Raw genomic sequence first — 144179 nt, 5'->3', positions numbered from 1 at the left:
ACCTTAGATATACTATGTGCTAATTTTGTGTTTGAGAACACACTGTGCCCATTACAATTATGAAATTCTTTAACCTGTCCCTTAAACATACATACACTAGGGATTTTTTCCTGTGCTATTTTAATTCATTTGGAATATTTTTTCCTCTGCTACCTATAGGTCAGTACATGGATTTCCATTTCTTATATAAAGCATTCCTTAATAGTCCCCTCTGATAGTGACTATTCACATGGTCCACTGTACTAACCACGATAAGCATAATGAGCAATCTAAATGTCTGTTGAGAGAGCATCGTATTAGTATATTGTAATTTAGATTTGATATTTTTCTTCTGAACTTTAAGTTCCACAAGGACAGTGCTAATTTCATATATAGTAGGAGAAATTTTTATGTAAATAGATGAACTTCAGAGTTCCAGCTACATGATCATTTTAAATTGATTTTCTAATGAGCTTTCATTTGAGAAAATCATGCACTGGTAAAATTTCCAAAGGTCTATCCTGATTAGAGAGAAGGATGCTTAGTATGTGTAAGTGTTAGGATGTGATTTCCTTGGGATTGGAGGTAAGGCTCTGCAGATTTTATGTCTATAAAACAGGGAGCCATTAGAGGGAGGTCTTCAAATGGAGAAGTCTGATGGTAGTGGAAGGCAGGACAGGGTGAATGAAAGCCTAAAAGAAGGAAGAAGTTGTAAAAATATTGTAAAAGTTTTGAGTATGAGGATTTAGATTAGAAAAAAGAAAAAAAAAAAACAATAAAAAAGAGGAGGGCCAGAATGGAGACATTCAAGAGAGAGGTTTGGTGGCCAGTTAGATAAAGGGATTTGGGAAGAGAGAGCTCCAAGACAACTTAGGGTTTAAAATTAGAATATTAATATTCCCAACTCGCCAGTTCTCCACCTCACTTTCCCCTCTCTCCTTTCCTTTCTGTAAGTGTAAAGAAAGTCATAGAACCAGAACAGTGGCTTCATGGTTTATCTTCATTTGTGGGAACTTAAAAAAAATGATACACACTGCCACTGCATTGGGTAGACATTTAAAATTAAGGTATATTTTAATAATGTTTCAATGTAGAAGCAGGTGATTTTAATTCCTATACATAAGCACAAGAAGATTTACTTGGTGAAAAACCAGGTCTCTGAGACTATTATGGAGGACAAAGTAAAATGTACCATGTGGAAGGGGGACGTGACAAGGGGGAGGGCCACTGGGAATGTTTTTGTGCAATCAAGCTGAACATACTCATATTCCATTAACAAGTGCTGTGCAGACATTATCTAACCATTGCTCTTAATAAGTAGCATTTATGATGAGTCTGATGTTCCAAAATCCCTATTGGTTTCTCTATACTTCATTGCATTTTGGTAGGACTGCAAAGATGTTTAGAAGAGATTTGGAATTTTTAGAAATGTTCACAAAGAAGAGAGAATACATAGTATTTGTCTTTCTGTACCTGGCTTATTTCACACAATCTAATATCCTCCAGTTTCATCCATTTTGATGCAAATGACAGGATTTAATTTTTATTGACAACTGAATAATGTTCCATTATGTACACCACATTTTCCTAGTGCTCACTGTATGCATATGCTGAAATATCACTCAGAACCCCACTAACATGTAAAATTAATATATGTTAACAAAACCAAAAATAAATAGGGAAGAAATAAAATGAAATAGAAATACGATACACACCAAAATATTACTTTTACTCTCTTTATATGATCATAATTATAATTTACCTTTTAGCTCTGTATCATCTTCACATTTCACTTTTTTTATTTGATGCTTATAATAAAACTAAGAAAGAAACATTATTACATTAATTTTATAGATAAAAATTGAGCTTTTGACATTTAGGCTATGTCAAAGATTTCTATAATTTACGAATAGCACTTTTTCATCTTAATTCTTTGTTTAGAGTTCCTTATTCCTTATGTGTGTGTGTGTGTGTGTGTGTGTGTGTGTGTGAGTGTGTGTTTGGCAGTTGATGGTGGGAATCATTAAGTGTTAACAGGAAGACACTTACTCTTTGCCACGACAGTTGCCCCTCCTGTGCTCCAACTCACACACTGAATTCCCTGGCAGGGGTGAGAGCTACTGAGCCAAGTGTGTTCTGACCCATTTCTCCTCCTTCAGACTCTGCAGGTTGCTGTGACCATCTCTTTTCTTTACTGTTCCTGATTGGGCAAGCTGAGGATGTATCTGAGTTCGCTATGTGAATGGCTGTTTTGTCTCTGAGGTGGTTTCCCACACCTGATCCCTCTGGCATTTGGAAGGTGATGGTGGCAGTGAAGACTAGGACAAGAAGCAGGCAGCATGTGACCTTGGTCAGAAGTCCCAGGAACAGCAGCAGGTTGTAATGGAAAAGAAGAACAACTCATTCCCTCATGTCTTCAGGTTCTGCCTATAACATTATCGTGTCACCTCCATGCCACATCTTGGGTCCCAGCCTGATCTTGACTTGTGCAGACAGACCTCAGTTTTGCCCTGACTCAGCTCGATGCTGCTCTGTCATGGACTGTTCTCTCTGTCTCTCCCCTCTGTTCTAGAGTTCCCACCAACCATGTCTCTTTAGCAGTTCTAGCTCCAACAGATGTTGGCCTCCTGCCCTACGACTACTCACCTCTGTCCCTCTGTTTCTGTTCTAGCCCAGATTTCCCAATCTATGGGACATTTTCTTTCCAACAGGTATCAAGTTCAGAGCGTTTTTCTCTTTTCAATGCAAGATTTCCTCCTGTTTTAGGACAACTGGATTCCATCCTCTGAAGCTGTTCTTGGGGAAAGAGCCAGTGAATGACACTGGCTATCATGCTTTTCCTCCTGTCACCACATCTGACTGCAATTTTTTTAAAAATATTTTTTTTAGTTGTAGACACATTATCTTTATTTAATTTATTTTTATGTGGTGCTCAGTATAGAACCCAGTGCCCCACATGTGTGAGATAAGCCCTACACCACTAAGCCACAACCCCAGACCATGACTGCTTTTTTTTTTTAAAAAAAAATGTTCTAATTAGTTGCACATGACAGTAGAATGCATTTTGACACATCACACATAAATAATGTATAACTTCTCATTCTTCCAGTTGTATGTGATGTAGAATCACACTGCTTGTGTAATCATATATGCACACAGGGTAATAATGTCCCATTCATTTACAGTTCTTCCTACCCCCAAACCCCTCCCCTCCCTTCACTGCCCTCTGTCTAATTCAAAGTATCTCTATTTTACCCTAGCCTCCCCCTTATTTTAAATTAATATCTGCATTTCAGAGAAAACATTCAGTCTTTGGATTTCTGGGGTTGGCTTATTTTGGTTAGCATGATGTTCTCCAACTCCATCCATTTATTGGCAAATATCATAATTCATTCTTATTTAAAGCTGAGTGATATTCCATTGTATATATACACCATGTTTTCTTTATCCACTTCTATTGAAGGGCACCTAGGTTGGTTCCATAGCTTAGCTATTGTTAATTGAGCTGCTATAAACATTGAAGTGTCTGAGTCACTGTAGCATGCTGTTTTTAAGTCCTTTGGGTATGTATCAAGGAGTGGGATAACAGGATCAAATGGCGGTTCCATTACAGGTATTCTGAGGAATCTTCATATTGCTTTCCATAGTGGTTGCACAAATTTGCAGTCCCATCAGCAATGTATGAGTGTACCTTTTCCCCAGAATTCTCACCAATATTTATTGTTGTTTGTATTCTTAATAATTGCCATTCTGACTTGAGTGAGATAACATCTTAGAGTAGTTTTGATTTACATTTCTTTAATTGCTAGAGATGTTAAACATTTTTTGTATATTTGTTGATCAATTGTATTTCTTCTTTTCTGAAGTATCTACTCAGTTCCTTAACCCATTTATTGATTGGGTTATTTGCTTTTTTGTGTTAAGTTTTTGAGTTCTTTGTATATCTGGGAGATTAATTCTCTATCTGAGATGAGTGTGGCAAAGATTTTCTCCCATTCTGTAGGCTCTCTCTTCATGTTATTGATTGTTTCCTTTGCTGAGAAGAGGCTTTTTAGTTTGAATCCATCCTATTTATTGATTCCTGATTTTACTTCTTGTGCTTTAGGAGTCTTGTTAAGGGAGTCAGATCCTAGGCTGATATGGTGAAGATTTGGGCCTAATTTTTCTTCTATTAAGCACAGGATCTCTGTTCTAATGCCTTAGTCTTTGATCTACTTTGAGCTGAGTTTCCTGTAGGGTGAGAGATAGGGGTTTAATTTCACTTTACTACATATGGATTTTTAGTTTTCCAGCTCCATTTGTTGAATAGGCAAAATGCTTTTGGTGCCTTTTTTTAGGATGAGATAACTGTATTTATTTACGTGGGTTTGTCTCTGTGTTTTCTATTCAGTAAGATTGGTCTACATGTCTGTTTTGGTGCAAATTCCATGCCTTTTTTGTTACTATGGCTCTGTAGGATAGAGTAAGTTCTTGTATTGTGATACCTGCTGCTTCACTCTTGTGAAGGATTGCTTTGGCTATTCTGGATCTCTTATTTTTCCAAATAGATTTCATGTTTGTTTTTTCTAGTTCTATGAAGAATGTCATATGAGGAATTGCATTAAATCTGTGTCACACTTTTGGTAGTATGGCCGTTTTGACAATATTGATTGTCTATCTAGGAACATGGGAGATCTTTCTGTCTTATAAGATCTTCTTTAATTTCATTCTTTGGTGTTCTATAGTTTTCATCATGGAGGTCTTCAATCTCTTTTGTTAGGTTGATTCCAAAGTATTTTATTTTTTGAGGCTATTGTGAATGGTGTGTTTTTTATATTTTTTCTTTCAGTAGATTCATCACTGATGTATAGGAATGCATTTTATTTATCGCTGTTGATTTTATATCCTGCTACATTGCTGAATTCATTTATTAGTTCTAGAAGTTTTCTGGTGGAATTTTTTGGATCTCCTAAATAAAGAATCATGTCATCAGCAAATAGTGATAGTTTGATTTCTTCTTTTCCTATTCGTATTCCTTTAATTTCTTTCAGTTAATTGCTTGGGTAAAGTTTCAACGACTATGTTAAATAGAAGTGGTGAAAGAGGACACTAAGAATGGACAAGCTCCAATAGGAAGTGTGAATTAGATTCAAACAATAATCTTGGATTGTCTACTCAGTGACAAGTGACAGCAGCTCTGATATCTACCAAAAATCCTCTAAAGATGTCATTTGAGGCTGAAGCTCCTGGTTTCTCCTTAGTACATTAAAAATAATATAATCCATGTACATTAAAAATTGCATAAAATTGACTTGACCATAAAACATTTTAAGAGGCTCAGGAGATTTAGCGATCTAATTCTCGTGCTGACTTCATCATTTCTGTGACTGCTCTGGTGACACTGAACACAGCTGATACCAGTGTGGGTGGGGTGCCAAGCCACCACCTCAGCACCGTTTCCTCCGTAACAGTTTTCTGTAAAAAAACTGAAGCTGAGAGAGTTGAAGTTGAGAAGTGCTATGTTTAGGACGAGAGGTTCATTTTCCAAAGAATGGGAACTTGGCATTATTTGGGTGGGAGCCTCATGTTTGATGCCTCCAACAATGCCAGCTGGCGGGGAAATTCAGGATCGAAAGGAACCAGTGATGTCGTAAAGGTGGCTGTTAGGAAAGTTATGATATTCAAAGGGACATGCCCATCTCAGCTACATATGAGCTCCCCTGGAGCCCCTTTTAGAAGTAGGTAGAGAATTGGTACAGTGAGTGGGGAGCCCAGTCTGGGAGATGTTTTATGGAAATTAAGGGAATAGGAGGACTCACTCCCAGGTGGGAAGTTCAACTAATTGGAAAAGGATTCTGGCCTTTATCAAGATATGCAAAGGACATGTACATCCCCCATAGTGAGAATGGGGGAAGCTGTCAAGGCTGTAGCTAGGAGGTCAGGGAGTCAAAGGAGGATTTCAGACCTAGTATAGGAACAAATTCTCTGTGGACATGCAGCTTGCTAGGGGTCTCCAGGTCCATTCGATAGCAGCTGTTTTAGTTCCTTCTCTAAGACCTCTCTTGGTTGAGAGGAAATCAGTAACTTGATGGAACTGAATTTCTTCATGAAAGGAGCTAATCACTGCAGGAGAAGAGAGATGCCTCAGGGAGTGACTGGGGTAATATTGTGATAAGACAGAGTGATAAACTGTCCTGGTTTGCCTGGACTAAAGGACTTCCTGAGACGCAGGACTTAGAGTTTTAAAGCTGGAACAGTTCTGTGCAAATCAGGATGCACTGGTCATACTAGAAGGAAATATATTTGATGATCTTGGTCAAATGTCTCTTTCCATTTTATTCAACGTAAAATAGAAAAACCAACTAAACAAAAATAGCTCTGTGTTTATACAAAACATGAAATGTAGAACTGATAGTAATCTGGATGAGAAGTAAATATTCACTTATTTCTTATTGATACGTACACACAATCACAGATTTTCAAGGTTTTGAATTGAGAAGGAAGTTAATGATAATCTCTCATTTATGTGAATGATAAAATTGAGAGTCAGGAAAGTTGGATAAATAACTGAAATTTGGGTAGCTAACTAAGAGCATGGATTTTCTGAATTCAGATTCTTCTCCTGCATTTAATGATATTTTTGTTATCTCCAAATATTGTTTTCCTTTTTCTTCTGAAAAGAGATTTACCAAACATGGGTTGGTTCTTTTTACAGTTGGATTCAATTGGCCTTTTTCATAAGGTTATAGTAAAATCTACTATCGAACTGTAAGGATGTCAAGGTATAATATCCTTACAGTTCTACTACTAATGCATTATGACATTAACACAGTTAAACAGCAGGAAAAGAATATCAGATAGTGTTTGTTGTCACCCCATTTCTTAGGTAAGTTGAAATGAAGAACATCATGAATTCAAGGAGTCTAGCAGCTCTTCTTGACTGCTCGATATCTCTTTGTGGTCCTTGCTGTAAATCTTTGGAATGGAAACTTGGCTCTGGAATCAATCTACTCTTTGCTCCCTGTTGTCATTTTGGTTACTGACTGGGCTGTAAGTCATGCTCAGGAGGAAAGGAAACAAGGCACTGCACAGTGACCAAAGCTTCGACCCTGAAAACTGTAACAAGAGAATTCCACACCTGCAGAGTCAGTGAAAATGACAAATAACTCTTTAAACTTCAAAGTTTAGAGGAGCAGATCGATTTCAACTGGAGGGTCAGCTTGTCATTTTTCATTCCATATATTGCCAGGTCCATGATGTCTAACATGCCCAGAGTAGCTCCTGGGGGATCATCTGCCACTGAGAGTCACAAATAGAAGGATGTTTTGAACAAGTCCATAGGTGAAATGTGCTCGTAATTTAAAGGTGCTTCGGTTGAGTAATAGAGAAAAACATTTCAGATTTTACACTCCTGAAAATTTATGCTAGAAGACTATCCTTGAAAGAGTTCCTTGTTATTTTTCTTGGAACCCTTTGAGGTTAGATCAAGAATAAATTTGTTCTGGATTAAAAATTGAAAATACATATTCATCTTTTGCTATTTGAACATTACAAAATTACCAAATGACAGATTAAATAAATAAATATTAACACAAATGACTTTTTGTTGTTGTTGTTGTTTACACGACATCAGAGATTTAGTTTGGTTGAATTGACTGATTTCTTTGTCCAACACAATGCCCTGGCTATTTTGAAACTGAGAGATTTATTTTTTTTTTTAATGAAAATTCTTCCATCTGTTCCCAAGGGTATATAAAGTATTTTTAATGGCAGTGAAATTAAAATAGTTGTTACCAGGGGCCAAAGATTACATATCTGGAATTAAAAATATGTTCTCACATACTAGAATCAAATTGTAGGAAGAGAAATTGATTTCTAAAAGTTAAATGGTCTGTCTCCAGAATACCAAGTAATATTTACATTTTTTTGTCTATCACCCCAAAGTTTACCTTATTTAGTATAGCAAATTTCTATATAGTTCTAAAAGTCCCTTGGTGGTCAATAGGTAATCTCTTATTTGAAGTTTTCTTTTTTTTTTTTTTTAATTTGTATAATATCACTTCTATCATGGTCTTACATAAATGCCTAGCTCAGTGTTATGTAAGTGGTAATAACTAAGAGGTTCAGGCTTCAATAGATATAAGGCTTATTAAATACAAACTAAGTGAAATTCATTGTTTTGGCTAGTTACTGTTTTATTTTAAATGGTCACACTGATTTTTCTCCACCCCTGGTATAAAAGACCTTGCATGTACTTGTTGAAGACAATTAAAAATTAGTTTCATAAGATGATCAAATTTAGATAGTTAATATACTGGGAACTTAGAGATTGCTTTCTCAGACAGAGTGAAAGTTGATCTCTATAATATATTGTTTTCAATAAAGGTTCATTCCTTACATTAACAACACCAAGATTTATTACAAAGGAAAACCCAATACAGCACATCTTGTCAGATTAAGGAGCTCCTGAATCAACCTTCAGAAGATAAGTGGAGCTTCTGAGTGCACAGATGGCACTGCGTGGGGCACTGCCAGCAGGCAATCCTAATTATGCCTTCCTCTGGCATGTGACAATACTTCCCCTGAAATATTGTGGGCGGAAGCTCAGGACAGCAACCAATAGTGTGCTTTTCAGATAGGTATGTTGTATAGAGGCTCTTTTCTGCTATGTATAAAATTGCCTGGTTTTATACTTTTCTTTAATGTGATTCAAGTCAATTTTGTAATTTTATCAAGACTTAATCTTTATCTAATCAATAAAACATGAAAGGCAGTAAGAAAAACATATTCCATGATTTGGTGCAAATGAGCAGTATCTGTTTTCTGTGGGCAAGATAAGGATGAAATCTTCATATATTTTCCTATGTTACCACACTGCATGAGAGGCAAGTGAAACCACCCTCTAGTTTCAGTTTTTTCTCTGTGTAAAAGTGGAAAAATTGTAGCCAATACTACTTTTTAGAAGGATATTGAAAAAAAAGCGAGAAAATTGCTTAACATAGTATAAAACATTGTAACTACATTTTATACACAAAAAGGTTCCCAGAAGTTTTTATTGTAAATCTAGATTATGTGAATAGAAAGCTAAATTCACTAAGTGAACTGGTTATTTGAAATTTCACTGATTGTTCTTCTTATAAAAACAGATTTGCATATCTCATGCTCGCTTAAAGCACAGCAGAGACTATCAATCAAGGAAACTTCTGTGTTTGTAACAGACTTTATGAGGGTCTATCATTTCCATGTTTTGCCACGGGAGCCATTCTGCATCTTAGATGAACATAGTTCTCCAGTAAAACATGAAGCTGGAGATTGGGGGAACACTAGCTCCTTTGGCCAGGAAGTTGCCAGCTCTTTTGAGTCCAGGCTCTGCAGTCCTAGTTGATCCTCCTGACTGGTGATCTAGCCGTGGCAGAGGTGTATCCCATCATTCATTGCAGGATGGCTCAACCACTCTGATTACAGAGAACTTACTGGAATGTATGTGTTTCTGTTATGTTCTGTAGAATTCTAGGATACTGCTGCATCTATAGTCCTGGTGCATTTTAATCAGTAGGATCTCAGGAAAAAATTTGGATTGTGACTAAATGAACATGCTCTCTCCAAACCAAACAAGGCAAAACAAACAAAAATCAACAAGGCTCATAGATGTGCACACTGTGGGGATGGGGAGTGAATCAACTTTGTTTAGTACTGACTATTGAGCCTAAAACTATACTGGATTTCTTACATATAGTAATTCATGTGTGAAAAGAATATGGTCTGGGGATCTTATAGAATTTACAAAGAGTTGATTTGATTCAAACCTAGTGACATGCAGAATTATTATAGTGAATGTGGTAATAGACATAAATGTGAAGGTTTAAAGACCATGTTTACTGAAATTGCAGTTTTGAGCTATATCCATTAATCTGACAACCTTATTCCAAAGAAGAAACATTCTATGCTCACCCATGTGGCAATTGTACCACAGGACATTAATAATTGTGTTAGGAAAAAGGTTAAAAGCATCCCCATGGCTAGTGTCACCGCCATCACTGTGATACCTTATATGGAAAAAATGGAAATGACCAGGGCAAACCTAATCCCTTGCAAGGTCTTCAAAAGCAGAGTTTTCTCTGTCTGGGGCAGAAGGGGATGTCAGCGAGATGTGAAGCATAAGGTTTCATTATGCCATTGGCATCTCTGAGGACAGAGAAGGCCACATGGAAAGACCAGGTATCAACCCTTAGCAGCCAAGCGTGATCATCAGCTGACAGCCAGAAGGGAAAGGGGGGCTCAGCCTCTGGTTGTCATGGAACTGTGTTCTTTAAACCACATGGATAAATGAATTCTTTCCCAAAGCCTTCAGATAAAGGCCCAGCCCAGTCAACACCTTGGTTTGAGCTTTATATGATACTAAGTGTAGGACCCAGTTGAGCCCACCTGTGAGCTAATACGTGGGTATGTGCTAAGCTGCTGAACTTGTGATAATTATTTATATAGCATAAAAAGCTGAAACAATGGGAAATAGATCTAGCTCCCATTTGGGGCAACACTATTGTTATGGTGTAAATATGAGGTGCCTCCCAAAAGCTTATGTGTGGGACAATACATGCAGGAAAGTTTAGAGGTGAAATGATTGCATTATGAGAACCTTAACCTAATAAGTACATTAATCCAGTTGATTGGATTAACTGGGTGGTAACTGTAGACAGGTAGGGTATGATGGGGGGAAGTGGGTCATTAGGTAAGTGCCTTTGGGGTTTATGTTTTGTCACTGGTGAGTGCAGCTGTCCCTGTGCTTCCTGATGCCATGTTCTGAGCATCTTTCCTCCTCTTTACCCTTTGGCCATGATATCCTGCCACACCTCAGGCCAAGAGCAACAAAGTCAGCTGTGTACAGACGAAACCTCTACAACCATGAGCCAAATAAACTTTACCTCCTCTAAAATTGTTCTTCTCAGGTCTTTTGGTCAGAGCTGCAAAAAAAGCCGACTAAAGCAATTATGTTGAACAAAACATCCAAGAGAAAATTAGGCCTTTAAGAAAATATTGGAAAGCCACCTTGTTTCAGGTTTGTGTCTCCTTGTAGAAATCATCTTTTGGTATTTCCTTCCTGAACTGAATAGAGACTACAGAAAGTTTTGAGTCATCTTTTCAGTAACAGCTCAGCAGAACTGCCTTTCATGCTTGAACATGGAATGTTCTTGGGGAAGACTGAATAATTTGACTAGTCCTGTTGGTACAGGTCTTCAAATTTTCCTATTAGGTCATCTGTCATAACTAGCATATGATCTAGCCTCTCTCTTCACTTGTAGGAAATAATAGCAATGGCTCTGTTAAATTTCCTATCTGCAAATTACTGACATTCAAAAACGGAAGAAAAAGGCAAACTCAAAAAAAAAAAAAAAATTCCAGGCAATACAAATATTCCTAATAGCTGACTAATTGTGTTTTGTAGTCAAAGTCTGATGTGGCACTAGAAGCAAATAGGGCCATTTTGAAATGAAGTCTATCCAAATCAAAGAGTTTTTCCTCTGAACTGATCACACAACTCCATCTGGATTCACTTGACTGTTCTTCTGGAACAAGACTTCTGAATAGCATAGCAGAGAAAACTGAAGTGGTGCTGTCAGTCAGTTTAGTAGTTTGATGTATGATATATACTTTCCCTCCACTTTTGATGTAGAAAGGATTTGAGGGTATCAGAAATAGGTTTCAACCAACAGTTTCCTATTCCAACATTTCCAACATGGGATGTTTTAAGTGTAGCCAAAATAATATAATAATTGCTTTCGAAAATACTAATGTTAAATCCTTTATAAATAGCATGCCTTACGGTAGATAATTGCTGACAAACTTGATTTTCTTAGGTAATTTCTCAAAGTGACAACTGTGCCATATGTAACGTAAGTTTCCTTGCTCTCTCCAATCTATATGACTGGAATCATCCTGAATATTAAGGCCTTCCTCATATTGTATAAGGTGTTCTAACATTAATACAGAATATTATTTTAAATTAAATTTTATTTATCTTTTAATAGGCATACATTCACAAAGTTCAAAATTCAAAAGTCATAAAAGAATATTCGTTGAAAATTATCCTTTCTCCATGGTCTTTCATCACCCAGTTTTATTTCCTGGACATGACAGTGCCAATTGTTGCTTGGTTATCCTTCCAGGGATGTTATATGCTCCATATACAAAAATAGACATACAAACACACACACACACAAAGCCAGCCTGCCAAATCTGTGAGTTCTGCATTCATGGATTCAAACAACCATAGATCAAAAATATTTGAGGAAAATATTTGTTTCTTTACTAAACACATACAGACTTGTTTTCTTATTGCGATTCCCTATACAATACAGTATAATAGCTATTCATGGGGCTGGAGTTGTAGCTCAGTGGAAGAGTGCTTGCCTAGCATCCGTGAGGCACTGGTTTTGATTCTTAGCACTGCATATAAATCAATAAAATAAAGGTCCATGGACAGCTAAAACATATTTAAAAATAACTATTTAATAGGTACACTATATTGTGTATTATAAATAATCTAGAAATTGAAGTACACAGGAAGAAATGCATAGGTTATATGCAAATTCTGTGCCAATTTATATAAGGGGATCTTCAGATCTTGGGATCTGTTAGGGGATTCTAGAACCAATCCCCTGAGGCTACTGAGGAATGACTCTGTAGGAATATCTGGGAAGCCATGAAGTAAAAGTCTCAGAGTTGTCTGGTTTCTCATGTGGTATTAACTGCCCTGTGCTTCCAGGGGTAACACCTATGGAATGACTGAAAGGTTTCCACAGGTGCACCAGGTAGCAGCAGCAGTAGCAGGAACAGGGAAGCCTGAGAACATGAAATGGCAGGTGGGGGGTACATTAAAGGAAAGGTGCTGTGGGGCTACACCTGCTAAGAGGTGGTGGTGGAACAATGGCTGCAGTAACAAGGTTGAGCCAAGAGAACAGAAAACAAGCAACATCCATCACGGCGACCATGTTGGTATGAGTATGCACAGCTCATCAAGGTTGAATAGGGGACGGTAACAGTTACTGAAATCCTAGCATACTACAGATCCAAATTTTAATGCATTTTTTAAATTCTAGAAGTAAACTCATCTGGTAATTTTTACTTCTTGGACTGCATTTTCTTTTGGGTAAAAACTGACTGTTTTAATAATTTTAAATGTTCATTCTGATGGCATTAAACACATTCACATTTTTGTGCAATTCAGTAGACTTTAGTAGAAGAAAAGAAAGACTGAAATGTTTACAGTTTTGCCAAGGTTAAAATTTGTTATTTTAAGCTTTTTTCACTTAGATTCTATTGTATTAAAAGAGTATGACTGAAGGATTTTGTGAATTTGCCTTCTGTGGACTCTATGCCATGGAAAATCACTGAAAGATGGTATTATGTCTGAATTCTAGAGCTGCATAAATGGCTGAAAAATTCCAGAAGCGAAACCAACTCAAAATGGCCATTACAAACGGTTCTCAAATTGCTGTTTTTCCTTAACAATTGTTGACTTTGCAGTGGTGTGAAAATGATACACATCCATTAGAAATGATACTTAGAATTTTGAATTTGGGGGGTCTTTCAAGCTAATGATGGCCAGTGGGATGCTTTGTAATGACAGTGGCAGTGAGTCATGGCTCCTAGTCAGCCATGCCATCACCAGTGTGAACACGTGGCACTCCTCCGTGGACTGCCTTGCTAAGCTCTGATGTTTGGCAGGTTAGGTATAAGACATTTTAAATATACAGTGATTTCAACTCAAAATCCATAACATTGTAAGTAAGTTGAAGATCACTTGTGTTTATTCTTTGTTTTGAAAAGCCCCATTTTTTTAATATTATAATTATCAACAAATTTATTGTTCAAATTAATGGGTTTTGCTGTGACATTTCCATACATGCATGTATTGGGCTTTGATCATATCCTCCTTCCATTTTCCTACCTTTTCTACTTTCAAGCCATTTTTTCTTTAAATTTCTACATATGAGAAAGAATATGCCGTATTTGTCTTCCTGTGTCTGACTTATTTCCCTTAACATTATGTCCTGGGAGAGACAAACACACAATGTTTGAACCACTGCCTATGGGAAAATACATTGGGAAACATTGATTTGGGGCATGTTTATGGATCCAGTCTCTATACAATTTACAAAAACATCCAAGCTATATGATGGGAATGGGGCCCTATCATTGTTATAATATAGAAATAATTTTATACTCTTTCCTAGATATATGCTATTCTGAGTCCTCCAAATTCTTCTTTCACTCTGCCCTGGGTTATCTTCAGTTGCACCCATTTCTACCTCCAACATATGCGGAGACTCAAGGACCGGGTTTGGATGAAACCAAGTGCCTATAGGATTGCCTTATCTGTTAAATTTATCTTTTATTTATTAATTTAATTATTTGTATTTCTTCTATTTTATTATCCCTCCTTTAAACAATTTGGAAGAAACTAGACCATTGCACCTGTATTCACAGTTGAGCCCTAAGCAGAAGTCATATTATTCTGTCTAGTTTGTTGTCCTGATGGACAAATACCAGTGTTTTCATGCCCAGTACATAATCCATCTTCTAAAACAATAGCTCTCTTCACCACTGAACACACAATAAAGCATATCTGACTTGAGTTTAGTTTTTAGAAGGACTTCTTTTGAAAATCAATGGAAAACTATCCAGAGAGGAATTGCAATGCAAACGTACAATATAAAAATAGCGCCAGCTGAGATGATAACAAAAGCTTTGTCAAATAGCACATAATGAAGTCAATGATAGACAGTACTTGGAATCAGTTCTCATGATTCTTAATTGATTCATTGACAAACTGCTCAGGCTCCACCAAAGACTTAGAGACACTGGTAGCACTACTCTGTAGTACCATATATCTAAGTTTACAATCTTATTTGCAGGATTCTTGAGCAATTGAATATTTTTTTTTTTTTTGCAGATTCCCTGGATTTCAAAGAAGTCTCTTGTTTTGTTTGAATTTGAAAAAGTGCATCCCTGTTTATGACTTTTTAAAAGTCTTTTATTAAGAATTATTTACCAGCCAGGCGTGGTGATGCACACCTGTAATCCCAGCAGTTAAGGAGGCTGAGGCAGGAGGATTGAGAGTTCAAAGCCAGCCTCAGCAAATTAGTAAAGGGCTTAAGAAACTCAGTGAGATCTTATATCAAAATAAAATATTTTAAAAAGGGTTGAGAATGTGGCTCACTGGGTTCAATCCCTGGTACAAAAAAAAAAAAAAAAAGAATTTTTCCAATTTTCTAAAACTTCAAAAATTTAAATTTCTCCTTAAAATATATGAAAATTAATATTTTATTTGAATTTATCTAGCTTTAGAATTTTAAGTTAACTTCTGTTCATGATTTAAAAAAATCAAAGTAACATAATATCAATTTTTTAACACACACACACAGACACACACACACACACACACACACACACACACACATATATATATATATTAGTTGTAGATTGACACAATACCTTTATTTTTTTTTAATTTATTTTTATGTGGTCCTAAGGATGGAACCCAGTGCCTCACACATGCTAGGCAAGCACTCTACCACTAAGCTGAAACTCCAGCCCAACAATTTTTATAAAAGAAATAATGAGCCATTTTGTACAACAACCTAAAGATAAAAATATTTTAAAAACCCTTAAATCTATTTTCCTGGATTTTATATACAGATAGAATTTTTGTTAAACGCATATCACAATTCCTCTTTTTTTTCTGCTTTATATAACGTGGACATAAAATTGTTTTTCATTTCTCAGTTGTGGTAGCTGAAGAGAGTTTCATCAGGTGGATGATCATTATGTGTAATTATGTTGATTTTATTTTATGTTATATTCAACATTGCAATTATGATGAGCAGGCATACATCTCTGCTTATTTGTTCTATTATTTCTTGCAGATAATTTCCTCAATGTGGAAACTTGGAGTTAAAGGATGATGCCCAGTTTGCATTTCGATGCCTGGTGCCAGGCTGCTCTCCAGGAAGAGCTGCCCATTGCCACTCTAATAGGTCCCCCTTGCACCCATCTCCCACTTCTTCACCAGACACGTACTTTTTAGAATAGTTTCCAATAGATTAAGAAGGCTGCCAAGATTCTGAAGTCTTGAATGGGATTAATTTGACTGTGAAGTGTGATTATGTTTTCATAAGCAATGATTATATAATTCAGTGTTTTCCCAGATGAAAATTTTCCAGTTTAACCCGTAATATAAGGTTGTTAGAGAGTGGGGGAGAGATAACAGTGCATTAAATTCTGGTCACTGAAACATAATACTGTATTCACTTGTCTTGTGAGAACAGTGCCAACTCTGTAGCTGAACTAACTTTGGTTTAAGTTTCTCCTTTAGAAACTCTGATAAAGAGTATTGAAGGCATTGCATTATTTTTTTATCAGCTTAGGTGATAAAGGAAAGCCTGAGCCTTGCTTTTTCAGATTTCTTCTGATGGAGTTATTTTTGAATCCTTTTTCTCCACTTTCTTTTTCAATGCCAGAGCCCAAGAGAAGCACCGTTTGGTTCTGATTTTGATGTTAGATGGTTTCCAGAAACTGGGCCAACAGCTCTCATTTAAAATATAATGACTGCAGCCAGACATATGGCCCTCTTCTCTGGTGGAGTGAGACCCTGCCTAGGACTGGATCTGGGCCAAATGACAGCTAATGACACACCGGACTTTAATTTTTTTCTGTTGTGGACAGCTGCTGTGAATAAATTGCGGCAAAAGACGGATCAGCACACACAGCTATTTCCCCATGGGAGAGTCTACCCCTTGTGACTTTCTCTCCTTCTACACTCTTTCTTTGCTTTCCTGCAAAGCCCAAAAGACAGAGATGATTTGCTTTTATTGCTAGCCTTTTGGGCATGCTCTGACATTTTTCTTTAAGGGAGTGGGTAATGGAGTAAGATTGAACACTTAGGATATTCTGGCCTTGTATGAAATCTCTCCTTTTATTCATATAACTACATGAGATAGTATATTAGATTTCTCCAGCAAAGAACCAATGCTTGTGTGTGCATGTGTGTGTGTGTTAATGAGTGTATAGTTTAAGGAATTGGCTTATGTGATTGTAGGGACTGGCACGTCCAAAATCTATAAGGTGGTCCAGGAGGCTAAAAACTTGGGCAGGGTTTCTATATTTCAGTCTTGAGGTGAAATTGCTCCTTCCTTAGGAATCCTCAGTCATTGCTTTTTAATATCTTCAACTGATTAGAAGAGGCCCACTTGTATTATGGAAGGTAATTTGTTTCACTTACAGTGAACTGGTTGTAAATGTCAATCATATCTACAAATACCTTCACATCAGCACATACATGAGTGTTTGACCAAACATCTGGACACCATAATTCAGCCAAAATGACCCAAAATATTAAACATCATGGAGAAATCTAAGAAGTGCAGAAAAATTAATAATCTACACTAAGTGGCTTATGACTTACAGATGAGGAAACAGAGTCCTAGAGAAATTATTTAACTTTAAGCAAGATCCTGCAGCTTGTCAGGAGTGGAATCAAGATTCAAATCCATCTCTGACTGATGCCAAAGTCCACAATGAGCTCACTGCACAAACAGACACACGCTCTCACGCACATGCTATGCAAGTTCTCCCCCTCACTCTCCTCTTGCCTTTTTTAGACAAATTCCTGGAAAATTCATGTCACACTAGAGGAAAAATGTCCCAGACCATCTTTTGTTATCACTGGCATTTGCCAGGGGAGGCTGTGCCATAGTGCGTGGGCAAATTGAGTCAGAAAGGAAAGGAAAGCAGTTGTCATGGGGAATAAATCAAAACGTTCCAATTTTGTTTGGGCCCCATTTTTTAAAAAGAATTCCACTGATTTTGGAAAAATAAAAATTTTCAGGGATTTGTATTTACGGCTGAGTCTAACATGTGCAGAGCATAAGGGAAAACTTATTAACCATGTCAATTTGTCATGATATTTCAAATTATTTGGGAGCAGGGATCAGCTTCCTTCTCAAGCACTTCAGCATTTTATAAAGAGCCTCCTTCCTCTCCCCTTTACTTCCTTTCAGGAAAGTTAGAAGGTTCTGTTTTTCACTGGCTCCATGTTAAGAAATTGGGTGGTTCGGTAATTTCAATATTGGGCTCAATTATTTTTCATTGTGTATGTGTTGAAAAGATTCATGCCACTCAGAAATATAAAATGGGAAATTTAAAAGGTCAGAAGTGATGAAATGGCACTGCTTCATTAAAATATAAATATTCAACCCATAACTTTCCTTGCTGTGGCTTAGTATTAGAAGGCAAACTTATTATTCCGGAGACAAAATGGTATTCCTTAAATTGTCTTTATATTTCATTTAAAATGTCCCCATTTCTTTGACTGGTTTTATAGGGCTAAATTTTAGAGACAGCTGGAAAATACCACAAATTACTGACTCAAGGCAAAGGTAAATCTTATAATGAAAAACACTAGCTATTTTCAGTTTCAAGGTTCTCCTTTACCTATTTTATGGGATTAAAAGCTTAAAATCTGATAACTGTTATAGAAGACATTTGATTGTTTTGCAAGTTTTATTTTACCATTGACTAATTGTAGGGTGAGCAGTGATTTATATTCATAAACATATGTATTCTCTAGATTTGGTATCATATCGATCTATTACAGATTCTTAAATAACCGCTGACCTCTATAGCAATTTACTCATCATTGGTAAGGCAGAGGCTTAAAAATTCATGGTATGCTATGTTACTGAGCATTTTGCTGCTGTGACCAAAGTGTCCAGAACAACTTAGGAAAGGAATTTTTTCTTTTTCTTTTCTCACAGTTTCAGAGGTTTGGTCCATGGTCAGCCCACTCTGTCACTTTGGGCCCCACCTGAGGCAGAGCACCATGGCAGAAGGATTTGCAGAGGAAAGCTGGTCACCTTATGGCAGCCACCAAGCAGAGAGAGAACAAAGAGGAGCCTGGGGACAGGTTATAATTCCGGAGGGCAAACCTCCAGAAACCCACCTTCTAACCACACCCACTTGCTTACAGTCACCACCTAGGACAACAGTCCTTTCCAATTATTAATTCATCAAATGGATCAATCCACTATTTAGGTTATAGCTCTCATAATCCAATTATTTCACCTTTGAATATGCATGTAGCAATGTAGCAGATTTTGGTGGAACATCTCATATTCAAATCATAACGTGTACTAAAAATTCCTACTTTAAGAGATGTAGACCCTTCTTAAATTCATTTTAAGGGGAAAGGATAGCAGGAGGGACAATTGAGTGGTCTCAGACCAAACCAGTTTACCCCTTTTCTGATTTTATAGTTCTTAACAATAACTTGTAGAGTGCGCTAGGAATGCAGCCTCCTGAGATAGAGAGGGATGGTAGGAATAGCCCAGGCCTTGCTCTAGACCCTGCCTCACACGGGAGGCTTTAGTGCAGTATATAACCTTGGGTTATAAAACTGAGGCACACCGCTTTCCAGGGTCCTTCAGCCTCAGTGCAAATGGGGCAGGCACAGCTCAGACTCCATCCACCCATAGCAATTTTCTGAGCTTTGGGGGTCTGACTGTCAATAAATCCTAGGCCGCTGTCATCCCTTGGCCCCCATCTCTAAGTGATCCACCCACTTTCTGTAGCTTGTTGCCTGTGATTGTGTTCTGCTTCATTGGACTCAAGGAAATTGGTTCCCAGTGCACAGTGGGCCTTCAGTAAAATAATATTTTCCATTTTTAATTGTATATGAATACTAAATATCTCATGGATCACAAAAGCTTTGATAAATGAAAGGCCCATATTACATTTCATTTCTACAGAAAGCTGGTAAAAGTTCTGTAAGAACATTCATACAAACCAGGGACTCATCCATCCTCACTTTTATACTATCTAATGCAAACTGTTGTCCCTTTTCCCCCTTCCACAGAATGAATGGAATGAGCTGTGTGTCTTGGTGCAGTAGGATACAGGTGGTTAACATCTGGAAGTGTAGATAGACCCACACGGAGAACTGGTGCTCCAGTCCAGGGCACAACAAATAAACTGGTAGAAAATTTCAGAGGTAAGACCTAAGGGATTTTGATTTCAGTGTTGGAGATCAAACTTGGGTCCTCCCATATGCTGGCCAAGTGTTTTCTCACAGAGCTACAACCTAGTCCTACCCAAAGACTTTTTACAAATGAAGATGAAGTTTTGAGACCTGATCTTGTGCTGTGAAATTTTATTTCTGGTTGTTTCTTGTTGGTGGGCTAAGAAGAGCTGGCTAGAGCTTTGCCAGTATTCTCCAGGTACTGGGAGAAATGTTGAAGTAAAAAAATATCTTTGGGAACATAACTCCCCATGCTGAAGCACTCTGCACTGTATTTCAGTACCACCTCTTTGCCAGCCAGTTCCAGCTGCTCCCTAACAACCCAGCTACTTATCCAGTCTCTTCGAGATCCATGGCACTGACCTCAAATTTCCAAAATGTCTTGTCTTCTCCATAGTCTAAAAATGCCCATTAGGGATGTGTTGGATGAAATCCTGTAAAGAAAAACTGTGTATGTCATATTGGCCATCCATGTGCTGAAATCTCAGGTTACCTGTTTGCCTTAAATCAATATCTGATTCACAGCTTCCCGGCAACCATCAAGCTCCTCTGTGAGGATAAAAATACAGTTGTATAATCAGAAGCACTCTAGTACCTGAAGAGCAATACATTGTCATGTATACAAAGTGTCATACATTGTAACAAAGTGATATATATTAATGATTTTAGTTTTTGAAATAAACACATCATAGTAACATCATAAATCTATCCATACCTATATCTACCTGTTTATATATCTCTTCTGTCTCAACATCCTCTGGTGACTTTGCATTTCATTCCGAATGAATTCCAAAATCCTTATTGTGACCTATAAGCCATTACATTTCCTGGGTATCGATTCTTGGGTGATCTGATCTCCATCCTCTCTTTGTTAAGTCCATTCTGCTGGAGCTACAAAGGACTCCTTGCTCTTCCTTAAATAAGCAAAATCTCTTCCCACCCCAGGCTCTTGACACTTGCTATTCCATTCTTCTGGCACACTCTTGCTCTTGGTATCTGTCTATTAGACTCACTCCTACGAGCATTGTGTTGAAAGTCTCCTGATCTTCCTATCAAGAACACAGCCTTTGGTTTTGCAACCCTATCATTCTTTCTCTTTTGACCTTCTTTATCTGTGTCAGAGCTTTTTCACAATTGATGTACTACTTATTTACTTATTTTGATCCTTCTCCCACATTAGAATGAAACTCTAGGGAGTTTTTGTCATCTGGAGCATCCCCAGAACCTACAGCCATAATAACACATAGGAGGTGTTCAATCGATAGATGTTGATCAAATGAAGGACCATTAGCAAAAGTAGGCCTATGGGGCACTAGAGTCTTCTCTTTGTTTACTCAAGGATGATTTGTGTCTTGTACAAGTGTGAAATAGTTGAGCCATGTTACCAAACAACCAGCAAGTAAACTATAGATGCATAAACAATAGGTATGATAAAACCAAATGAAAACCAACAATACTGTCACATTAAAGTAACAAAATATTCTCTGATTTCAAAGATAAATATTCTCGAAGAAAATTCTTTAGGTCGCATTAGTTATGAGCCTAACTTTAGTTAAAACAAAGAAAGACTGGGATTTTGTTAGTAGTCCTGTCAACTTTATGTATATAGAAGACCTCATATCCTTCCTCCCTGTTGACTGGTATGAGCACCAAGCCTGCTGCTTCCTTTGTCTATACCCAGCTGAGTCATTCATTCATAGGTCTGTTTTCTATTGCTATAACAAATGTCTGAGGCTGGGTACTATATAAGAAAAAGAGGCTTATTTGGCTCACAATTCTGGTGGCCAGAGGCAAATAGCATGGCACTGCTGGCCCCCTGGCTACCTCCCAAGACAATGGAAGAGTGGAAAGGGGATTGGCTTCATGCAGAAGGGGGTAAGCATGTATAGTGGCCGCACATTGTAACTATCCACTCTTATGAGAACTAATGCATTCTGTGAGATCATTCCAAGGGTAATGACTCCAATGACCTTATTACCTCCTAGTGGACCCCCAACTTTTAAAGGTTCCACCACCTTTTAACATTGCCATACTGAGGGCCAACCTTCCAGCATATGAAAACTCCAAGGGTGCAGACAAACTGTATGTACACTTCAGCACTTTCCCTTCCACCATGTCAGCATCCCCGCCTTTGAGATCATGGGTTCAAGCTTACTGACCTCTAAGTTTTCATGTGAATAGTTGTGTCTTCACAGCAATTCCTACAATTAAATTTGGTTAATAGATTTTGTATTGACCTTCATTTTTCATGTATAGTTATAAGGCTTAATTCACTTAAACTCGTGCTCAATGCATGTAAAAAGCCAACGTTTTTATTCCCCGAGACATACTTCAAACCTGGTGACATGGGAACAGCTCTGCCTGATTGGATTTTGTCCTAATGAATGGAGACCATAAAAAGGACTTATGTCCAGTATCAATTATTCATACTCCAGCAACTTGTGCATCTACCAACTCACCTCTTCACCAACAATAAAATACAGCTTCTCTCTGAATAGACTGCAGGTGACTGTCAGATGAAAATATTTCCCGACTTGAACATTGGCTATTTGCATCTATCTCTGGAGGCAGTGGCATGTGGCCATTACCTGGGTAAAACATAGCTGTCAAAGCAGAACTGCAGCAAGAGGCTAAAACACTGCTGGAGATATCCTTGGTGCTTACCCACCATCTCACAAGTTTAAAGAAGTGAATTGAGGTAGACTATTTCTTAATACTCCTTTGTTCCCCAGATTGACACAATCAGCTGGTGTATCTTAAGGTTATTAAATATCAGAAACATTTCAAGAGTAAGGATGCCTCAGGTAATTTTTTATTTTTACCTTTCTGATTGACTTTGAGGTACCTTCAGGAAGCAAAATCTTGTAGGAAGGGTGGTCCTGGTGTATTTGGGCATCCTTATTGTAGATGACCATCTCCTACAGTGCACTGAGTACCAGTAGCATAACTTAGGTACCAACTGAAGTGCTACTGCAGTGTTTCAAAGACCCCTGGTCTGGGTGCGAGGAGGAGTGGTACCAGCCTGTGTTGTGAATCTTGCCCATTAGGAAAGGTAGCATGGAAAAGGGGGTGAGGAGATAGCTTCTTGTGATAATAGCTTTTTTTGATGATCACTTTGAAGAACTTTGGGCTTAAATTCATCTTTGCTCTCACAAGAGCACTTGTGCAACTACATTCTATACCCTAATTTGTAGATCTGTAAACATATTCAACAATTTATTCAATATATGTTTCTTTCTGAATGCCTGTACCAGGTGCTGGCTATAGAGCTGTGCATTAAATAGACATATCCCAGCTATAAGGGATTTTAAAGTTAGTAGAGAAAAGGAACAGTATAGGAATAAGTAAAGAAATACATGTTTAATTTCAACTTGGGATAAGAGCTATGAAGACAGTACTTGGGAAGTAGTGGTACAGAATAATGGACAGGATTGTTGGACAGCTACTTGTGTGGGAATATCAAGAAAGCCCCTTATTTAAGGGTGAGCAGAAGAATGAGAATGAGTCAGCTATGTTCCAGACAGGGATCAGCATGTACAAAGGCCCTGATCTTGGAAAGACTGGGACAGTAACAACCTGAATCAATAATTGTACATAGAAGTTGCATTGTGTAGTGGATAACAGCAAAGATGCTAGGGTCCTACTGCTCAATGTCAACAATAGAACAACTACAATACACTGTAATAAAAGTTATGAGAATGTGGCCTCTCTCCTCTCAATGTATCTTATTGTATTTTTAGCTTTTCCCTTAAAGGAAGCATTTTATGATTTCTCTTTGGCATGTCTCAAATGCCAGCATCACTACTTTTGTTCTTTGGTCCACTATTAAGTAAAATAAGTGTCACAGGAACTGTGACACTGTTGCAGTCAATGGATCAATCTGAAAACTGAAATGGCTACTCAACAACTGACAGATGGGTGGCCTAGTGTAAGGTTGCTGGACCGAGGGATGATGGGTGGCCCCCTGGTGGGAGGAGGCAGCACAGTGAGTTTTCATCATGCTTCCCAGAGGAGTTTGATGTTATGAATTGTTTATTTCTGGAATTTTTGATTAAATATTTTGACTGCATATAACTGAAACTATGGAAAGCAAAGCTACAGATAAACTATTGTGGTTGGACTAATGTCCCAATTTTTATTGCTCTCAGTCTAGCTTACCAGCACTCATGATTATCCTTGCAATATTAGATAAAAGTTCACATCATTTTGAAGAGGTTCCCTTCTATTATCCCTTTTTGCCTAAATACTGATTCTTTAATTCACAGAAAGGAAATATAAACCACTCACAGAAAGTTCATAGTGGTTTTTAACATGCAAGTGAATGTCGATACCGGATGTAATCTAAGGAAGGTATCTGCTGGGACCAGGTGCTGTTTCAGAGGTAAAAGAGCCCTTTCCTTCTCTGTATTGTCCACTGTGTACCTAGGAACTGGAGCCTGTGGAGGCTAAAAGAAAAATGGCAACAGAAGGACAAGGTGAAAGATGTGAGCCTTAAGACTGTTCAAACCATCTGCTTGGAACTCAAACCAGGCAAAAGCATCCTCCATGACCAACCTGAAGGTTGTTACAGGTAGCACGTGCAAATAAAGGACAGATCTGGGCTTTTTCTTGCATAAATAAACTTAAAAGTTTATTCTTACTGAGAGGAAAAAAATTGGACTACTGAGCATCACATTTACAACTTCTAATTCTGCAAAATGGGGACAATGATAGTACCTGCCACTATCATTGGGAGTTGGGAGAGAATCAAATGTAAATTAAACACAGAGGGCCTCAAAACAGTGCTATGCCCACAGACATACAAAACTTGTTATTATTGCTATTTAAGGTAATGCATTTCTAGGGATGATTCCACTGGGAATCAATCTTTTCCCTGGGCTGTTCCTGCTCTTCAGAACTTGGATAAATGCACCACTATGCTCCCTAGATATTTAACAATCACAGCACAAAAGCTGGCTGCCATTTGGTACCCATTTCCAGCCAGTTTTGTTTTGTTTCATTTCAGAATATTCAGTAGTTGTTCAAGACATCCAGAAGAAATGGCAAAACAAAAGCTGTGGCATCTTATCATAGTATAAAATGCTTTTAGTGTATCTTTTGAACATTGCCCGTGACGTTAAAATTATATTAGAATCCATGGAAATGTGATTTGTAAGGCAAATCTTTTTATATAAAAAAGGAGCAGCTCCATTTTAATTTGGAGAATTGTGAAGTGCCTCTCCCATCCTGGCTTGTTGGTTTGTTCCCACTGTATGAGTCAGTATAGATTAGCATGTGCATTTTAGAAATGGATGCGATTAAAACCGAGTTTAACACCCAAATTCACCAGTCTCTGGACTGACACAGATCATCAATGAAAAACTCCCAAATTCCAACCCTTTGTCTAGTTCTTCGATCCACACCTTGGATTCTTGGATTCTAGCCCCCACTTAGAATGTTACTCACTATAATCTCATTTCCTCTCAACAATTTTTTTTTTTCAGTGCTAGGGATTAAACCCAGGGTGGCATGCATGTTAGGCAAGCCCTCTGTCTACTGCAAAGATATTTCCCCAGTCTTCTTAACATTTCTAAATGTCAACTATTATTTGCTGACTACATATTCAGCCACTAGTTTCATGAGTCAAATATGTAAGTACCCACCTGGACTGCAAATATCTAAGAGACAGTCCCTGCTCTCAAAGAGCTTATAGTCTTAAGGGGGAGATAGTTGTTTAAACAAATCTGGGCCAAGGTTGTGAGGGGGCACAAAACAGGTGCAAAAAAAAAAAAAAAAAAAAAAAAAAGGAAAGAGGTGAGAAACAATTATCAAGGGAGAAGTTAATAAAGTCCACTCCCCAGAGTACAAGCCCTTTTGCTAGGTCTGTACAGATGAGGACAGCTTCTGTAGAATAAACTAGAGGCATATTTACCCCAAGAAAAGCTGGGAGGGGAGTGAGCTTAACATGCCCTGCCCCATGGTGGGGAGTCTCATATGCTTTTTCACATGCAAACTGGAAGCTGAATTCTGAATATCTAACCCTTCTAGACAAACCCAGAGAAAATGATCCACACCCTATGTGATAAACAAGACATTAACTGTTAATAAGATACAGAAATGAGGAATCAGATCACTTGGTTGTCTTTGGATTTTAGTCAGTAAAAAAATAATTGATCTGTCTTTCAGGTCATGGAAACAGTGCTAGATCTCTTATTCATTTTATCATCCGCAGCCAAACGTGATTCAGAAAATGACGCCTCTGCCGCTTTCTCACACTTAGAAATGGCAGGTGGCACAAACTCCAAAATTACTCATGACTGGAGGAGAAGAGAAGCAGAAGAAAAGAGAGTCTGGGAACAATGTTTTGACCAATGTTTCTTCATGAGTCCAGTGAAACTGAACCTTTCTAACACATGTTTCTGCTGCTCCAAACATTTCCTTGGATATATTGTGTCTCCATTTTTAGCAAAGATATTCAGGATTAGGTTAGGTAGCAACTTGAGCCACTGAACACTCATCTGGAAACTTGTCTTGGAATTCTTTTCTCGGTGGAGATTAAATATCTTGGAACAAAGTTGAAACAAAGGTTAGAACCGGGACTGTGTGAACACTTGTCCATAAAGATATGTGGTATGTGGTGTATTTCCTTCTCTGCCAAATGTGATGTGCAGCTCATAAATGAAGTTTATGAGAAACACAAACCTGAGTGTCTCCTTTTGATATTCCTCAGGAATGCAGCCTTATCTAGTTAGTGTGGCCTTTGAATGCTGCCAGATCCAGTCCTCTCTTGTTAGTTCAATAAAAGCAATTTGATCACAGCCAGGCAGAGCCCTGGGATTCTTGCAGCTGCTGAGTTGGTTTGTTCTTGTTAGAGGGAAGGTATTATGTTTACACTGCTTAAACTCCAAACCATGGATTGAGGAGACTGTGATGAAATCTGGACTCTGGTATGCTGACTGCAAGATAGCTCCTGGAGCTCTTTGACTTTTAGTTTCTGCTCCCTTGTGTGATTAATCTCCCTTATGCCCCGATTCTAAGGAACAAATATGGCAAAAGTGGTGGGATGTCACTTCCAAGATTAGGTTTTTAAAGTCTGGGACGCCTGTCTTGCTAGCACTGTCTTTTATGAGGATTTTCTCACTGTACGTCTCTTCTTGTTGGCTCAATTGCTCTGGGGAAGCAAATTGCCATGTTTTGAGATGCCCCATAGAGAGGCCCATGTGGCAGGAAATAGAAGGTGGCCTCAGGCTAATCGCCAATGAAGAGTTGAAAAGGGTCTTTAGTCCAAAAGCCTTCAAGGAACTGAATCTCATCAACAAGTCTGCATGGGACTGTAACCTGGGAGAGTCCCTGAGATCCTAAAAAGCTATTTCCAGGGTTCAGTTCTATAGAAACTGAGAAAGTAAATATTGTTTCAAGCATGGAGTTTTGAGGGACTGTTACATAGCCATGAGTAAGAACAACTGATTACAGAAGTAATAAGGTTTTGGGTGGGGCACAAATATTGGAAAAAGAATACATATAAACATTTGCATCTGAGTCACCAACTCAAATGGTCTTTGTGACAGATGTCTTACATATATTGTCTATGATAATTGCAACAACCTGGCAAGGGTAGTGTTGTTCACATATTTTGGAAGAAGTAGATATTCTGGAAATCCAGTTACTTGACTCAGAACATATGGTTAGAAGACGAGAGTGATGAGAGAGACCAGTGTCTCCTTCACTCGAGTCTGGCTCTTTCCTTTACATTTAGAGATAAGAGAAGGGGGCAGAGTTGGGGGGCAATCAGAATCACCTGCAGATCTTTTCAAAGTTACTGATGTCACTCTCCTTCTCTAGAGGTACTGACAGTGTGAAGTGAAATATATCATAATGAGGTTTACAGGAAAAACACTGACCTTACACAAGTTCAGCCTTACCCTTTGCAGCTAGGATAAGTGAGTAGAAAGTAAACTTTGTTCATTCCTAGAAGTTTCTGATGGAGAATTTGGTAGCCTTTAAAAGCCTGCTTAGAGAAGTGATCTCGTGACTTTGGTGTTCTGGTCTTAGGTTGTTTGATGAAGTTAAAAAACAACAGTGCCCAGGGTTGCTATTTGATGGTTTGTATATATCGTCCAATGAGTGCTAAACCCTACCTCACCTACAACCAGGAGTTAGCAAAATGAATTTGGCTAAACAAGCACAAGTTGGGAATGAAAGGAATATGTGGTGAGTTTTGTTTCATTTAGTGTGAGAACAAGGTTATAAAAAAAAAAAAAAAAACAGAAGGAAACCTTGTAGGACTGCACCAGGAAGGTGAGTGTTGTTGATGTAGAAAAAGCCTTCCATTCACTCCTCCAGCAGAACCGTTTTTCGAGTCCGTTAGCCTTGTGATGGCCTCTAGTAATAGCCATTGACCAGAAAGCAGAGAATGACCTGCTTGAGGACCCATGAGCTACTTTCTTATTTCTACAAGTCCTGCCCACAGAAGCCCTTTCACATCCATGTAAAGCACCTAATAAATGGAGTGAAAGGGCTTCTGTGGGCAGGACTTGTAGAACATAAGAAGTAGCTCATGGGTCCTCATGCAGGTCATTTCTTGCTTTCATGTCAATGGCTATTAATAGAGGACATCACAAACAACTGACAAAGTCCATAGGTTCTGCTGGAGGAGATGAATGGAGAGGCTTCTTCTTCAACACCTTCCTGCTACCTCATTGATTTTTTTTTTTTTTTCCTCTTGGGATACTGGGGATGTCCAGGGTCTTGCATATTCTAGGCCAGCTCTGCCACTGAGCCACACCACAGCACTACATCGTTTCATTTTACATAGGCTTTTCTGGGCACCATTAACCAATAGTTAGTCACCAGCCATATGAGACTAGGCATCAATTGCAATGGGGTTAGTGGGACTAAAGAAGAGAAATTTTTTTGGGGGGGTGGGTATGTATATGTGTGCTAGGGATGGAACATAGGAACTCAGGCATGCTAGGCAAGTGCTTTACCACTGAGCTACATCTCCAGCCCAAGAAATGAAATTTTCACCCAATTTACATTCAATTAATTTTAATTTATATGATTACATGTAGTTGGCAACTACTGTGTTGGATAGCACAGTTCTAGAGGCTGTTCTCATTATACTGATTTTTCACTAATTTATTTTTAGTTCATGTTTGTAGAACATTTTCCAAGAGTCAGGCACTATACTTATAATTTTGCATATATTCATACAATTTTCACAAAACCTGATGAGGCCCATAATATTACTTACATTTTCCAGAGCAGAAAGTTGAATCTTAGAGAGATGAAGTCAACTGCTTCAAATCACAGAAGCAGGAGATAGGATTAAAAAAAAATTCTGTCTGGCTCTAACCTTTATTTCCTGTACAGAACAATGAGGCTGAGTAGGAATGCGGCGGGTGTTGTGTTTATGTGTGTGTGAGTGTGTGTGTGTGAAAAAAATGGACTCAAGACAACTAAAATATAACCCTTGTTATAATGGGTTCTTTCATTTTATTGCTAATTGTAAACAGTTTGGCCACAGCAAATATGTTAGTTTGTAAATCACCACAATTTAAAGCTTTCACATCACTTCCTGTTTCCCCTTGAAGCTGCATCATCTGTGAAAATAATCATTGAAGTTCAAAAGTCTATAATGTGCACAATTGTGATACTGTTACACTAAACACAAGTAGTAAAAATACTCATCTATTGTTGGAATATAGGTTTGTATCCCTTAAGGAGGGCATAAACACAGGAGAGATGATATGGAATGAAAGGGCTTCTGTGGGGGGGACTTGTAGAACATAAGAAGTAGCCAATCAACACCTGTTGATGGCAGAGATGATGAAAATCAATTTCCAATGGTCTTTCCTCTGCATGTTTTCTTCAGAAATATACAGTGTATTTGCAACCAACATTCTCAAAATTGTGGAGACCCTGGCACATTCAGTTTCATAGCTGCAGTGTAATTGGATCTGATCACACTTGCAGAGGAAAAAATAAATTAAATCATTTGTGCTGTTAACATTGCGCTAAATACCATAGTGAGTCAGGGAATCTTTCAATAGAATAGACTGGAACTCTTGAATACTGTGCATGTTCATGAGTAAGAAAATCAACTGTGCCTAAAAATTAGGCAAGTGATTTCAAACAAAAGACCTCACAAGCAGGCTATATTAGGCCAGATCAATGTATTTCTAGTATAGATATTTGAATGTATATTATATAACCAGTTTCCTAACTATAAGTGCAGATACTATAATTTATACCTTAAGGAATTTCCTTTGATCGTTTTATTTAGCAAAATTCTTAACAACATTTTAGGATTTCACCAAACAATGGTGATGATAGTGGATTAAGCATTTTAGGTTTAATTGTATAGTGACACAAAAGTCCTATCATCTATCCCCAAAGTTCAGTATACAATTTTAAATATATGAAAGGATCCATATAAAATATAAATGTTAAGGTCACTTCCAGCCAAATATGGCACATTTGAATTATTTATTAAGTGCTTTTATATCTAAAGGTAGGCACTTCATAAAATTTACATTTTGGTAAAAGGCAACCGTGTGATGTCAATATCTTATCCTTTTTCATTTGCTAGTTATCTTTTCCAAGAGAATAGATAACCATAGTTTTACAAAAGAGGAATATAAATTTGTCTCAGTTACATTTAAATGGACTCCCACAGAAGGCAAACCAAATTGTATTTTTCTCTTTTCTTTTTGTTAATCTATTTTATGTTTTCATGGTTAAGTTCTGAGATTTTACTGATATAAAATCTATAGGAATATTTGCCTTCTTATCTTTTACTTTAAAGTGAAGCTTTTATTGCCTGTAGAACTTGATATAGTTTCTCCTTCATCACTGGAAAACGTCATAAATCCACTGACCAGTCAGATGATTTTTTAGGAGGTGGCAGCTTGTAGCAACTGGGTTTTAACTCTCAAAGTAAATAAGTAAGAATCAATCGTTGCTTTTATTTTTAGAACCATAGAAACTCCCTTGTATTAAAAAAAAATGAGCAGAACTTTTGGGTGTCCAATGGGCTTATCTACCATTTGATTTAGGTATCCTTTCTAGATCATATATTAGGTTCGTTTTGAAGTCTTCATTACAGGAAGTTTTATAAAACAGTTTTGTCAATAGGAAAGCTCTCAATGCTGTTTTTAAATAGAGGGATACCTTGGAGATATTGTGGGTTCAGTTCTAGACCACCACAATAAAATGAATAGCATAATAAAGTGAGTCACAATTTTTTGGCTTCCCAGTGACTATTAAAGTTAGGTTCACATTGTACTGAGTCTAACTGTGCAATAACATTATGTCTGAATAATGTTTTTATTGCTAAAAATGATAAGGATCATCTCAGTCAGCATTGGATCATAATATTTTTGCTGGTGGAGGGTCCTTAACTCAACTTTGGTGGCTGCTAACTGATCAAAGTGGTGTTTAATAAAGGATGGGGAGGAGGTTGCAATTTCTAAAAATCAGGCAAAAGTAGAGTCTGACACATAGTTTGACTTTTTCATGAAAGATTTCTCTGTAGCATATAATGTTGTTTGATAGCATTTTATCTACATTAGAACTTTTTTAAAAATTACAGTATATTGTCTCAAATACTAACGCTAATTTGTCAACTAATATTTTGTACTATTCTAAATCCCTTGTGTTTATTTCAACAATGGTCACAGCATTTTTACCAGGAGTTGATTCTACCTCTGTAAACTATAATTTCTTTAAAAGAATTTTTTTTTCTGAGTAATAGATCTCAATACTGGGCTTAAAATATTCAGTAACCTGTGTTGTAAATAGGCTTTCTTGTTCCATGAATAGAGCACAAGAACAGTATATTCAGTATAACTTTCAGAAATTTAGGATTTTCAGAATGACAAATGAGCATTGGCTTCCATTTAGAGTTACCAGCCATATTAGTCCCTTAAAAAAATTGAATCATCCTGTTCTTTGAAGCTCTGAGGTCAGACATTGACTTCTCCATAGCTCTGAAACTCCTGGGTAGTATCTTCTTTCAATATAAGGCTGTTTCCTTGACATTGAAAATATGTTGTTTAAAAAACTAAAAATAAAATCTGTTTAGCCTTTTCATGAATTACCTGAGCTAGGTGTTCTAGAGAACTTGCTGCAGCTTCTTCTATATAGGCACTTGTTTCGCTTGTGCTGTCTTGTTATGGAGATGGTTTCTTTCCTTAAACCTCATGTCCTGAGCTCTGCTAACTTCCAACTGTTCTTCTGCAGCTCGCTCAACTCTCTTGGCCTTTATCAAATTGAAGAGAGGATTAGGCTTTGGCTTAAAAAAATGTTGTGGCTGGTTTGATCTTCTATCCAGAAAGTTTTACCCACTAAAACGTCCTCCATACCAGCAATAAGGCTACTTCTCTTTCTTATCTGCATTGGAGTAACACTTTCAATTTCCTTCAAGATTTTTTTTTTTTTTTTTTTTTTTTTTATGTTCACAACTTGGTTTACTACTGCAAGAGGCTGAGCTTTCAGCTGTCTCTGCATTCTACATGCCTCTCGTTGAGCTTGGTCATTTCTAGTGCATGATTTTAAAAGGAGAGATCTGTGACTCCTCCTTTCAGTTAAACACATAGGGTTATTAATTGACAGAATCTCAACTTTTTTTTATATATATTTTAGGGAATAGGAAGTCCCAACGGGGACAGTCAGTTGGTAGTGCAGTTGGAACATTCACAATATTTACCCTTTGTTGAGCTCCTTGCCTTACTTGGGCACAGTTTGTAGCGTATCAAAACAACTGCTATAGTAACATCAAAGATCACTGATCACAGATCACCATAACAGATACAATAATAATGAAAAAGGTTTGAGATACTGTAATATCTCAAAATGTGAGACAGAGTCAAGAAGTGACTGTATACTACTGGAAAAATGGGGCTGATGAACTTACCCAATGCAGGCTTGCCATAAACCCCCATTCTGTAAAAAATGCATTTTTTTTTTCTGTGAAGCACAGTAAAGAAAAGTGCAATAAAATGAGGTATGCCTGTACTAAAAACCAAAGTCCCCTCTGGTAACTTTCATCCAGTGCCTCAAACAGTGGCAGGCACATATTAGGCCTCAGATACTCAATATACATATATTAATAAAAGAAAGAAGGAGCAATTCTGGTTCTGACTTTAAAGCTACATAGAATAAAGCTGTTGGCTTATGTAGTCCAGGCCATTCTCCTGTTCTACTGCGGTGTTCTCTCTTACAGGATCTATACTGAAACTTCCTTCATCTAGTCTTTAAACATCAGTTATGAGAAATTCTCTCAATCTCATTCCTCTTCTTTGAATGTGCTTAAGTGGATCAGATCCCTTAAAACGTGATTTTTGAAGAACCATGCAAAATAATCCACATGGGGATCAGCTCTGATCAGGGTGGGAACCCTGTGCCTCTTAGCACAGACGGTCCACCAGAAATAGTATCTGACCCATAAAAGTATTCCTTAGAGCAATCCTTTCCTGTTTGTTTAGGAGTAGAGGCATTTTAATCTAGGCAAGATCACTGATGGACACATATTCTGTTCCAGGAGAAACATTATTTCCGTGAATGTCCAGGATAAGGAGGGGGTGGAGAATTCTGTGCTGAGGCCTGTGGAGTTGGGGAATATGGAGGAGGCAAGTCTGCACAGTATTCCATCTCGTGGTCGTAACCATAGGGGGGTGGTGGCACTGAAAAAGAAAAGGAAGAGACCATCAGGCATTTGGAGAGTATTCAAGAGTCATACTTGGACCACTGGACTGGATACTTTGATAGGGAGCATAATTTTTGTCTGAAAAAGATTTTTTTCCAGGTCAAAAATACATACTGTGAAAGGATAAGTGTTGTGAAATGTGGCAAATGGATGGAGGTGTTTAGAATTGGAGGCCTAGGGAGAGATCCTCGGAAGTATGATGCTAAGGAGCAAAGAGAGAAAAAGATGAGGAACAATTCAAGTTTGACCCAAAGCAAAGAAGCAGGAGAGAGCACTGTTGTTTAAGCAAGATGCCTGTGGAGGGGAAATAGGGAAAGACATTGTGGAGAGTGGCTACATTATCATGGCAGGCTGCGAGTGTCTTTATGGTGTGCACTGCAGAGTTATCAGAGATGTTTTTTAATTTATTAGTGAATATGTTTTGGGAAAAGGATTCCTTTTTTGGGGGGGTAGGGGTACCAGGGATTGAACTCAGGGGCATTCAACCACTGAGCCACATCTCCAGCTCTATTTATTGTATTTTCTTTTAGAGACAGGGTCTCACTGAGTTGCTTAGTGCCTTGCTTTTGCTGTGGCTGGCTTTGAACTTGTAATACTCTTGCCTCTGTCTCCGAAGCTGCTGGGATTATAGGCATGCACCACTGTGCCTGGCAGGAAGACGATGCTTTAAGCAGCATGGACACAAGAAAACTGAAGAAAAGGTGAACTGATTTAGGAGCATACCTAAGAGATGTTTTAGTCAGCTTTTTCCACTGCTGTGACTAAAAGACCCAAGCAAAACAGAGGAGGAAAAGTTTATTTGAGGGCTCATAGTTTCAGAGGTCTCAGTCCATAGACATCAGACCGTGTTCTTCAGGGCTCAAGGTGATGTTCTTCAGAACATAATGGTGAAAGAGGGAAGCAATTCACATCATGATCAGGAAGCTGAGAGAAACTCCACTTGCCAGATACAAAAACATACCCCCAAAGCATGCTCCCAATGACCCACCTCCTCCAGCCGCACCCTACCCACCTTCAGCTACCATTCAGTTAATCTCTACAAGGGGATTAATTCATCAATTGGGTTAAGGCTCTCATAACCCAATCAGTTCTCTTCTAAACCTTCTTGCATTGTCCCCCACATGAGCTCTTGGGGGACCCCTCACAGTCAAACAATAATAAGGGATTCATGATAATGAGGAGAAAACATTCATATATGCCCTGATGAGCCAAGCATTTTGAGTACTTAGGTGATTAGGGGATGCCTGGGTATGTGGAAAAAGGGATGACAGTGAGAAAGAAGATGCAAAAGTATGATTGCTCCATTGATCTATCAATCTATCTACTCTATGTGACAAGCAGGTTTCGGATTGATGAATTTAATTTTCTAAATATTTGAAAAAATTGTCTTGAATTTATTTATATATGTGTTTTAAAATCACAATTAAAACACTTTATGATGACTACGTATGGATGTCTATTTTGTAGTGATCTCAATCCTGTCTCCAAGATCAGAAGAGAGACTCCCCTTTAAGCTGAATTTCATCCAGCTCTTTGAGGAATTAATCACTCTGCAACAGCTGAGCAACCCCTCAGCAGCCATTCTGAAGGTATAGCAGAAGCTGAATCATCCTCAGGATCCTGGCTGTGTTTGGAAATCAACATGCCTTAATTGGTTACTGTGAATGCAGCCTCAATCTCAAGATCTATGTCATGATAATGCAAATGAATGCCTAAGCCTTAAACATTAGAATGCAACTGTCTATATAAATATATTTCTAAGTGTCTTCTAAATTGTGCTCCTTCTACTAAGAACTTAGCCATGTTCTGCTAAACAGAGATAGACAAACATGGGGCCTCAATTGCTAGGCTCCTGCCAAGTATGTTTCCTTTTGGATTGCTCTGGCTTGCCTCTTTGTCAAGTGCTTGATCATGGAGCCATTTACAGACCTCCTTATAGTCGGAGGATATGATGATGCGGAACTGAGTCACCTACAGAAAGGGGAAGAAGGAGCCAGAAAACTAAGTGAGATGTTCCTGAGGGTGGTCGCTAAGTCCCTGATGGACACTGAGCAGGCTGAGGGCTTTCAGCAGAGGATGCAGTTCTGGAAAAAAAATCGATGAGGGCGTTTTCAGTCTCTAACACTCCTTCAACCTGCGCTACCCTAAGCTGTGTTTTCTACAACACTGTGGAATAACCACACACTTTCCCTCTGAACTTTACGACTTGTTGGCTGCATTAAGTCTTAAGAGGACTTAGATAAAAAAGGTTTCTGAAAAACTTTATCCAAATCAAAGAAGGGAACACTACAGCCTTCCTGTAAAGTCCAATTTGACCCCCATTCCACAGCTTCCTGTGGCAGTAAAGCTGTACATTGTGGATTTTCCCCTTCCTGCTTAAGGAACATACTCTGACTTATTCTGCCAATTGACTCTACACCAGTCCATGTCTTGGACTCCTGGTGTGTGTTGCTGTATCCATAACAAAGTGTCTGCACTGGGCCATCTGCATAAAAACTGCTGGATGATGTATCAGTGAGATATCCTTAGTGTATCCACAGCTGCATGTTGAACATGAACATCTCAGGTATGAAACAGTGTTCTTTTATACATATAACCTCAGAATTTTGATAAAGCAATAACATAATATTGAAAATTAGTATTTTAAGGATGATCCATCATGAAATTAACATGGTGCATTTTTATCATAACTGTTGCTAGAAAATATTTTCCAATGATACTTGTATACTGGTGGACTTTGTTATCCTTCTTACTGATAATAAGTTCTGCTAGGAAGTAAACTTTTCAAGGTATCAATCAATTATAGACTTCTTGATTAACCCTCAGAGTTTTTGTTCTTTTTTATACCTGAAATAATCTTTGAAAAAAATGTGTGGATGCAGTGGAGAGCCTTTAAAACTCTTTCATAACCAATATATAATTCTTTGCTATAAGTTGGGTAACTTACGCCATGTCAGATGTAGTTGTCTATAACATAAAAAAAAAAAAAATAATGGAGGAACACTATAAAATTCAGAGGAGGAATTTAGAATGTTCACCCACTCAGACCACTATTTTTAAAATAGATGCCTGGTGTCATCAAAACTATTCAACATTATTATATCTTATTTGTTTTCAAAATTAATCTAAAGTGAGTTATTCTGTAAAGCAACATTTTCTTTTTTGTGTTTTTATCACTGTATTATAATTATACATAATACTGAGGTTCACTGTGACATATTCATGTATACACATAATTTACTCTAATTTATTCCCAGTATGTCTTCTTTTCCCTCTCCACCTTTCTCCCCCAGTTCCCCTTTCTCTACTCTTCAGTCTTTCCTTTCTTTATTTACATGTATACATTTTTACATTGGTAAAAGTTATGTATAAAAGTGGGATTAGTGTGGTATATTCATACGTGAATATAGCATAGGGCCTTTCTTCCTCCTTCCTCCTTGGTCTCCTTCTCTCGTCTACTGAAGTCTCTTCTATTTTCATGAAATCCATCCCTGCCTTTTAATACCTTTTTACTTTATAGCTTCTGTGTAGATGAGAGAACAAATAAAGGATCCTTGCCTTTCTGAGTCTGGCTTATTTCACTTAGCACTGTGTTCTAAACCAGTTGCATCTGTTTACCCACAAAGGATTTTAGAACATTTGTAAGTGAAAGAAAATCATCCATGATTTTGTCATCTCAATTTGACAAATAAAATCTTTACATATTATCATCCAGTTGCTTATATATATTTATATCTTTGCAGTCACATACAATGCCAAATGTTTTTCCACTTTGCATTATATCTTTTTCATTCTGCTACATATTCTTCACAGACTTATTGCTATGGTTGCATAAGATTCTCCTGATCATTCAGTTATTTTGAGGTTAAAATTCTTATTATTATAAATACGTGTGAGATGGCTATCTTCTTGCACAGAGACTTTTTCGAATGATTTCTTTAGAATAAAATTCCAGAAATTGACTAAACTGGCCAAAATAACATAAATTTTATTGTTTAGAACATACTATGATACTATTTTAAAAAGGAATTATTTCAATTTAATGAAAGAAAAAATATAGCTCTTTATTTTACTTTGTCAGTTCTTTGATAATAGCTAGGGTTTACATTATTTTACATTAGGTTTTCTGTTTTCATACCATGTGAAATTTTTGTTCTGCACTGATAACTTACAAATTGAGCTCAATTAGAGTTAAAGTATAATTAAGGTAAAAAATACAAACAACATGCAAAATTACATGCTTTTTCTTTTAGGGATAATTTGTAAAAATAGTTTATTTCATTATGCAATTTGTACCACATTAGTATACTGAAATTTAAAGCTTGTATATAACAAAATGTGCCTTTTCATCTTCATTATTCTCTGTTTTTATAAGCATATAGTCTTCTTTTTCAGATATCTGATATATAACTATTTTGAGTTTATCCATTTGTGTTTATATACTTAATGCTGCTTTACATTTGTTATTTTGCTATATGTTTTTGTATCAAAGTTTATTTTTTCTAAGTTTTTAAGTTTTGTGTAAAACAAATTATCTAAATGTGGCCTTATCAAATAACCCTCAACTTTCACATTGTTTTGCTGTGTACTTTAGATTATGTACAATTCTAATATAATGTTGTGGTTCCAAGAGGAAGGCTTTCTTAATATTAAAAATACCTCATTTAAACTACCACTGATTTTAAATGGTTTTAATGTTTGGTGGATTGCAAATCTCATCTTATTTTTAAAGACAATTTTTACTTTTTTATTGCTAGGTGCAGATCTCTTCTTCCACTCTTCCAGAACCCCTATTCACAACTCACCTGAGCCCTGCCCAGAGCAGAGGATTTAAACAGAAGCCCACAAAGCTCCTGCCAGATGGCTAGTGCCCCTGCTCAGCCACACAAACAGTACTACCTGTTTCTCTTCCACAGTGACTAAGATACTAGGAGATATTAGAACCTATTGTTCCCCTTCCGCTCAGAGGACATCAAGACAAGTCCCATCATATTTTACATCCCTCTGTTACTATGACAAGGATAACCTCCCAGAATAGGCTTCATTGTAAACTTAACCCAGGAAGCTTCTGCACATCTAATCTGATTGATTTTCCAAAGCTCCTCCACCCACTGGACTGTGCTCAGTGGAAAACAAAGCCTGCCACCACAAAAGTTCCGCGTGTCCCTGTCCCTTCCTTCACCACTCCAGTTCAGAACATGAGGAAGTTCTTTTATGATTGTGTCTGTTTCTCTGGGAAATAAGATGTGATGAAAAGACAACTGCTGAGAGTGATAAAGGCCCTAAATAGACTTTTTTTTTAGGTTTGAGAAGGGACAGGATTGCCTGAGACAGTTCACTCAGGGATGGAAGGGCACATCCAAAACACCTTTCTGCTCTAACTGAAATCTGATTTTCCACAGCAGGGTGGTTTCCTTTGCAGCACTGTCAAATTGGAACTGTTATATTTCTCCCACCTCCCACCATCTATAGGGTCAGAACGTGCTCAGAGTATCTGTGGTCTTCCTATCTATTTTTCCAACTATTGTCTATTTTCCCTCTTTAAAAATCCGAGCTCTTTTGTAACACATATGCCACCAGATTATACTACTTTCGGTTTCTTTTTATTGATGTCTCTGGCCCTTCTTGCCCCAAACCCCTATTCATTGGAGACTTAGAATCTGGTCCACCTCTTTTTCCTTCCCCTCATCTAGTACCATTTTTCTGTCATTTGAACATCCATGTAAGACCGCCTTTCAGCCCCCTGACATTTTTACTTTCAATTGTTTTCCTCATTCGTGTCATCATCAATGATGGCGCTATTTTTTAAATCTCAGTTTACAAATCTGACCAGTACCCTTTATCTTCCTAGAATGTCCATTCCACCACATCTGGGATTTCATGTTTATAGGTGGCAATTTTTTTAAAAAATCACTTTAAATGTATGTCATCTCTTTGCCATCTTCATAAAGTTCTTCTTCATTCAGCTTAGATCTATGCTTCATCACTAAGATGGTTCCTTTGCATCTATGGTCAATGATCTTATCTCTGTTTCCCCCTAGCCCTGATGAAACCCAACATTTTGGCTGCCCTTCATTTTTATCCAGGAGCTTAATGTGCCTAGAAACAAAGTACATTCATGCCAACTGATCTCACTTGAAATAAACGACCATTTTCTTAAGTGTGGCGACCCTTGGTATTGCTTGGAAATCACATATACCTTTAGGCATTTTGCACACCTCGTTTTCTGAGATGAGTTTCATGTTTTCTTCTTTGTGTTTTACCCTTTGGAGGAAAACTTCCTTCTCATTTTACTGAAAAAAAAAAAAGGCACCAGCAGAAGTGAAGATCCTCATACTCCGATCCCCACATCTACAGCTGACCTCATCCATGCACTGCCTGACTTCTGTTAAGGCACTCTCTGATTCCATCCAAGGCTACCCAGTCCACTGTGCATTAAATCCTATTCCACATACTCATGGACCCTGATTTTCAATAATCCCCTCTACCTTCAGTGTTTGTCAGTTTCCTCCTTGACCTTTCCCATCAGTGTATTTGCTAGAGGAACCAGACACCAGGATCTGGATTAACTAATGGAAAGCAAAACACCTCTGACTTCATGTCCATCCCACATTCCTTGACCCATCATATAGCAGGACACTTGAACTTGTTATCTCTGCTTCATCCTATAGTGTCTTCATGAATTTATCTGCAGTACTGATTCTATAAGTATAATTAATACAATTTCAGAGAAAGCTTTTTCACTTCATGTTTGGGTTCTCTGGAGCAGGTTACTGGAACAGCTGGTCTGGATGAAGACAACCACATTCCTTCCATCTGTTTTGTTTTCCTCCAGTAAGAGTCGTGTCTTCAAGTTCACAGTCACAACTTTATTACAGAGAACCTCTCCAGTATGGACTTTCATGTATTAGAAAGGTCACATAGGAGTTGAACTTTTTTTTTTTTTTTCATATTAAGTACAAACACAGGCATTTTCTTCAGTATAAATTTCTGGTCTTGAAAGAGGTTTGGTGAGTACTCAGAAGTCTTCCTATGTCTAGTGCATGTACTAAGGTTGCCTTTGTTTCTGAATGCAGTGAGGCATATGGAGCGTTGTTTCCCAGTGAAGTATTTTCAAGAGATATTAAAGATTACAGGCCGGTTGCTTTATAACATGTAAAAGAAAACGAAATGACTAAAACGAATGCTTTCTAACAGGAGCTAGGAGAATGTGATACAATTGCACTAACACCACAGAATGTTCCAGTGGACTGGATGAACAATTGAAGTCACAGTCCCCAGTCCTCAGCTGGCAGTACCCCAGTTAACTAGTCAAACAGAATAGGTTTGTGATTTAGAATTCCTGCCTGGCCAATGAATTTACCCTGAAAACAGCTTTCTCTAGTAATCTCCTATGAAATCTCTCCTGCGCTTGCCTTACAGGACATTCTTAAGGGCTGACCTGACTCAGTGTACCTGAATTGTGATTTTTGTTTTCAAATAAATGCTATTTATTTTAGTCTCTGGGTCAATGACAACTTGGGTTTGCCAGATATCTTTCATGCTAATGATCAGGCTGTGAACGCCCAGAAAGAACACTACAAACAGGTCCTGTATAACATCCATCTGTCCCTCTATGGTGCTCTTAATTTTGATAATCTGGCCAAGATGTATCTGAATAGTTACTCTTTTTCCTCTTATTAACTGAGAAAAAAAACATCCACTAGACATTAAACTAGACATCCGCTAAACATTAAGCACTGCAAATATCTTGCTCCTTGGCAACATTCTCCTCTAGTGTTAGTGACTGTTGATGAAGATTTTGTTCCAAATCTTATGATGATTTTAAAGGGGTAATTTCCCCCACATTCTACAGTTTCCTTCTATGTTTATCCTTGTGTTCTTCTGTTAGGAAGAGACCCTGCCCACTTCTCCAATATCTATCCATCTACCATTTCTCTCTCCTAGGAGACTCAATACTGTACTTAAAACCTCCATTTTCTTGATGGGATTAAAATCGCTTGCTTTCTTTTCTGTTTGCATTTGATTTTTATATCTGCCAATTTTTGTTACAGCTTCACTATATTTTTTTCTTTTATATGTGTATCAGCCCAACCTACTTTTCGAAAAAGGGTTAAGATGATCATTTTTCTTTGTTTACTCTGAAGTTTTCTTTGAAAAGAGTGAAAATGTACAACTCAACACTTCTTATCTTCACACTAACTATTTTAAAAATAATTGCAACTAAAGAGGACTCCTGTTTATTCTACCCAATACAGCTGAAAAGTTTAATTTGGGAAGGTCATTCTCCAAGAAAGGGTCAGAAGTGACAGCAGAATGACATTCTCCTCTCCCTGAACAGAGCAGTAGTATTCATTGCAGGGTTCCCTCTAAGTACTTTCACCATGGGACAAGACATCTTTCTTTAAGTGATGTTCTTCTCATTTATCTGGCTTCTAGGCTGTAGGACTAGACAACACAATGAGTTGGGTTGTTATCTCAATTTTCACAGGGTTAATTAATTAATGTGGGTAAAAGTCTTGTATTTCCACACATGAAAGATTTTGAAAAGCAGTCAATACCATTATGTGTGGTTTCCTGATCCTTTAAGTAAAAGCTTAATTAGTGACTTTGAGAAGGAAATGAGAAGTAATCAAGCACATTAGGCTTTTGAAGATCTAGGCTATTTTTGCAAGAAAAACACTTCCAGCATGTTCTGTTTCCAGAACAATGCATTTATTGGAATTGCAACCTACTGCTGGGACCTGCCACGATGTAAGGAGCCACTGTAGAGTTAAACAGGATTCTAGGTGCAAAACAGAAACTGCACACCTAAAAAAAATATGACCTCACTTTAAAATAGTGATATTTTCTGGTTTGATACAAGATTCGTATGTGAAGAAAGATAAAATATAAAATATTTTATAAAAGTATATTTATTTGATTTTAAATTGAATATAAACTTTTTCTTTTGGTCAAGCAGATGTGTATGTAGAGTATTACTCATGGAGCTCTTTTCCCTGCCTTCTCTCCAATTAATGTCTCTGCTTGATTTTCCTGTGTTCTGTTCTTGGGTTATGGTTCGATTCAGGGGGAAAAATGGGGAGATGTGAAGAATAACAAACAGTTTCATCTCTTCTTCTCATTTTATCCTAGTCCTAGCAACTTTACCTTCTTGACAAGTGGGGAATATTTTAAATCACAAATTGTTCTCTGTTATGGTTTGGATATGAAGTGTTCCCCCAAAGACTCACGCGTTGAAGGCTTACCCAATGTAGCAAGGTTCGGATGTCGAGCCTTGGAAGAATGACTGAATCCTGAGGACTCTGACCTTATTAGTGGATCAATACATCGATAACCGACTGAAATACTTAGAAGCAGTGGAAACCACAGGCAGGTGGGGCATGGTAGGAGGAGGTAGGTCACTGGGAGTATGTCCTTGGGGACTTGCCCCTGGCCCTTTCCTTCCTCTGCTTCTTGGCTGCCATGAGCTGAGTGACTTTCCTCCACCATGACCTTCCTCCCTGTTTCTGCCTTGAAGGCAGCTGACCATGGATTGAAATATCTGAAACCATGAGCCAAAAGAAGTCTTTTCTCCTCCAGGTTTTTTTTTTCTCAAGTACCTGTCACATCGACAAGAGCTGACTAGCGTACTTCTGAAGAGAGTGAAAGCTACGTGGACCAGGGTGAAACTTCAGGTCAGTTCCACAGGGATTGATCTAAGACTGAATCAGGTCTTGTCACGAGGTGGGCTTTTCATCATCAAGCTGTTTGCTGCATACCCACTATGTGCTAAGCCCAGCATTAGATAATCGACAATAAATATCATTATTAGATAAACTATATGCATCTTAGAAGATCAAAAGAACCCCGAAAATAAGAGTGACATAAGGAGGACTGGGAAGCTGTGGGGTGGGACACATGAGGATCTTAAGAGGGGGATTCAGTCAGGCTCCATTAGGACATGATCTTTGACCAAAAAGTTGAATAAGTGAGGGAGGCAGTGACCTTGGTAAAGCTCTGAGATGGGAGTGTGCCCTGTGTTCAGGGAACAGCAAGAGACAAAGTGCACTGGAGCCAGAGTGGGAAGGGAGAGAGGAGAAGAAAACGAGCCTTAAGAAATAAGGGGAGAAGGAAGGAAGGAAGGAAGGAAGGAAGGAAGGAAGGAAGGAAGGAAGGAAGGAAGGAAGGAAGGAAGGAAGGAAGGAGACAGAAAGTAAAGGATAAAGGGCCAATTAATACAGTATTTAGAAAGCCCCAATAAAGAAATGGCTTTTTACCTTGGGATAAATTCCTCTAGGGGACGTGGGGAGCCACTGCAAGATTGTGAGCACAGGAGTGTGTGACATCCAGGTAAAAAGTCTTAAGCTGGTTACTTTGTTGAAAATAGATCCCAGGGGGCCCAGGGAGGATGCTGGGAGACCTGCCAGAACTTTAAGGCAGTGACAGTGCTGTTCCCACTAGGGAAGTAACAGTTTCTGCTTCTCGCTGCAGGAAGGAGTCAGATACTGAATATATTTTGAAACTACAGCTGCAACATTTTCCTGGTAGACTGCATGTAGGGAAAGAGAGGAATCAAGGGTGACTTCAAGATTTTCGGTCTTAACTAAAGGGCTAGAGTTGCCATCCATTGAAATGGAGGAAGTTGTGGCTAGAAGGGATTGGGGGAGAAGATCAGAAAAACAGCTTTAAATATGTCACAGTTGGCATGCTTATTAGGCACACAAGTGGGGATGTCCAATACGCCCTGGGATAAAATGAATCTGAAATTCAGAGAAGAGGTTTGGATTGGAGATATTACATAACTTTGGGGAAACATTGGCATATAAGTGGTACTTTCATTGCAAAGTCAAATGGTACAGTTAAAGTACGCATGGATGAAGATGCAGAGCCCCAAGACACTGCAACACGAAGATAGGAGGGAAGAGGAAGAACTGGCAAAGAGGAACTGGAGAAGTCATCATTCCCACATTCATCTGAAACTTGCTCCCTCAAATGGATAGAGAAAAGATTTAAAAAGGAAGAAAGAATTATAGGATTGATGCATAGGGTAGACTATATTTTAAAGGCACCCTGTTCCTTTATTGCAGGGACTTAGAGAGGACTTAAGGGTGGAGGGGAAATTATTTTCTAAGAGTGTGTCAAAGTAAGAATTGGTTTGCCTTTTATGTGCCAAGTAATATATATGAAGATTGACAATGAAAGCACTATTGAAATCTCTAGTGCAAAATGCAGGATTTTGTTTATGGAATCACATGTACTCGATAAATTTATATATGGAGTTTCTAGCAGATTTTCAACAAATACTTGTCAAATTATTAATATATTACCTTTGCTCTTTGTTGAGAATTTTAATATTATGTGAAAGCTCTTCTTTTAGTATAATGAAGACACATGAAAACTTTTAAAAATAATTTTTCTCAAGACATATATGCTATTAAATCAGATACCAGTTTTCCGAGACATGCTTCCTCTGTAATTACCTGTCAGGCTCAGTGGTAGGTAGATGGTGTGTGTGAATTGTCTATTTATCTTCATTCTGGCTGACTGGCAATTGTAGTCAATGAGAGATCCATTGAAAATGTGAATACCCTCAAATACAAAATGGATTTTCTTACTTGGGTCTAAATAATCTCTATTCAAAGCTAGAGCTTCAAACTACATTTACTTAGAAATACCCTAGAAACCTGAGATTATTTTACATAGAGTCTTTAATTTTCTTTTTTTTTTTCTTTTTCTTTTTTTTTTTTTTTTTACTCTCTAAGGATTTGAGTCTAACAAAGAAAATTGGACCCCTCCTTCAGGAGAAGGCAGATTTTCTCACCAGGGTAGGAGGAGATGGCATTGATGTGGGTGGTTCTGATGACACCCACCCGGGTGCCCCGGTTGTTTTTCATGCACATGCAGACGCATATGGCAATTCCAGCAATGACCCCCATGATGAACACGATTCCAAAGACGATGCCAGCAATTGCAGTGCCCCTAAAAGGACAAACAAAAGCACCTTCGTTAAAAAGGACTTCAAGGATTCTTTAGTCTTTCAAATACGGCCCCATGGCTATAGGACAAGTGCTTTTTTTACAGATGTTCTGATGGACAACTTTTTCTTTCTTTCTTTTTTTTTTTTTTAAGAGAGAGAGAGAGAAATTTTAATTTTTTTTTTTTTTTTTTTTTTTTAGTTTTCGGTAGACACAACATCTTTATTTTATTTTTATATGGTGCTGAGGACCGAACCCAGCGTCCCACGCATGCCAGGCGAGCACGCTACTGCTTGAGCCACATTCCCCAGCCCTGATGGACAACTTTTTAAAAGAGAATTCCTTGAGTCAGTCAAGCAAACAGTCTATATTTCAACAGGTAAGGATAAGTTATAAACTTTTAGGGAATCCTCTTCTAGCACAGTTGACTAACCCATCATTCTGGTGCTGGTTTTAAGAGTGCATGTATTTATACAACACACAATTCTCTTTGTGTGCAATCTGAAAAGATAATTAAAAACCCATTCTGCTGTGTACCTAAGCAGCAAAGAATCTGGTCTATTGAGAACAGTATGTATGTGTTTAATGAAGACAATCTGATAAATGACATGATACCAAATATGATTTAATATTTATTCTTAATTCAAACCCTTCAAAGGATTTTTTTTTAACCACAGAATGAAAAATAAGCCAAACATCATATTCGTTAATATTCAAAATATAACAAACAAGCATTCCCATTAAAATCAGGAACAACTTAAGCATAACTTCTATTCCTACTCATGCTAATAGCTTTCTCCAAAAAGTTTTAGCTCATGCATCGAAACCATAAATATAAAAAAATGCATGAGATAAAACATTATCATTATTTGTGGATAATTTGGAGGCAACTGTATTCATCTACTAATTTGAAAAGTAATGAAAAAAATCTATCAAAATGAAAATTTTGACTAGTCAGTATCATTTCGAACAATGTTCCCTAAGGAAAAACAGCACATGTGTGTACAAATAATAACAAGGATATTCATCAATGTGATTGTGGTGAAATGTTCACAGAACATGGTTAATTTAGTAATAATATGATGAAAGAAAAAGCAAGCTTTAACAGTATTTACAGAATAACTGCAATGAGGTAAAACTATATTTCTAAATATCAATCTTTTAAATAGAGATAGAGCAGTTATTTTATAAATAGGGGGAAATAAAGGAATTCTCCACACTGACCTGCATTAGTGGTCTTCAGATCAAGCTTCTGGACCCTATTCCTGCTATTTCTTGCTGAACTGCTCTGTTTGTGGAACCACTTTCTTTTATTTATTTATTTTATTTGTTCTAATTAGTTATACACAACAGCAGAATGCATTTCAACTCACTGTACACAAATGGAGCACAAGTTCTCATTTCCCTGGTTGTACATGATGTAGAGTCACACCATTCGTACAATCATACATGTACATAGGGTAATAATGCCCGTCTCATTCCACCATCCTTCCCACAGCCCCTCCCCTGCCTTTCCTGCCCTCTGCCCAATCCAAAGACAGATTCAAACAGAGGCAATCTTTCAGGTCTTTGCATGCTGGTAAGCTCTTCTCATTAAAAAAAAAAAAAAAAAAAAAAAAAAAAAAAAAAAAAGCATCCTATTTTGGGTTTGTGAATGCAGTCTTGTTTCTCATTCTTTGAGGTACTTATGCTATATTCACTGAAACTTGCCTTAATTTTTCTGTTTCCTCTAGCCTGTGTTCCTTTTCATTGATTGCTCATTTTGACCCCTTTTATGTTTGTTTTCCTCAAATGTCTGGGGATCTTTGAATCCCCTCTGCTGTGGTTTACTTCTGGTTTAAATGTGTACCCAGGGGCTCCTGTGCTGAGAGCATGGTCACTAGTGTTGTATGTTAGGAAGTGGTGAGATCTTTAAGAGGTAGGCATGGCCGGAGGTTGGGAGGTCACTGGGCACATGTCCTTGGAAACAATTAATATGATTCTCCAATTGCTCTCTATCTTCCTGTCTTGTTGCTCTCTGTCAACATGCTCCATCACGATGCCATCTGCCATGATGTGACATAGTCACAGGAAACTTTGCCAGAGGTGTTTGGACTTTCAGACCCCAAAAGTACAAGCTAAACAAACCAATTTTTAAAAAAGTTACCCAGCTTTAGGTATTTCATTATAGTAATTGAAAACAGACAAATACAGAAATACACCTTCTTCTTCTTCCTCTTCTTTTTCCCCAAGGATGAGGACTGAACTCAGGGCCTTGTGTTGCTAGACAAGTGCTCTGCCGCTGAGCTAAATCCCCAACCCCTAAACACATTTTCTTATATATATAGGCTTTAAATAGGTGCTTGTTATTTCAGTGCTCATGACCAGAATTTGACAGGTGACCTCCACAGATAAAGACCAGCTGAGGTCAGTTTTCCTATACCTTTTCCTGTGGGCTGTTCATTTTTCTCCATGAAAAGATTCTCCAATATCAAACTTGGATATCATGCATCTGACTTCCAGTATCCTAAACCTTGAACTTTTGCTGGAAAGAAAATAAACTTTCACAAAATCCTCATGCTTTTACCTCAGAGACCCTGTCTCTCACAATACCATGACTGCTGGCTTTTGGATTTAAGAGTATAATCTCTGAACCCAGATAACCCGCATTCCAACTGGGGAACCCTGGGCAAGCTCCTCAGCTTCTCTATAACTCAGTTTCCTCATTTATAGAATGATAATTTGGATCCAATCTGTAGAATTTCTTGTCACGATCTTTGTGCTTGTGGATTTCTGTGCTTGGTAAGAAAGGTTTTTTTTTTCTATTCTCAGTGCTCCCTAGACACCTATTTTATACTTCTTTTTTAAAATATTTTTATTTGTCAATGGACCTTTATTTTATTTACTTATATGTGGTGCTGAGAATTGAATCCAGTGCCTTACACATGCTAGGCAAGCACTGTTTGACTGAGCTACAACCCCAGCCCTATTTTATACTTTTTAAAGATACCCATAACCTTCCACTGCAAATTATTGGAGCCAATCACATTTCACATGTTGAGGACTTTCAGATTTTAAAATACAGTATGCTGTGTCTTCTATGATACTTGCACAAGCAGCTGGGTAGCATCCTGGGCATATTTATGTTTCTATAATGAAGGTAGGAATATTAACACTCATGGATTAAAGATGGATTCAAAGAGAAGTAGTCTTTCGTGTCTTTGCATGCCTGTAATCTCTCTGTTTAAAAAAATATTGTCACAGATTACAAAGAGACGGCCCAAAAGTCCCAGGATTGTTCTAGTCTGATGTTGCCACCAATAGACCCTGACCTGCAATTCTGAGATCTTCAAAAGCTTGTGACAAGTGAAAGTACAGATAAGGGACTGTGAACCTGTATTTGTACTTTCCACAAGGTATTTTCTGAAATTTTTCCCTACTCACTTAAAAAAAAATAGAATACCATTGAAGATTTCAATAAACTCCTTTAAGATACTTCTACAGGCGTTTTCACTTTGCTAGTAAATTATGAAAGCAGAATATAAGACATATTTGGAGGTGTTGCTATTGGTAATTAAAGAATGTCAGAATCTAGTAATTTATTACAAAAATCTTCTCAAGAAAAAGAGATTTATCAAAGGAGATAATTTAAAATAAGAAGATGAAACTTTATCAGGAAACCTTTTTTATTATAATTTCATGTCAAAATAAGATTAAATTGGAGGGTTGAATTTATGTTCCAGAAATAATCAATGGCCCAATTATTCAGGCATAGAGTTTTCAAAGTATGTGTTCCGGAAGCTTTTAAGATATCCAATTGGGGCATATTTATATTAATTAATTCCTTTTTTAAATAGAAGAAAGTAGAATATTAGTCACATTTTGTTTCCTTGTTGACAGCTGCTGCAAAAGTGTCTACTCTTAAGGTCAATAATGAAGTCGCAACTCATACCTTAAAGCAGTTTTTTTGATTAAATCATGATTTTGGTGTCCTTGATCCTTTGATACCCATTAGCAATTGTAAATTAGAGTTTAACAAATGGCAAGTATAGAATTTATAGCATTATTTACTCTGTTATCAATTAAAAGAAACGATGGGAAAAAAAACCAGGAATCTTCTGTAAATAAACAATTTGATTTAGATAACTGTTGGAAAGAGAAACTATTAACTTGAGAAATTTAGCATCCTGAAAACACTTTAGGGAATGTATTTTTTTTAAAGAATGCTTTGCAGGATTTGCATATTTCCTGCCTTTGAAAACTTACTTTGGAATAATTTTAAATTCACAGGAAGTCATAAGAATAGAACAGAGAGGTCTGCTGTATCCTTCTTCCAGTTTCCCCCAAAGGTTACATCTTAACTATAGTACAGCATGAATGGGAAAACCCACATTGGTGTAAAGAGTGCATCCAGTTCTATGTCATTTGAACATGTGCTTATGTTCTTATGATCATTACAGCTAGCAAGGTTCCAAACTATTCCACCACAAAATACCTCCCTTGGGCACCTACTTCATGGTCACGTCCACTCCTCCTTTCCATTCTCAGTACCCCTTGGCTGCCCTGATTTGCTTTCCACCTGTCATTTCAAGAATGTTATATATATGGAATCACATGATACATGACCCCTAAGACAGCTAGTTTTCACTTAGCACAATGCTCTTGGAATCCACTCTAGGTTTTAGGTGTGAATTACAGTTGGCTCCTGGATAAGTAGGATTCCATGGTATGGATATCACACCATTTGTTTAATCATTACTTATTGTAGCACCATTTAGTTATTTCAAGTTTTGAGTTTTGCAAATAAATCTGGTGTATACAATCATGTACAGGTCTCTCTCTGGGTGTAAGTATTCAATTCTCAACAATAAATGTTCAGGAGTACGATTGTTAGGAGGTATATTATTTATGTTTGATTTCCAGAGAAAATGCCAAACTGTTTTCCTCAGAGTACCTGTACCATTTCATGTTTATACCAGCAATGTATGAGATCCATGTTTTCTGCATCTGTGGTAATTTCCCTGCACCCTTGGTATTACCATTATAAGTTCCATTAATTTTTAATTTTAACTGTTTTAATGGTGATATATCTCAACATACAATCTCCTCCTCCTCCTCCTCCTCCTCCTTCTTCTTCTAAAAGCAGTACTGGGAATTAAACCCAGAGGGCCTCTAACATTGAGCCATATCCCCAGAACTTTGAAAAAATTTTAGATATGAGGTCTTGCTTAAATTTCTGATCCTTCTGTCTCAGTGCTTTACTTAGCTTTTGAGTTGCTCTGACCAAAAGATCTGACAAGAACAATTAGAGGAGGAAAAGTTTATTTTGGCTCATGGTTTCAGAGCTGCATTCTATGGTTGGCCCAATCTGTTGCTCTAGGCCTGAGGGGAGACAGAACATGATGACAGAAGGGCGTGGCAAAGGGAAACAGCACAGGACATGGCGACCAAGAAGCAGAGAGAGTGCTCCTCTCACCAGGAACAAAACAGAACCCCCCAAACATGCCCTCAGAGACCTACTTCTTCTAGCCACACTCCACCTGTTTACAGTTGTTGTCCAGTTAATCCCTACCAGTGGATGAATCCATTGATTAGGTCATCTCTCTCATAATCTAATGATTTCATCTCTGAACATTCTTGCGTTGTTTCACAAGTAAGCTTTTGGGGGACACCTCATATCTAAACCAAAACACTCAGTGCCTGCTCTTAAACTCAATAAATGAAGTTGCAACTCAAACGTTAAAGGAGGTTTTTTGATGAAATCATGATTTTGGTGTCCTTGATCCTTTGACACCCATTCGCGATTGTAAATTAGAGTTTAACACTTGGCAAGTATAGAACTTATAGCATTATTTACTGCGTTATCACTTAAAAGAAACAATGAAACAACAGTAATCTTCCTGTATATAAACAATTTTATTTAACTGTTGGAAACAGAAACTATTAACTTGAGAAATTTGGCACCTTGAAGACATTTTAGGGAATGCATCTGAACATATCTAAACCCTAACAACTCAGCCTCTCAAGTTTTTTTGCCGGGTTTACCAGTGTGCACCATCACGCCTGGCTTCCTCGTGGTCTTAATTTGCTTTTCCTTAATGGCTAGTGAAGGTGAACATCTTTCCATGAGCTTATTTGACATTTCTATATCTTCCTCAATGAAATGTCTCTTCTTTTTTTCCCCCTTTAAGTGGATTGGTTATTTCACTGTTGAAATTTTGTAGAGACTTATTAAATTATAGATAAAAGCCCTTTATCAGATAGGTGGTTTGTGAATATTTCCCCCACTCCATAGCATTTTGTTGTTGTTGACCTCTCAACAGGGAGAGAATGAAAGAACTTTAATGAAGCCTTCCCATTGCTTCTTTCATGGAATGTGCTTTTGGTGTCATGTCTAAAAACTCCTTGCAGAGCCCTGGGTCTTCTTACGTTTCCTCTAAAGGATTTAGGTATGGCTTTATATCTGATAGTGAAGCTTTTTATCCATTTGGTTTAACTTTCAAATCAGGTGTCAGGTTTAGGATTTTATTTATTATTTATTGCCATGGATTGCCAATTGACTGAAAACACCGTCCTTCCTCCATTGATGTGCTTTCGTCCCTTTGTCAAAATCAGTTGGCCATGCCTGTCTGGGATATTTCTAGGTTCAATGCAGTTCTGCTGTTGCCTAGGTGTTTTGACAGTGTTGAGATTCCGTTGGTTGGTAAAGTTGTTCAGTTCTTCTGTATCCTTTGCTGATTCTTCTTTGAGATGTTCTATCAATTATCAAGGTGGGTGTTGAAGTCCTTAGATATGATTGTGGGTTTGCCTTTTTCTCCATTCAGTTCTGATTTTGTTTTCTTGCGTAGCTGCTGGTGGTCTTTGGAGTGGGGCTATATTGAGTTCTGCCTGTAGTGTTTGACCACAGTCAAACGGTTATGTTTAAAAGTTTTCTTTCTAGGTTGCCTCTTTCTGAATTTGGCTGGAGAGAGCAATCTTTTTATTGGGGCTTTTATGATCTGAACCCACTGGCGTTTTGTATTTCCAGCTGAAAATTCAGGGAACTCACAGTTCTGTTCTGTGGTCCACCAGGTTCCTAATTGTTCTGCCTTTTACTCTTTACTCCTCAGAATCTTCTGATTAGGGCTTATCGAAAAATAAAATATTATAATAAAAAACGTATTGTCTAAAATTGCAAAGTGAGTTTTTTAAAAACACAAGTAATATATAAATACCTTTACAGAAAAGATAAATACATGATAAATGTCTTTAAATGTCAGCTTTTAATACCTCTTAGGTTTTTAGTGGGAAAGTAATTGTCTACATATATTTAGTGATTCTGGACCTTTTTCTATGCATAAAAATAAACTATTCAACCACATTTATTTAAGCCAAAATGGAACTATCACCTGCAGAACTCCGTAATAGAAATGTCACCCTTTCTTAAAACCATATCAACTGTAAATGTAGATCAAACCTGAAGTTACATTTCCTCCCTCTTGGGAGAATAAATAAATATAACTTATTTTTAGTTTTGTAAATTATTTTTATTTGAACTGTTGATTTTCTGTCCCATAAAGCATAATTTAGTTAAAAACACAGAATGAGAACATTCTGTTTTCAGGATAACTGCCATAACACTTTTCATGAAATTACAAATTTCAAAAGTAATTGTATCTCATTATTTTAGTAATTTTGTATGACAATCAATAGATAAAACCCCAAGGTATTTATTATGTTTCAGATGTGAGGTGTCCCCCAAAAGTTCATGGGTAAGAAAGCTCAGAGGTGAAATGATTGGTGCATGAGCGCCTTAACCTAATCAGTGAACCCACTTGAATGGATTAACTGGGTGGTAAGATAGGTGAGTCGTGTGTGGCTGGAGGAGGTGGGTCACTGGGTTGTGGCTATGGGTATATATTTTGTCCTGGTGAATGAAGTTTCTCTTTCTGCTTCCTGGTGCTTTCCGTAGCCACACACTTCCTCCATGATGTTCTGTCTCACCTGAGGCCCCAAGGTGTTAAGGTCTGTAAACAAGTCAGATTGGCACCTGTTATTTTGACAGAGAAATGTTAGAGTCTGTAAACAAGTCTGGATGGCACCTGGCCAAATGCCAGAGGGAGTGGTTTGTGAAGTAACAAAAGCGAGCCATTAAGTGTGGAGATTCCTTATTGGTTGACTGCTGTATCTATTTTATGCTAATTAGATAAGCTGTGTAAAATGTATAAATATCGCTCAGATCCTACAATAAAGGGCTTCCATTCCTGCTGTATCAAGGTACACAAGTCATTCGTCACCCCCCGGATATTTTGCTGCAGCCGGACTGCGGCACCAAGGAATGAAATAAGCCATCTAAAAATAAAGACCTTGGAAACCAGGAGCCCCAAATAAAAACTTTTCCTCCTTGACTTGTTCTCGTCCAGTATTTTCATCACAACAGCAACAAAGCTGACCGAAACAATGAGACGATCAAGTTATTCTTTGTAATCATTCATTGTAATTATTCTAAATGAATGCATTCTTAGTTGATTTAGTGAAAGAGCAGACAGACAAAGGCCATGGGTGAAATGAGACCCACTGGTTGTTTTCATAAACAGTGTTTTGTTAGGACAAAGCCACACCCTTTCCTTATGTGTTGTCTGGCTGCTTAAGTGCTACAAAGTGAAAGTTGGATAGTTGTGAAGGAGACCACATGCCTACGAGCTTCAATATTTACTGATTACTGACTTAATTCTCTCAAATATATTAATGTTGATTTTCCCTAAATGAAGTTTTTGAAAAAGTTATGCCACTAAAGATATTGTAAGAAAGCAAAATTGTGGCATAAGTGGGGCAATTTGTACTGACAATTGAACACCCTATGGTATTGGGATGCTGTTTTCATTCTTTTAATTAGAAACTCAGAGGAGTTGCAAAAGTTTGAATATTCTTTTTGATTAACCCTATTAATATTAGTTACTCTAGTATATTTCTGATGCTATCTTAACACAAAAATCATATATGTTTCATGGAATAAATAAATAAAAAGTATTTGAAACCTTCAAGCTCCCCTCCCCTTTGTACATCTCTTTTGTTCATAATAAATCAGTGATAAAAAAATAAGTGTGAATAATAAAAGACAATAATAAATAAGGTCTCTAGTGTTTCCTGTTTCTGTCACACAGCTCCTAAAACCGTTGGAATCTCTGGAGTGATGAGTGTTTTTCTCAAGCTGATGAAAAGACTGGTTGCTGGGAGCTCCTACAAGGGACTTGTCACCAGCAAGACTGAGGTATGATTCAATAATTGGAATTTTCAGCTCTACCAACTGACCTTCAGGACGGGAAGGAGGATTCAGGGTTAAATTTATCACCAACGACCTGTGATTTTAATCACACATGCTGTTTTACTTAGCTTTTTCACTGTGGAGCCTAAAAGACCTGACCAGAAAAATTCTAGGGGAGGAAAAGTTTATTTAGGGGTTCACAGTTTTAGAGGTTCCAGTCTATAAGAGGCTGGCTCCATTCTTTAGGGCTCAAAGTGAGGTGGGACATAATCGTGGAAGAGTGTGGCAGAGAGAAGCGGCTCACATGATCAGGAATCAGAGGCAGAGTGGGGTGGGGCGGGGGGGAGAGAGAGAGAGATCCACTTACCAGATACAAATGTAAACCCCAAATCCATGCCCCTGATGCCCACCTCCTCAAGACACACCTACTTGCCTTCAGTTACCACTCAGTTAGTCCATATCCAGAGATTAATTCCAGGGATTAATTCACTGGTTGGGTTAAGACTCTTGCAACCCAATCATTTCTCTGTTAACCTTCTTGCACATGAGACTTTTGGGGCACCTCACATCCAAACCATAACATATGCCTACTTAATGAAGTCTCTGTAAAACAATGATGCACATACAGATGGCTTTCAACTTGTTGAACACCTTGAGGTGCTGGGGCAGTGGTGTGCTAGACAGGGCATGGAAGCCTGAAAACTTCAAGCTCCTCTCCCCGAATATCTTGATCTGTGCATCTTTTTTGTTTATAATAGATCAATAACAGCACAGTGCTTTCCTGAGTCCTGTGAGTAGTTCTTGCAAGTGACCATCCTTGAGGGATCTCTTTGGCTTTCTAACCAAGTTGCATACATAGAAAGGAGGATATCTGATATTCAGAGACCTGAAAGTTATGTCTGGTGTTTGCAGTGAGCACATGTGGGAATGAGCTCTCAAACTTGTGAAGTCTGAAGCTAATATGTCAGAATTAAATTAAATTATAAAGGACAGATATTGTTATCAAAATTGGCTCATGTTAAGGGAAAAAAATCTTTAAAGATGCATGTAAGTATCAAGTTCCTATTGTTCAGCTTCATAGGTAGATGTTGACTACTGGATGATAATGAAAGAAATTGGAACAAAATTATGGTCTTAAAATTTGTAACAGTAAGATTTTGCAATCTAGACATTAAATGTATTTGTAGTGTGGCTCTGACAATAATATAAAACTGTCTTTTATATCAAGGCTCAAAGATAATTTATTTCATTCCATTAATAGCTTTTATGTGTAGAAAAGATTCTGATAATGTTGCATTGTTAGAATGATACTGACAACACAATTCTAGACATCTTGACATGATTTTACTATTAAATGATATTTAAGAAAAATAGTAAATGTGAGAAAAATTCTAGGGAAATATTTCTGTTCTCTGATATGATTCAATTTACAAATGCATTTTAGCAATAAGCATAATAAAAGAATTTATAAACATTTTAAATAATTATTTAGTAACTCACAAAATATAGAAAAATAAAAAAGGCCATAGAAATATTTGATGCCCACATAAAAAGTATGCAAACTATAGAACATTTTTGCTAAGAGAAACTTTTCATATGGACATAAAAGGTTTTAAGAAGTACATAGCAAAAGGTAAATTTTTAAAAGGGAGAGCTTTCTGGAAAAATGACCACAATTTTGAAAGAATAAATTTGAAATGAGTTAATTTCCTATTATAATGTACAAATAAATTACACATGAAAACAATTTTTTTTAAAATTTATTTATTAAAGAAGGAAATGTAAAAACATTCTATTTCTTTATCAAAATCCATGTGATGAATTAGAGCAATGACAAAAATCCTATTCCAACAATATACAAAAGAAGAATAAAACTTAGAATAAATTGCCCATTGGACTACTACAGTAGTATTTGCTTAATAATCTGTGTTTTTTGTGTCAATGCATTACAATATTGTCATACCTTTCAAAACCAATACTTTATAATATTTTGGGGAATTTGTAAGAAATATAGTTCAGTAAAATTTTGACTCTCTTAAGTTTAAAATAATGCATTTTCTTGCCGGGTGCTTTAACAAATCATTACAGACTGGTCAGAATGGAAAAACAAACTTAATGGAGTATAGTTTTCAATATTATTTACCTCTACAACTTCCACTAATAATCATAGGTCCTCAGAACTCCAACTTGCTCACTATATCTAGTAACATGCACATCTCCATATATTAAATAAAACTATAATTCCAAATGGTTAAATTGTTATGAAATATTGTTACTAATCCATGTGCATAATATTTATGGAGAGTAGGAGTACCAACCTAAATGATTTTCCCAATAAGCTTATATTAATTGCAAAAAGAATCCCTGTGACACATACATTTCCAAAGATAATAGTAAAGTAAGAAAATAATGACTCTGAATGGATAAATTTATCTGGTTTACTGAATCAAGCCCTGTGGAAGAGAGAGTTGTCTACTTCAATTTCTGTCTTCTGCATTTTCTTTGATAAAAGAAATCTTGAATATTAGCTGAACACACAGCTACCTGAAATAAATGTTTTGATCTAGGCACCCTTCAAGATATATTTTTTTAATGTGATGAAGTTCGGAAAATAGGTTGTAGGTAAAACATTTTGTGTCATTCCTTAAGAAACCCACTTAAGAGATGGCTTGAATGGGATTTTTTGTCCCAACTTCTTCATTTTACCCTCTATTCTGCTTTCTGAAATAAAAAATGCAGTGACCAAGTCTCCATGTTGGCCCAAGAGAAAAAAGGCCATATCCTAGGAACAGAGACAGTAGGAATTTGATAGAGTTTGCTTCTCCAGTAGCTACATAGAAATGCTACAGCAGTTGCTTATCTCTGAATTTCTTTTACCTGAGAGAATTAGTTTTAATTTTAATCCATTAAAATCACCATTACTTTGAGTGTGTGTGTGGCTGTGAATGTGTGTATGATATGCTGTCTGACCTAATCTGATTAAATACAACTCCTTTTTCAAGGTTATTATACAATCTCAGCTACTGGAAACTAAATGAAATATTTAATGTGTAAACAGCAGTTTTATGGAATATACAGATACTCGGAAACCTGTATAAAAGATTCCACACCACCACCATCACCCCGCATATCAGTAGCAAGAGGACAAGAGATTACATTCAAATTCAGTTAAATTGTAATCTTTCATCTTACATTTTATGTAGAATTAGATTTTATGACTCAGTGAGGACCTTCAAGAAATAATCTACATTGCTTAGACATCAAAGAAGACATCAAAATGAAAATAAAAATGGTCTTGAATGTGTTGTGAAATGTAGGGTGATCTTTACAATAATACTTTTATCACTAGATCTCAATGTAAATGCTTTGATTGATGAAGAGAGCAAGAATAATTAAGGACAAAAAGGATCCTTTGAGAATTAGTTGTTTTGCCCTTATCTCCACTGATCATATTTTCTGAAAAAGTGCTCAGCTCCAATCTGATTTTGTGCCAATATATATTCAATGGAGATTAAGTGTGTGTGATTAAACAACAGTAATATTGAAAATACCAATTAAACATTCATTTCCAGCTTTCTACATAGAGATATAAATACATATATATATATGTGTGTGTGTATATACATGTATGTATATATATATATATATATATATATATATATATATATGCACATATCTATCATCTATCTATATGTACAGGGATAGAGAGGGAGGAGGAGGAGGAGGGGAGAGAGAGAGAGAGAGAGAGAGAGAGAGAGAGAGAGAGAGAAACAACACATATATTTCAGGGAATCCTCACTCAGAAGCATATTTTCTAAACCAAAAAGTCATTTATGAAATATATTCTATCAAATGCATTACTCTGATATGTGTATGCACACACATTTATCCTCTATCATATTTTCCTTTTTTTTTCCATTAGTATGGGGATTGAACCCAGGGGAACTTTACCACTGAGCTATATCCTTAGTCCTTTATATTTTTTCTTTTTAATACAGGGTCTCACTATGTTACTGAGGATCTTGTTAAGTTGCTGAGAGGGCTAGTGTCAAAATTGTGATCTTTCTGCATCGGCCTCACAAGTTGAGTGGTGACACTGCACCTGGTGCCTTATTATATATCCTTGTTGTGTTATAAATACTGTGTACAAACTGTTTAAGTCAGTTTTTTCATTGCTATGACCAATAGGCCAACAAGAACAAATTTAGAGGAGAAAAAGTTTATTTTGAGGTTCATGGTTTCAAAGGTCTCAGTCCATAAACAGGCTGTTACCTTCCTTGAAGTGCCTGTGAGGCTGAACCTCATGGCGGAAGAGTGTGGTAAAGGAAAGCATCTGGGAATGGCACTCAGGAAACAGAAAGAGAACTTTGCTTTTCCAAGAGTGAAATATAAACTCAATGGCATGTCCCTAATGACCCACCTCATCCAGCCACAACCTTCCTACCTATAGTTACCATCCAGGTAATCTCTATCAGTAAACTAACACTGATTAAGTTAATATTTTCATAACCCAATAATTTCACCTCTAAGTTTTCTTGAATTGTCTCACACATGAGCTTTTGGGGGACACTACACATCAAACCAAAACAGAAACCAAATGTCATTTGAATAGCTGTCAGTGTACCTCCAAAATGATACAACAAAACATACTGTATATCAAAATCTAAATGAGTGGTTCATAGCTATGGAAGTTTCTAGAACCTTTTCAAGTTATATTTTCAACATGAAAGTGTTTCATTTAACTATTTAACAACAATATTTGAAAAGGTGGTACTAACCCACAATTGAGTATATTTAATTTTCCAGTCATGACTCTCAGGGGGTTTGATTTATTCCTCAGCCATTATGTCTACAATTATTCCAAATGGCTATTACTAGATAGCAACATCTGTCACATACTGGCACTGTTCTGGGTCCTGAGGTATGAAGATGAGAAACATATAATATATGAAAAAAATTTTAAAGTCATCTGTCATATAGCAAACAAGGACAGAGATTATGAGGGTCAACTATCTCCAGGCATAGAAGACTAAGACTGGAGTACAATGAAAGAATTGGTCACACTCAGCAAAAGAGAATTTTTTTTTTCTAACAATAAAACCTAATGAAGATAGCAAACTAAAGGGTGTAGTTGTGATTTCTCAATCTTCTTAATTATATATAAGAGTTTTTGACATGGATGGTGTTTTGTGAAATTGAATCCAACCCACATGTTTTGCAGGTATAAGAACCAAATATGCGAGAGGATTAAAAAAAGTACTTGTGAAAGATCTTGTGTCTAGTTTTGTGGTAGGTTTAAGGACAGAGCTTGGCAGTCTTAAATTGTCACCACAGAGCCGTCTAGGTGGCAGTGGGCTATCTTGTTCTTACTCTTTACAATGTTCATGGTATTATGGTTTGGATGTGTGGTGTCCTCCCCTCAAAAATCTCATTTGTGAAGCAATGCAAGTTTTAGAGGAGAAATTAATTAATTAATTCAGTGAATCTATCCCCTGATAGGGAGTAACTGATGGTGCATAGGGAGTGGCCAGAAGAGATGGGGCATATCTTTGGGGTATATATTTAGTGAGCTGAGCTTAGTATCTCTCTACTTTCTAATCACCATGTGAGCTGCATCCCTCCACCACACTCTTCCGCCATGTTGTTTTGCCTCACCTCAAGCCCTGAGGAATGCGAGCCAGCTATCTATGAACTGAGACCTCTGAAATCATGAATCATGAAATAAACTCTTCTTCCTCTACAATTGTTCTGTTCAGGTCTTTTGGTCACAGTGGTGAAAAAAGCTGATTAAAACACATGGAATCTCATCATTGAGCCCAATTCTCTACAAAGCACTAGGCATGTAAAGATGAAAGGAAGTCTAGTTGGGAATTGGAGAGACTAGAGTAAAAGTGATTTTTCATATGCTTGGAAATTGATGCTCAGAGATCTGGTGACTAATTGAATGGGAGAGTGAGAAGCAGTCATGCAGAATGCCCTACATGGCAAACAATATAATCTGTAAACTGTGTTGACATGAAAAGACAAGATTTAAATAAGTGGAGTCACTGCATATGAGTTCTTCTGCCTTCCCACTTTTGAACCCTAAAACATTCTTCTGGATATAACACTGTCATTCCTATTATATCAGCAAAGGGTATCCTTCTGATGTAAGGTTTGCTGAAACTTCCCACTGAGCTAATCATTTTAACTTGCTTATGATGATTACTTTAGACCAGACTTTCTATGCCTTTTTATCAAACAAATAAAAAAAAAATCACAAACCAATTTTTGAAAGAGACTACAAAGATTTCTATTGAAAGTTCACTTCTTTCTGAGATTAAGTCCCGAAAGCATATTAGACTCAAGAAATTGGATCTTATTATAAAAATTCAGACCTAATCTGCTTTTCTTCCCACTTACTCAAGGATGGAGTTTCAAATATATAGAGAGGCTCACAGTAATTGACCTGGCAGAGCAGCTACCTTTCAGGTCCTAGAATTTAAAGGTTGATGTTGGAGTTTGTAAACCTTTCCAGATTAGCTGCTGAAGCAGGCAACAGACCCTGATGGCATAAAAGTCCCCTGGCAATGAGCTCCTGTGCCAGCCCAGTATTTTTTTTGTGTGGCTCTGCTGACTGCTTGGGTATACATTTCAAGCTGGCTTGCACTCCTCTTCCTGGACCCTGGTGAGTCCCATCCTCTGCCAAGACAAGCACATGATTGATTACTGTCAATTGGGGACATCTTGTGTTCTAGCCCTGCCAGCCATTTGCCTGGTTTTGACATTAGTTATCCATACCTAACTCTCATGAGCCTAAGGCTGTCTAGACCTGGCAGCTGCTGCCTAGTCACACCTCTCAGAAGGTCTTACTTACAACTTCACCTGTGCTAGACTGATGTGATTGATTAGAGCTGTCACATTTGGTCTTTCTCTTAAGATCTCACCTCTTTCTCAGTAAAGTCATTCACAAGCAATTCATTTTCATCAGAGCATCAATATCATTCCCTCTTGGTTTAAATAACTGCTGCTAAGAGCTCCAAGTAGTTACTGCATTTATGTCTTACCATTATCTATCAGAGAAAAAATAATTTAAATCTACTCTCATTCCAGCAAATATAATCCCAGAGAAGGAATGTGTTTGGCTCAGATGGGAATGGTAACAAACCAATAGTTTTGGTACCATGAATAGTGCAGCTTAGGTTACATGCCTGTCCCTAAACCTTCCATGTGTAACCAATGGGGGAAATAAAGGTAGCTGGTTCAAGAGAGGAAGTAGGAGTTGGCAAACAAAGAAATAGATGTTTGCACACCTGTAAACTTTTATAGTTGGCATTGTTACAATTTCAGGTCCATGTCTGCATCTATAGGTATAAGCTGGAATTATAAGGAAAGAAGGACAGATAGGGACAAATGCCCCAAACCTAAGATCTATTTGCCCTTCACCCAAACATATAAGTGACACTAAAATGTCAGAAAGATAACTTTGGGAAAGTTTGCAGGTTTGATACCATGAGGATTTCTATGGCCATCCATTTTGACAAACCCTTACTTCAAAAAAATAGTTTAATCTAGAGATTGGTGAGAATAGTAAATTATGCAACACCAAACATTTAAAAATATCTCCTCTGTCCTAAATATAGTGTTGAAGGTTTAAGAAAACAGAGACTGGGGATGACAGATGTATATATACATGCCATTCATACTAGAGTACGGCATTAAGAGCAAATGGGGAAGCACAGACTGGTTCTATGAGACCAAAGAGGATGGTACCTAATCCAGACATGTCAGTGTGTGAGGGCATATTTTAGTGTGTGGTGAGTAGAGGTTGGTGTGTGAAGGAAAGAGATTGTATTGCATATGTGGTGCCTGAGAATGGATTCCTGAAGGAGATAACTTGTCTGACTCTTAAAAGAAGATACAGAATTAATCAAAGAGAATTGAAGGGATTATAGCAGAAGGGATTTTATAGATTATAAGGATTATATAGAAGGGATTTTATGCTAAAAGAACAATTTATAAGTGCCATAGGAATTTAATATGTCATGATGTGATAAAGAAGCCATGAAAAGTCAAGAGTTGCTGGAATAAAAAGAAGGGAGGTAAGGTTGCAGAATAAGCAGGGGTGTGGGCAGATTGGGAAGGTCTTCAATGACACTCTAAAGAGCTTGGAGTTTTTACTGGAGTTCATGGGAAGCAAGTGAAAAGCTGTCAGCATGGATCAGTCTAAGAGTAATGTGGAGACTGGATTTGATGGTTTCAGACTATATGCAGGAAGCCCTCTTAAAAGATCACTGTAATTATCTGAGTAAAAGATGGCACAAGACTCAACGTGACAATGGAAGTGTGTCAGGGAAGAAGGTGGGAAGAAAGGAATTCAGGAATAACATAGAAAATCAATTCATCTTGAAGTCACCAAGTTTCAACTCCTCAAGGACTATTAGAGCTATGCCATCATCAGTCACCTGAAGTTTTTGAATAATTCCAGTATTTAAAAGTCACTAAGTCTGGAGGCCATGTATGTGTGTGACTTTGAGGATGAATTTAATCTATCAGACCTCCATCTCTCTTCCAAAAAAGAGAACTCTACAGAGGGAACACTCTGACTCTTTATAAGAAAGAAGGTAAGGGTCAGACCCAGAAAGGTGTCATAGAGAGGCAGGACATAAACTGTGCTTATGTTAGTGCTTATGTCCTTTGTTAGTGATGCCTCCTGGCCTGCCTGGAACCAAGTGTGTTTTCCAACATGAACATTTTTATTAAAAGCTTGTCTAGTTTTTAATACTGCATTCCATAAACTTTTGGGATAATGAACACACAGAGATAGGAGGTTGGCTTTATTCATAAAAGCAACAAACTTTTAATTGTCCTCCAAAACTCTTATACTTAAGCCTCTCTAAAACATAAGTTAAAAAATAATAGTTTTTGAGTTATTCTTAGATTGATTCATGCAGTCTGATCTTCTCACCCAGGTCTTTGTACAGTTAGAATCTAATTAGATTAGATAATGCTTGAGCTTCCCTTCAGCTTCCTAACACCACAACTAATTAGCAGAAATTCTACCTTAGTAATAGAGTTGCTGCTGGTCAATAAAGGAAAGCTAAGCAAAGGTGGAACTCTTAGCCTAATGAACTTAGAAAAAAGACTGGAAGTAAGTAAAATTTTGGTGTGGTTATTAATTATATTCCAATGAGAATAAAAATTCTATATGAATATTGACTTGTTGTAACTGAAGCTGAATTTATTCACACAATTGTCTTTTCCAGTATCACCTTCAATTCTGAAAGAAAGAGAAAATATCTTTTTCCAATAATTCTTATCTCATTTATTGTCAATACAAGCAGCAGTCTTGTCTGTGGAGAGATAATAATCACCAAGGCAGTAATGAATATTTTATATAAGTAATTATAACTGCATATACCTATTCATATTGTCTAGTCCACTCTAATGACTTTAAACTTGGAAATATACAGTTTTATCTTAAAAGTCCTGGCAAAATAGACTAAATAATTACAAAATAACTGATATATCATCTTACATGACTTTTTAAAATAGTCAGGATATGTTAAGCTGCCTTCACTGGTTTGCTGATTCCACAATATGTACATTTATTAAAAGATTGCATTTATTCCATAAGTACATACATTTTTTTCAATTAAAAAAGAAATAAAATTTTAAAAATGGGGATTCTGTACTTTTTTTTTTTTTTTAGAACAGAACACTTTATAGTATTCTTTGAAATTCTTACAGACCAGGGAGCATCTTACTTTTACAACCACACAACTGAAAGAGAAGGGATTTATTCCTGGTTTGAACCATCAGAGTGATGGTTCTTATATCACAGTTCGGTCTAGATGTATGTCTCAGAAATCAGGCAAAGTTCATCCTGCTCCATGTATTAGGACAGAGGTAACAGGGAGGAGTAGCCTGAGAAATGACAGCTTTCCTACTAGGGGGCAAGAAAATTAGTCAATATAAACTCTGCAGACTGACTGTCAATATAGAACACTATAAACTACGGTTATTCAAGTAACGTTTATTGCTGGTATAGACAGGCAGAGTGAAGCACATTAGTCTGAGCTGTTCTTACCAATTGATGATTCTTCTGATGAAATTAATGCAGATTAGGCAGAAGGATGTGGATCTAATAAGGAGAAACTCAGCACCAGGGAATAAGGGGGTAATAATCTTTGGTTTTGGAGATCCACCTTAATAAGGGGAGCAGTAGACTTCAGGCAGAAATGGGTAAGGATCACCAAACATCCACATGCCTCTTTACATTTCCCACTTTCTCAGATCTCCTGGAATGACCTTGCAACTAATGTTCCCCTATGGATACTAATGGAAGGTATATGTCTCTTCCTGTCAACATCAGTTAGCATCAATGCCTCTTCTTCAACTACCTGTACTCCCCTGTCTGCCCACATGACTGGAAGTAAAGGGTTCTTTAGAGATGAGACAGCCTATCATATGGAAGGAAGGTGAGTTACCATGTCATGGATTGAGGGAGAGTCGCACCACTGAGATGGTGCTGTGATCAAAAAATGAAAGTGTGTTGGGTTAAGCCACTGAGATGCTAGGGTTGGTTTGTTTCTGCAGCTTTGGCTTTATCATTAAGAGAACAGATGTGAATTCAGCAATCCACATCCCGTGTTTAAATCCAGTTTCCACTAGTAATAAGCTCTGTGGCTTGACCGCTTTGAGCTTCAGATTTTGAAGTAAGAATCTTGTTATCAGGACAGACTGCTGGAAGGGGTCAACTCAGGAAACAAAATGGAAATGCAGTGGTAAACTCTTCCAAGGATTCTGGGGTGGCCACTAAGATCCCCCAGATATATAGCTGCATGGGCCTGCACAGGCACCTGACATTGTTCAAAATAAAAGAGCTAATCCCATTTTCTCTGTGTGAAGGCTGTGGTCCTCAACTCTGGCTCCACATTAGATTTAAAAAAATCATAAAAGAAGGATGATGCCTGGGTCCCAACCCAAATCAATTAAATCAGAGTCTCTGGTTATGATAGCCAGGCATTGTGATATTTTACAATTACCCTGGTCTTATTACTATATAACCAGTGTTGGGAATTACTGAATTGGTGCAACTAGAGGCTAAGAATTCCACAGTGATATCTAAAGCTGCTTAAGAGTTGTCTCAATATAAATAGGTTTAGGGTCCAAGGCAAAGAAACATCAAATGGACTCAAATGTATGAAACTGGAAAATGAAGTGATTTTAGTAGCAATTTCTCAACAACAAAAAAGAGAGTGATTTAATTTAAAACACTTTTTTTTACAGAGATTACAAAGAAGAAAAATGGTTATGAATATTATTATTCTTGTTTTCTCTTCAGCCCTCATTTTATTTCATTTTCTCTTATTTTTTTTTGGGGGGGGAGGCTCAGGGATTGAACCCAGGGGTGCTTTACCACTGAGCCACATCTCCAGTCCTTTTGTGGTTTTTTTGGTTTGTTTGTTTGGTTTTTAATTTTGAGACAAGGTCTTGCTAAGTTGCTTATAGGGCCTCTCTCTAAATTGTGGAGGCTGGCTTTGAGCTTGCTATCCTCCTGCCTTAGCTTTCTGAACCACTGGGATTAATTAATATTCTTACTCTACTGGATACATGTAAATTATAGGAAGAAATGACTGATGTTAAGTGAATATTCAACATGGAAAACCATTTTTGTGGAGACGAGTTGCTAGGAATTCAACCAGGGCCTCAAGCAAGGTAAGCACACACTTTACATACTGAGCAACAACCCTAAACCCCGCAACATAGGAAACTTTTAATTAAGCCTGGTAAATATACAAAGCTACTAAAACATTAACACAATGTTACAGAAATAAAAACATTGAATAATTGCCGGCAGTCTTTTCTGTTCATTGATTGTCATTAAAATATATGTTTGATTGCAGAAAAATTGACTGATCAGTGTTTCCTAGAAAAGGAGAACATTTAGCTCAGCAACCTAGACATTTCCCGATTTGTTCAGACTCATTTTGTATCCAATTTCATATTCCACTGCTGACTAATCCACAGTCAGCAAGGAAGACCAATTTCTATCCTAGATGTGAATGAACCATAATGAAAAGATATATAATAATTTCCTTTAGTCATTTATAATTGTCACTCATAAATTACTCCTGTTTCTTAAATCACTAAGTGGTAGTGGGAAGAAAAATTTAAAAATATCTTTTGGTAATGAAAGATATTTATTGGACAGTAATGTATCAATTATTTGGTCACCAAGGAGCACATGACTAAATTACTCAAAGTTGTAACAGTTCCAAAGATTTTATTTATTTTTACTTGAAATCAAAGTAAAAATTCTTACTAGTTTTCACTGGTCCCCCAAATACTCTCATATTTGGTCAAATTTAATCTGCAAAGGGGCCCTTTCATACTAATGTACCCTTTAGCAGAAAATCCATTTCATAAAAATTCCAGGGAACAACACCAATAACTTACTTGATAGAGTTAGTTTTGGATTATGCCAACCAATTCACCAGTTCATGATTTCAAAGATTGTTTCATCAATCTTGTATCTCTCAAGTCAAAGAACATAAAATAAATCCTTTAACAAGAATCTGGATTTGATTCTATAAGAAAGACGAGGTCATTTTTTAAAAGCAAATCAACTCGCAAGAGTGCCAGGAGAAGTGTGGCTACAAAGAAAAATGGTCACAGGAGATTTCAGTCCAGAAATCTGTAACTTTGCTTTTCCCTTCTGCTACTAGCAGAGAGTGTGTGTCTTATGTATTCCCCGAGGGAGGTTCTAAAACTCTATAGAGCTAGAAAAAACAATGCAGTTTGGTTTTTTACCATTTTAAGTTATTAAAATGCCATGAACTCTAGTGAGGTGTGGGTCATGTCCACCTGGTCTACCTGAGAAGGACATACTGCCTCCTACTACAATATCATAATAATATAAAATTAATAATTTCTTTTTGGGGAACCAATCAAATTAGAATCTAAACCCCTGCTATGTGGTAAAATGCCTGAAGAATACACATTGTTTTCTGCATTGTAAGACAAGTAAACAATTCCTCCCTTCAGCAGAGCCAGATGCAAATATTGATTTTTATACTTTCCATTGAATTAAAGACCCTAAGTGGAGTCTCAAACCAAATCCATGTATTTCACTTGCATCATATATTTTTATTTGCTTTGAAATTTCAAGCTGCTAAATTTGTTGTCAATGCTATGTAATATCCATCCTTTATATTTGGAAAGTTCTTGAAGAGAACATTTACCGACTATGGATGTTTTTTAGGGACTGGGGATAAAATAGTGACCTACTTCATACATTTACCTACTATGGATGTTTTTTTTAGGTACTGGGGACAAAATAGTGACCTAGAACATATGCCATTTAACCTCTGCCAGGGAAAAATAGTTGGACCACAGACATCTGATGTTCAAGATAATATTTTTAGTGGTCATGAAAATGGGTTTTGAAAGGTGAGCCAGTCAAGGAAGAAAAGAAAAACTATTTGGGAAGAGGAAATTTGTAGAAAGGTGAGAGAGCACAGGCCTCTTTTAAGAGGGAGAAGTTCAATAAAGCAAGTACTATGTGAAGTTTTGATGGTAGAAAGGTATTTGACTAATGGTCACACAGAAACTAACTCATGAAAGCCGCAGGACAGTGAAGCCTGTTACGTAAGGGGCAGGTGGCAGGAAGGAAGCAGTCTTTCAGGAGGATACAAGTAGAAGGGAAAATTGATTAGAAGAGGAAAGAATGGAGACAGGGATACCAGTAGAGAGGCTTCTATATAACTGGAGAGGAAAAACGCTGTGAGTGCCTAGTGGCTGAATGGTGGTCACCAGAAGACATTTCCATGTCCTAATTTCCAGAACCTATGAACGATATTGTTTTTGGAAAGGGTCTTTACAGCTGTAGTTAAATTAAGGATTTTGAAATATAGACTTCATTCTAGATTATCTAGGTAGGCACCGAATCCTGTGACAAGTGTCCTTAAAAGAGACATCAGGGGGATGTTGCAAATGAAAATTGGAGAAGGCAAAGTGACTGTGGAGGCAGAGTCTCTGCATGAGCCAAGGAGTGGCAACTGTTCCAGAAAGTGCAAAGGGCTAGGAGGGCTTCATGCTTAGGTAATCCAGAGGAAATATTGCTCTGCCGACACCTTGCTCCCAGACTTCTGGTCCCGGGAATTTCAAGAGACATTTTTTTTTTTTTTTAAGAGAGAGTGAGGGAGAGGGAGAGAGGGAGGGAGAGGGAGAGGGAGGGGGGAGAGAGAGAGAGAGAGAGAGAGAGAGAGAGAGAGAGAGAGAGAGAGAAGTTCAATATTTATTTTTTTAGTTTTCGGCCGACACAACATCTTTGTTTGTATGTGGTGCTGAGGATCGAACCCGGGCCGCACGCATGCCAGGCGAGCGCGCTACCACTTGAGCCACATCCCCAGCCCAAGAGACATTTGTTTTAAGCTAGTGTTTTAAACATTTGTTGCTTTAAGCTAGTGTTTTCGGTAATTTGTCATGCTAGCTGTGTGTAAATAATACAAGCAAGGTAGGAGAAAGACCTGGAAGGAGGGAGAGAATCTGGTGCACTCTGAACAGGTCCAGAAGAGCAAGATCTAACCGAGTCTATGAGTGAGAAGCTGGAAATGAGGCTAAATAGGCAAACAGGTTATGTTTTGAAAAGCTCTGGGTCTGAATGCACACGCCAGAAGACCGATGAATAAATTCGACTGGTTGGAGGAGGATCATGTTTTGGACAATTGGAAGAAAAATTGGAAGGGGAAGAAAAATAAATAGAATGCAGGACAATAAATAGAATGCAGGGGAGGGATTTATGCCCTGCTCCAAATAGAGCAAGGCCTTAGTCACCTTGGGCTGCTATAATACCAAGGTGAGTTGGTTAAACAGTAGACATTTATTTCCTATGGTTTTGGAGGCTAGAAAGCCCCAGGTCAAGATGCTGGCAGATTTGCTTCTCGGTGAGGACCTGCTTCCTGCGTGCAGATAGCTGCCTTTTTATTGCATCCTCACATGTCAGAGAGAGGAAGCTCTGGTTTCTCTTGTAGATGGGCATTGATCACATCATGGGGTTCAACTCCCATGATCTCACTTAAACCTTATTCCCTCTCAAAGCCTCCGCCATCCTGATAACATCATCTTGTGAAGAAGAGCTCCAACATGTGCATTTTGTGGGGACCCAAACCTTCAGTTCATAGAAGGCAAGGGATTTGACTCTCTGTAGCAGGTGTGGGCCATGTGGATCAGAGTCATCCTAGAGCTGTTCTGGGTCCTGAGAGATCTACCTGGAAGGGCAGTAGGGCTATACCAGAAGAGTTGTCCATGTGGAGTGAATAATGGAAGGACAGGAGGGGAAACAGGGAGGAAGAGACAGTGGCCCCTTGTAGTAGGTGTCAACGAGGCCAGCAGAGGAGATTCTTTAAGTTTTGGAGGCTGCTATCCAGGCATTCTAATAGCTTGGAAAACTACCTAACAGGAGTTGAACAGGAACTTTCATTTGCCACCTACTTCTCTTTTCCCTCGGATAGGTCAGGTGGTGGAGGACCAGCACTGGTAGCGGACGAAGAGAACTGCTGGGTAGAAGTGGGTGGGAATAGAGGGCAAGTGCCCATAGCCCTTGTCCCCAATGTCAGGTGGTCCATCAACTGGAGGCTTCTGCTGGTAGATGGGGAGAAGTCTTGCAAAAAATCTGTAATGTTTACTGATGACTTAGGGGAGATATTGAAAATTTCTGAAATACATTGATTTGGGGCTTAAGAGACTTAAGGACTAACAGCAAAAAAGTCATAGATTTACCATATTTTTAGCCATCAGAAGGTGAAAACTTTCTGTAAACAATGGGATAGAGCTGAGCTTTGCTTATCAATCAAGCATCTTGGTTCTTCAATGTGTGTTCAGACATTGAAAGAAAAGGATATGCATTTCCTTTAAGAAATACCAGTGAGGCACATCTTTCTTTGGAACAAAATCGAGAAGATGCCAAAGACTTCTTCTACATGGACGCTTTCTTTATTCCCTGGTGCTAAAATTAGGATGCACAAATGAAGGTATGAAATGCACTGGTTGATTTTGTCATTCCTAATTCTTAGAGAAGATTTTATACAGAACTTTCTGAGTATCACATATAGATTCCACTTGTTCTCCCTAGCCAAGGGAGGTCTGCAACAAGGTAAATACAAAAGACCCAGGATTGAGAGGTGGAATTGAAAAGGCTTTTCCACTCTGCTCACGTGGGCTCTCTGCCCTTGGTTCACCACTTAATCTTTTGGTCTCATTTTCTTCATCTGTGCAGTGGAGATAATGGGTCCCAATTTCATCTTATGTTATCTCGATGGAAGGATTCCCACTGTCAGACTGAATGAAAATCTGACCAGTAATACCCACTTATCTACCTCTCTGAAGTATTGTAAGAATTAATGACAGTCTGCAAAGTGTATTGAAGATGCAGAACAAGAGAGGGAGGGAAGGGAGGGGGAGTGAGAGAAGTGATGAGTATTATTTAAAGTGTCAAAGGATAAGTATATTTTAATGAATGTGGAAAAACATACAGCAAAGGATCTTGCCTTGTGCCTCAAAGCTGCAGAGTAGTAAAGAATATATAAGATACCTGAGTAGAAAAACAAAAGCAATAATGAAACCTGTCTGAGACATTTATAGTGAATTATCCTTTGCATACTGAAAATTTCATCCTCCAATTTTAAAATAAAGCACTGATTGGTACAACCAGGCTTTAGTGAATAAAATAATGTGTCTTGAAAATTTAGAATCATCAATATAGGAAGGCAAAGGATTAAAGACAGAGACATTCAGAAATAGAATCAAGACAAAGGGTTCTCTGCTCCCCATTCAAAATGCACCATAAGCAGAATTCACTTGCTGTGTATGTGCTTGATAACTTGGTAAGTGCTTTTCTTTCTTTTTGACTTGAAAGGAGGATATGAAAGCTGCTTGCTTAGGAGGATAGTCAAGGGACACAGGAAATGAATAGTACATTTGACAAAAAGAATAACTAATAATTACTTAGGTTAGTTACATTTTTACATTTATAGAGCAACAAAAGAATACATTATTTATAAATTTAAATAATTTTAAAGATAAAGTCACTGTGTCCTTCCTATGAACTAATTATTTCAAGCTACAAACTCTCCAGAATAAAATTATTTTGGCCCTTACAATCTCTTTTGGTCTCGGAGATGGATAGTGTCCCTTTCTTCCTTTAGAGTATTCCAATTCCCTGTAAATCTAAAACAATTGTCCATGTCTTGCTATATATTGAGTTTCAAATATGTTTTATATTTCTTATTGTTTGCCTCTATGTTGTAGTACAGTGAGCTATAGATAATGTCAAAGAAAATTTATTTTTCTTAAGTCATTTTAAAAAAAACGTGTGGAAGACATGGTTTTCTGTTTGTCTTGATTAATATGTTTGATGATGATTTTTTTCTTCTTAATCCTTATTCTTCTTACTCCTTATTTTTGCCAATATGTTTATATTCCATCTTGCAGAAGTAGTTGAATATTGTTTTTGGCAGATTTTTATTTATTTATTTAGGAGTCAGTCCATAGATGGCCAACTCCATTCCTTGGGGCTTGAGGTGAGGCAATGTATCAGAGTGGAAGAGGGTGGCATGTATGAGGCCCTGGGTTTCTTAGCGCCACATATAAATAAATAAATTAATTAAAGATCTATCAATGGCTAAAAAAAATTTAAAAAAAATCAGACTCTATTAAAACAATGTCAATTTCAGTAGAGTAATTTCATCATCATTAAAAGTACTTGAAGGGGGCTGAAGTTGTGGCTCAGTGGTAAAGTGCTTGCCTAGCACGTGTGAGGAACTGGGTTCGAATCTCATCACCACTTATAAATAAAATAAAAGTCCAGCAACATCTAAAAAAATTTTTAAAAAAGTATTTGAAGGTATTGTTTTAAAGAAGTGCATATGTGGGAACTTCATTTATCTCATTAAAGTGAGGTTGTTGGTGAGGGGATTTGGAATCTGTTCTTGAGTGGGGGACTGATTTTCATTTTAAATCCTGCATTCTTTGATCATTCATTTCATTCTTGAAAAAGAAAGCAGTAATTTGAGATATATGATTAAAATTAAATAAAATTTCTACCTGAACATTTCATTTCTCTATGCCATTGAGTATTGTATTTTATTGGTAAAAGTTAAAATAGTATTAAGCAGATAACTAAAAATCCCTGCTTCAGTTTAAGAAACAATTATGGGTTGAAAAATTTCCCTTCAACTCTTCTAAGGTCATAGAACACACGTGCATACATGCATGCACACTCACACATTCATACACACGCATGCTATGTATGAAATTCTTCCATTTTTTTCTAAATTGACTGCCTCATCTTATTTCTGTTCACTTTTGTCTCCTTAGCAGTATCTTCCTGGAAACCTGGTTGCCAAGAGACCATTCTTGAAGAACATCCACTGCTGTGGCCTCTTGGAAATTTAGGACATCTAATGAGGAGCTGACAGACGTCATCAATTTGCTCATGAGAAAGTAATAGCTTTCTTAAAGTCACAATAAAATACTTTTCTGGATAATACCTATTTTGGTAACCATAACAATAAAAAACGGGATGCAAAGGAGAAAACAATCTAAATTGTACAATTGTATAAATCTAAATTGTCTAAATCCATGCAAGAGGAAGCTGGGATAAAAATAAATGTATAAAACCTGCACTTTCACTTATAGAATTTTTCTGATTATTTATTTATTCTGATTTTTAAAAATTTCTCTAAAAGTCTCTATTACCTATAGTTTTAGCTCTGTTGTTGGTCTATTATTGTTCTCTTTAGCTCATGATGATTTTGAATCAGCAAATTCCATGAAATAGCATTAAGGACAACGGTAAAAAAAAAAAAAAAAGTGAGTGAGCAGGGAGACAATATGAGTTGCATATTGACTTTGGGCATTCTGAGTAGGGTCCAAGAGTCCAGCCCATTTTAATGGTAACTACATAACTCACTGTATTATGATGAAACAGTGATCAGCAAAAGACCTCAAGAACAGGTGAGCATGTAGCAGAATGTGTATTATAGATAAGAAGTGAGGAATATAAACAGATGTCTTTTTCCGTTTTGAAAAAATAGTTAAAATAGTTTAAAAATGTTTATGCTCAAAGAAAAAAAATTCTTTAATCTGTAAAATTTATGTGAATTAAAATCCAGCACAGAGATGAAATTAGAAGGAAAACATGTTCTTGGCTAAATTTTTATAGTTTTGATTCTATTAATTATTACTGTGCTTTTCATGTGATGGCTCATGCTCACCATGGTATGACAAAGTATTTAGAATTATTATAATCTTCACATTTTTTTATTCCCAAGCAAAGGGCAATTAAAAGCCCAAGTTACAAATAAAGATATGCTTTTATGTGAGAGTTTGGGTGCTGCTAGGAGATGTTACAGTCTGGAGAGCTTAAAATTAAATTTTGATAACCGAAATTTCTGTCCTGTTTCAGGGTGACCACACATTGGCTGCCCAATCTCACAAGATTTGGGCTTTTTTTTTTTTTTGTAAGAAAAATGCACATACTTAATGAACTTTATTTATAAGATTGTTTTGAGAATTAAATGAGAGTATGTATGTAACCAGAATACCAGGAACATCGTTAAGCACTTAATACACATTAGCCATTATCATTATCATTATTATCAAGTTACATTAAACCAATATGATCATAAAGTTCTGAGACAGGGTTTATGAGAGCAGTCTCAGAGCCACACAGCTAATCATGAACTGCTGTTAAGAAAATGAAAGGGAGTTATTGTCTATTTAATATCATACAAAGAGGACTTTCTGAAGAAAGTAGGTTATCATGAAAAAAACAAACAAGAAAGGGTTTTTAGTAGTTTTCATAAGCACAGGAGAGAATTTTGATATAAAATTGTGTTGAGAAACTGTTTGTTCTTGAGAGATGTATAAAATCTAGGTCTTGCCCCAGTTCTACATTCTCTCTGTTTTGTTTAACCTTTAGTGAGACATATTTCATTTCAGCATATAAATATTAAATTTGTTGCTTGATAGGTTTATTTTTTTTTTATATGCCCATGGAACCATGACCACTTCAACATATAGATCATATTTCTTGACAGGTCCCCTTGGGTCTGTTCACAGTCAACACACTACCCAGTTTCCACTTTCTACCCATTTCAGTGGATTACACGAGGCTTCAGGTTCTCTTCTTCATTTGGAAAAATGATCTTGAGAAATCTGAAGCCCTCATTTTCTTCTCTCGTGAGACATAAATCCTCACCCATGAATTCGACTTTACTTATAGTCTAGGTCACCTTGGTTCTAGTTACCTTACAATAAGCATGTCCCTAATCCTAACTCATCGGCACTGTGACATTCTTCTGACATTTAGGGGCTTTCTCTCAACTGCAATGTTACTGAAGTTTCACTCTTTTTTATTCATAAGCCCTAGAAATTTCACCATATTTCTAACCATCCTTGTGTTGTTTTCTCTCAAGCATCTTGGGCCATAGATAGTAAATAAGAAGACAGAGAAAATATGCTTTAAGAAGACATAAAGGTGAATTGTAGGGGCAGCTACACTCTCAGTCTCAACCTCTGGAAGAAGGTGTCTTGGTTCCAGTTTCAGTTACGTCAGGATGTAACAGAAGAAGCTACTCAGTGTCCCTGGAACCCTCTCCATGTCCTGCTACCACCCACGTCTCATGTGCCCTTTGTCTTCTCCTGGATTCCTGACCCACATGCTCATGCTGTGAATCCTTCCATTCTAGGAAAGAGAAACAGGCTCAAAGGTGCATGGACCTCTGCAGGGTTTCTACCCAATCTAGGTGGGTATCCACTTGCTAAAATGACCCTGGCCCCCTCATTTGACCATTTATTCACTGGTTGTTCTACAAGAGAGGAAAACCCCCAGTGACCCGAAAATACAGATTTATAACTGATCACAGAGAAATCAGAATCATTCCTATTATCTTTTTCATGGCACCATCAGTAAAGTGTGGGTTTAGTTGTTTCCCCCGCACTGCATGAAAATACAAGCAGTGTAATAAAATGCAACTTTGGAAAAAAAATCAAATCCTCAGCCCTCAGGTTGCTATGATTTCCTCTTGAAATGTTCAAGGGTTCATTTTACTTTCAACTTTCAAATTCACACTCAAATTTGACACATGAGACATATGTCTCAATTCCTTATGGCACGAACCCCTGTGAAAACAGGGGACTCAGCCACCAGTTAGAAGAGCATGTCATTGCAGTATTCAACTCAGCAGGCCTTATGTTGACTAGAGAGGGTTTCAAGTTGATGAGGCAGAACCAGCAATGTACCGTCTCAGAACATATGCTACTCTGTAATAAGAAAAATAAAATACAAATACTGAACAACATTATATAACTGAACTGTAATCTCTCAAGAAAACGGAGTATCCCTGTGTTTCTCATAATTTGACCACGAGTTTTAGAATGGCTGCTCTCTTAAATGAAATCTATCCTTATACAAATATCGAAAATTGGATCTCCACATGAAGCAAGAAACAGGAGCTGATTTTTTTTTCTCAACATATTTCTCCTCGATAGCCAAAGATTCCAGAACACGAGATGACCAGGTGAGCCTTTAGAGAAACAGCAATCAGTTCATAACAACTGCTGTGAGACAGAGAAGGATGACAAAGATAAAATCCTAGGGCAATAAAATGACCATATAACAAACAAATAAAAACAAATACAGAACCCGTCCTGAGGAAGATCAAATTCCATGTTAAAAGTCTGTTTATTTTCAAGTTATCAAGCAAACTGGTGGAAGAAATGGACATATTTTCCCTCATGAACACAGAATGGATATTGCCCTACAGTTGTGATATCTTCTTAATTATGTTAACACCAGGCTTTTAGCCAGAACAGTTTTTAGAGTTCCACAAAGATCGAATGCCATATATCCATCTTTATTTTAGGGGTTTGGAATACAAAGAGTTATCTTATGGGCCCCACAGACATAAGCTCAAAGTCACCCCTAAAGAAAAGTTATCTATGAGAAGCCCTGAAGGTAAGGTCAGGGAAAACTTCACAAATGATATGACATCTACACAGAGGCTGAAAGCAATAGGAATTTGCCAGTTAGACAAGGTGAGAAAATATTCCAGTGGAGGGCATGACATCTGCAAAGTCACAGATGGGTGAAGTAGCTTATAGTGAATGGAAAGCAGCAAACAGCTTTGTTTGGCTGAAGCAAATGTTGTGATCTTGAAGCAGCAGGAGATGTGGCTGAAAATGCAGGCAGAAACAGGATCATTAGGGAATCTTTAAGCCCACACATAGAGAGGGAATCATATAACCTGACCTGTACTTTAAAATGACACTTTCTGGACCATTGTGCAATGCGAAGCCCCATAAGTGGCTATGTGAGCTACACAAGAGAGAAAATGAGAGCTAAATTTGAGGTTGTGTGGGGTTGTAGGAAAGGTGGGTTTTAGAGAAAGAACTCTTACAATTGCTAGGGTTTCTGACTTCATCCACTGTGGTAAGGGGTATTTTCTGAACTGAAGAAAGGAATATAATGGGCACAAATTCTGGAGTAAGTAAAGACAAGTTAGTGAAAATGATTTTATTCTTTGAAGATGCTGAACCAAAGCTATCTTTTGGGTATTGAGGTGGAAATAACAAAGTAAACTATTTGTGAGATCAATGTATGCACTCTGTCATCACCTAGGGTAGATACTGTTATTGCACATAATAGTTTCATATGCTATGAAATTATAGCCAGCTATTTGTGATTTACACTGGAGGGTCTTGAGAATAAAGACTCTTGCAAAGATCTCTTTAAGAGCTTGATGGCAAGCATTTGAAGTCAGGGAATGACAGTCTAGGGTACCAGGAACCTCAGATAGAAGCCTGTTTATTATCAATATAATATAAACTCTGAGCTCATACCACCATCACTGTGGTTTGCTGAGAATCACACATAGATCAAAACAACACCTGATCAAAGCCAGAATTATTATATTGCAACAATACTGTCCATTGTAAGTAATTGTTCAGTATCATAAACATGCTTTTAGAAGATAATTCTTTAAAAACATAAATCCAATCATGTCACTACATTGCACCATACTTCCCAGGGGTTTCCAGTTTTACTTAGACCAGGAACTAAGTTCCTAAGACTCACATGTCCTTCCATGATATGCCTCATTCTCCTTATCTCTCTGTCCTCAGTTCTCTTGGCTTCCCCCCACCCCCAATCACAGAATTTCAGCTCCTCTGGCCTAGTTGCTGCTCCTAAAATAACAGATGCTTGACAATTCCCTTTTGCATAGAATATGCTTTCTGTAGATGTCTGCCTAACTTTAAGTGGTTGGTGGAATATTACCTTTTAAGTGAGTTCTTCATTGACCACCCAATTTAAAATCATGGCACCGAAACCATATCTACTCCTGACATTGTCTTCTATTTTATTTTCACCATAGAACCAAAGAGCAGTTGCTGGTCTTCCTTTAAATATTATAACTGGAGATAATGGTATACTGGGAGATGGTAATTGTATAGTGCTAAGAGTAGCTGTAGAAAGAATCTAGATGAGTTGCACTAGAAAATACATATATGGTGGAATAGACTGAGTTTATGCTGCTGTCACAATGGCTTAATAAATTAACTGAAAAAGTTCATTTCTTCCTCAAAGTATGATTAACTCAAGTGATTCTCCAGGAAAGCTCTCCTCCATGCAGTGATTCAGGGATTCAGGATCATTCCATTTTATGAACCCACCCTCTCATCATATAGCTTCGTGATTGCCACCAGAAGGAAAAAGAAAGTGTTGAAAGATCCTGTAAAGGCTATTACCTAACTCAGGCCAGAAGTGGTGCATATCTTTTCTGCTCATGGTCTAATGGTCAGAACTATTTCGCACAGCGATTGTTGAGCAGTTCTACCTCCACCACAACAGCCATATGTGGAATGATCTTCTGGAAAGATAGCGATTTTACAAATCTATGGGGTATTGTGTGATACTTCAGTACACACACACACACACACACACATATGTGTGTGTGTATATATATATATATATATATATATATATATAAAATACATGTGATCTGATCATATGACATAGGACATCATTGTCATATCCATCACATCAGACATTTATTGTTTAATCATTTCTTGTGTTAAGAGCATTCAAAATCCTCTCAGCTAGCTATTTTGAAATATTCAATTTACTGTTGCTCAACCATTGTCATCTTACCATGCTGTATAGTATTAGAAATTCTCGCTCCTACTCGACAGTGTACTTGTGTACCTGTTACCTTTCTCTTGCCATCTCCCCTCCCCCAGGGTCTTCCCAAGTTCTGGTAAACATTTTAGTCTCCACATAAGGAAGAACATGCAATATTTGTCTATGTCTAATTTATTTTACTTAATATATTGTCATTCAGTTCCTTCCATGTTCCTATAAGTGATAGAATTTTATTCTTTTTCTAAATGAATAATATTATACTCTATTTTCTTTACCCATTTTTCCATTGATGGACTCATTGGTTGATTTTATATCTTGACTATTGTGAATAATACTGCATGGGAGTATGAACAGCTCTTTGACATACTGATTTCATTTCCTTTGGATATTTACCCAGTAGTGGGATTGCTGGATCATATGAGTTTTATTTTTAGTTTTTGAAGAACCTCTATACTGTTTTCCATAGTAACTACAGTAATCTACATTTCCATTAAGATTATATGAGAGCTTCCCTTTTTCCACATCCTTGCCACATTTGTTTGTTGTCATTGATAATGGTTTTGATTGGCATTGAAATAATCTTCTTAACATTCGGCATGAGACAATGCAGAGAGCACTGAAGTAGAACTCAGCAGAGCTGTGCATAATATCTGGCTGAGCCAACCACTACCGTCATGGGCTGAGTCAGGTATCTGCTCTGTGATTCTGTTTTCAAATGCATGAGATGGGGGAAACAACACATATCCTGCTTATAACAGAAAGGCTTGCAAGTCACCAATACAAGTCTGCACACAGAATTTTCAAATTTAGGCTACCATTCAAGTGCTAGTATACAAATAGTACAGTATGATCATAGAACACTGACCAGATAGGAGAAAACGAATCATGCTCTTTTGGGACATAAATATTGGTAAAGTTATCCTATTATTAGAGCCATAGAGAATGTCCCATTTGTGGACCTGCTGGCTTAACAATTGGTGTGATAAGGATCTGATAATGTATTAGCAGTGGGCTTATTTTCTATGTATTGAGCATGAAGAAAATGCCAAGGAAATTCAGATATACAGTAAATATTAAAGAAAACCAAAATCATGTGCTTACAGACTATGAAGACATTTTTCTCATCATTTCCTTCATTGAATTCAACATTGGCAGATTGCATTGAATCTTAGGCTCTGTTGCTGGGAGACCCTTCCTGGATGGGTAATTTTGCAGTACTGTCAATCACTGTTCCAAGGATTTATGCATATTTAGCATTGACCAAATACCAGCTATTTAAAGTCTTAATAGGATCTATTTAAGGATATGTCAAAATCTTTTAAAAACATTAGTTTGTACAGATTTGGAAAATTGATGAGTACATTTCCTGTCAAACCTCAAAAAGATACTGAATTTATACAGAATCATTTTGTTAGTCACCTTAAAGTTGCTGATGATAATAAAATGTTAATGTTAATAATGGCAATACTGCTGTTCGGACAGTTTTCCCAATGTGAAAGTCTTAAAAATAGCAATTTAATTTTTAAAATACCTTTAATGCAAAGTGCTCAATTTTGTGGGTTCCTCTATTAAAATTTGGTTTTGGTCTTCTAGAAAATTCAGAGTTATTTTATGATATCAGGGTAGAGGGAGGATAAGCTTCCTGCTCCCATTACCTGCCAAATGAACCATTTGACTCTATGAAGAACTTTTCAGCAATTTCCTGTAGCATGCCATTGACTACCTGGGAGAAAGCTCATTCCATTCATTTGTGTCTATATCTGATGCAAAGCATCTCACCCTAGAACTCCACTTGTTATTAGATTAGAAGATGCTTCTTGTGCTAATGACTGAATCGTGCACACACATACCAAACATTGGAAACATCTTTATGATTATTTAAAGATCACAGATTGAGATTAAAGTATTAGCAATCATAATGGGGTCAGTATTAGGCCAACCAGCACATAAAAAGTAAGATGTGAATCTTCTAATTGAGGCTTGTGTAATTTTCCTGCCCACTCATTGGCCTACATAGCTCTATTGTGATGAACCAAAGAATATGGATTGAGTCAGACCAGACACAAATACATATCCACAGCCATGTGCTGGAAAGCAGGTGGATTATCAACAAGAAAATAAATCATTCTACAACAGAAGTTCCCTGAACCAACAATCTGAGACATGCCCAAATGCTGGCTTATCATGGAGGGTAAGGGAAAGCATAGTGGATTTTATATGCTGTTTTGTATGATGGTGTGATAAAAACAGATCGGGTTACTGCAATATGACTGCCTTTTTGTTTTATTTTGCAGGAAACTTATACTACTGCTTTCACTCAAGGGTTTGAGTTACTCCTCCTCACTCCCAATACAATTATAACCTTGAGAAATTTTTTCTTCTTCTCTTTGGACACTTCTGCTATTCTCTTTAATGAAAGATACTCAGTGAGCTGATCATAGTGCCAAGTTGAAAGCACAATGTGTAGACAATCTACAGTAAAAAGTATAGAATAATAGGCGTATAAAAATAGAATAGTAAGTATTGGCGAGGATGTGGGGGGAAAGGCACACTCATACATTGCTGAAGGGACTGCAAAATGGTGCAGCCAATATGGAAAACAATATGGATAATCCTTAGAAAATTGGGAATGGAACCATAATTTGACCCAGCTATCCCACTCCTTGGTCTATACCCAAAGGACTTTAAAACAACATACTACAGACACACAGCCACATCAATGTATATAGCAGCATAATTCACAATAGCTAAACTGTGGAACCAGCACAGATGCCCTTCGGTAGATGAATGGATAAAGAAAATAGATATCATCAAACTGCAGTCTGTGTGTATACACACACACACACACACACACACACACACACACACAATGGAATATTATTCAGCACAAAAAGAGAATAAAATCATGGCATTTTCAGGTAAATGGATGAAGTTGGAGAATATAATGCTAAGTGAAATTAGCCAATCCCAAAAAAACAAATGCCGAATGATTTCTCTGATTTAAGGATGATGATCCATAATATGCTGCAGGGAGTAGGGGATGGGAAGATTAAATGAACTCTAGATAGGGCAAAGGGGGAAAAGGGAGGAAGGAGAAGGAGGGGGCACAGGAGTAGAAAAGATGGTGGAATGCGATGGTCATCATTATCCTAAGTACATGTAAGATGACAGAAGGATGTGACTCTACAGAAGGATGTGACATGTACACATGTATGTGTACAACCAGAGATATGAAAAATTGTGCTATATATGTGTCATATGAATTGTAATGCATCCTGTTGTCATATATAACAAATTAAAATTTTTAAAAATTAGAAAGCTCAGCTCAATTGCGACTTTCTACATGAAAGCTCAGAAATGTGTCAAAAATATCACACATACACAAGGGGATTCCTTTATTTTATTTTTTTTTAGATTGGATCCCTTTCTCATACAGCTTTTTCTACTAGTCTATTTCTTATATGTCATTAGGTCACGTTTACTTTAATGAGCAGCACCAATAGCTTTCCACCAAGTCCATGTGTCTAACAACTCCAAGGTGTCATCAATATTAAGTCTAGGGGTATCTTTCATATTAGCGGTCATCAAACTACAGTCTGAAGACTAAATCTGGTCTTTTGGTCTTTTGCATGATTTTGGATAGTCTATTACCTAAGAACATTATTTCTTCCTTTTACATTTTTAAGTGGTTGAAAAAGTCACAATATTTTGTTAAATTTAAACTTTAGTGTCCATAAATAAAACTTTATTGGAATGCATCTATAGTCATTTTTTTTCACACATTGTCTATTATGACTTCTGAGTTTCAAAGGCAGACTTGAGTGGTTGCAACATAGACCACATGGCTTCCAAATCCAAAAATATTTGATATTTGGCCAGATAAAACACAAAAGCTTGCCAATTCCCAGTATGTATGAATGGACCTCCTGGAGTTGGCTGTGCATAAACTGTGCGGCTGTATACCATGGTCCTGTTCTCAAATATCCACCATATTAAGTGCCTTTCCAGTCCCAGCCATTTAAGGTATTCTATACTCAGGACCCAGACTACATTCTTCCTACCTTCCTACCCAGTGCTTACTCTTCACTTGGTGTGGATTAACTACCCATGTCTGTTTACATAGCTTCTCTGTCCTAGCCATGTCTTTTTTATTTCTGTTAAAATCTGACACTGAGATCCAGAATCAAATGTCCCTGTCAGCATGGCAGTTCAGAAGTGTGTGTCAAGCTCGTGTGATTTCTTGCTGCTGGGAATTCACCCAGTGCTGTGTGCTTCTCTGACATACTTCCCATATCTGGCCTGTGCTGTCCTTAGTCATGCACTCATGTATGATATGATCCTTGAGTATAGGGACTGTCTCAGTCGTCTTTGTACCCTTAAGAATGCTGCAGATGGGGCAGGCCTGGAACAGACCCCTTAGTACATGTACAATCCCATATGTAGTTGCAGAGTCCTAAGGAGATTCCAGTGGGGTAGCAAAAGACTCAACTTAGTGTTCTAATAAAGCTGCTGTGGGAGGGCTCAGTTCCAGACAAATCAAATGAGTTTTGAGTCAGAAGCCAGAAGTAATCCAGTCAGGCCCTAAACATCAAAAACTTAACCAGACCAGTTTGAATGTCAACAGACCCATAGAACAGAGGATAAAGTGGAGTCTGTGGCTGGGTCCTGAGGATTGGGGCCCTATGGAGGTGACTGGGCATAAAAACTGAAGTGAGGATCAGCTCTTACTTCACGGCTCAGGTATCACAGCTGTTATCTATCATATGCCAGTATCTGAATGGTAGCCTATATTTGGAAATTCTATTTACAAACTTTTATAATTGTGACTGCAAACCCCTCTGATATAAATGGGATTTGTGTTATTTCCCTCTTTTTCTTTTTTTTGGTTTTAAACACAACCCAAAGATGATACCTTTCTTGACCTCATTAGGGAAGTGATTGGCTCAACCAGATCTTCTGCCCAATCCTGCCTATTCAGAGATGAGAAACCACACTCAAGTTCAGGAATAAACCACTGCAGTGTGGGTGCTCTGAACCAAGTCCCAAATATGGAGTAACTACTCTTACTTCAGTTTTGATGTAACCCAGGGTCTACAGAGTAGAGAAACCTTCAAAGAAGTAACAGTGGACATATTGTGGACAAAAACAAGGGACACAGAAGAAGGACCAAGCCAAGAGAGGAGTGGGCCAGAGTGTGAGGGACTAACTGAACTTGAACACTGACTATTTGTGAGGTCCTGTATAAGGCTGTCACATTAACATGCATAGTAGTTCTACAAGGAAACCACATTTATCCCCATTTTTAGATGAGGAAATTAAGGCTTAGAAGGATGGTAAGTATGGAACTGAGATCCAAAGGCAGGCCTAAATGAATCCAAACCAATTTTCCCACATACCCCCCATGACTATATCACATTTCTTCAACAGATATTATTAAAAGAATAATGAAGATAGAAAGGCTATAAATGGACAGGCTTTTTACAATTCAACATGGTCTGCATGGTAATATTAAACTTTCTCTCTGCTATATGTGTGTATTTTTAGTACTAGGGATTGAACTCAAGTGTGCTCAACCATTGAGCTAAATCCCTGACCCTATTTAAAAAAAAAATATTTTCAAGGGGGTGTCTAACTAATTCACCCAGGCTGGCCTACAGTAACTTGCCATTCTCCTGCCTCAGACTCCTGAGTAGCTGTGATTACAGGCATGTGATAGCACACCCTGCCACTTTGCCCATGGTCTCTTTAGGTTTTCCTTTTAAGATTGCTTGTGTCTCTACTATTGCTGGCCACGGAACTAAAAACTCACACATATTCTGTAACCCAAGTTCCAAAAGGCACATGATGTGACTTAAGAACATACTGTTTGCTCTGGGAAGTTGCTTTAGATTTCTGATTGTCAAATCCTTCTACAAAGTAGTTCAAACTTCCTTTCCAGCATAGTTTTATTTTGTTCAGTTCTCTTGGGTTACTTTTGTCAATCAACCTTTGTACATCTTGTCCCTCCATGAGCAATGCTACCTCCTCTGATCTCTGTTTTCAGAAACAATCTTTTCCTTTTTCTATTCTTACAGCATCTTTTTCTACACTATTTATATGGTACTATAGTTGATTGGAAATAATACTTGTGCATGTACTATAAACTTCAAGAAGTACATTACAAACAGTATATACTCATATTTTTTTCTTTCTTTCCTTTTTTTTTTTTTTTTTTTGGTGCTGGGTATTGAACCCAAGGCCTTGTACATACTAGGCAAGTGCTCTACCACTGAGCTCCAGCTCCAGCCTGGTACTCATATTTTTATCTTCCACAGTGCCTTATAGTGTCACCTATACACTAAAAGTGTTTAAGATATTTTATAAGTACTAAAAAATAATGTATACATAAAATTTAACTTTCTTAGCTTCTACTATATGGACAATTTTCCCTTCTAAAGTTTATTTACAAATGTACCCTCTTTTTTTCTGACTAGGTTCTGTTTAATTAATGCAAATCTTTCTGATTACCAGAATTCTTCAGAATGAAGCAATCCTAAGAAATGGTAGAAGCTGAAATAATTGAGGCAGACTGTGGTACCTTTCCTTATACCTCTTGAAAAGCTAATGTGAAGATCTGAGTCAAAAACCACTTTTCACTGTCAATAGCATATGTAGGGTTAGTGGCAGACAATCTGATTTTCGAAGTCTTCAATGAAATACTATGCTGATTTGCCTTGGAGAACAAGCATCCTTCCAAGAAGTTCTATTCAAATCCCCGCATAATTTCTTTTACTACATAATTTACAGTGTTTTGACAGTCAGAGAGTTTACAAGGCTCCATAAAAGCCAGTTTGAACTGGAGGGCAGAATGAATTTACGACATTTTGAAGAATATTAAAAGAGGCTTACTTTCCCATCTTATAAATATTAACGTTCTTATTAGTAGATGACCAATGGATGCTAAATTATGAAAAAATAAATCTTGAGTTTTCAGTGACCACAAGAATATTTTCCTCCACTAAAGTTAAAAATACAAATACATTCTTCTGAAAATTGCAATTTAAAAATATTAATGGCACAATATCAAACTCCAGGATTCTGTAGATAATAAGTTCCCTAGTTTTGATAGGTCTACAGAGGCCTCCCAAAATGTAATCAATTTTTAATTATCTACTTAACTAGGCAATAGTAGCTATGTATATTATGCGTGATAATGGTCAAATTTATAGTCACACCCTCTAGGATGTGTTCTATGTTTAAGGAAATATTTGCTTCAAAATTCTTTGCTTAATTTAATATTAAAATTTGTCTACAAGCTAGCCAGTAATGAAGGGATTCTAGGGAATAAGAAAAATAATGATTAGCCAGAATTTAAGAATTCACTGGGACAATCTACCCAATGACAATTTTGACTATAATCAAGGTTAAAAAAATAATGTGTCTATCAAGAAAGTGAATTATCATGGAGGAAACAGAACAGGCTTATATTAAGAATATCCAAGCCTGTTCCTTCTAGAATCTATTTTTTACTTTTCACATTATTATATATGGTTTTAATATGGTATTACTTCTAATCTTTTAAGTACCTTGTCAGATAAACCTAATTATTTCCCAGCAGTGACTTGCAACTGAAAGAAAAATGCAGAAGAAAACGTTTTCATCCATCTAGAGATATTTTTTTTTTTGTCAAAAAAGAAAAGACTGATGAGGAATCAGATATACTAACTTTCTTGGATGGGGAGGAGAATCTCAATATTTAAGGTGCTGGGACGATTCTCCATTATATCTCTAGGAGACTCCAGATGATCTGCACATAGGCAGAGATAGGTGTTTTGGGGGAACCCAACACTTGCTTTTGACCTGAAAATATATTAGTGTTCCTCTCATGCGGCCCTGAGGCCCACACTTACTGATTGACGCACAGCCATATGAAGACCTTGGATCTTTCTAAGGAAGGACTGATTTCCAGTGAGTGTGGGGCCACTCCCTAAGCCTTGGACTAGGCAGTGTCTGTTATGGAAGAAGAAAGGAGAAACTACACATCTGCAAACACCTGAAATTCCAAACTCAGACTCCTGACATGGTTGTCCAGGACACTGACTTGAACCTGCTACTTTTACCTCTCCAGTGGTGAGATGCAGAAATTGTACTGCTTTGTTCTTTATAACTGCATAACTTTTTGGTGCTTCTTAGCTTTTAAAAACACCTGACAAAACCTTCAATTAATTTTGATCCTAGTTCCTCATCAATTGAGTGCCTTAAGAAACAAACAGTGCCCCGGAACAGAATGTCACTCTGAGTTCACGAATTGGACAGTAATTTACATTTTCAAAGCGTCACTGAAACCTTGGTGGCAGATGTCTTTTCTCCCAAGGTAGAATAGCTTTGGCAAATCATCCCTGCTCCTTCATTCAGGTATGTTTGTTTCCAGAGTAAAATGTTTGTAACTTTTTAATACAGTTTCTAAGGTTAGAGGGTTGGCGGGTTAGTTTTTGGAAAACAAGAGCAAATTTTCTTTTTTACAGTTATGGAGATGAATTAGTAGGCAATGCAGTAATTTAGGTAAAACATATTTTTATTTTATTTTTTGGTACTGGGGATTGAACCCAAGGTCCCTTAACCAATGAGATATATCCCCATCTCCTTTTATATTCTATTTAAGAGACAGGGTCTCATTGAGTTGCTTGAGGCCTCACTAAATTGCTGAGGCTGTCTTTGGACTTGTGATTCTCCTGCCTCAGCCTCCTGAGCTGCTGGGATTATTGGTATGCACCATCACACCCGGCAATAAAACATATTTTTAAAACATGAAATCCACAATCTTGGTTTTCCCATGAGCTAAATTATCAAACTAACAGCCCAGAGTGAAATTGTTTAATATGTACACTAAAAACAAACCAAAACAAAACAAAACAAAAAAAAACAAAAAACAAACAAACAAAAAACCCTAGTTAAATAAATATAGCACTGCAAATAAGCTTTAACTGGAGATATGCTTAAGTATTTATTTATTTATTTTGTCTGGATGGACACTGAGTTCAATAACATATTCCAATAAAAACTGTCTGAATGGACACTGAGTTTTCTTCTTCTTCTCCTTCTCTTCTTCTTTATGAGATACCAGAGATTGAACCCAGGGTTGATCTTTCTTTCACTGAGCTATAAACAATGTATGTATACAGGGCATTTGTAATTCTTAGTTTTTAGCCATTTTATTTCTCAAAAAGTTCACTCTGATATTCATCACAATTCAGCATAATTAAAACTCTGAACTTGAATCCAGTAGAATATCCAAATTTGCTATTCCTGAGTTTAACCCCAAAATTTCAAATAGCGTCCATTGATATTTTGGCCACTTCAGTGGCAGTTGATGTTGCAAAAAAGCAGTAAAATATATTTGGCCTGTACATATAAAATCCTAATCTCCCCTTTCCCTAGCAGAAAAAGCTATAAGGCATTCTAAAAAAAAGTACATTGTAGTGCAGAAATAAAGACTTAATTAGCTTAGGCAGTTCTTTTGGCTTTTGAGGCCTGGAAGCAGAAGGTGCTTGGTTATCATCTCCAAGTTAGCAATTGAGTAGTGTCTCTCTGTGTGTGTCTCCTCTCTTTCTTAAATAGCCACTCTATATTCTTTGTGTAATTTTAAAAATTTTGTCAATTTAACAAATTGCATCATCAAACAAAGGGTCCCTTAACAAATACCATGTACTCCTCACCCAGAAGAAACTTCCATGAGCATTTTGTCTCTTTGCCTCAGATTTTGTTTTCTTAGGAAAACAAAATCATTCCAGATAAAGAATATGATTGTCATAGTTCCTTCACGTTCTTATTTCCTTCTTTTTTCTTCATGATAACTGTTGTTATGAACATGGACTCTAGCTTGGCCATATTTTAGACTCTCTTAATGATACACAAATATATGGAAAATACACATATGTAAATTTTTATCTGATAATAAAGTGTTTTGTTATCAAAATCTTATATATGTATATTTTCCTACAAGTTTCTATTTTTTTTAAACCTGTTTCTTCTTAATCACAGTATTGTATTCTACTGAATTATTGCCATGACTTATCTTTTTTCTTCTTGATGAACACTTTTAATGAATGTTTTGTCTATTTACACTATTTTCCTCCTTAAAATAATAATGCCCTGAAGGGTATCTTTGAATGCCCTCTTCACCATGTGTCACAAGTTCTGATTTACGTTCCTATTAGTAAGAGGTGCAAAAAAAAAAAATGTTTTTATGATTTCCTTCCTTGTACTTTCTTCTTCGGGATTCTATTTCTGTATTCAGGCCTCCTGAGATGAATGCTTAACTTGATTATTTTCAGTCTTTTTAAGATTATGCATTTTCCTCTCAGTAGTCTATTTGCATTTCATAAAATCTGATTCAGTACTTTTGATGCTATATAAGAAAGTTTAATTCAAATCATTTTGTCATTCCCATTAAAATTTTTTCCTTTATTCCACAAATTACTTAAGAATAATTTTTTCCTTTCCTTTTTTCCAATTTCTAAATTCAGGTTGTTGTATTCTAACTGTATGTGTATGTATGAAATTTAATTGCATCTTGGATGATCTGTCTGACATCATTTCTTGGTATCTGCTTAATTTTCTTTGTAGTCATACTCTGTTAATGTCCCAGGAATTAATGAATGAAATGTGAATTTTCTAATTTTTGGTGCAGAGTTTTTGACTGACATTCTAATCTTCTAGATTCTTACTCATTGTTTGTTTAAAAGATCTTTCAGTTTCTTAGAGAACTGTGTTAAAAATCTCCCATTATCATTTTAAGGCATTATCAACTTTCATTTTGTATAATTCCAGAATATATTGTTAATTGTGCAGGGTTAGAATTGTGTATTTTTATTATAATCAATGGACTGACAGGTTGTTATTTTCTTACATAAGTAATAATCATCTTTATAAAATAGTGCTGATGAGAAAAGACCAAAATGAGTTTGGGGACATGAGATTAGGGGATAATTCTATAAAATGGGCCTACTGTGCTGGCCCCCACATGCTTTCTTTTCCAAAAAAGTAATTTACCTGCAGCCCTGCCTGGTTTAAGTAAACAGGATATGTCACATTCCTCAGCAAAACTGCTGAGGAATGTGACATATTATATTATCTGCAGAAGAAATGTAGGCTCTGAGTGCCAATGATAATTACACAAGTCACCCTGAAGGCGAAGGACTTTTGTGATCTTTACACAGACCAGATCCCAGAACTCCAGGAGATAAGGATAATTTCTTCTAACCATAAAATCTATTACAACAGGTTCTAATTAGAATCAGTTAGCATGGTTCAGGATGACCAAGAGTTGTCATGTAGTGGGAACTTGAAAGTCTGATGTCATCCTGCTGTCAGTTAAAAGTCAAGAGGAATACCTGGGTGGGAATCTCTGGAATATTCCCTGGGACCCCAGTAAAACTAGTGAGCAGGAGATACTTACACCATGAATCTCCTCTCTGAGATGAACCACTCTTTCCCTGGAGAATGTCCCTTTACCCCTTTCCTATGCCTTCTACAGAACTCATGCCCATTACTCTGAATGGTGCGTCTGAAATCTTTCTGACCTTCTTGTTTTCAGTTTTGCTTACTAGTGTTTTTTAATTTGAAGATTTTAAAAGAGGTAATAAATGGGTAACTGGCACGAAAATTCTAGAACATTTCCTCTGTCATCTCCTTCCTAATGCCCTGTGTGATTTCCCAGTATCATGTTCCAATTCACTTACTCTCTTTAGAGATCTTATTGCATTTCAATTTTTAAAAATCTCAATGCCATATTTTTCACTTTCAGAATTTCTAATGCCTTATCCTCACCCTCCTAATTCTTAATGACCTGTTTTTTCATTTCTGCCTGTTTTCTTGGTTGTACTTTCATATCTTTTAGTGGACTTCTTCCTTTATGTCTTTGGGAATATTAAAATATTTATTTTGAGCTGATTATCAATGTCTATCACATCATTCCATTGCAGTCCTATTAAGCATCTCTGACAGCCAGGTGATCTGACCTCAGCCCCACAGCAGTTCACAATTTAATTTTAGCAATGAGTCTGGTTCTACCCCAACCATGTGGGCCTCCACCATAAGCCCAGGACTTTAGAGCTGAACTCCAGCTTTCCCTGCCTGCCAGTCTCCTAGGGCTTCAACATGGATGAACACCTATGTATTTCTGTTTTTTTTTTTTTCATTTTGTTTATTTATTTTTGTCCATGGAGTTATTTATGTTAAATTTTTCATTAAAAAGATATTATTCTTATGTGTATGTGGGATACTTAATAAGTGAATTTATTAGCACGTGTTAAATTAAAGTTTATCTGTTTTCTGAAGGGATTCATTTGTTAATTAGAAGTATACTTGGCTTTCTGACCCTCCCAAACCACAATAATCATTGCTTATGTGCATTTTTACTGGGCTATCTCTGATGGTAGTTCCCATTAATTAAAAAGTCCTTATTTTTTTCTTTTTAACCTCCTTATTAGCAATCCTCCATTTACTAATCAACTGTTTAGCAATGCATTTTAAACCTGATACTTGTAAGGTAGAATTTACTTTCATGTTAAGATCACTACAAACATTTGAATTATTTGATAAATATGAGTGTCTTCCATACTAAAAATAGTTTTTAAGTGTTTCAATTGAAAATAATGAATTTTAACAACACCTCAAGGATTCCAGGATCACATCTTTCTGTGTTGGTATCCTGGTGTAAGATTCAGAAAACTTGTTAAAATCTCAGATCCGCTCTTCATTAGCTAAGTGACTGAGAACGACATATAAGCTTCTTCATCTACTTAATTCTTGGTTTAATTTTTTTCCATCTTTAAAGTTGTATAATAATTCCTGTCCTTACTTCAGGGTCCTAGGTATCAAAGGAAGCAAGACAGTTAAAGACATTTTGAAATTTAGGAATCCCCATAGAAATATATCACATGCCCTCCAGGCATTATTGCCTTGCTCTTTCTCACTCAGCCTGTGAGAAGATTTTCCTGTCCTTGCATAATAAAGGAAGCTGAGTTTATGTCAATCATTTGTAATGAATTAGAAAATGAAGTAAGTTGACCCTAAAGGTGAAGGCACTCTGGCTTCATTTTTTTTTTTCCTCCAAATATATGAATACATTCATCCCACGAGTGATCAGAGATCAGGGAAGGGCTACCCTCACATACCTATTCTGCACAGGAAACATATAAGAAAGGCATTTGAACATTTGGAGCAAATTAGAGAGCAAAGGCTGTCAGTTTCTCTCTTTTTTTCTCCTGCACAGTGCAAAATGTTATAAAAATAAGTAGTCTTATCAATAAACTAGGACTTGGGGTTTAGAAATAAACAAGCATAATTTCTAAAATATTATAACCACTTCCTTCTCCAGTTTTTTTTTTTTTGGGGGGGGCAGAGGGAACAGGCTTGAAGTTGGGTAAACTTGATATATTTCACTTATGTAAAATAATCAACTTACATAACCAAAGTAAATCCAGATCACTTTTATTTTTACATAATGAATGTCCTAGAAACCTCAAGGGTTAGAACACTAACCAGAAAGGAATGTCTGATACGTTAATTTTTATATTCCCTCTGAATTCCAGTATCTGTCATTATATGGATAATTACTGATTGTTGAATAGATCCGTTTTCATCATCAAGTAGAAATGGCCTATGTTGGCATGGATATAAGCCATTTTATAGCTGCTTTTGTATATTTCTTTTATTTTGCATGAATATGACCAGATGATTCATACATAAAGAAATCTCTGTTCCTCCTGAAAAGTGCTGTTTTACAAAAGTGCACTGCTGCCAGATTCAAAGCTAAATTCAAGTTTGAGGTATCCAAATTTTTTATAGGTCCCAGGAGAATATTTTGTTCAAATAATACCACAGCTCAGTGATCATCAGGTCTTTTCTCCTGGTGAGAATCTAGAAATATATACATTCCACCAAGTCAGAGAAATTGACGGTGAAGGCATCATTATTACATTATTGAAAGCTCAAAGAAGTAATCGCTTTATAAGAAAAAAAATACATGGAAATTTCAAGAAACAGACCACTGTGTTCTATAGCTAAAGAGCAAAGGAAAAATATAGCAAAACCTAAAGTGAGTAGAAATCCAGAGATTTTTCTGGTAGAAATCTGGTCAACTCTCAAATAAAACCAGCCAATACTAGGGAAAAATTATTTTGACAGAATAGAAATATAAACATTTGTTTTACATAAAAATATTATCAAAATTTTGTTAGTAACTAAATTTCTGCTTTTCACTCAAAAGGTTGGCATTTAAAATATTTTTTCTTTCTGGGCTGGGGATGTGTCTCAAGCGGTAGCCTGCTCACCTGGCATGCGCAGGGCACTGGGTTCGATCCTCAACACCACATAAAAGTAAAAAAAAATAAAGATATTGTGTCCACCTAAAAAAAAAAACCTAAAAAATAAAATATTCAAAAAATATATTTTTTCTTTCTTTTAGAATTTCTGTGTAATAGTATTTTCTAGAACTTTATTAATTCAATTTTGGAAAGAAATTAAAAATAAGGGAAAAAGTGAAAGTAAAAAATCTAAGATTCAGTTGCAACTATTGAGATGGCACCATTATTCATACTCAGAAACCATTTCCTGATCTGAAATCAATTTGATTTAATTTTACCATAGAGCTTGGTTACTAATTATACATGGCCATTAGAGAGCACAAACTATAAGAAAAGGAGGAACATGCAAGTAGATACCTTATAAATCTTTCAACAAAGTTTATCTCATGCAGGAGGGCAAACACCATAAAGTTTTGTTGGTTTAGTTTTATTTCATACAACCATAGTCCATCATGAGCAGCAAACAAAAGGTCATAGGTAAAATTAAAATAAATTTGAGTCATTCCCAATAATTATAAGTGCCTCACCATAGCTAGTACACAGATACTTTACATACAGCACTTATTTCTCACAACAATCCAAAGTTGTGCATTAATGCTACCTAGCATATAAAGAGAGTATGGCTCAGAGGCGTTTTACAACTCGCCTAAGGTTACTTAGTAAGTAGCAAAGGCTGAAATTTGAAAAGTACTCTGTTTAGTCCAAAGTCCATTCTGTCTTTCACATCAAATTTTCATACATATATTCCTTTTGCATATTTTTTAGAAATGTATGAGGATTTTCATGAAATAACTGAGCTACTGATAAACTGGATAAAAATAACTTGTTATAAATTGAGTCCCATATTAACATATAATAGAGATATTCACTGTTTAATGAATATTATGCATTACATAAGTAAATATTCAATTTCATGAAGAAAAGAGGTAGTCTCAATTTTTAGTTAAACTTTGGATACAAATGTGTACAGCAAGATTTTTCAGGATTCAGCAGCAGTCATTAGCATGGTTTAGGAGAAAGTCCCTGTTGCAAATTTGGAGGCTGGCTAAACCCAGTAGCATGTCTCAGAAAACAGGTTATGAAGGCACAGGTGAGTATGGTTTCTTACAGCCAAGGACAATATCATCAGTTCCTATTTCAGTTAATCTGAAATTAATTGCTGTAGGTGGTGTTGTTTTTGACAGAGGTCAGTGTGGTTCATTGCTATTAAATTTTATCTTATTAAGCACTTAGAAGTTTGTTAGAATGATTGATGGGCAGAGGTATATTCAGAAGTTAGCCCTTAGACCTATGGTAATAGTAGTTGATCTTCAAAAGTTATTTTCTCGACAAATTAATGTTATTGCTGCCTGTGTTAGTCAAGTTTTTGTTGCTGTGACCAAAATACATGAGCAGAACAACTTAGAGGAGGAAAAGTTCATTTGGGGCTCATGGTTTTAGGTGTCAATTCATGGTCAGTGGACTCCAATGGTCTGGGCCCAAGGTGAGGTAGAACATCAGGCCAGAAGAACATGGCAGAGGAAATCTGCTCAGTTCCAAACAGCCAGAAACCAGGGAGGGAGAGCAATGATCCAGGGACAACATAATCCAGGTGTATGTCCCCAGTGATCTACTTCCTCTATTGACACCCTACCTTCCTACAGTTTTAACTCAGTTCAGTGGTCTTTTCAAATTTATTAATCCATCAAATAGAATAATGAATCAATTAGGTTACAGCTTTCAAAATCTAATCATTTCAGCTCTGAATATTCTTGCATTAACACAGGAGCTTTCTGGGGGGCATCTCATATATAGCCCATAATATTATCCATCCTGTTTTCACTAGTGACAATGATGAATTATGATGAAACACATATATCAAGATAAATATTGACATTTGTTGACATATATTAAGTACTGGTAAGTAACAGTACAAATATGGTGATACAATAAACCATTTTTCCATGGGAGAGTAGGACCAACCCAAGCTACAAGACTCGAGATGCACTGTGAAGCCTTAATTTGTCAGTCTATTTGCTCGTATTTGTGTATTATGAAAGATACTAGAGTTGAGAAGCTGCTTAGTGAAGTCAGCTGCTCACAAGCTGCTTGAATAATTATTTTGCCCATAATGAAATTATTTTCTAATGGAGAAATTTGTTGATCTCTAAAATTCTGAGTATCCTGTTATTTTGGCCATACCACTGGCACACATTCATGAAAAAAATTAGCTAGTGTTTGAATCAGAGTTCTCTGGTACCATCATACATAACTCAGGATTATGGAGTTTGAGGTGTCCCACAATCTTCCAGGCACAAACTGGAGAGCAGGGAATTCCAGTGGTATGATTCAGTCTGACAGAAGGTCTGAGAGCCAGGAGTGGAGCTGGGTGGTTAGGGGTGTGTGGCTGCTGGTTGGTGTAAGTTCTGGAGCTCAAAGTTCAGAAAATTCAAAATATGAAAATACAAGAGCAGAAGATGATTTTGTTCAAACAGAAAGTGTGATTTTGCCTCTCGTCACCTTTTTTGTTCTAGCAGGGTCCTCAACAGATTGGAGGATCCCCACCCACAAATGAGTCTGATCTTTAGTGTAAGGATTCAAATGCTAAACTCTCTCAGAAATATCCTCACAGACACTTCATCAAAAATGTCCTATCAGCTGAGTATTCCTTAGGACAGTCAAGTTGACACAAAATTAACTATGCAACCAGGCCGCTGCTGTTGTCATTGCTGATGGTGGTGATGGTGCTTGTGTTCAATGCTTGGTGTTGGTCCTGAGAGTGAAAACACTTTCATAAAAGTGAAGGTCAGAAAATATTAGTTTACCTACTAACCAACTAAAGCCATTTATTATTTCATGGCAATCTGCCTAGAAGCTTTTGTTAAGAACTTGGAATTCACATATTTTTGAGTCAAATGATATAAAATTTAGTATGAAAGTCTAATTGCACCATAGACACGGAGCTCCAAGTACTCACAGCATGTCACACACCACTATTTTTGTTACTATTTCATAGCACTTCTTTCAAATCAGTTTAAGTAATTTATCCACCAGGATCTTAAAACCAAATTTGCAATAATACTATGTCAATATTTACTAATATGGCTGTAATATATTTTCTTATTTGTCTGTTTACCTAATTTCTCCATTAGAACCCTTTGAGGACCTAAATGATGTCAAACTTTGTGGGAATCTGGTGGTTTCTTTACACATTAAGGGCTTAATACAGTACCAATGTTAAAGGAGTGGATTAAAGAATGAGTTGCTCCTTGCTCACGTCACCAGACTCAGTATCAGGATGTAGTGGCCATGCATTGCATCTCTGTTCTGTGTTAATGTGATGGATATTTTCTTCTTGCCCCTCAGGATCTATGTACAGTTCTCCATCTTCATCAGTAATCAGTGACTGACTGTGTCAACAGATCAAGCTGCCCACTGACTTCTGTTTGGGTTTGACCAGTAGAAGCCTGGTGTTGGAGAATGGAGGTGGAGGGGACAGTGGGAAGGAGACGTGTGGTCCGCCAGCTCCTTCAGTCCACTGCTGCTAGCTGGCTGCCTTGTTCTCTAGATAGTCATCATTTCTGTGGATGGCCCCTTTCACATAGCTGCTCTTTTCAGAGTTTAGAAACTGCTCATTCTCCTTTCTTCTCTGGCTCAGGGACTGTAAAGGTTCTCCACCGTTGATATCCCAGAATGCTGCACCATGTTTTGTTGGTTTCTGTAATCCCTGCCTGCACTTTTCTAAAAAGTTCTCTTACTAAACTCCTTTCAATTTCCAGACCAAATGTGCTATTTGTATGACAGACTGATAGGGCCAGGTACCATAACTCTGTCTCACAACGGTTTTACTAATTAATGTTACTCCTTGCATCTGCAAGGCAAATATGACTTCTCATTTTACAGGGGAACTGTGATGCCCACCTGGAATGTCTATTTTCGTTTTACTTTGTTTTATTATTCTATTCTATTTATTTTAGTCATGCATTTTTGTTTTCCACGAGTTATTGGAAATTTGTCTTCTGACACCACAACTGCTAGAACAAGGTGAAATGAAGACAGTCTGGCCCAAAGTGAATGTATTCTTTGAATCAAAGAATAAGTCAGTTTAAGAAGGCTCTTTGTTGAATTGGGCAAAAAGGGAGGGAGGCTTATGAAAGGAAGGATGGAAGAACTTAGTGCAGAATAATTTTGCTATTATCAGGAACTATACTACTGAAGTTCTGCCCTCTCTATTCATTTGGGTGGAGGGAAGAAAGTGTGTGAGATTTTTGCTAGTACCTAATCCATGGTTATGAAGTCAATGATTTCCAAATCAAGTTTTATTACAGTACCCTCAGAAAACCAGAGAGCTCTCTATCTTCATTTGTTTCATACACAGTGTCTGCATTCTGAGCTCTTCCCCTTGCCTATGCTGCCAGAATGCAGTGGTGGCCACTGTCTGAGCCCCACCCTCCAAACGTTGCTTCAGTTTCTCCTCCAATCTCAAGAGTGAACTGAACTCTGAGACCTCTGCAGGAAGACTTTCATAACTTCCCTATCCACAGGGTTCAGTGAGTTTGTACGTCTCCTGTGTCACTTAAGCATTAAGTTGCCAGAGACACATGAAAAAGAGGGCAGATGTATCACATTGTTGAAAGCTAAAAGCAGGTGGTGAGCCCTACTTCTCCATGAGATGCCTTATTGTGCTTTTAACAAATGGGTATATGTATAGTTGGTGCGAATGAACAAAGAGTGCACATTATCAAAGGAAGGCAATGTCAAATGACAACATTTCAAAATCAGGGATGGCAGCAACTTAAGGCTTTTTTTTTTTTTTTAAGAAGGTATAAGTCAGTTGCTTTAGTCCATTTTAAACACCATTTCCTCCAAACTTCAGAGGTTTTCATGTCAGAAAAGCATGGCAGGAGTCACTCTAATGTGATTATAAAGGGCCTGAAGCTTGGCTTTTAAAATTCAATACTTAGGTAGAAAGAAAATGATAACTCTTTCCTTTTGATTTTTATTCACTATTTTTATAACACTGGCAGCCCTGAGACACCGGAATGAAAATGTATATGCTTTGTGATGTGTCCTGGGTACCACTGCATCACAGTCCTTTAACAGGGTCTTCTTTGATCTGTGCCTTGATCTTTATTTCTGCATTTCCCCAAACTACGTCATTTCTGTATTCTCTAGACGTATCCTCAGCTTTCTGGATGCCTCGTTTGCTTGTTCACTCATTCAATAAATATCCTTTGAGCATCTGCTGTGAGCCAGCCCAGATAAAGATTCTGCACTCATGGAGATTGCAGTCAAGCAAAAGAGCCAAGAATGTGTCACCATAAATACTGGGAAGCTGTGAAGCAAAAAATATATTGTAGGAGCCTAAAGCAAGGAGCCTTCCCCAAAAGGTAGATTCAGAGAAGTGTCCTAGGGCAACAATGAAGGAGGATCATGTAACTGAGGAGTATAAGTTCATCAGTTATTTGAAGGGGTTAAGAGAAGTTGGAGATGGACTTTCAAACACATGAACTTTTGTGGGACATATTCAAATCATACCAGTTCGTAGCTCAGGACATATACACAAACACAGGGAAGTAGAAGAGAGAGATTCTGGTTCTCATTGTGACACAAATGACCTCAAGCTCTTAGGGCGTGATCCAAGCAAAGTTTACCTTCTGCTTGATCTTTATGTCCAACTTGGGTTGGCAGAAAGGAGACTTTGTCCTTAATTGGCATTCTGCAATTTGGGCTGGCAGAGGCTTCACTGTGACAAAGAAGAGGATGTGCCAAACTGAACCATTGCAGGGCTTCTCTCCAGAAGTGGTGCACAGTTCACGGGCCAAAGCAAGTCAGAGCTGATGCCTAACCTCAAGCTACAGCAAAGTGGAGGAATCCTGCATGGGACTAATGAGTTGAAAGTCAGAAATGCTTGGTGAATGTCTGTGCTCCCCCAGATTCATCCACTGAAACCTGACAATATTATGAGGTGGGCATTTTGGGGAATGATTGGGTCATGAGAGATGAACTTTCAAGACTGTGATTAATGTGCTTCTAAAAGAGACCCCAGAGAGCTGCCCTGCCCTGTCTACCACATAAGAACATGTGGAGAAGTCCTTGTCTTTGAGAAAGCAGGCCATCCCCAGACACGGAGGCTGCCAGTACTTTGAATCTGGCCTTCCCAGCTTCCATAACTGTGAGGAATAGATTTCTGTTGAAATTTCTTATAAATTTATAAGTTACCTGGTTTATGGTATTTTTTTGTTGTAGCCAGAATGGACCAGGATGATGAGCAACAGCAGTGACCAGCACAGAGACAAACCTTCCTTTATCAGATACTAAAGTCTATGTAAAGAGAAAATTACTGGTGCCCTACCAGCAACTAATTCATTTTCAAACCATCCATTATTTTCAAGCATCTGTTCCCAACTACAGGTGAATGGGAGTGGCTAGTGGCATTGCAGTGGTATTGTAATGTGCAAACGTGGAAGTTAGAAGTTGTTTACTAAGATGCACAATGTTTTGTAAGTGGAAAATAATTATATTGGATAAAATACCATTTCCATCTCTTTGACCTTTTCCTCTACTTTCTAGAAAGAATTACCGTGAAGAGTAACTTTGTTCTGAATATTGTTTTCCATTTGTCTCCTGTACATTTATTGAAGCTATCTTTTTAATTTCCAAGAGCTCCATGTTCCTCTTTTGCTTTGTGTGTATCAGACTGGTCTCATTTCATGGAAGCAATATAGTCTGTTATTTCTGACAGGATATTAATCATGATGCTTCTTTGGTGTGTTTATTTTTCCACCTTATTCTCCTCCCCTCTTCTTCATTGTTACTTTGTTTTGTTCTGTCTCTACCTTTCCTGGCAGAGGCTTTTCTCAAATGTCAGGTTTTCCTTTGATATCAAATTATATTTTAAAATGAGGATCAAAAGAACCTGATTTGGTAAAATGACACAAAGATTCTATTTATTCCAATCAGAATGGCAATTATCAAGAGTACAAGCAACAATAAATGTTGGTGAGCATGTAAGGGAAAAGGTACACTCATACATTGCTGGTGGGACTGCAAATTGGTGCAACCACTATGGAAAGCAGTAAGAAGATTTCTCAGAAAACATGAAATAGAACCATCATTTGATCCAGTTATCCCACTGCTCGCTTTATATCCAAAGGACTTAAAATCAGCATACTACAGTGATGCAGCCACATCAATGATTATAGTAGATCAATTCACAATAGCTAAACTATGGAACCAAACTAGGTGCCCTTCAACAGATGAATGGATAAAGAAAATGCAGTATATAAACACAATGGAATGTGACTCAGCCTTAAAGAAGAATGAAATTATGGCATTTGCTGGTAAATGGATAGAGCTGGAGAATATTACTCTAAAATAAATAAGCAATCCCTGTGAACCAAAGCTGAATGTTTTCCCTGATATGCAGATGCTAATTCAGAGTAAGGGCAGGGGTCTAGGAAAGAATAGAGATACTTTGTATTAGACAGACAGGAGTGAAGGGAGGGAAGAAACCATAGTCAAATGAATCAGACATTATTTCAGACATTATTACCCTATGTACGTATATGATCACATGACAGGTATAACTCTACATAATGTACAACCAGAAGAATGAGAAGTCATACTCCATGTATGTATGATGGGTCAAAATGCATTCTACTGTCATGTATAACTAATTAGAACAAATTTTAAAAACCCTGATTTGGAAGGCTGACTGTAACTTATCAACATTTGACTCTCACTGTAGGTTTGCTACTGTGGGATCATTATTGTGATTAAGACGACTCTGAATGCCCACAGTTCAGAGGCTCTTGAAGGTTTTAATGCCATGCAACCTGGTGATGTCTATTGTTATAGTTTGGAGATGAGATGACTCCCAAAGCTATGATTAATGTAGAAATATTCACAGGTAAAATGATTATGAGAGCTGTAACCTAATAAGTACATTCGGGTTTGAAGGAGTAGATGGTAACCACAGGCTGTTGGGATGTGGTTGGGGGAGATGGGTCACTGAGGGTGTGTCCTTGAAGGGCTGTTCTTCCTGTGGCCTCTTCCCCTCTCTCAGCTTCCTACTTGCCATGAAGAGAGCAGTTTTCCTCCCTCACACCCATTCTCCCATGATGTTCTGCCTTACTTGGGTCCAGACCAATGGAGTTGGGCTTTTATGGACTGAGCCATAATAAACTTTTCCTCCTCTAAATTGTTCTTATCAGGTATTTGGGTTACAACAACACAAAAACTGACTAAAACGTCTATGAACCTGTTTCAGAATTATTTCTCCAGATTGCTATGATTTTGAAATAATGGTGAGTGTAAATGCTATTTTGAGATCCATGCAATGAGTCATCTTATCAGAAAATAACTAATTGCTATTGGTCACAAAGTCACAGATATGATTAGAGCATGATGATTTGCCATCTACATTCAGAAATGGAAGAAATGTTCACTTTCAGAAGTGAGTCAAAATGGAGATGAATCCTTGTTCTCACTCAAGCTCAGACCCTCTGTTTAAACATTCTTGCTGTAGGTCTTTATTTCTGTGTAGATTGATTTTTTTCCAGGAAGCAGTTCACCAATCTCTAACCTTAAACTTTAAACCCAGCTGCTAGCAATTCGCAAGACATGCAAAAAATAAATCTCTCTTCAGTGGAAAGATTGTCCCATAATCCTTGGATTTCAGCACAGTAACTCACCTTCCCATCTCAAACACATTTGTTTTCTCCAAATTCAGGGCCTGTCTGATGAATCCTCTCCAATGACTGACTTCCTGTTTTCTCTTCATGCAGCGCAGTTGGAGGGGAACATGGGAAGTCTAACTTGTCTTTTAAATATGATCCATCCACACTCAAGTTTTTATCCCCATTTTTGGTACAACTGTCTTGAAAGCACTACTTGCCTGTCTCCAGGTCCAGCGGATTATAGTATTTTACGTGGAAATGACTAGCTTTGGGGGCTTTCTGCCTCATTCAGTTTTCTGCATTCTCCAGACTATAGCAGTTACCAGCGTTTAAATTATTTTCCCGAATTCAAACTATTACCTCTTTTTGTCCTTGTGAGTTTTAAAAAATGTCATTGCTTTGTGAAGATTCAGGAGGAATTACAGAGAGACATTTGCATTCAATCTATGCTATTTAACCGGAAGCATTGGTGCATTCCTAAGTAGCATTTTATTATGTCTGGAATTCACATCCTCTCTCCCTGCTTCATAATAGCATATCTACTTCTTTCTAATTCAATATGAAAGTAAGTGGAAAAACAAGGTTGATACGTAATGCCACTTTAGGAAGACATCTATCCTGCATTGTAAAGTAATCATTTCTTAAAAGAACTTTCCTTGGACTCTTCCCAGATGCCTTTGGCATCTCTTTTCAGAACATAAGACTGAGTTCAAGGATGGGGCAATATCTTCTGTGGAAATGGTAGAAGGGAGTATTTCCTATTGGTATAATCCCACTACAGATAACAACCATAGATTATTGACAAATGTAAAAGCAATTTCCTGAAGTCACCCGAAATAAAGCAAAAGCAGACATAAATAGGAAGTGAGTCAAAACTGGGAAGAAGGGAATGGAAAGAAATGAGTTTCCAATGGATGAAGCTTTGTCCTAAGGGCTTGCTCCAGTCAGAAGAAGGATAACTCTGGTTTACACAGAAGCCCAGCTAGCACAGTCGCTTTAAAAACCAGAGGAGAGAGTTCAGGAAGACAAAGCAGATGGTTAATGAGGGGGAAATCAGAGAAAACCAAAAAAAAGGAGGGGGCACCACATTTTGCCTATAAATCTTGGGAAAAATATCAGGAAAACATTTGAATTGTGTTTGCCTGGAATAAACTCCCAGCAGCTCATCTTAGGTTAAAAGAACTAAACAGAGTTTTGAACTTCACAAGAAACACAAACTGAATTTGAGTCCTCTCAAATTAACTACCTGATAAATCATATGAAGAAAAAACATCAACAAGGAGAATGACAAAGTCCAATCTCTACAGGATATTTTTTAAGCAATGTCTAGTATATAATTCTAAGTTACTAGATACATGGTCAAGAGGAAAGGCAATTTAAAATAAAACCCTGAACTTACCATGATACTGCTAGAATTAGTAACAAGAATTTTGATGGAGATATTATGATTATGCTCAAGGAACCAAAGAAAATATGTTTGTGATGAGTGGATAAATAGAAAATCTCAGCAGAGAAATGGTACCCATAAAAGTGTACAAAATAGAATATGAATTAAATGACCAATAAAATATATAAAACAGAAGAAAAAATTCATTGATGGGCTTATTAGCTTATTGGAGATGGAAGGAGTACTTGTGCCTTGAAGATATTTCAATCAAAAATCACACAGACTGGGAAAAAAGAGAACAAAAAGAGAAAAAGATGGATCATAGTACTTTGTGGGATTTTACCAAAAGGTCAAATGCATGTGGAGTTTTAGAGGAGATGAGAGACAGGATGAGGAAGAACTCAACATTTGAAGAAAGAATATTTTAAAAACCCTATATTTTACAGACCCCTTTCCAATTTTAGGTATCCTATGTAATATAGAGCAAAAAAACAACAAAAACAAACAAAAATCACACTTTACTTGCCCCTAAGTTCCAGAAACTTTGAAAATGTCATACTGAAAACGATAAAAACAAAAGATAAGAAAATCTCAAAGGCATTCAGAGAAAAAAGATTATTTATATGAGAGCAAAAGTATAAATTACCCCTACATTTTCAGCAGAAACAGTAGAGGCCAGAAAATAGTGGCATGATAGCTTTAAAAAATATGAAATGAAAGCAAAAACCCACCAACCCAGAATTCTATATAGATCAAGAATAACTTCTGGAAATAAATGTGAAATAGGGGCATTTTCAGATTAACAAAAACAATGATGACTTTTCATCAGTAGACCTTCCCTAAAATTTTAGTAAAGCTAACAGAAGTTCTTGAAGCAGAAGGGAAATGATGTCGAGTGAAAATTCAGATCTTAACTTCTTTGATATACTGAAGACTGTTTAAAATAAAAATGACAGCATGTGCAGTAAATGCCAAAGCCACAGCATAAATTACAGGGGCTAAAAGACAAGATTGCAAATTTATTGCATTTCATGAGAAGCTTTACAATATTAGCTTTCAATATGCTGAAAAATTAAAGGTACATATTGTAATCTGTAGAACACCTCTGAAATAATAATACAAAGATGGAAGCTAAAAAGCCAATACATAAATGAAAATGGAATCCTGAAAGCAATTTCAATTAACACAAAGTGGTAGGAGAGGCGCAACAAGGGAACATAAAACAAACGAGGTGGACAAAAGAAATAGCAAACTGACAGAACTAAATCCAAGCACATCAGTAATTACACTGATTGGGAATGAAATACTTCAGTTAAGAGGCAGGGATAGTCAGAATAACTTTATAAAGCACAAATTATTGCTGTCTAGAGGAGTGGAGCTTTGAATACAAAACTTAAGGTAGATACACTCTGAATGCAGACTTAGTTAAAGGCTGGGAAGACACAATTACATTCCGCAGCACAAAAAGTATGAGAAGGTGGGCATGGTGTGCGTGCGCGTGTGTGTCTGTGTGTGTGTATGTGTGTGTGTGTGTGTGTGTGTGTGTGTGTGTGTGTATGAGGGAGAGAGAGAGACAGAGAGAGAGAGAGAGAGAGAGAGATTGATTTTCCCAGGAATGCAAGGCTGGTTTAAAAATTGAAAATCAACTACTTGAATCACTTTTCAAGAGAACAAAACATGAGCATTTCCATAGCTGTAAAAAGAATTTAATGAAATTCAACCTCCATTCCTTAATAAACTCACAGCAAATCAGGAACAGAAGAGAATTTTCTTAATCTGATAAAAAGGATCCACAGGAAGAAATATGGTTAATGTCACACTTTACTTGCCACGAAGTTCTAGCATAAGGCAAAGATGTTTTCTCTAATGATTCTATTCAATATTTTTCAGGGAATTAAGGTTAATAACAACAACAACAACAAAAGACATGTCAAAAAGAAGAACTAAAACTCTATTTTCAGATTATGAGTAATATATATATGTTTACATTTTTATCATGGAAAATTCTAAACAATGTAAAAAATAGTTACTAGAATTACTAAGTAAATTTAGCAAGGTTCTTGTATTGACAATAAATGACCACTAATTGCATTTTTATGCTCTTGTAGCAATCAGAAAATACTTAAAACAATCTTCTCTATTATAGTGCTCAGAAACACCTGTACCCCATTAATATGTATAATTTTTATATATCACTTAAAATTTTAAAATTAATTGATAAATAAACAAAAGAATTTAAAAAGAAAGAAATTGCTATTAGGAAAAATTTAACCAAATCTTATGTATCTTTATTTCAATAATGAGCAGCAGAATGTCTAACAAATAACACACTGAACACATTTTATTGAATAATCAAAGAACATTTGTTTGCTATACAAGAGATTTTAATTACTCTTTATAAAATGGAAACTGTTTTCTCCCTCACCTATTTTTCCAGGCTTATGTGCACCAGGGATCAAAAGATGGCACCTCCTGTCAGGGGTCTGTGCTCCTCCGTTTCTGCACCTGGACCTGAGCTACTTTGGGGTCCCCTGACAGAATATGTAATAATGTTGTGAACAATCACCTGCTCACACACCACTGGCTGAAAGTCAGTCACATAGTCACATTTACTTGTGTGGTGGGCTGGGAGAGGTAGTCAGTCTTTATCATGGGAAGCCATGATATTCTACTGAAGTTCAATTGCTACTGAATTACAGAGATGGGATATTAGGAGACAGTTAATCATCCCCAACACAAATGCTGTCTGTTATGTACAGTCAAGATGAATTTTAATTGCAATATTTTACTGTTCTTGAAGCTAAAACACTTTGAAATCATCCATGAGTTTAGAGCTTGCTTCTACTAACCCACCTGTTGGAACACAGAGAAAGCTCTATTCAGCTACTATTTTTATTTAATTGAATTATAGGCAAATAATTACTTTCTTCTTCATCAAAATCCTCAAATATGGACTTAAAAACTCAGTGCTAAATGCATTGTATTTAGAAAACCCCAAACTTAACATTGACCAGGATTTATGAATCATGTGTTAAAACAGAAATTGTAGAATAAGATTTATGCCTGATCAAATTATAGATTTTCCCATACTGACTCATAAGTCAGTCACTGGAATTCCAAGGGCAATAAAATGATTTATAAATCAAAGCATGTTTAGGATTTATTAGTTGAATGCCTACCATAAGAGTGCCATGTTTATAAATCTATTTTCTGACTTATAAAACTAAATTTCATTAACCCTTGGCAGGCAGAACCCATCTCTAATGACACCCTGGATGGGCAGACATGCTGGTGAAACTTGGAATACACGGATCAATGAAAATGCCACAAGGAAAGATAATTTTATTCACATCTTTTAATATTACCTAAATAAATTTTAAGGAATAAATTTATTATAAAATATTTATATTTTAATGTTATAGAGATATAGGTTTAAATACTTAAAGAATAAGATAAATGACTATTTCATTATAAAATGACACATAAGAGAGCATTTAAATAAACATCAAAAATATCTTAGAGTAGGTTAAATGTTTCAGAACATATAAAAAATAATTTCTCTATTATACGTTCTGGTCTGTGTCAAATTCTTAACTTGGGAAATATTTTTAATTTTACATTAAAAGAAATTTAAGTGTAAATATAAAATATTCAAGCCATTTTGAACTGTCTTATTTTTCAGGTTCAGCTTTCTCTCATGTCATGGTGTCCAGGTCTGGATTTGCCTCCCTCCTGGTGCTGCTGCACTCTTCAAAAGCTTCCAGGGCTGACTTCCTCACTTTGCTCTGTTCTATGTTCAAAAGTCACCTCCTCAGCACCTCCTATGGGGTCACCTCCTCAGCAACTTCTGTGGGGTCCCCAAATACAGTGTGAAGCACACCCCACCATTCTCTGTCCTATAGCCTGCTTCCTTTTCTTTTCTTTTTCTTTTTTTTTTTTTCATAGAAAGGTAATAATGAACAAGTTGAAGGTTTGATTCCAAGATGGCTGAGTTAATGAAGTGATGTGGCGAGCAAATAGGGCAGAGTGGAATGGTTTCTATCTTCTGGTTAATATGATACATATTCCAAATATTAAAGACAGTTTAAATTATCTGTTTAATCTTTCATTATTGAGAGGTGAATAATGTAAACTAATTTAAATGAGCAGAAAATTATATATTTTCTTGGGTAGGATATATTGGTTAGGATACTTCACTATTCACACTAGGTTTCAGAGATTTCTTTAAAAAAAAGAAAAGAAAAAGAAAAAGCCTGGAGGAAATGGCTTGTGCCTTTTTAAAATAAAATATAAGTTCAATAACTGCTTCAGGAAATCACTTATTTGCTTAGTTCTTAATTTCCAGAAATAGCTGGGGTAACATTTCTTTGAGCTTTAATACTCTTGAGATTGTCCTTAAAATTCAGTTTTTAACAAATGAAATAGAAATTGTGATAATACTTTAAATAAATCTTTCTATTATTTAACTGGCTTGGTTATTTATACACACACATGCACACACACATATCCCTCGTTGCCCATCCTAATATCCAACAACTGTAGTGATACTATTAATTATTGGATACCATATTATTAATTTGTTATAACAGGTGAATCTATTATTGCATGGCATATCCCTTCTTGCAAAAAATATAACACCTAAGTTCTGCAATACCATGAATAAAAAAATAACAGAACTTACGGGAAAAACAGGTTCAAGGTAAAATAAGTAAAATCTGTGCAACTTCCTAATCAAAGCCAGCTGTGGATCTGTTTTCTCAAGTTTGAACCTTATAAAATTGGGGGCCTCTCTTTAAGGATATCAATACATTAGATTAAATGCGCAACACAGTCAGCGATATACATTCCTGCGTGTTTTATTACATTTTTTGGCTGCAAATTTTTGATCCTCTGTTCATGTGACAACCACCTTGCAATATCTTTTTCTAAACTGGTAAGAGAAAACTAGTATAATATTCTATGCAAATTTTTGATCCTCTGTTCATGTGACAACCACCTTGCAATATCTTTTTCTAAACTGGTAAGAGAAAACTAGTATAATATTCTACTAGCATGAGGGATTATAACTTCTTTTGGCTATTCCTGATTTAAGGTTTTTTTTTTCTTTCTTTCTTTCTTTTTTTTTTTTTTAGGTTCACAGCATGTTAGTGGCAGTGTGTAAAATTTAGGACTGTTATCAAATTTGAGAAAACTTGTATTAGGTCTCTTTTATATACAAGTGGTAATACTGTATTTAAAAGAATTTTCCGCAGACTCTCTCCTGACTCCTATATTTCAAACTTTGTTTCTCCATCACTATCTATGACTTCTACTCTGCATAGCTGTAGGACACACTTTACTCACCTAATCATGTTCTCCTTCCTTTCAGAATGCTGAGTAAGTTCTACAGTGGGTTTCTTGATCATTCTTGGGAGCTTTTCCTATCTAGGAATGGCCAGCAGCAACTTAACTATACATAAACATGATTTATTACCCACAAAAAAATACATCCTAAAATAAACTCAGAAGATGCATCCACAATTCCAGCAGGATCCTCCAAAGTGGTGCAGCTATTCCAAACCATTAGAGAGAGAGAGAGAGAGAGAGAGAGAGAGAAAATGGAAATGGAAAAGATAATGATCTTGACAATTAAAACACCTTCTCAAGTGCTATAATAATTCATGACCATACAATTGCACCCTCTGAGATGCAAGAAAGGGGCCTGCTATATGTGGGACATTGCTTATCCCACAAAGATTTAACTGCTAGCAGTTTGGTCACCAATGTGCCAGTGTTGGAGGGTTGGAGTCTTTAAAAGATGGTGATTAGGTCCTTAAGAGAGATTAATGTTTCCCTCATTGGGAGTGAGGAAGGTCTCATGGATTTAATTAGTCAGTATCTTGTTATAGCAGTACACATCATATTAAGACTAAGACCAGGCTGAGGTAGAGAGGACACCTGAAGAGATAGCTTCACCCATGCCACCATAGATTTCACTCTGCTTAGAGTATTATTGCAACAATAACGGGTACCTTAGGAAACAGCGTGCCCAGCTCTGGCAGGAAGTTAATGCAGCCTGAGTCTGTCTCAGAGAACATGAAAAAGGTGAAGAAACTGTCCAGTAGAAAGGTCAACTTGCCAGCATTAAGACATGAAAGATTGAAGTGGCCCTGGGACATAGGGGAAGGGCATGTCTAGAAGTAAAGAGCTGAATATGGATGATAGTGGAGTTTTCTGGTCTGAAAGCCCTAGAACCACCATTCATTTTAAAGTTTTCTTTAAAAAATTAGGGTTAGTCTCTGGCGCACTTTGTCCTTTTCTGTTCAAAGTTATAATTTTATTTGCATTTTATTTTTTGGTTCTTCTTGCTAAGGATAGATCATGTTCAAATAAATACATGTTATCAGTTATAGCAATATCCGCTCCTGATTTACCCATCATGGATGTATTAATTGACATAATGGAAGCATACACTGGTAGCAATAATAACTGAGAACCAGTTCCAAGTGGTTCATAGGTTTTCACTCATTTTGTCCATATAGCAACCAATGAGGCAGATTGTAATGTCATCTCTATTTCATAGCCCATTCATGGTAGAGGTAGAAACTTTGTAAATTTGACTATTTGGGGACTCACTGAGATAACAGTTATCTCGCCTTCCTATTTAATTACTTTGACCAAACATAAGAGAATCTTTATAATATTTTATGTTTAATACTCCTGATACATATTTACAAGAGTAATTTTAAACAACCCTTTACATAGGTCTAGGTAAGGGTAAAGAAGTTAAAATTCACTAAATGACTTTAATTATGTAGGTTAATTTGATAACTAAAGAGGGTAATGAAAGTCTGAAAAGAAAAGCTTTTTGGTATGGTTTACTCAGCCTAGTGTGATCCAAGGACTATTTATTCAAGAATGGGGGTGGAAAAAAAGCTTTTCTTTTTCCATTTTGCACCTTTTCAACCTGAATTCCTAGGTCAGGTCCTGAGAAAATGTACTTTTTGCAAGCACTTCTAGGTGATTCCATACATGCTAAAGTTTGAGAACCTTTAATTTAAAAGGTATGAAATCTCTACTTCTGCTGAACAGACAATAATTAAGGTCTGACGTTTACAAATGCAAGACATTTAAAAGCTTGAATGTGATTTAAGATATAAAGTATATTTTTTTGTTTCTGGTATGCAAATGCAAGTTTAAAAATGCTATTTGAAACAAATGGATGCAGTACAGGAAAAAAAAAAACCTACAAGATTTTGCAGATTTTTAAATCAGACCATTGATTAATTGAAACACCTGGGGGTTGGACTTCCTAATAGCATAATCTGAAAAGCAGAACAGATTTTACTGGCTTCAGATAAATCATTTCAGGATAAGCTCTTTTCCCTTATGAACCACCTTTTCCCTGCACCCAGAAAGGAATGAATCTCTGGGTCTCTGCAGTTGTGTGTGAGCTCTCCCTTCTCATAAATATTTATATTACAAGGCGAAAACCAGGATCATTCTTTTAAAAAGTTTAATGAATTTTTAAAAATGTATGAACATAGTTGGGGAAGGCTGCCAGTGATTAAAGAGTTTTGGTTTCATATTATTTTCTTTTCTCTTCCAAAATTCTCTTATACATTTCATGAAACAGCATTTTTCTCTTAATAAGTCTCCATTGAAATTAATTATTTTAGTATTTTCATCACCAAATTTAATTATCGATATCCTTTAACTTTTTGTTTCCCTTGTCTTTGTCTTTATTCCATGTCATCTGTGGGGTTTCTCACTATACAGCATGAGAAATTAGAATTTCTGCCATCACTGAGTGGCTTTTTGGTGCATGAGGGAAAATACCACAGAGCGGGCCAACTCCTCAAAAATCTCAATTCCTAAGAGAGGTGTTCACACAGGTACAAACTATCAGGGCTTGTCAAATTTTGAACTGGTTTAGAACAGACTGGCATAAATCTAAGTTTTCATGGTATTATTTGCAATCTGCCAGCAGAACACTTAAGTAAAATTAAAGAAGAAAGAGAAATACAAACAATTTTACTCATATAAGTCGACATATTTGTATTGTTCTCTTTCTCCTGAAGGTGAGTTTCAATAGTTTTCTTGTTTACTCTTTATTATATCAAATATCAAAATTTTGTTTTTTCCTTCTGATTTATTCTTTGACAAGTTTGTCATGATTTTATTAGACATTTGTTCCATAATGCAGGGAGGGCCGTCCAGTATCCTCGTGAAGAATGGCTAGTTCAGCCACTTGTTCTATCTCTTATTTATAATACATTTAAGATATTTTAACATGTGCTACTGAAACAGGTGACATATTTTCTTTTTCTTTGTCTATCAATTGTTATAGTGCCACCTATTTTTCCCCCTCATACCAATACAAGATGAAGTGTGCTTTATGTTTTAAGAGACCTTATAATAAGCATTTCACTGCCAACTGAGAGTGACATTTTGGTTAAGTGGGGAAAAAAGTGTTATTAGATCTTCTTTAAAGTAGATTAAAATGTCTACAAATAATTTAAATGCTTTGCTCCAAGGCCTCTAAATGGCAGAGCTAGTTTGAAGCTTGATCCTTTTCTAGCTCAGGGTTTCTCAGCCTTATCACTACTGACTTTGGAAGCTAGCTACTTCTTTGAGGTGAAGGACCAGCCCAGATTTTGTAGGATATTTAACAGCATCTCTGGCCTCTACTCTCTAGATGCCAGTACCTCTCTTCTTAGATATAAAAAGACATCTCAAGACATTTCCAGATGCCCATAGTGGAGCAAAATCACCTCTGACTGAGAACCACTGGTCTACATATTTAGGTTTTTAAAATTCTTTTTAGTTCATGGTGACCTAAATAATATTTTATCACTTTGATTAAAAGTCAACAGTTACATCTTGTCTTTCCCAAAGCATACTTAATGGGCCATTTTCCCCCTTACCTTAGTGTCTTTATATTTTTTAAAAAGATTGTTTTAACCAGTAGTTGCCCTACTGTGATAAAGAACCTAAAGTAATTTCTTCAAAAAAAAATTTCTATTTCTATAATTTCTTGATGACACCCCAGTGGATCATTTTGGGGTGGGGGGAGTATTGGGGATTTAACCTAGGGGCACTTTACTTCTGGGCTACATCCCCACAACTTTCTATTTTTTATTTTGAGACAGGATCTCCCTATGTTGCTTAGGGCTTCACTAAGTTGCTGAAGATGGACCTTAACTTGGGATCCTCCTCTCTCGGCCTCCCTAGCCACTGGGATTACAGGCGTGCGCTACTGTGCATGGCTGAATCATTTTTACATTCCTGGTTGAACACAATTTGGACACCACTCTTCTATTATGTAGTTCCAGCTGTTCAGCAATATACCAGCAGCACGTGTTAAGGCATCCAACTATTTTAAGCATCTGCTGTAACATAAGCATGAAATTAAGTGCTGTTTTCATTTAGAAATTACAAGAATTTTGCAAATTGCTACTATGATCTCCTCTTAAAAAAATAGATAATCAAAGAAGTCAATAAATTTGTCTAAATTTACTAGTTAATATGGAGCCAGGAGACAAACCTGGTTTCCCTTGTCTCCATAGCTCTTTCTCTTTGGATTATATAACCAACAACTGTTTTATTTAATAGTTTGTATCTTCCATATGGCTAGCTGTTTGTCAAACTCTGAACTCTCATGGGACTGGGTATCATATTAGGAAGGAGAGACACTAAAGATGTGAGTATAATAGACATCTGCATTCAAGAATTTAGTCAAGGAGATATTCTAAAAATATTTTTTTAAAAAAAGAGGTAAATACTGCTAGAATTGTGAGAATAAATTGCTATAAGGAATCAAAAAAAAAAAAGAATTACATGTTTATTTATTGGTTGGATGGGCAATTGATAAATGAGGAAGAATTTATATAAAATTCAAAAAATTGATATGCAATTTGTATTTTTCTGTATTTTATGACTCTCAATATATCATATTTTAGTGATAATACATTACAAAGAATACCTCAGATATTTCAGTCATTTGTAACACTGGTAATTTGTAACTTTTCTTTCTTTCTTTTTTTCTTTGTCAGTCCTGTTGGAGGTTTGTCAATTTCATTGATGTTTTCAAAGAATAAGCTTTGGTTTCATTATTTTTCTCTGTTGGATCTCCCTGCTTTGGGTTTATCTTGCCCTTCTTTTGTGGTTTCTAAAAATAGAAACCAAATGCTGATTTAAAACTTTTCGTAAGATAATTTAATGCTCTAAATTTTTTCTTTGGACACTGCTGTTGCTTCATTGCTTATTTCTTATGTTGAATTTTCACTAGTGTTCAAAGTATTTTTAAATTTGCCTGAACACTTCCTCTTGAGAGTGGGTTATTTTTGTCTCCTGTTTTGTGTTCAGGTGTTTGTGAATTCCTCTCCTTGCTTTTTTTTCCTGGTTTCCAGCATAATTCCATTATTGTAGAGATAACATATTTCACTAATTTCAGTGTGGCTGTTCTGTGACCCTGGTTGTGGTCTGTCTTGATGAATGTTCCATGAAAGCGCTTGAGAAGGTCACCTTCTGCTTGAGAGGAGCATTTCAGACATTTCAACCCACAATCCACTGAATGACGGAATCTCTGGGGTCTTCTGAATCTCTGCTGATTTTCCCTTGACCACTTCTATCAATCCTGTCTTTTGAGAGAGAAGTCTCCCATAATTATGGACTTATCTATTACCCCTTTCAGTTCTTCCTGTTTCTGCTTCAGGAACCTTCTCCTTCTTGTGAGGTGTATACACATGCAGGATTGTTACGTCTCTGTGATTAACTGACCATGTATCTCTCTGTTACGTCAGTCTTTATCTCTGGTAATATTCAGAACTTTATCTTACATCAGTTGGACCACTCCAGCTTTCTTTCAGTTCATGGTGGCATGGCACAGCATTCCCCATCCTTTGACTTTTAATTTGCCCATATCAGTAGATTTGGGTCAGTGTCAAAAATGTCTATTCTCTGTCCTTTAACTGGTCCTGGTAGACTATTAATGTAATTATTGAAATGTTTTAATTTAGATCTGTCATCGTTTTTAATTTGCTGTTTATCCCACCTGTTTTTCACTCCTTTTATCTTCTTTTCCAGTTTTTGCTCTGGTTATATGAACATTTATATTTATTAATATTCCATTTTAATTTGTCTATTGTGACTTTGACTATACTGCTCTGTAAATTTTTATCGTTTTTTTTAATTGGATTCCGTGGGGAATTGAAGAATATATACTTATCATTGCTTTGAACTGACTTAATATCACTTTAGTTAGAATATAGAAACTTCACTATCTTCTAAATCTCTCAACACATTCCTTTGGTGCTAGAGAGGCATCAACGATTACATGGATGCCCTTTGAAAGCAGTATCATGCAGTATTTTTTACTTCAGCTGCCAAATGCATCTTAAAGAACTGAAGAGGAGAAAAGGCGTCTATATTATACTTACCCAGATGTATACCAATTCTCTTATTTCCTCTTTGATATTCCACGTTTCATTCTGGTATCATTCGCTTTCTTAAGAACTTTCTTTAGCAATCCTTTTAGATCAGGTCAGCTAGTGTTTCATATTTTCTTAATCTGAGAATATCTATGTTTAATTCCTATCTCTGTAGGATATTTTTACTGAATATGTAGGTCAGTATTGATAGTTCTATTCTTCCAGCTCTTAAAAAACAGAGTTTCTAATGATAAATATGAAGTCATGCAAGTCCTACCTCCCCCATAGGTACTATGCTGTTTTTCTGTGGCTGCTTGAGGATTTCTTTTCTCTGGTTTTTATCAGTTTAACTATAATGTATTTAGACGTAGATTTCTTGGTTCGTCCTTGTGGAATTTGTGGGGCTTCTTAACTTCTTGTAGTTATCTATTTCACCAAATTCTTTGATTCTGCCATACTTTTTTTTACCTTTTTGTTATAGGGGATCATATCCAGGGGACTCTACCAATGACAGACATCCTCAGATCTTTGTTTATTTTATTTTCAAGACAAAGTCTCAAATGTTCCTGAGGGGTCTTGCTAAGTTGCTGAGGCCAGCTCCAACCTGCAATCCTCCTGCTTCAAGTTTCCCAAGTCTCTGGGATTATGTGTTTGCCCCATGCCTGGATTTAGCACCATGTGCTGCTTCTTCTCCTCTGGGACTCTGATGACAATGAACTCCAGGCCTCATCTATGTTCATGTCAGCCATTGCTCTGACACTTTGGTTTTTTTTGTTTGTTTGTTTGTTTGGTTTTTTTTTTTTTTTTTTTTTTTCCCCCCTCAGTTCTGGGGATCAAACCCAAGAGCAGGGGTAGGCAAACATTCTACCAATCACCCACATCAACAACCATTATATATTTTTTTCAGTATTTTTTTCCTTTTTTTTTTTTTTTTGGATAGTTCACTGGCCAGATAATTTCTAGTGATTTGTCTTAACATTCACTTCTTCTGTAGTCTGACATCAAGATTCTCCCTTGGAGCCCATATAGAGAATTGTTAAACCTTAGTTACTGTCTATTTTTTGCTATTGTTCTAAAATTTCATATTGTCTTATCTTGTTTTGAAATCTTGGCCTTTTCACTAATTTCCAGTAGTATTTGTCATTATTTCATGGATCATTTTTACAATAACTTCTTTGAAGTCTCTACTAGGTGATTTCAACATCTGTCACCCAACTGTTGTCAGTGAGACTAACACCTTACTTAGGAGTTAAAATTCCCTTGATTCTTTTTATGCTGAGTATATTAAATTTCAATCTGGACTTTTTAATTCTTTAAGAGACTTAAGTTTTGTTGAAGCTTATGGAGAATTTTGATATTTTCATTTTAGAAGGCAATCAATTAGATTCAATTAAAGACAATAAGTTCCAACCAGACTTCTGTGGGTTGTGGTTTCAATGTAAATGGGTCCCCTGTGTGACCACTCAATTACTGCCGTGGGATCTTTGTGGTTATCTTACCTGTACTTAGTTCTCAGGTCTGTGGTGGGTTGTTGAGGGTCAGATCCATGTGTGTGCAACTGGAGGTAAGCCCAGGAATTCACAAGCAACTATAGAAGCCCCTTCCCTGAGTTTTCCATCTCTACAATCTCTAGAGCACCTGTTAGTTCCCTGAGGCAACCCTTTCTGGTTCTCTGGCCAGAAGGTTGGGCTTTATTTACCCTACTGTATACATATGTCGACAAATGGGCTCCTATCCATGGTGGAGTGGCAGGAGGATAGAAAGAAAAGAAAAAGCAGTGGGATTCACCCCCATCTGTTAGTACTACAAAAGTAAAATATCAGAGAATGCCTACCAGGGTCTTGAAGCATGAAGAGCCTTTGCTTACTTTACTGAAATTAGAGAGCTCCTCCAGTAGCTCTCTCTGGCCTTAATGCCCTCCAATGTGTTTTGTGCTGCTTAGTCCATGGTGGGGTAAAGAAAGGAAAACACCTAAGGAAGTCAAGGCTGGTTAGGCAGTACTGTGGATTCTGCTCTCCATATTCTTACCATTCACTTTGCACAGCCCTGAGTAGCTGCTTCCTTCATCCTGGGCAGAAGGAAAGCAATCCTTCCAGTTCACAAACACTAAACAAAACATAGAGCTCGTCTGACAGTTGGCTGTGTAACACCAACAAGCTGAATGAAAGGAAAGTCACTTTGGAACCGATAGACCTCTTTTGGTCCCTGCTTTGATCAATGACTTTTTATTTGGCGTCACCATCTGGCATTTATCTGCTACCCCTGAAAATATGTTCAGACTGGAGATTGTTGCAGATGTAGGTTATGTGTAGTAATGTCAGAGGCAAGTCGTTGCCCCTTTTCTTGTAAATTTAAAAGCACTGACTTGCACTGAGAGAACTGCTGATAGAGTTTTTAAAGAGCCTAATCAGGGCAATTCTAACCGATCACATGAAAAGGCATACGTCTATCTAGAGAGCACCGTGATCACTACTGAAATGACCAGCAGTTAGAACATTTGTTGTGAGCACAAATTATTCCCAGATGTGCCAGGCATATGCAAAATAAATATTTCTGAAAAGTTGTGCATAAAATAAATTTCTAAAAGGGATCTCATTGGAATTTTATAATGAAACTATAAAGCAAATCATTACTTCCAGATCGCTGGTATTACGTATGTGGTTCTTCATAAATCAGGTTTATGTACTTTCATTTAGACTTGTCTCTGTTTCTCAGTTGTTTTCTCCAACTCACGGGTCGGCCTAGGGCAGCACGACAGATTTGTGGACTTAATGCACCTGACTTTTCAGGGTGTATTATGCTTTTGGCAATTGCTGGGCAGCAGGACACCAGACTTAATTAGCTGCTTTTGCAGTTATCAGACTGCAATCACATTTGATTAAGAGGGCCATTTGTTTCAGGAAAGGCTGAGAGTGCTCTCTAGGGGGGAGGGAAGGGGTGTTCAAGTTCAGCAGGTGGCATTCTCCTGTTGAGGAAGTCCAGAGGGCCAGGGACAGTGCCTCTCACCAGAAGTGGCAATCTTTCCAGACTTTTCTTTTCTTTTTTTTTTTTTTTTATTGTGTTTTCTTTTTTTATTTTTTTTATTGGTTATTCAAAACATTACAAAGATTTCAGAATCACATCGGTTACACATCCACATTTTTACATAATACCATAATAGTAACTGTTGTATTCTGCTACCTTTCCTATCCTCTACTATCCCCCCTCCCCTCCCCTCCCATCTTCTCTCTCTACCCCATCTACTTTCCAGACTTTTCAAATGACCTTGGAGAAGTTGCTTTCCTCCTGTGTTTCCACTTTTCCCCAATTCCAGATGTTTTCAAAGCCCAGTGTTTTCATCAAGGAAAAAAAATTCTGAAAAGCCAGGGCTAGGAGCTTTTATGTACGAATAAATCCACTGGCCCAATTATGAGAAGGTGGAAAGTTGTTTGTAATATTTTCTTTTGACACATTAGCAAACTGAGGTTCAGTGATATAAGAGAAATTAAGTTTACATAACATAAAAGAGAAACCCAAACCTGATTTTTCTAAATCTCAACCTTTGTGGCTTTTCTTTTACAACTTCCTATTGATAAAAGTACTATTAATTAAGAATAGAATCAAAGATTTGCTTCCTGTTTGATTCTACCTGGCAAAGGGTGAGGTCTGTCTACTTAATGTAAAGATGGATATTATCTGAGATAACCTCAAAGTAGAGCCTTCAGCATTTTTTTGATAAATGTATATATTCTAACTGTTCACAATTGCTAAAAGATGGCGTCAACATAGGTGTCCATCAACAGATGAATGGATAGAGAAAATGTGGTATATGTACAAAATGGAATATTATTCAGCCATGGCAAAGAATAAAATCCTATTATTCACAGCAGAATGGATGGAACTATGGACAGCATATTAAGTGAAATAAACCAGACACAGAAAGAATAAGTACTGCATATTCTCTTTCATACTTGAAAGTTAAATGAAATTAAATGTAGAATACTCATTTAACTAGAGATTGGGAAGTGGGATGGGGATATGAATAAAGGAAGGCTAGTCTTGATAATGTACATTATATGCATGCAAAATGTCACAATGAATCCCAGTAACATGTACAATTAATGTTCATAAAAATCAAATTTAAAAAGACCCCTCAATTCAATTTCTATGTGTGATATTTTGGAGGCTAATCTTGTGTTATATCAGGTGTTTGTAGAGGGACAAATGCTGTGTTAACAGTATAGAGTTAGTTATTTGCAACCAACTCTATACTGTTAATACAGCATTTTTCTCCTTCTACAAATACCAGATATAACACAAGATCAGCCTTCAAAAAAGATAAGGTAGCACTTATCTTTTGCAAAATGCAGCAGAGAGAAATAGTTCATCTTGCCTTTTGGCAGTGTGAATGCATACAGAAATACATTTGAAGTAATGTGCAGGGTTTTTCTCTATTTCTTGTCTGGCTTATGCAAAAGTATAAAAAATTTTTCTCTTTACCTGTAAGGTGTTTTTTTCTTCTTCCTCATTCCATTTCAATGATATAGAAACTAGAGATGGTGTTTGTCCTTGAGTCACAGAGAGTTGGCATGGGTTAAATAGCCAAGGCTTTTACCTGTGGCTCTTTTGGATGAAATCCTGTTAGACTTTATGAGGTTATCATGGTCCTCTGCAATCTTCATTAGTTATGGGTGTGTTCAGGCTAACATTCTGCAGTTGGGAGATGGCTGGCAGACATTGTGCTCTGGGCTGCAGCTGCCTGCCAGAATTCTCCCAATATAAGGGAGGATTTTTTCCTGAGTGTATGTAAATTTCCTTCCTCAATTTTATCAATAATAAAATTTCCCTCCTCAATTTTGTCAGTAATACACATTATCTCTAAAAATTATAGAAGTGAATAGAGTTCCATGGAAGCCTGTTGCCTTAATGGTCATAGGCTGGCAGATCACACTGCCTCACTGATAGAGAGTAGTCACTGGGAAACATGACAAGAAGTTAAATCATGATCATCAAATTGGCATTTCAATTCTAGTCCTTCTCGTCTGGCTTTAAGTTATCATAAACAGTGTGATTAGAAAGTGACAACTGACTCCATCACACCTTTTCTTCTGCAATAACATCTAATCTGTATTCTATGAAGACAGTCTCTGAAACCAATAACATATTCATATTATGATTTGACTTGTCTAAACAAATATTTATCCAGATGATGAATATTAATTTAGACCCTGCAAAATCTCAGGCTTTTCATGTTTAAATGCAGGATTGACCTGCCTGTAAATGATCTGTCCTTGGATCTTTCAGACCAATAGACCCTGTAGCTTGGATGGTGAGTTGGCAAAGGGGCTCCCTTGTCCTCTCAGGTGTGGAATCTGAACAGGAGAGGACAGACCCATAACTTAGAAACTTGGATAAATGGATAACAGTAACATGGCCTAGAATGGATACTGTCATAGCAGCATATAGGAAGGAATTTAGTCCAGATAATAAAGTAAAGAAAAGACTATCCCCAAACATGGTATGGGTCTTCCTAACAATAGCAATCTTCTTTCAGCCCATCTTGAAACCTCCTTCAGATTATCAGGAGTCACTGGGTAAAGCAGAAAGTACATCTACGTTTAAATGCTAGCCCACTCCATCACACCTGAGTGCAACTGCATGATTATTTAACTCTAAGCCCAAACCCCATCATTTTGACAGACAGAAATAATAATAATACCTAGGCCATAAGTGCTATTCCAAAGAATAAAAAAAAAACATATTCTAAGCATTTGGGGTGGAGAAAACATTAAGTAGATAGTAGTGCTCTACATTCTAAGAATCTCTACCATCACCAAACACACATTCTCTTATAAGATAATAACTGTGATTTGTATCTAATGAAAAGAACCCCTAAAACCTCCAATATGTGACCAGATATGTAGTGATCTGCTTCAGCCACAGTTTAAATATAGATGGACCATCACCTAATCTGCTTTTTTAGGGCACCATATGCAATTCAGAATGAACTGAAATTCAATGAATCCTACCTACATTTTGTGCAATATTAAACACAAAAACAACTAAAAAAAAAAAAATAGGGACATTTGTCCACATCACTATGGTAGGTGTATTCAGATCAGTTTTGACAGAGGTGAAGGAGGCTGAAATGGAATCCAAATGTGAAAAAGGAAGACGTCACTGCATGCTACTGAATCTCTCTGGAGCTCCATCATTGGCTTGCTGTTCTGTTTCTTTTGCCTGTCTTCAGAATAGCTTATTCATATCTCCGTACCTTTTCCACCAGCAGTTTTAGGCTCCTCACGTCCAAGTGTCTACGTGCTGCTCTGTGTTCTTTACTCAGCTTCAGACTGGTGCATTCCACCAGTGAAGGCTCACAGACATTGATGTATAGTCTACCAGCCTCCCCCCATATGCTCAAAACAGAATCCACTCCCATCTCTGAACCTCCTGCATATCCTCCATTAGTTCTCAGCGTGTGAGCCACCCAATCATCCCAAACAGAAACTTCAGAAATTACGCGGACTTGTTCTTTTCACATCTCAGTACACATGTCCCAGGCGCTTCTATCATTTCATCCTGTAGCACAAGACACCGTCAAATGGCACCACGATGGGAAGCACCAGGATCGCCTGGGAGTCGTCAGAAGCGCAGCATTTCAGGCCCCACCTAAGCCTACCAAATGAGAATCTGCATATGAACAAGGTGTCCAGGTGATCACATGACAGCCATCATCCAAGTTTTTTCATTTCTTTATTCTCTTTTTAATCACAAGGATTATCAAATTATGCATTACAAACATAGAAGCTCCACAACAATGATGTTATGAAGATATATATATATATATCTCCATGATAAATAAAAAATATCACAAGTTGAAGATGTTTCTAATACACCTGACCAACAGAACATTAAAGTCTAGCACAACCTACCTTAAATATACTCAGGACACTTATATTATCCTGGAGTCAAGTTGTTAGAGTCTGTAAACAAGTCTGGATGGCGCCTGGCAAAATGCCAGAGGGAGTGGTTTGTAAAGTAACAAAAGCGAGCCATTAAGTGTGGAGATTCCTGATTGGTTGACTGCTGTATCTAGTTTATGCTAATTAAGATAAGCTGTGCAAAATGTATAAATACCTCTGTTATCCTACAATAAACGGCTTCCATTCCTGCTGCATCAACGTACACAAGTCATTCGTCACACCCCTGTTATTCTGCCGCAATGAATACAAAGACTATTTTATAACGAAGTGGTGACTATCTCACGTATTCTCATAGATGAGCATTTTGTAGGCAATATGGGATGGAAAACCACACAACACAATATCCCCAAATGCTGGAAACAAAGTACACCGTGGAGTGTCAATAGCTTCCACTTGGGATGGCATGGATGATCAGAGTGGGTACTTGTGGCCGCTGCCCAGCATCATGAGACTTTTGTATTGCATATTACTGGCTTGGGAAAGTTCAAAATTCAAAATTTGAAGTACTATTTCTTTTCATGTATTTTTTGATGGTATTGTGGATTAAGCCCAGGGGTTCTCTACTCCCGAGCTACATCCCCTGCCCTTTTTATTTTGAGACAATATCTTGCTAAATTGGTGAGGCTGAACTGGAACTTCTGATCCTCCTGCCTTAGCCTCCATAGGTGAATTGCAGGGATGAGTCAGGGTACTGGCCTGACTATTTCTAGTACTATTTCTAGTGAATGTATACTGCTTTCACACCATCATAAAGTAAAATCATAAGTGGAACCACCATTAAGTCAGAAACCATATAAATCCCCACATACCCAACTAGATTTATTACATGTTAACAATTTGTAATTTTTGCTTCAGTTTTCAATTTTTTAAGTAATAAAATATTACACAGTTGAAGACTGTGTTGCCTTATACTTCTCCCTGTAGTGACTAATTTTTCCTAGTTTGCCCAGGGCCATCTGTGCCTGATGAAGTCCTTCATCCCTGGACACCCCTCAAATCCTGGGCAATTTGAAATTCACGTTCACCCCTTCTCTCCTTCATACATTTGCACATTCACCATGTGCACATTTCCATAAATAATACACAGAATTATGTTATATGCTGTGCACATTCATCTTTAATTCACTCTTTTTTTACACAGCATTACAGTTTCAAGATTTACTATAATGATATGTTAATTACACTGATTTATTTTAATCACCTACCTCTTCCATGGAACAAATATATCGTAATTTATTTATCCACGCTCTTCTGGTAGATATTCACGATGCTTCCAGTGTTTTGTTATTCTAAATAATATGTCAGCAAATGTTACAAATGTCTCCTCCTGCATGTCTGAAAATTTCTAGGAAAGATATAATGAAGAACTATTGCTAAATTCTAAGGGTTGCCATCTTCAGCTTTACGAGATGGGGTCAAATTGCTCTCCAGGTATTTTTAAGAGTTTATGTTCTCCTTTTGGCAGTGTGGGGACCCTCTCAGCTTTGACCACCTTGTTTTATCAGAATTATGGAATGTGGACAGCCCCCTGATGGGTGTGAGAAGGCATTTCATCATTTTTAATGGCTTCCCATGCTTCAGGTAGCCATGCAGTACCTCTTCTGTGTATTTATGGCCTGAACTTCAGTATTCTGCCCTATGAGGTGTTTTTTTTTAAATATATGAATTGCACATTTTCCTATTGAGTATCCTGGAAACTAATCTTATGTGAATCATAAGAATTACCAGTATCTTCTCCGAGTGGGGATTTTTTTTCTCTTACTTCTATCTAGGAATTCAGTTGCCCTATATATTCAGCATTAAAAAAAAAACAGATATAATTCACATACCATAAAACTCAACAGTTTAAAGTGTACATTTCAATGATTTTTAGTATATCTCTACTTTTACTATTTGTGCTTTTTATTTATTCATTTTTTAGAAACCTTTCTATCCAGACACTATAATGCCATTCTTTCTTTTTTTTGTTTGCTTTAAAAACTGTTTTTCTGATATTATACATAAAAACATAAAAATTACACATATTAATTGGGTATTGTGATGTTTCATTCATGTATACATTTTATAGTACATATAGCTTAAACATTTCTACACAGATAATTATTATTTTCATAGGGTGAAAACACTCTAAATTCTCTGTTTCAACTTTTTAAAACATAAAGCACATATTGTTATATTCCCCTTTTTAAATATTATAAATAGTTGATTTTTGAATTTATGTAATTAGTTAGATAGGAATGGATTTTGGATGCAGACAAATGGACTAATCTAGTTTAATGTTTATTCAAAGGGTAGCTAATACTTTTAGCATCATTTATTTAATAACCCATCCACCTGTATTGATTTCTAATGCTATTTGTGTTACCTATCAAGCTCCCCCATGTATAAGTCATCTGTAAGCTCTGTATTATTTTTGGTTTATCTGTGATCCAGTATAGCACAATTTATTTTCTTTAACTTTATAATAAACCTTACCATCTAAGAGGCATGTCTTCTTATCTTGCTCTTTTTCATAGCTATCCTTACTTTTCTGGGCCCTTTACTATCTCACATAAGTTTTAAGCCTAGTCTTTCAAATTTGATTAAAAAAATATCCTGTGGATTTTGATTGAATTACATGGAATTTGCAGATAGTTCAGGAGTAAGTGACATATCCCAGCACTGACATCATTACACCATTCCTACCCATAATTTATATATACTTCTCAATGTCTTTAGATTTCTCTTCATACCTTGAAATTTTTGTGTATTGGGATTATTACATAAATGACAATCGTACATTATTAGATTTCTTATGTTGTATTTATGTATATATATGCATGTATATTATATATAATGCATACACACACCCACACACAGAGTACATTTTCTAATCAGCATTGTTAGCATATAGCGATAAACAAATTTTTGTGCACTGGCCTTATAACCTGTCATCACAGTGAATTCTATTATTAGTTTTATAACTTGAAGAGTATTGATAATTACATCATTTGTAAGTAAAAGCAATTTAGTTTCTTCCTTCCCAATTCCTTTTACCTGTCTTTATATGTGTGCTGTTGACTGCACCTGCCAGCGTTTTCAGTGCTATGATGAACAGCAGTGGTGAGAGACACCAGCTGGTCTTACTGCTATTTTGAAAGGGAAGGGTTTCACTGTCCTAACACTGAGCATAGTGTTCAAGGTTAAGTGGGGTTTTATTTTTTTGTTCTGTTTTTTAAAGATATCTCTTAGGTTAATACATTTTTTTTTTATATTCTGAGTTTCCTAAGTGTTTTATTCTGACTGATGAATTTTATCAATTGTTTTTCTATCCAAGTTGGATCTTAAGATTACTCTTCCCCTAGAAGACTTTACAGGTCCTAATGTTGAAGTTAAAGATCCTCCTCACTGGTTCAACTGCATATTGTGTTTTCCACAGGAGTTAGGCAATTAGGATACACTATAACTTTGATGGAGAGAAGCTTTAGATGCAACACACTTTTATTTGTTCTTACTGAAAATAACCTATAAGACGCAATTTTGTGTCTCCTGAGAACCACCGACTTTCTTCCTTTTGTTTGTAGTTGAGGTGTTGGTGATCAAACCCAGGGCCTTGCATATGCCAGACTAGTGCTTTACCACTGAGCTACATCCCCAGCCCCTGACTTTCTTCTTATATCAAACCTGTTATTGTACATTTTTAATCAAGTTTGTATTTTGTAAACATCATATTAGTTACTTATCTTTGTGCCATTATTAAAACAACAACCAAAAAAATCCCACAAACTTTGATTCACTCAGTATGTACTCTTCAGAGTTTTTTCCCTATGTCTAAGACTAAAATTATTTTAATTTAAATGATGTCTTTAATGAATGCCTAAGCTCTGTTAAAATGCATTGTTTCTGTCAGTGTTTTAGTACCCTCCTGTGTTTAATTCAGAACACTCAGTTAATGATCATAGGACTCAAGTGTCATTTGAAAATATGAAACCTTTATCTTTTATTCCAGCTTTGCTTTCATGCACAGCCTGGCTCTAAAATCACAGTTGTGATATTTATTAGCTGTCTTTGCAAAACTGTGGGTAATACATCTTTCACATTTCATTGAAAAGAAAAGAAACTTAATCCCACCAGGATCTCCATTATTAGTTCTTCCTCTTAATTTTTTCCCCATGGGGATTTTTGTGATGACCAGATGGTGCTCTGAAGAATCCTTAGACAGATCAGCATTTCACAATGGCAAATTAGAAAAGCTAAAATCTATTTTTGAGTTAGTGAATTAAAACCTATATCTTGTCATCTGGCTCAGTATGTCCAAAACAGTCAAATTCTAGTTCATATTTAAAATTATTCAATTATTCTCTTATTCACATGGCAGAATACTTTAATTTATAGGACAGTCCTGTTTTTATTTTGTCCAATTAGATAACAGTAATTAGCCACTCAGATGCACCCTTTCTTCCCCTGACTTCTACCAACTTTAAAAAGTACTTCATTCACTATATCTTTACTGTGGATCCACACTCCAGGAAATCTCAATTAAATTCCATCAGCAGCAAAAATGTAAATGTCCTTTTCATATTCATCACAGAGTATTTCATTTTTCATGGAGAAAAGTTGCTGAATGAATGTTTGAGAATCAATCTGGTGGTAAATTGTTTATTTCTCAACTTGGCCCGAATTCTCATTTTTAAGCATACCAAATGCTTCTAAATGTTCAAGTAATTGTCCTCCTGGTCAACAATCTCTTAAATTTAAGAAAAAATTACAAGGTTGCACATTTGTCACATAAAATCTTCCAAATAATCTAACATCTCAAAGTTTACATTCTAAACTTTTCATCTATGGGGTAATTAAAAGCTTGGAGCCTGCTCACCTTTGTGTAGGGTTCTAAGTGGTGTCTAGGAATGCATGCTTCCTGCATAAACCAGATGGCTAGTTTTATCAGAAAAAGACTGAATTATTTCTTTGGAATTTTGGTGGGAATGGCCAATAAAAATATGTTGGTAAGAACCTACTTTATATATAGCCTTAAGAAAAATTGTGCTGTAAATGGATAATAATGAGTGTAATGCATTCCACTATTGTCATGTATGTAAAAATAAATTAATTAACTTTTAAAAAAGAATCTATCTTGTATCTGACCCAGTTATTCCCATGTTATAGTCAGATTTTAACCTCCCCCCTTTAACTAAGCTGAATAACATGGGTTTTTCCCAACTGATCACTTCCTTCCTTCTATCGATGCCTTTGTATATAGGAGCCTCTCTGTCTGGAATACACTTCCCTTTTTTCACTGTGCATCTATACAAATTCCTACTCTTCCTTCAAAACTCTGATCAAATGCCTTTTCTGAAGCTTCTCTAAACATTTCATTCAAAATACACACACACATATACATACACACTCTCACTCAGACACATACACACAAGCAGGCTGGGCTGTTTTCTCACTGGTCTTTGAATAATACTTCATGGATTACCTCAAAAATTATTTGGCTACATTATCTTAATTGGATTTCAAGGTCTTAGAAGTCAAGATGTATCATTTATTCATCTTTGGACCCCAGGACCTTGTCCAGCTATGCCATGGTAATAGGCACTCTATGTGCATTTATAAATCATTAACTGATTAAATAATAAGTGCCAATGAGTGTAAAAATTATTCTTAAATTCTGGAAGATAACATTATTCTCCAATATAGAAGTCAGTATCTGTGACTGGAAGGACCAAAAGTAGGTATTCTATTTTTTAAGTTTAATTTTGAAAGGTTTTCAGGAGACAGAAGTAAATTTAAAAATTCCTCAGGGAAATAAGAAACAAAATTGAGGTGTGGGTCCTGAATTTATTTGCCCAAAGTAACTCATGTTTGGTATAGAAAATATCCTAAAAGAAGGGGGAAACTGAGTAAAAGAAAACTTTTCAACTAAAAAATAATGGAAGTCGGCGCCTATAATTTCTTTAAAAGTGAATCTTAATGATTAGTTTGCAAAAGAGTGAAATCAGGTGAAGTAAACAGAATCAAGGGCTGAATATCTCTCACTCTGATAACTAGGTTGGCTTCCGGGTGGCCTCAGCAAGAAGAGTCATGTGAACCAAACTTTACCAACTGAGGAACAGTCCAAAATATATCAAAGTATATTCTCTACTGTTTTTTAGCTCGTTTTAAACTTATCCAATATTTTTACTTTGAAAATAAATGAAAAATAAAGTGAATTATAAAATTACTCATTTAAAATATCTAACATTTTATTGTACATTGCTTTTTTTCTTTATTACTTTTATGATAACCACAAAAATTTAACTTTCTGTTAAGATCATTAAACTGATTTTTTTTTTTTTTTTTTTTTGGCCAGGAATGTGGTCTGGATGCTTGAAAGAGGAAGAGCATAGTTTCTGAATTCCAAAATGGCAATATTTGAAAATATTGTGCATGAAAGAGACTCTTGGAAGTATTATTAGAATTGATTATTTTCTAACTACTGCACCTCTCCCACCCTCCCACAACTTAAAAAATAAAATAAAGCTTTGGGTGGAGTTAAGAACTCTTTTCAAATGTTAAACAATAACTGGAAATCCTGAAAATGCATTCTTTTTTATCCAGTGGGGAAAAACACTTTAAAGTCTCTCTCTCTCTTCTTTTTTTGGCTAGAAATTGTTTAGCAAGGGATACAGTCAATGGCTTCTATTTTGAACAGAAAGTTCAATTTTAACTGTCTGAAATATAATGCCATCTGTGTTTATTTTCCTTTCCAAAACACAATTATTTTTTTTCCCTAAACATAATGAGTACATGGTCCTAATAACCCAAATAAATACATGAATGCAACTAATGATTTACTGTAATCAAAAGGTGAAATTAGTTAGAGCCTGAATCATCAGAGTATGGATTTGATTGCAAATGTAAATCACACATAAAGCACATTTGTAAGTTTAAATTTTAAAAATATTCTGATTAATAAGTAATTACATGTTCTATGCATATTTACCAGAGTGCAAGTAGCTATGAGGTGAGAAACAGGGACACTATGCACACCACAATGTAATTAGTGGACAGAGAGATGGGCTAGGAGACAAGACTGAACAATCCCAGAATCTCTGAACCTAAGTCCCCAAATCTGTATTATCTGCTGGTTTCACCTGAAACAGTACCATCTGGCATGTAGAGATTACTCAAAAAATAAATTTCTAATTTATTAATAAGCGATTTTAAATTACTTTAAATTCTAAAAATATACAACTGTAAACATCAACTGATAAATTCATATGAAAATCATTCTGACAATTTTCTAAGGTAGAAGATGGGCTTAACTCTCTTTTCCTACCAAAGCTTCCATGAGGGAAAATTCAAATATTCATTTAGAGTTTATTTGCATTTCAAAAAATACTTAAATTGCATATATTATTTTTATTTCGATCTGACATTGGTGCATGGTCTTCAGAAGTATCTGAAAGTATGACTTTTTTTTAAAGCCATATTCAAAAGAATATGATCCCCAGTGTTGGTTCTAGAAAGTTTCTGTGGTGCCAGGTTTTCTATTTTCAGGAAATGGAGGATGTGTTATAAGCCTGCTCAATGACACATCCCTAAAATAGCTGGGCAAGGTGACTTAGCGCCTAATATTTCCCATTTCCACTTGGTCTTCAAAGGGCATGAGTTAAGCAGACACATTCCAACATTCACTTGAAAAGCAGAACAAGAGGTCGGCAGCCAGACCACTGCTACCATCTGAAAGCCATGGGGATTTTGACTCAAGAAAATTTTTAACTTCTAATTCTCTACCTTCTTTATCTCAGTTAACGTGCAGAGGACTGACACACACTCTTCCAAAAGCTCAATTCCTGGTTTCTCATTTCCCTTTGTTTGGAAGCAGCTCTAAAATACATTCTTAACTTGTTATGGTGAAACACTTAACACATCCTGCAGGTACCTGTTTTCATAATGTGTGTGGATGTGTTTGTGTGTGTGCATATGTGTGTGGATGTGTTTGTGTATGTGCATATGTGTGTGGTTTGTTTTTACACTACTCACTCATATCTTATCTTGGCCTCTAAACTTTGTTCCTGAAACTGTTTTCTGAGTATTATGTAGAGAATTGATATTTTGTATCTCAACAGCTTTTTATTCATAATCTCTCTTTCCCCTGATATCTACTGGATGCATTAGACAAATTAATACCTGGATGGCAAAATAAACCTGCCATAATTAAATAAGGAATGTTAACTTATAAATCCTTCATCACAGCAGATGAAAACATATCATGGACAACATTTAAACTACATAAGATCTACTTCAAACATTATTTAGTACACATAATTAAGAAACAAAGCAATCTTTTTTTTTTTTTTTTGGTGGTGCTGAGGATTGAACCCAAGGACTTGTGCATGTGAGGCAAGCACTTCTACCAACTGAGCTTTATTTCCAACCCTAAAACTATCATTTTTAACTCTTTTCTAATTTCAATTTATACTAACTTGTCCATTTTGTCAAATAATACAAAATACTAGGTAATGATGAGTGCTTAATATCTCCAGTAAAGATTTTATGCTAATAACCAATTATATTATGTTTCTCATCTACCATTTTGAGGCAGTGTTACAATAAAATGTACCAATTGTAAATGGATAGTTCCAAGCACTGACTTATGTAGAGTCATTTAATATACAACAACATGGTGTGAAACATCCCCATCACACCAAAAGTTCCCACATGGGCCAGGTGTGGTGTGCATACTTGGAATTCCAGCAATTTGAGAGGCTGAGGCAGGAGGATGGCAAGTTAAAGACCAGCTGCAGCAACTTAGCAAGATCCTCAGCAACTTAGGTAGATCTTATCTCAAAATAAAAAATAAAGTAAAACTAAAAGGGCTGGGTAGAAAGCTCAGTGGTGGAGTGCACCTGTGTTTAATCACCAGTTCCACAAAAATATTAATGAATTTAAAAGATATTTTTTAAAGGGCTGGGACGTAACTCAGTGGTAAAATGCACCTGGGTTCAATCCCCAGTATCAAAATTAGCAACTGATCTTAAATTTTTTAAGCTATATCTTTAATTTAGTACGTTTAAAAACATAACCCAACAACATCAATATTGTCAAATGTGAGCAGTACTCACGAGAGAATGTTCCCAATGTAGGCGTAGTAGGAGCAACAGTAGGGCGTGGTCCCATCGCAGCAATAGGATCTGCAGTCTTTGCCACACTGAGCAAGGCAATCCTCTAAACAACAGAAACCACAAAAGCAGTTATAGTTGTGAAATTAAATTCATATCTTAGTAGGTCAACAATCACTTTTTCAGTACACTTGATTCATGGTCATGCTGTGAATCCCATAACATGTGCCAGAGTCTAAACTACCCTTTCTTCACAGTCACACTCCAGGCTGGTAAAGGCCAAGACCATTCTTTTTTGTTGTTGTTGTTGCTCGTGACAATACAATGATCTTGACATATCATACATTTGGATCAAATGGGGTATGATTATCATTTTTCCAAGTGTACAGGTTGCAGACCATTCTTGAATCTCCTGCACCAAGCACAAAAACTGGGAGGGGGTGTTGATTAACTGAGATAATGAAGGGAGAAATTAATGAATGAGCCAACTAATCAGCCATTCCCGTTTGTCAACAGAGTTCTTATGTTTTTAATTGATGGTTTTCTGATTTTAGGGTGTTACATTCTCAACCTCAATTAATGGAAAGTGTTTCTGAAAGGGGTCATACCAAAAGAGTGACAATTTAAAACCAATGTATGACTGACATGACAATGCATTATATGTTTTTCCTTTAACACCTATTTTTACCCTCATAATTACAGTTTGCATACATACAGCAAAACACAAATGAGGTGGAAGGTGATGAGTCAGTTATACAAAGAGTTCACACAGATAATTAATTTGTGAATAATTAATAGTTTAATATCACACGGAAGAACTCATAAGTTTTGAAACATCCAATGTAAAGTGGAAAAGGGTGTTTGGGGATTAAAAGAATATGTGGGAGTCAACAAAACCAAATTGCTATTTTTTCAATGTATTCTTCAATAAGTAAAATTTATACCAGAAATATTGAGTACAAATTGCACTAGCTTTCGAAATTCTTTATTCTACCTAAGTGATTTATATCCAACAGTTTAAGGTTATCACTGAGTTATAACCAGTAAAATAAATTATAATGGATGTGTGAGTTTCAGGTGTATGATTAGAAAAACATTAAATAGTCCGATAATTTAAGTTATATGTTCAAGAATCACCAAATGAGTCATTTTCAACTCAGTCCTTGAAGATAACATTATTATATAAATTATACAAAATTTTTGAGTTCCTAGGAGTTATAACATTTAAAGTATAAAACATTGTATTTTTGTCTACACATCCCTGTATTGATTTATCTAGAAAAGAAAGTTTAGACTGGTTTTAAATCCCCTCTTTGCTAAAATAGTTCTTTACAAAGGGACGTGTTCAGAAGGTCTCAAAGCTCATCTGCCTTCATTAATAATGCATGAATTTTGTGGAACAAGTAAGAAAGTTCATATTATCTTTCCCTCAATTTAATTTCTACATTACAGATTAATAAATATGAACCTTGAAGTTTTCAGTAACTCTACTGAAATCCACTCTTAAATTTCAAAGAGAGAAACACAGTATTATTTATATCCAAGGGAGAAGCTAATGTATTAACCATCACTATTTTTTGCAAAGGATGCACACATTTTTAAGAATATTTTTTGTAGTTGTAGATGGACATAATGCCTTTATTTTATTTGTTTATCTTTATGTGGTGCTAAGGATTGAACCCAGTGCCTCACACAAGCTAGGCAAGCACTCTGCCACTGAGCTACAGTTCCAGTCCCCATGGATACCACACTTTTCGAGACTACTTATTTTATAATTTTCTCCATGAGTTTTCTGTAGCTCTCATTTTTAGGCCTGTTCAATTTGTTGAAAATTTTAGACTTGTCAATTATCTCTGGACTTAGCAGGAATACATTGCTTCATGTTCTTAAAAACCACTAAAATGAAGAGACAGCCAAGTCCTCACTATTTTGTCAGAGGAAGATACCAATATGTAAGTAACTTCACAGGTGCCTTTTGAATGATGCCCAGGGCAGTGAAACCCTCTAAAATTCTCCATGAATATCAAAGATTCAATTACTAACATTGCACTCCAATTACTACTATCATAAGAACATGGTGTTATCAAAATATTTTGAGCCAACATTACAGGAAACCAAGCCCAAAATCTTGTAGCCAAGAAACTGGATTATACCTTCAGTAAACATCTAGATCATGTCACACATTGTCCATTATTTTTATGACATTTTCCAGTACTCTTGTCTATTTCCCAGAATTAAGCTACTACTGAAAAGGGCAAATTTAATAGTATGGCAAACACAGTCACAATCATGACCTTGCCTAACTGAGTTTTCAGTCATACCTTAAAGCTCATTTTGTGATGTTAATTGCTTTCTCTGGCTGATTGTAAGGGTAATTTTATGAAGATCCTACTCTGGACTGTACAGGGTCATTTTGTCACTTGTAAGAGAATGGAATACTCTAATTGTCCTTGGAAGATAAATAATATCACTTCTAATATCCAAGTTAATATCCCTGAAAATTAGCCAGTTCAAACTTTCTTCAAAGGTTTTTTAACTAAAGGCATGATGTGGAAGAAGGTTCCCCTACTCACCCTGCACCCCTCCTTAAGGAATGTGCAGTACAGGAAAAGCCATATCTGGCTTGAAGCACTTGCTTGCAAATGGCATTTGCAAGCTATAGCTAAGGACAAGAGAGGAAGGAAAGGGAGGGGATAGAAGCACTGGCTTCAGCCCAGAAGGTAAAACCTTGACCAAATCCTGTCTTTGTAGCCTGCAGTGGGAGTTTGACAATAATATAAACACTACAGTGGGTATCTTTCCAAAGGTGACCTGAGGGTAAACCATGATAATTCAGGTATAGAAACCTTGCTGTTATTTGCAAAACCACATGGAATATGGATAATTTTTAGAGGAGGGGGGAGGAGACACAAAGGATAAAACTCAGGGGCACTTGACCACTGAGCCACATCCCCAGTCCTATTTTGTATTTTATTTAGAGACGGGGTCTCACTGAGTTGCTTAGTGTCTCTCCATTGGTGAGGCTGGCTTTGAACTCAAGATCCTCCTGCCTCAGCCTCCCGACCCTCTGGGATTTCAGGTGTGCACCACTGTGGCGGCCTTGGAAAGTGGAGTTTAATGCATTCATTTTGCAGAAAATAATTCAGAAGATAAGTCGTTTATCTACTTTGGTTTTTGTCCCAAGAAACTAGTAATTTAGCACACTGTTTGAATATTTTTATTTCTGTGGTGTTCTGGCATCTAGCCCCAACAGACACTTCCAATTTTATATCTTAGTTCTAACCAAATGGAATTATCCATCATTGGACATATCCAGCTCATTGTTATGCCTTTGTTCACACTATATGCCCTAACCCATCTCCTTTTGTCTGGGGCTTCTCTATTCTTTGAAGATCTTGCCCAGAAAAAAATCAAAGCATGACCTCTGCTTATTTTCCAATAAATAGGGCAAGCTTAAAAAGGCCTTGAAATAAGAATTTCAGGAATCAACACCAAAGAACTCATTAACTAAATATTTCTTATGAAAGACAACCTAGTACTGGCTTGCAATTACTTCGTAGTTTACTAGGTAAATTGAGAATCAGAGAAACAGAAGGAGTGACAGCTATCCATAGGAAGCAACCTTGCAGCCGGCCAGCCTTGCTGTTTTCCTGAGTCCTGGGGAGCTGGGGACCTAGCATTGAGAGAACTAGAGGAAGAGGACAGGGGTGCAAAGTAGAAACTTTCAGTCCACCAAGGGCACACAAGAATAAGAAAAACCTGGTTCAGTGAAGTGGCAAGCAAGGATTAAGCAAATTTCATTTGTTTATTATTTTCGTATTTTTTATTTTCTTTTGATAAGCAGAGGAGGAGAAACAATCATCATTGCTTCCAATGAACTAATAAAGAGATTTTTAAATAAAACTAACATGAGTGCAATTGATACTCCATCAAATATGGAAAGCCTCATAGGATTTAAATAAAATGAATATTGCAATCAGATTAAAATGTTAGATTCATTTTAGTAGACTTTTCTACTTCTATGAATTTCTATATTAGAAAGTCAGCATTTCCCCTACAATAAAACAAGTTTTGCATTTTAATAAACAGATCAAAAATTTCTATTAAAGTTATTCTGACTCCTTTCTGTCAAAGTTGGATAAGGAATTCAATTCCCTTGGTTCTCAGGTAACAAAGTAGAAGAGCATCCTCATTCCAGTGGCAGATTTTTTTTAAATCTTAAAAGGTAAATTGCAATGCTATTCATATACTTAGCATTTCAAGGTCATGGGTAAGACTGTGATTTTTGTCATAGGAATTTAGAGACATGAAAACATTTTACAAAGAACTTGCTTTTTGCTGGCATAGTTTTGTGAACCAAACAGATGCAAGGACCACATATGTAATTAACTTTCTACTTGAATAACCAATGAAAGGGCATTTAAGGCTCTGTATCAATCACAAAACAAGAAAACCCACTTTGCTTCATTAATTATTAGCAATTCTCACTAAGAGTAAATGGAAGGAGGAAAATGAGATGCCCTTCACGTACAAGTGCTTAACCACATCAAAGAAAACAGATTAGACTGGGTGAATTCGTGCCTCTCAAAAACTGTGTGTTTAAGTCAGAGCATTCAATTGTCTAGCTTTCAATACTTGTGACTCTCCTAAAGACCAAAAGCAAAAGTGTAAGGCTTTTTATTTCTAACAGGAAAAAAACCAACAACGGAATATTTAGAAAGTGGGAGATAGAAGGGGCCATGAGTTACCCATAACAAAATGGGAAATTCACCAAATTACATTATTTTTAAATTTAGCAGTACTTCTTTGCTTCAGATGTTTTTTTGAAAGTGATTTCCCATTACCCCTTGGTCCCCACCATCGCCCCTGATTTCCCTTGAATCCTTGATACATTTTGTCCTGCTTAGAGTGAAATCCCCTAAGTACAGGAATGCGGATTCCAAGTTGCTTGGCAGAGAGAAAAAAGAGGGGGGAAAAGCAAACAAGAAAAGTTAAAGAAAAAAAAAAAAAATCAAAAATACAAAAACAAAAGGCCGAGCAGAGGGCTCAAGCGAGCTGGTTCCTGCTGTCGCCTCGCCGGGACTCCACAAGCTCTGCTGGCTACAAAGGTCCCTTTCTGTCCTGCCCAGCCAGCGTTTGCCCAGACGGCGACCTGACCACAGTCCCTAGACCCCTGACCTTCTCCCGCCGCCCTCCATCACTGACCTGCGTAGACAAAAAGCAGGACCAACTTCGGAAGCAAGACCCCTGGATGCCCTGGGAGCCTCAGGGCGTCCATCCAAGCCGGTGGCCCGAGACTGCGCGCCAGGACGGACAGACGGTGTGGACAGAGGCTGGAGTTAAAGGAGCGCGCGGTACCGGAGGGCTCTGGAGGATGGAGAGCGGTCAGACGGAGAGAGCAGTGCTCCTGAGAGCCCGGCCAAGCGGGGACCTGGCCATGGCCCGGCCAACCTCCGAGGAGAGCTTGTCTGCGCGTCGCGTGTGCGGTGCGGGACTCCCGGCTGGTGCGCGGTGGCGAGGACCCGACGCGCTGGGGGCTGAGGACTCTTTGTCCCTCCCCACTGCACTTGAGGGAGGCGGCCGTTCTGGCGTCCGGGCCACCCAGGCTCACATTTCATCTCCGCGGGTGGCACTAACAGGGGGCAGAGGGCGGGGTGGCGCGACTCCTCCCCAAGATGCGTGCTTCCTTCTGTAGAGTGACTGAGGACACGGCCTTGTCCTGGAGGAACTTTTTCTAACCCTCTGCCTGGGCTGTTGCTGTGGTGTTTAACCAGCTCCTTTTCCTCCCTGCCCTCTAGCACTATTTTGTCCTTCATAAGCAATAGATAAAAAACGTTACTTTTTTCTTTTAACTTTAAACAAATGAAGGGAATTTTCAGGGTTGAAGCTAATTGTACAAAGAATGAAAATAAAGAAAATCCAGAATTGGAAAGTACAGAAACTGGTATCTTTGCTGAAAGCTGATAAAATGTTTTATTTATTAAATACCTAATGAAAGCATGCCAGTAGAGCAAGGGAAAGCAAAACAAAACAAGAATGTACACACTCATCACTATTGTTGAACGATGTTCTGGAGTTACTGGCCTATGCAATTAGAAAAGAGAAAGGAAAAAGTTTTTTTTTTTTCTTTTTCCCGGATTGGAAGCAAAATTATTATCAAATGAGATGGATATGTGAAAATCAAAGGGAACCAACTCTAAAGCTCTCATCTAAAGAAAATAAATAAATTTTTCTTTCTTGTAAATAAAAATCATCAAGGGCTCAATGTTATGAAGAAAGGAGGAAAATGGGGGAACAAGTAGAGATACTTCTCTTAGCTAACAGATATTAAGGCTTCCTAAACTATTCTATAAATTTGAGAACAAAACTATCTCAATTAAAAAAAAAATACCAACATGTTTCTTTTTTTTTCCCCCAAGCCAATTTGATCTTAAAGTTTGTGTGGAAAGTAAACATGTAAATATATATATATATATATATATATATATATATATATATATATATACTATATACTATATATATACTGAAAGAATGAATGGGACTAGCTTCAGCAGATATTAAATATATATGTATTATAATATCAGAATAATTAAAACAGTTTGGATTAGCCATTGAGATATATAGGCTTAATGGCAGAGAATAAAGAAACTAAAGGCATACGTGACCATGTACAACAATTCAATTTATAAAACAATGTAATAGCAGGAGAAATGACGTTACTTGTTACTCAATAAATTAAGTTGGTACTATGCATAGGTGTTTTGGAGCCTTAACTTCTTCTATCAAAGTCAATTCCACAATGAATTAAATATTTAAGCTTTGTAAACATGCTGGTATGAAAATATTAGACAAGAGAAAGAATAACATTCAAAGAATTGTGAAACAGGGAAGTCTTTTCTAAAAATTCCCCAAATTTAGAAACCATAAAAGACAATGTTGACCAATTTGACTAAATAAGAATTAAGAATTTCTGTATGTAATTCATTAAGTGTTTGGTAAAAATATTTGCAATGCATAGAATGAACAGATCTGATCTCTTAATATTTAAGGAGCTTAAAATCAATAAGAAAAAGTACAATGATCCATAGAAAACCAATAAGAAAAAGAAAAATCAGCTCTAGAAACTTAATTTAACAGACATTCTATTAAAGTGTGTGTTTGTGTGTGTGTGTGTGTGTATGTGTGCACGCGCACTTGTTAATTATGAGCAAAACTTATGTGTGAGACAATGAAAGAAGGTTTAGAGGTGAAATGAAAGCGTTATGAGAACCTTAACCCAATCAATGAATTAATTCCCTGTTAAGGATTAACTCAGTGGTAACTGAAAGCAGGTAGGGTGTGGCTGGTGGAGGTGGGGTTTACATTTTGTCCTGGTGAGGAGGGCTCTCTTTCTTTGCTCCCTGGTCTTCCTGTTCTGAGCCACTTCCCTCTGCCACACTCTTCTGCCATGATATTCTGCCTCACCTTGAGCCCTGAGGAATGGAATCGGCCATCTATGTAGTGAGACCTCTGAAACTGTGAGCCCCCAAATAAACTTTTTCTCTTCTAATTGTTCTTGTCAGGTCTTTTGGTCACAGTGGCAAAAAAGCTGACTCAAACAGAAATTGGTACAGAAACCTGGGGGCATTGCTCTGACTCACCTGATCATGTAGTTCAGAAGCTTTCTGAAGTTTGTGGGAGGAATTTTGAAAAGTTCAGACAGGCAAGCTAGAAAAGCTTTAGATTCTGGTAGGAGCTCAGAAAACCAGAATGCTGATGGGACTGTGGGTACTCAATGGTGGGCTTGTGAGCTATCAGAGGAAAAGGAAGACAACTATTGATAACTTGACGAGAGGACATTCATGTTATGTTCTAGCTAAGAAGTTGTCTACATTCTACCTAAGTCCTAAGACTTTGTTAGGCTGAATTTAAAGGTGAGGTATTTCTTAATCGGGTGGAAGAAATGTCTAGGCAGTATAGCATTCAGGAAGCAGCATGGATATTACTGGCAGCTTTCAGCAGGTTTATTATGATTATCAGGAACAGAAAGATTCGAAAAATTTTCAGTTCCCGCCAGAAAACTGAGAGTAAAACTGGGACTATGGAAAATGTAGTTGTTACAGACATTATAACCACTAACAAATCTCCAAAAACTTTGCCGAGAGACAATTAGAAAGATTAGATCTGAGGGATCTCAAAAATTGGCAAGATCACACCAATCTCAGGCTCCAGGGAAGAAAAGTAAAAATTCCTTTGAGATGAGTAGGGCGCCCTGCTGGCACAGGGTGGCCTAGGAAGTGGCTTCCCCATGCTCAGCCACCCAGGTACTAGAAGACTACTGCAGCTGTGGTCTCAGGAAGCTTGGCTCTTGCTCAAGATAGCGTCAGGCCTTGGGGACAACCACGTGGTACTGGTTCTACAGGAAGGCGGAATGATGGGATTAAAGGGTCATGGAGGCTTCCACCATGATTTCAAAGGAAGGCCTATGAGGCCAGGCAGCGTTCCAGGGTCAGAGTCCCTGCAGGCTTCTCCTAGATGGTGACGACGTATGGAGTTGTGAGGAGAAAACCAAAGCTGCAGTGAAGATCCCCAAGTTTAAGAAATGCCAATAATGTGGAGCATCGGCTGAGGAAAGTTTCAGGAATTGAGCAGAGATGTATCCACAGAGAGGCCACGTGGGCTGCAACCAGCCAAGCTATAGAGATGGAGATGCACAAGCCCTCTGGAAACATCATGATGCTATGTGCCCAAGATGCTGGATGTGGAGGTGTGGGACTTATTTGCCCAGCTGGATTTTGGTCTTGCTTTGGTCCCATTCCTTTTTTCAAAGCCCCTATTTCTCCCTTGTGGAATAGAATTTTTACTCTGTGCCTTTATATTAGGATATATGTAACTTACTTTTGATTTTTTTACAAGAGTTCATGCTGTGAGTTTGCCTTGAATCTCAGAGGAGACTTTGGACTTGGACTCTCAGGCAATGCTAAAACTCTTAAGATTATGGCAACTCTTGGAAATGGACTATATGTATTTTGCATTGTGAGATGGACATGAACTTTTTTGGGGTCAAGGGGTAGAATATTATAGTTTATATATGAGGTGTCCAGCAAAAGCTCATGTGTGAAACAATGTAAGAAAGTTTAGAGATGAAATGATAGGGTTAGAAGAGTTTTAATCTAATCAGTACATTAATCACCTGATGGAGTTAACTTGATGGTAACCATGGGCAAGTTGAGTGTGGCTGGAGGAGATGAGTCCCTAGAAGCATGGGTTTCCAGCTTATATTTTGTCCGGGTGAGAAGAGCTCTCTCTCTCTCTCTCTCTCTGCTTATTAGTGGTCATGTCCTGAAATGCTTTCTCCACCACAATTTTCAGCCATGATGTTCTGCCTCACCTTGAGCCCTGAGGAATGGAGTTGGCTGTCTATGGACCTCTGAAACCATAAGCCCCAGATAAATGTGTTCTCCTCTGATTGTTTTTGTAAGGTCTTTTAATCACAGCAGCAAAAATATCTAACTAAAACAGTGTATCATTCTTATTTCTAATAAATAAATAAAAGTAGAAAACAAATTGATACTGAGACTTCACTTTTCATATTAAAAAAGCCAACCAACTAAAACAGAATATTAACTTTTAAGGAGATCAATGTTGATATACACATCAACATTGCTGATACACACACACACGCACACACACACACACACACACACATATATAATTCAAATATGTATATATTTTAGTGAGTTTTTCTCTAATTTTTTAACCTGTAAATCCATGACCACAATACCATAAGAGGATGGGCCAGCATCAATACCAGGTAAATGAATCCTAAGCTCCCTACTGTGTATTATGCACTCATGAAGGTCCAACCTGCCACTTAGTCCAAAAGAAGCCCAATCCATTCCTTCTTTACTCTCAACCCCAACACCTAACCTGTCACCATGTTCCAGTGGTTGGACTCTTAAACATCATTCAAATGCATTCTAATTTTATCTTCTATTTCTCTCCTACTCTAGACTCTTTTATAGTCTCCATTACAACCGGTCTCCCTGCTCCAGACATATTTGCCAGATTAAAGCTAGAATATTTCTTCTTAAACTACAAATTACATCCATTCATCTGGCTAAACATCATGATTTCCTGTTGCTCTTAGATTAACTTTTAATCATCTAATTTATATTTTCTTTTTTTTAAGTTGTAGATGGACACAATATCTTTATTTATTTACTTATTTGTTTTTATGTGTGCTGAGAGTTGAACCCAGGGTCTCACACCTGTGAGGCAAGTGCTCTACCACTTAGCTACAGACCCAGCCCTAATTCATATTTTCTAAGAAACTTCATCACTAAATCCTGCCACTCTTAGCCTAATGTTAACCTTCTACCACTACAGAGTACAATATCTAAATAACTGGAAAGATGTTTAGAACCTGGAGAAAAATTCAAATAAGCAAAGACTTAAAAAAAAGTATAAGATACAGGTGCCCACCACTGTTGGTAGAGCTATAGAATGGTGTCAAGTTCTTAGAAATGGAAAAATGACTTGCTTTGGGGGTTGAGATTGGATACAGACCCTGAGGTGAGGGCAGGCCACTGGAAATGACATGGAACCTTTCCTGCCTGCTTGTGGCACAGAGATCTAGAAGAGGCTGTTTGCTGCCACTGACACCAGGAGGAAGTGGCAGTGTTTGTCAGAGTCACTTCTCCTAGCTTACTTTTGAGAGCAGAGGGCTCTCCTCAGATGGGGCATGTGAACTTGGACTAGTTCACCACTGTGCAAGAAATTGCACCTTGAAGTACTCAGAGTCTCAGATAAACCAACTCAACTGATTTACAAAGTAAACAAAGATACCAAACCACTTAAGGATATGTGGCAGTTTAAAGAAAAGACTTGAAGCATAAATAAAAGGAAACCCCTCCACCACCACCACCACACATACACACTCACACACAGGAAATCGGAAGCCTTACACAGCCTAAGAAAGTTCCTGGAAATTAATATTTGGTTTGAGATTTCTAAAATTCACAGAGAAAAATAATAAAATCATCACAAATATTTTTAAAAACAGCTTAGATAATCAGATTAAATAAAGAGTGCTTTCTAATAAGAAAAAATATAAAGAAATAGAAACCATGAATAAAATATAAGAAATTGTAAAAGCACATTGAGGAGATTAAATATGGAAATAAATGTAGGCTAGAAGCAACTTTAGAAGGAAAAAAGTAAAGAATTCATCAAAGAAATAGTTTTTTAAAATTATGAGCTATAATGATATTTGAATGTTCATATTTAAAATGCTGACTTCTAAAGAGAATTTTTTCAAAAAAAGTCTGTATATAGTTATATACATATATACATATATTTTAACAACTATAAATTTAAAAACTATAAATTTCCATATGTAATTAAAATTTTTACTTCAAAAAGAAAGAACATCAGATAAATATAATAAGATATCTCATTTACAACCCTGAAATGTAAAAGGGAGTGACAATATTTCTAACATTTGAAAGATGAAGACTACAGTTTAGGAATCCCATTTCCTAATCAGTTTCCATGTTTATGTAAGTCCATGAAGATCAGTATTTATAATAGTATTTATTAGAATTTTAAAACACAGAAAAAGAACATGCCCAGCTGAGGTAGAATAGTTAAATAAATTAGGATACATATATATTATGGATTAATATTCAATACTTTAAAATTAGGAGAAATCCTTATAACTTATATGGTTATAACATATAGTTTACAGAAAAATAGGATTCAAAAATATTTTAATAATGAGAAAATGCTTATCAATGAAAGGTGAGTGTGTTCTTTTATTAAACTTTATTTCTCAACCTTCCTCTTAGGTGTCTCGTTCTTTTTTTTAAAAAAAGCCTCAGCCTATGCTTACTTTTACTGTTTGATGTTTAAAATTAAATGCGGGACAATTAAGATCAAATCTGATAATTCCAATGATGATCTTCTATATAAAGTCTTGGAAGAAAATTAAGTAGACAGTGTGCCTGCTTCATAGTGTTGATTAAATGTCACATCTTTGATGAGGTCTAGTCTGACCACACTTTCAAAGATTCCATCCAGCCTCTCCTATTTCCTATGACTGATCTCTCACACTGTGCATGTTCCATTTTTTCTCTTTGACATGGCATATTTTATAGTCTGCCCTACAGTATAATTTATTATGTTTATTGTAGGATGTTTAATATGTACACGTGGGTATATGTTTTCTGTCCCAAATGAGAACTTCTTTTCTTTCCGTAGTAATGGAGTCTGCTCTACCACTGGCTGGGTTTCAGTCTACAGCTGATGAGAATGAATATTGAGGACGTGCCTCCTTCTGATGGGTGCATGTGTGTCTCCATGAGAGATTATACTGATGCTAAAACTATAGAACTGGGAACAAGTTTAGGCAGAAAGCCAGGGAAGATGGAGCAGAATGGCTGCTGTGGCTTTGGGATACTGGTACTGGAGGCATAGTCCCATCAGAGAGTGAACTGAATAACATTTACTTTCAGCTGTTAATGAGGACCATGCCATCTTTTTTATCGTCCTGCTTTTTACTTATAAAAATGCTTTCCCAATGTGAGGGAGTTACCCATGGCACCCCTCGGAGGGAAGAACTACAAGACCTCCTAGACGACTTAAAAATGAAGGCCATTTATATAGCCAACCACACTGGTCCTGACAATGAGCCATTCACAGCAGGAATGAAGGACAGTTCTCCACATCCTTCAGAGCAATAGTATAGAGCTCTGGTCTCAATCCTGAGCCCTTTATGGGGTCTTCCTCTTCTGTGAGCAGCACAGGCTGTAGCTGGTATGGGAGAAACTAAAAAGATTAGGAAGCAAGGAATACAGTGTGGACCAAAGAAATGTAACAGAGAGGGCAAAGGAAACACAAGGGATCTAATTAAAAAAAAAGACAATAGCAAGATGCCTTCACAGGAGAAGGGCAACAGTGGACTTTCAGTGTTCTTCCCTAAAGATATTTATGGAACCCAACTATATGTCATGGGACGATGGTGGCAAATCTAGCCTGGTGAGCAAAACCTGACACAGTATGAATGTTGCATTATATTGATGATATGATGTTAACTTCTGAGTATTTTCTTCACCTAGAGAGGGCAACTCAAACTGTGGTGGTGCATCTCTAAGAGAGAGGATGGACCATCTGCTTCTCCACATTACAAGGACCTGGGCTGTCTGCCAAGTACTCAGGGCTATCTGGTTGGAAATTGCTATTAAAGAAAAAGTCCAA

General features: G+C 36.9%; 1 protein-coding gene across 1 annotated transcript; it reads right to left on the bottom strand.

Annotated features, from left to right (window-relative positions):
* Positions 1-29470: 29470 nt before the first annotated feature.
* Positions 29471-136587, bottom strand: Cyyr1 (cysteine and tyrosine rich 1). The gene is made up of 4 exons (XM_076868103.2): positions 136149-136587; positions 130947-131049; positions 45523-45680; positions 29471-33696 (listed from the first exon to the last, which is right to left on the bottom strand). Exons 1-4 carry the CDS (start codon positions 136219-136221, stop codon positions 33563-33565), a joined length of 468 nt encoding a protein of 155 aa, XP_076724218.1. The 5' UTR covers positions 136222-136587; the 3' UTR covers positions 29471-33562.
* Positions 136588-144179: the final 7592 nt, after the last annotated feature.

Source organism: Callospermophilus lateralis, chromosome 10 (assembly GCF_048772815.1).
Source record: "Callospermophilus lateralis isolate mCalLat2 chromosome 10, mCalLat2.hap1, whole genome shotgun sequence".
Classification (NCBI taxonomy): domain Eukaryota; kingdom Metazoa; phylum Chordata; class Mammalia; order Rodentia; family Sciuridae; genus Callospermophilus; species Callospermophilus lateralis.
This window is presented reverse-complemented; position numbering and strand designations above follow the sequence as displayed.

Coding starts and splice junctions, on each gene's coding strand:
- Cyyr1 (XM_076868103.2), bottom strand. CDS start 136,221: ATGGACGCCCTGAGGCTCCCAGGGCATCCAGGGGTCTTGCTTCCGAAG. Junction 131,050..136,148: donor CCTGCTTTTTGTCTACGCAG/GTCAGTGATGGA, acceptor TCTGTTGTTTAG/AGGATTGCCTTGCTCAGTGT. Junction 45,681..130,946: donor TACATTGGGAACATTCTCTC/GTGAGTACTGCT, acceptor TTGTCCTTTTAG/GGGCACTGCAATTGCTGGCA.